This window comes from Stegodyphus dumicola, chromosome 2 (genome assembly GCF_044657685.1).
Source record: "Stegodyphus dumicola isolate Sdum_Otavi_A_Nest chromosome 2, ASM4465768v1".
Classification (NCBI taxonomy): Eukaryota; Metazoa; Arthropoda; class Arachnida; order Araneae; family Eresidae; genus Stegodyphus; species Stegodyphus dumicola.
Genome location: NC_140769.1, coordinates 11319816 through 11463994, shown reverse-complemented (window position 1 = coordinate 11463994; position 144179 = coordinate 11319816). Strand labels below are relative to the sequence as shown.

General features: G+C 33.2%; 3 protein-coding genes across 4 annotated transcripts; 2 read left to right on the top strand and 1 right to left on the bottom strand.

The window, feature by feature from the left end:
- Positions 1–28692: 28692 nt before the first annotated feature.
- On the top strand, positions 28693–29938 carry LOC146998358 (uncharacterized). Its single transcript, XM_085810292.1, has one exon. The coding sequence runs from the start codon at positions 28785–28787 to the stop codon at positions 29883–29885; it is 1101 nt and encodes a 366-aa protein (XP_085666418.1). The 5' UTR covers positions 28693–28784; the 3' UTR covers positions 29886–29938.
- A 23994-nt stretch (positions 29939–53932) lies between these two features.
- LOC118180918 (uncharacterized) lies at positions 53933–124166 on the top strand. Of its 2 annotated transcripts, none has more exons than XM_085810441.1 (6): positions 53933–53996; positions 107711–107769; positions 110221–110325; positions 114804–114836; positions 117709–117747; positions 122501–124166. In XM_085810441.1, exons 1-6 carry the CDS (start codon positions 53948–53950, stop codon positions 122585–122587), a joined length of 372 nt encoding a protein of 123 aa, XP_085666567.1. In that variant the 5' UTR covers positions 53933–53947; the 3' UTR covers positions 122588–124166. The 2 variants fall into 2 exon arrangements, with proteins under 2 accessions (XP_085666567.1, XP_035205890.1); XM_035349999.2 differs by lacking the exon at positions 53933–53996 and adding an exon at positions 102302–102514 and having other exon boundaries at positions 122501–124163.
- LOC118180919 (uncharacterized) lies at positions 56181–67961 on the bottom strand. Its single transcript, XM_035350000.2, has 6 exons — positions 65622–67961; positions 65336–65394; positions 61635–61739; positions 59527–59559; positions 58213–58251; positions 56181–56335 (listed from the first exon to the last, which is right to left on the bottom strand). The coding sequence occupies exons 1-6, from the start codon at positions 67882–67884 to the stop codon at positions 56273–56275; spliced, it is 2562 nt and encodes an 853-aa protein (XP_035205891.1). The 5' UTR covers positions 67885–67961; the 3' UTR covers positions 56181–56272.
- Positions 124167–144179: the final 20013 nt, after the last annotated feature.

The following is a 144179-nucleotide window of genomic DNA, read 5'->3' as shown; positions in this document are numbered from 1 at the left end:
CTGCGTAACTTCTAAGGTAAGCGGCCTGCTTCGAACTCACTGCTTCCTCTCTTTCGCACACTTAAATACTTGGCGTTCGCCAGACAAACTTTGCATAAAATCCTTAACGCTTATAATTCTGGCCGGAAGTAGAAAATAAGAAGTGATAGTAAAGATTTAAAATAAAATAAACGTTAGTAAAACTTAAGATCCTTACAACATAATAATGCACATTGGTTTGGTTTATTTGATTATAGCAAAGCTTTCGAGAATATTCAGCAACTTTACCTCTCGGCCGCTAGAGTGACTCACGAAAGAATAGAATATATATAATGCATTTCCCTTGAAAAGTCCGTAATGAGATTCGAATTAGGCTAGTTTACCATTTACCGCTTCTTAGTAATTTTGCTTGTGTTTTAAATAATTTTTGTGTCTACTTTTAAAGCGTTTTAGGATTGTTTAAGCTTTCATCAACATTTTTTAACATTCAAATTTGATTTGAGTTTTACATTCACTTTTTATTTGTCTGTTTTTCTATATCAGTTTTCTTGTTAAGTATTTCATACTTCTTGCATTTTAACTTTTTGTAATTTCAGTTTATTTTTACATAGTGTTTTAAAAAATTTTAAACGGGAACCACAATATCACATTTGCTTTTAAGCAATAATATAAAGAATTTCCTTTTTACCTTATTTTCAAATTTTGCAGCTCAATGCGCAAAATTCTTGACAGCACAGGTCTTTTATATATATATATCAGGTCTTTATATATATATATATCGATATAGCACTTATATTTTGAAAAATTCAGATAGTCTGAATTATGCACAAAGTGTAAGTATGCTGCAAATATCAGTGGTATAAGCTTTCTTCTATCAAAGACAGATGAAAATCATATTCAGTTGTAGAGAATTCATTCTTGAACAACTCTTTCTTACAATACATAATGTTTTATTTTTAACATTAGTGCTGAATTTACACATAGTGTATTACGTTATGAAATCAAGAATAAAATTATAATTAAATATGAAAGAAAAAAATTCAAACAAATATGCTTATTAGAGACGTCTGACTGCTATTCAAAGATCTTCAAGTAAAACAAAAATTCCTTTTTATAATTTTGTAGATTCTAAAATTATCTCTCACTGTCAAACTGTCTTATTGATTCGAAAGGCGCCTTTATCTTGAAAATACTGAAATTCCATCTTGTGCAATATTGAGTGTAAACAACAATATGAAACATGTTTTCAGAAAACATAAATTAAACTGCAAGTGCATAAGAATTAACCTTTTCCAGGGAGATTACAAATAATACAAATACACAAATAATTATACAAAAAGTGTATAATAATGTTCACATCTAAAATCAGCATTATTACTCTTCTATGCAAAAATGCCAGATAAGGTTTTAACCCTCCAGGAATAAAATATCAAACCAATCTACGTTGATTGAGCAGCGGGAAATTTTAAACAATATTTTTCCCTCAGAAATAACAACTATATTTTATAATATACATCAGATTTAATTTTGCATCTGTTAAAGCATAAGAACAAATACCTAAGACAGAACATGCTAATGAGATTTCCTTCTGCTTAAAAGATTAAGCATTGAATTTTTAAATCCCAGTTGGCATCAAAGAGTTTGAAGTTGGTTTCAAAGAGACAACAATTTTTTTTAATGCACCATTGAAGAAACTTTAACCAGAATCATATGACAATTAGTCATAGTTTTTAGCAACTTTATTAGCAATAAACTCCGTATAGGACTTAATTTACAAATTAATTAAATAATTTTTTAAGATTTTTCAGGAAGGAGCGCAAAACAAATCAACAGTGTCTTATACTTCCTTCTCCATATCAAGAAGTAAATTTTAAATCTCCATAATTTACTGAAATTTCTTGAGACGCATTTAAATAGTGAACACGCGGGACATATATGTCCCAACCCCCTGGAAAAGGTTAATTCTTATGCACTTGCAGTTTAATTTGGTTCTTTTTCAGGGCTCCGGGGTGAACTAAACGATACATTGGAGGTGAAAGATAAAATAATCGTTAACCCGAGGTTGTTAACAATTTAATGCTTAGACTCTTTTTTACGGCTCTGGTGAACTATTGACATACACTGACTACCAATAAGTATTTGGACACCTATGCAAATGACGATATCTGCGGTCCCAAGGTACGTCACGGACTCCGCCGGTATATATCGTGTAGGAAACAGCATCGGCTTTAGTCGCATGCAAGATGCCTCGCAGTTCGGAGCTCTCTGATTTCGAGAAAGGTATAATTATCGGGTATCACAAATGTGGCCGATCCTTAAGGGACATATCTAGCGATCTGAAGTACCCAATATCGACAGTGGCCTATGTGATTAAGAAGTGGAAGGTGAGCGGTGATTGTCGGAATGTGCCCCGAGTCGGCAGACCAACGAAACTGGGGGATAGAAACCGACGAGTGCTGTTCAGAGAAATTCGGAAGAACCGCACCCAACCGATAGCCCTCATACGCGAGGAGATTCAACAGGCATCCGGGAGTATTGTTTCAATGAAAACCATCCGTAAGGAAGCACATCTGCTTGGTTTTCATGGTCGTGCTGCTGCCCATAAGCCTTTGATCACAAAGTCCAACCGTGCTGCTCGGTTAATGTGGTGCAAAGCACATCGAAATTGGACCGTAGATCAGTGGAAATGGTTTCTTTGGAGTGACGAATCAAGGTTCACCCTTTACCTTTCGGATGGCAGGGTCTGGGTCTGGCGTCTACCTGGAGAAAGTCTCCTGCCAGAATGCATTGTGCCAACAGTCAAGTTCGGCGGAGGTGGAATTATGGTCTGGGGGTGTTTCTCCTGGTATGGGCTGGGACCCTTGGTCCCCATTCATGGTAAGCTCAACTCCGATGCCTACTGCACTATTTTGGATGACAATGTGCTTCCTACTTTGTGGCAGTTTTACGGGTTGGACCCCTGTTACTTTCAGGACGACAATGCCAGTTGTCATGTTTCGACGTTAACCAAGGCTTGGTATGGTGCCAATGGAGTTGATCGAATGGACTGGCCTGCTCAGAGTCCAAACCTGAACCCTATCGAGAACCTCTGGGACGAGTTGCATCGCCGAATTCAGGGGTGCACTACCCGTCCAAAATCGGTGAAGGAACTTCTATGTCTTCTCCAAACCGAGTGGAAGAAAATACCACTAGCTGTCATACAAAGACTTGTGGAAAGTATACCCCGGAGGGTCCACGCTGTAATTACCTCTCGTGGAGGCTCCACCAACTATTGATTTTGAATAAAGTTAGTTTTTCTTTTCTATCACAGGTGTCCAAATACTTATTGGTAGTCAGTGTATTACAGGTGAAAGATAAATTAATCCTTAAACCGAAATTTTGTTTTAAAGCTTGGAAAATGAACTTATAATTATCAAATATGTCTATCTAATTCTTTTTACTTTGCTTTAATTTTTCTCATATTTTTATTAAGTTTATTACAGTTTTACGAATTGTTTTTAAAATTATTTATATTTCAGATTTTATGTAATAGCCCATTGATTTCATTTACCACTTGAAGAGGATTTTTAAAATAATTTATATCAGCGAAAAATTATGGTAATTGTTTATAATATTGCAAGCTGCATATTAGTGGAGTTGTCTCTAGAAACCCTGCCATATGAGCAAGAAAAAAATAGACACCTAATAATCTCAAAAGCGTTAAACGCATGATTCTAAACTGTCTGAGCAAAATCTCTGAAATGAACTGACTTCCAAGTTTCAAAGCAGTCGTATTTACAGGGTAACCTGGCGTTTCGGAAAAACCTAGTATTAAGACTTCGAAAATGCATATTTCAATAAACTTCTAGAAATTCGCAAATTTAGCAAGAATCGCCAAATTGGTGACAAAAATTTCAGTCAAATCCTTGCGGAAGATTTTCTGTTTATATTATATTAGAATTTCTAATCAAGATATTTTCCTAATTTAAGGATTCATTTCTTCAGAATAACAAAATCTGCAACATTATGCATGAAACAGCAAACTGCAGCACGTGGACACGAATTCGCTTATATATAAATGCGCACTAATATGATTTTCTAAAACGCAAAAAAAAATAAAAGAATAAATAAATTAAAATAATACACATATAGCAATGCAAATCGAAATAATTATTTGGTAACTAATTACAACTGAATGATATTCTAAAGAATTTGGTAATTTCTAAGGAATTTGGTAGATAAATAGCTAATAAGTCGAGGTTTTAAGCCGTTATGTTTATTTGGGTTTCATGTTATAAAAACACATTACTCACTACTAAGCTATACCAATTAGTTCAGTGTGCTAAAAAAATTATAAAAGGTAAAGATAATACAATATATTTTTTCTGAGCAACTACGTCTATATTTTTCTCGTTATGACGAGAAAAGACGAATTTATGCTTGAAAAAAGCGTTTATGCGTGTGCATAAAAGTCCTAATGCAGTGCTTATTTTTGCAAGAGATGGTCTCAGACACATAAAAAGGGCGTTACGAAATACTAATATTGTTAAATTTAGAATTGTGAAGCTCACCCTGCAGAAATCGTTGAAAAACTTGAAAACCATGGTTTTGATCAGCCTTATAAACACGCATACAATCCACCCATAATGCTGAGTGGTAGATAATTTGGATTGCAATTTTTCTGCATAGCGTATAAAACATTTACTTTTCTTGTAGCCCAAATGGGCGTTAGCTCAAAAGGGCTATTGGTCTCGAAACGGCATTTTGTGTCGAATCGCTTTAAATGCCCGAATCACTTTTCATATTGTTGACACCAAATATTAGCATCCTGCATTACATTTAAAGAAACTAAATAATGAAGAAATCTACATGAATGTATTTATGTTTCTCCCATTAGAAAAAACAACGGTATCTAGAGTCATTAAATTTTAAATAATATTGTCCTCCACCCAACATGGACACTTGGAAGCCCGAATTTGACATTTGTTTTATTGTCTATTTCATATTTTATAAAACTTCAACGAATTTTTGATTAAAATTTCAACAATTTCAAAGCAAGCAGTGGCAACACTGTAAGGAATAAAACGTTTTTATTTCCAGCAAGACTGTCTGTCGGAAATTCTAAAGATATGCTGCTTTTAAATATTGTTAGGTGACATTTTTCTTTAATGTGGCATTAGCTTAAATGCTTTTGAAACGTGTATGTGTTTGTGAACAAACAAACAAAAACAAAAAAAAAAAAAAAAAAAGCGTTTGGGTGTAATGTAAGAGCTGAAAGCTTTCTGATTTTTTTTTATTTATTTATTATTATTAGCTCAAAGGGGCAATTTGCCCAGAAGGTCTATTAATTTCGTTTTGGTACTTTGCGTCGTTTAATTTTAAATGGCTTTTCACTTTTCAAATTGTTGCCGCTAAATATTAGAGCCCTGCGTTGTATTTAAAGAAATTAAATAATGAAGAATTTGTATCAATGTGTGTGTATTTCTCGCATTGTGGAAAACAACGTTATCTAGAGACATCAAATTTTGAATAACGTAGTCATGCAGTCGAATATAGACATCTGGAAACCCAAATTCGGAAGTTTTTTATTATTATGTATTTCATATTTTGTAAAACTTTAAAACGAATTTTTGATTAACAAACTCAACGATTTCAAAGCGAGCAGTGGCAACACTCTACGAAAAAGAAAACGTTTTTGACTCCAACGTGCGAGACTGTGCATCGGAAACTCCAAATATATGCTGTTTTAAAATATTTTGTGATATTGCTCTTGAATTAAATTTTATGTTTAAGTGCGAAGAGCATGATATTTAATAAAGAAATGTAACGCACAGAACATTTAAAAAACGCCCTTTTGGGCGTAATCTGAATTGCTTTCAGATTTTTTTTTTTTTTTTTTTTTATTTCATCCAGAAGTTTTCCCTTCCTTAGTTTGTTTTGAAGTTAGAGGTGTAAATATCATCGATAACCGAGCGGTTAGGGTAATAGACTCTGCCAAGATCGAGGGTTTGAATCTCATAATAGCTACTTTAGTTTCTTGGAGTATTTTATTTTTACGATACCATTTTTTTTTTTTTTTTTTTTTTTTTCTAATTGAAAATTTTTGAATTTCTGCAAGACAAGATACTCTGTATTTTTTTATTTGCCTCTTCTAGAAGTCTCTTTATGCCCGATAGATGGCAGCACCACCGATTTCTCCCCCATTTAAGTTGAATTAAGACCAACTTATTATACTCAAGGCCTGCCAGACTGAACGAAATTCCGGTTCCCAGTTTTCAGTGGCTTTCGCGAAATTCATCACTAGGTGGCGCTCGCATTCTGCTACACTTTAGCTATACGTTCTTTATTTGTAATGTGGCTCGTTATTAACAAAAATTGGTATTTTATTAAAACGTGCCGCTGTAACTAATAGTAACATAGGATGGTATATTGTTGCGTGCTATACTGCAAAGTTTTCTTCCTTTAAAAAAACTTTTACGACTGTATTTAAATTATTATTCGCAACATATAACTGTTGGACGGATAGCATTTCCATCAGTTTCATGTAATACAGATTTAATCCAAATACATAATGCAAAATATTGGCCTTGGTTGAATTGAAAACTTTCTCCTTATTTCGGGTTTTTTATTTTCTTACAGACTGTCCATGGATTTTTCAAGATTATATGGGACTCACAGCCCTTCAAAGGTCGAATATTTAACTAGGAAGGATGATCTACGATCTACGCTTTTAGAAAGATTTCGGGGCTGTTTTAATTAATGTTTAAAATGTGAACAATGCTCTTTAATTGTTCGATCTGATAGCCTTTTTTTCTGCACTATTAGTCTGGATCGTGATCCAGACAGAAAGAACTTTTCGTAAAATTTCCAGGGGTACTGATTTCCATTCCTCTTCCACTGCTAATTTTTCATGTCCCCTGCTTCAAAATAACTTAATGGCTCTACAACTTTAAAATTTAAATCATTTAAAACATTTTCCTAATTAAAAATTACCAACCGCTATAATATACTCCAACCAACTGCTAAAATAATGGTCGCATGAGGAATTTTAATGGAAAATTATATGTAATAATTGCTGACACTATCGGTAAGATTTAACGCATCCGTCTATCGGGTTACGCTTCACCTCGAAGCTCGTGTTTGAATATCAGATGTAGCGTTAAACAATAATGATGTAAATTAGCAATTATCATCAAAGGTTCGTCAAAAGTAAATATACGGAGAAATAAAATAAAGCTTTTATCTGCTGACTGCTGATTTTGAGCAGGGAATTCTCCATTTAAGATTATCGAATGAGGTCTTGATACGAGAATTCAGATAGCACAATGGAAGCAAAAGTTTACAAACTCAAGTAAATTACATGTTCAAGAAAAATAGAGATGTATAATATTATCCAATTAAAATAGGGTTATTTAAAACATATGCGCCTTGCATCTGAGTAAATATTTAACAAAAATATAAATTTCTCTTTAAGGAAAAAAAAAATCGAAAAATGTTTACGGACAAATGTAATTTTATGCAAATTGGTTAACAGCAGTCATCATGGAGAACTTCAGCCTTTTATATGATAATGCCCTCATTCAAACCTCCAATTTAAAAATGAAAAAAGGTCATTTAAACTGCTTTTAAGTCTGCCTGATGCTGAAGTTCATAGGATTCTGAACTTTAAATTGCAGGGTAGGTCTATTAACGAAATTTTGAAACTTTTAAATCGATCTGTAAACATGATCGTGTAATATCTCGTAAGATACCACATCAGCCAAAATCACGTTCAGGAAGACCCTGACTGACGGATAGTTGCAGCGATAGGCGAATACAAAGAATGGCTTCGACCAGCACCCCCATAGATACAGGAGTTATCTCTGGGGGTGTTGCTTCGACTCAGAAAAAGCCGTTTCTCCAAATCACAAAGCCTTGTCGATTGGAAATATCCGATCGTTACTGCTCTCAAAGCTTTACAAACGAATGAGATTGCAATGGGTCCGTAACAGGGGCGTAGCTAGAGTTTCCAGCGCCCGGGGACAATTGAAGAATTTGCGCCCCTTTCTGTGTGCCAAGAATGGAAAACATTTCATTAAAAATTTTCGTCGCATCAATTTGGCGCCCCTTGTATGCTGCGCCCGGGAACAGATGTCCCCCCTTGCCCCACCCTAGCTACGCCACTATTCCGTAACCACATGGCATATGGATCTCTGTAATTTTCAGTGATGGAAAAAAAAAAAAAAAAAAAAAAAAAGGAAAAAAAAAAGAAGAACAAAAAAATTTAAATGGTTCTGACGGGTATTTAAATATATGTTGTGTGTAGGCAAGGAGTGTAAGACTGCGTTGGCAACAGCCTTGAACCCCGTACAGGTGACTCCCGCCCCCAAATTTAATGGAGAGCACCTCGGGGAGGGGCAGGTCGGAGGGCAATCTTCACACGCTACCAACCTCTCGAGAGGACTTTCGGCTCGCCACATATTTAGAATGCTCCCATGTTGCAAAGGCAATATACATTTACAAACAACTATGCCTTCTCCGGAATTCGAACCCGGTCCCTTCAGTACTGCAGTAAGCTCCTCTAACCACTATACCGTCTAGGCGGATATATTTCTTAGATGATGCCATTAAATTGCTATGGATCTGTTATTATGGTGTGGGCAGCTTTCGGTTTCAACGAGCAAGTGGGTTTTACCTTTCTAGATGGTCGGCATGATTCGCCTAAATGCATACAAACAATAAAAGACAATCTTATGTCATAGGAGTAAAAATTGGGTGTACCACAATGACAATGCTCCCATTCATAGCTCTAATACTACAAAAATTACTTAGACATGGGAAATATCATTGTTCTTTAATGGCCACCAATGAGCCCCGATTTTAACTCGATCGAGAATGTTTGGGGTATTATGTCCCGCAGAGTTTGTAGAGACATTAGGATATTTTTGGAAGCAGACAAGATGAAAAATTAGCAAACGCCTTCGCCGGGAATCGAACAACGGACATCTGGAATACCAGCCCAGTGTGCAGATCACTAGACCACGAAGGCACGCTAGGAAAGCGGGAGAAATACGTTATATACTCCCCTTTTTAAAGGGTGACTGAGGATTTTTAGGGAACCCAATCGCCAAATCCTGGGTGTGGAGAATCCTCATCCAATACCTTTTTATTTCGGGCGCCACTGTAGAGACATTAGGTATTTTTGAAGCAGGAAAGATAAAAAATTAACAACGCCTTCGCCGGGAATCGAAACGCGGACCTCAGGAATACCGGCCCAGTGTGCAGACCACCACACCACGAAGGCACGCCAAGAAGGTGGGAGAAATACCTTATAAATTTAAGAGAAAGGAAGGCAGTTTTCTTCGATGAATGCCTTAGAAGTAACCATCGACAGTGTATGGTACAATGTGGAATCAGAGTTATTACAAAACTTAGTTCTCTCGATGGCGAAACGTGTATTCAACGTCATACGAAATGATGGGACAACTTTGAAGTATTAAATAATTTGAAATTGATCACAAGTTGTTAAAATGTTTTCTATAAACTTTTGGGACGCATATTCTACTATGCTTTTATTTTTTCTAAAATACGAATTTGTATTTTAGTTGAATATTTACTGGAATTACGTACGTGATGTAAATAAAGAGATTTTTATTTGGTGTTTATGTTTCTTTTTTCTAAAACTCGCAATATAGTTGAGTCTATAAACTTCTGGGACAGGATGTATTTCTGAGTTAAAAAGCGGTATTTACATAAATGTATTTTCATTAGTTACTAACGAACGATAAATACACTGCATAAAAACGTCTTATGGATTAATAATTAAGGATGAAAAATTTAATATAATATCTTCAGTTAATAAAACAGTTTCATTTTTTAAAATTATTATTGAAGTTATCATTAGAACGGTAATAGCGCAGTAATTACAAAGAATGCAAGCGGTTCTTTACGAGTTCTAAAAACAGGAAAAAAAAAAGCGTATGCGTTTAAATTAAGTTCCTGTTTAATTGTATATTAATATGTTTGTAGATAATTAATTTGAAAGTTTTATTTAAATTTTTATTTTATTAAGGATGTATCTTATTGAAGCTAGATTATTGCAACAATAGATGCAATTTTTGTCAATAAGTAGGGGATTTCTTCTTTTCTATATTGCTTCATACTGCAATATATATTTTAGATGTTGTTTACTGAGCAAAGCTAAATAATGACTCGACTCAACCATGCGTGTAACTCTGCAGTCAGTCATATGAAACACTGCTTAGAATAATGTTCCGTTCGTATTCAGTAAACTCAATTCAACAATTAAATTTCATATGTAAAAAATTAACATTATAGTATAATAATGTTGTGCACTGGAATTAGCCTGTAACAATAACAAAAATATGCATTGTATTTTTACCAATTAATTTAATAACATCATCCGAAATGATTCATGAAGGTCAGTGCTCAAGGTTATTGATAAAAAAAATAAGGTTCAGAATGTGCTCGAATATATTAATTTTAGAATGTAAATGCACTTTCGTCTTGAGTTAGCAAAATCGTTTGAATCCAGAAAACAACTGAATGAAATGAATGGTGTAGAGATACTGAGATGCATACAGTCTGAGTTGACTACTTAGTTGTAGTTTAAGAAATTATCGTATCTCCCTATACGTGCTTTCAAGATGTAAATATGGATAGCCCATACAGTTAGCATATTGGAAGCAGTTACAACGCTTGGAGTGCCACCCCACCCACTGATCAATCTACAATGTTTCGACCCCACAGAGCAAGAGCAGACAAGGCAGTACCAGTACGGTCCCTGCCGAGCCTTACTCTGTCCCGAGAGCCCTCAGGCCTGCTGTGAAGAGTGTTTATACACCCCCGTGGTTGAGACTGCCTAGGTACAGATCCTAACCAGTACTTCGCTGGAAGCAGTTACAGTTAGCAATTCGATGATTCTTATCCATGCGAGGGAACAGCTGATTTTCGAGTTTCTTGGGCCTAAAGCATCCAATGGTATGTTTCGCCAGACTAAAACAATGGTAGACATATTCCCAACTCTCCTTTGAATAGGAGAGAAACAAAAACCTTCTCGCATACCTGCTGTCGTGGTACAAGTGGTTAACACTTCTAGCTAGCAAATTAGAAACTATAGCTCGATTCTCGATGATGGCACAGTTGATTTTTCATGTTTCCTTGTTCAAAATATATAATAATCTCTATAGTTTCACTCACCACTAATTTATTCATTTCGACTACCATTTCGGCTACCGGCTATTTTAATTTAGATTTTACATTTGACTAATTGTTACTTTAAGTTATCTCGCCATAAGGGGTTGTCTAAATTTTTAAGCCCAATCAAATCGAAGTTTATATTGCTATTGTTTAATAATTTAAAAATTTTTAAACTTCTAAAGATTTTTATTTATTTATTTATGTTTGAAATTTTTAACGGTAAACAATTCTTCACGGTGTTTGAAGCACTTTGAGTGAATTTTTTTTTTTTTTCTTTCAGTTAGATAATTAGAGTTTGACTTTATTTTAATTATTTTGAGATATTGAAGAAAATTTTAAAAACAAATTTAAACCGAGCTAGCTTGGCCATTTGCTGAAACTGCACTGACAGATTCTTCACAAATGGAGCTGCTTTTATTAAAACTAAATTACTCTTCTTTTTTATCGATTACCTTTTTCTATTAAATTAGATTAACGTGAAGATAAATATTACATCAAATAAATATCTTCCATTTTCCTATTTATTAATTATTATTTATTATACTTCTTAAACTATTATGGAAAGAAAATTATTTTCTTGGTTTATTCAAATGATATAAGAAATGCTTGCCTTACCGCTAATGATATTTTAGTTTTCTAGATAACACACAGTGTTGACAAGGCAACAGCATACTTTGTAATGCTTTTCTAAGCAGAAATCAATCCTACAGGCAAAGACCTAGCTTTCTTATGAATTTTATTTTACTTAAAAAGAAGAAAATTCTTTCATTTGAGCAAATATTTAGTCATTGGCTTTCGTGACTTACAATAATCTAATATGTCATGTACATGCAAATATATTAAAAGATTAATGAGTAACATCCAATAACACGTGACACTGATAAGAATTCTATGGAAATTATTACATAGATATCTATTCAAAATGCCATCCATTATCATTTCTTAATACATAAAGGTTTCAGGAGAAAAAAAAAAAAAAAAAAAAAAAAGCAAAGAAAAGAAAAGAAAGAAAGCTTGACTTGGAATCGATATTTCCTAGCTTTCAAAGAGTAGCAATGAAAGCACAATTTTTTTTTTAAGACGAAATGTTTTAGTTGTTACTACATTTTTATTTTTTCGTTCTTTTCTTCTTCTTCTCTTTTTTTAGGGGACTTTAATTTTTATGTTTAATACCTCATACATAATGGGTGTGTTTAGGCAACTCAAAATGTAAAAGGATATACAGAAAAAGAAAATCATTTTAAAATAGAATTTAAATACTTTACGAGTCATGAATTATGACCTAATTTCCAGTTTTCAATTTGGCATTACATATCATTACCAAGGTATTTTTTTTGGAAATCTTAGATTACTATTACATTCCCTAAGCTGAACTGTTAGCGCTTGAAGGTCCTAAATGATTTTGCTATTTTTCGGTTTCATACTTTCAATTATTTTCTGCGAGCCCACCAGCGGCCGAGCGGTAAAGACGCTGAACACTGGTAGTTCGGTCCGAGGTTCGAATCCCGCGAACGGGCTGGCTGCATGGGTGTTTTCGTGGTTTTCCCCATGTGTAACGTGTATACGAGCCAGTTTCCCTTAGAAAGTCCTCCACGAAAGGCATCCCTCCCCTTAGGCAGATAGCCCTAGTGTGCTTTGCCATAATTAAAAACACCACACCACACCACAATTATTTTCTGCACTTATTGTTAAGATACAAGAATTCTTCCATCTTTTATCTCGAGATACTTAAAGGTTAACATTTTTTCAGTCCGTATGCTTAAATGCTCAAATCTAAAGGATTACAATACACCGAGAACTACTGCGAGAGAGTAAATGTCTGTCTGAGAAATTGTAATTTTAAAGAGTCAAAATCAAAACTGAAAATTTCTACCAAGGCTTAAACTATGATCTCACTGGCTTTCGACTTTTGACTGTGGCATAGAATTTGTTAATCTACCATAAGATACAATGTATGACAATTCTCTAGAAAATTTGTGTAAGGGAAGACGAGTGAAACAGAGAGAAAAAAACTCTAAGAAGCGAATAAATCCCATCATAGGACACAATGGACAAGAAATAAATCCAAATCTATCAAAAATGAATACTTTAAGAAAACCGCTAAATAGGAATAATGCTTTCGTCGAGATATTTACAGCCGCTGTCATCAGCGGACTTCCAATACCCCCTTATTTGCTACAATCACGAATTAATGAGCTGGGAACCATTGCCAAGTTTTGGTGTATTGTGGTCACTATTGTGAAGACTGTCCTCTTCATGATCAGCTCGATTTACTTATATAGGCTCATACCAACGGCTTCTACAATGTTAACTTTTTACGCTTATTGCACATGTGGGTTTGTAAACACGTGGATCGTCACGCCTGATAGTCACCGCTATTAGAAACACATCACAGCTATCCCATTACTTATGTCCAAAAGTTCCTGTTGGAATGAAAGCTGTCAAAGTCCAGTTACTTTTGATATTGATAACTGTTTGCGTAATAGTGGCCGCACAAGTCGTATTTTTCTTCTATTTAAGTTGGGAAGCATTCTTGAAGATAATTAAAGTTCCATTTACTGATCACCAATCTTTTCTGAGCGAATACCTGAGCATTATAGTATTTTCAGTTATCTGTACATATAATGTTGGGAGTATAATCTGCTACACCATGCTTTTAATCTGCGTAAACTCGTTTTCTACACTGAATCGTATAATAAATTCGTACGGAAAGAGACTGAAACAGACATTTGTTAACGGAATTTGTTCTCAAGAAGCACTAGCAGAGAATGCGACTTTGTTCAAGCACATCGTTCTGAGAATTAAAGAAGTAGATAATGCTGTGAGTGCTTCTGCATTAATTCTGTATGGGATAAGCATCTGCAACTTTTTCAATACCATCAGTGTTATGCTTTCTGATAACCAGAAATACCGTACGATGGTCGCCGATTTATACTTGGCTTGGAACTGTATGGCAGCGATGATTGTATTCTTTGTGCTCACGTTCAGTGCTGATAATGTAATTGAGCAATTTGAAGGTTTGAAACAAATCATTACTGAGTGTTCTGATGTTGTTATAAAGTTGTCGCCTAGTTTGCAAACGATGCTGACCTTCAGTATTCTTTCGGGGAATATAAAAGGAACTGACATTGCACTTACAGGCTGGGGTATGTTTAGTATCAACAAGGGATTTATTCTGTCAGTTGCCGGTGTTCTTGTTACGTACGGTGTTCTCATCTACCAAATATTTATTCTAAGATCTGAATAAATACACCGTATTATCTCAGCAAGAGCTTTTATATCGTTAACAGAGTATCTCAATTTCATGGAGACGGCGAAATTTTAAAATAGTTTTTAGCTCTCAAAGAGAGTAAATTAAAATTAGTTTTCGTGATATTTTAGTATGATTAATGATATACGGATTTAGTAATACGAAAATATTTTTCAGCCCTATTTTGAATTTAGTACTTTTCTTTTACTTAGAGTACTTTTCTAAAGAATTTGGAGTACTTATTATATCAAGCATAAGATTTTAATGTTTCTAGACACGTCAACTTATTATCTTTAAGACTTTCTATCTTTAACCTTATTATTCATTGATATAGGTAGAGCTATCAGTTTGCTTTCCATAACTTTTGCAGTGTAATTTCTGTCTTGCCTTAAGGTAGATGGTAGCAATTAGAAGCAGCATCCCTTCGAGGGGTGCTTGCCATGTATGCTTCTAAAGATGTCCGACTACTTAGCAAAACCAGTAAATGTGCTTTAAACAATTAATTTCCATATGCCCTCCCACGCGATTTAACGACTTTTACCCATTCAAATCACCCTTGACTTTTAAGCTTCTTTCGATCTGACAGTGACAATTTCGGAAGACATATATTTAATCCATTTGAAAGAGATAGATTCATTGTCAAGCTTTAAATGGATCATAAACTATTAATCTGCTGAATCAGCTGCCCTGCCGACGACGCAAAGCAAAGTAAAGCCTGATCTCAGTTTCTAATTCTTCACCTGCCAGTCTGGATTAATAACCCTATCAACACTTTTATGCAACTTATTATTTATATTTTATATAATTTTTTAACATGAGCTTAAAAGTTTAGGCCTAAATAATATTTTAACATGAATTCCTTCTGCTCCATGCTAACAAAGCCTGATCAAAAATACCATTTCTCATTCAAAATGCTTCGTTACCTAAAACTTATTTTTAAAAAATTATCTGGTTGGCCAGCAACTTCGTAACAAATTTCCATAGTTTATCGGAGATTGCTGGTAATATGATTTACAATCTCTAAACGTAGCATCTAGGCAAAAAGATGTATGAGAAATCCATATATATTGGTTTGTTCGAGATGCTGCAGTGAGGACTCAGAGTAAAGACGTTAAACGATGAATGATAATCTCTTTCACTTGCGATAACTACTATGTTCAACGCAATCACAAAGGACATAAGGTTGCACATACATGTTACGTATAAGATAAGAGTATAGGAAATATACTACAGTTGGTAGAACAGATCTCAAATGACTTATCAGATTTCATAATCTGGAAGACGAAAAGTATGTAAGAAAGTTTTGTGCAAATGATGAGGATGAGATGATGGACAATTCTCTTCAAGCAGCAAAACGTATCACACTGCCAATAAGCCTTTCGAAATCTACCATCTATGAATACTACCAAAATGTTCGTTATGTTATAAGGTATTTTCTCTCTCCTTTCTTCATGCCTTCGGAGTGTAACGGTAGCACTCTCGGCGCGTATTCGAGAGGTCCAGGTTCGAGTCCCGGCGAGAGCATTGCTCATTTTTTAGTTCTCCATCGTCAAAATTAACCAAATGAATCAACAGTGGCGCCCAAACTAAAATGTGGAGGAGGAGGATTTTTCACCACGAGGATTTGGCGATTGGGTCTCCTAATCTCCAGTCGCCCTTTAAAAGGGGGGATTATGTAAAGTATTTTCTCCCTCCTTTCTGCATACTTTCGTAGCACATTCGGCGCGTATTCGAGAGGTCCAGGTTCGAGTCCTGGCGAAGGCATTGCACATTTTTCACGTCTCCTGCTTCCAGAAAAAAAAAAAAAAAAAAATTGATGACTTTACAATATTTTCTGCTGTAATGTATTGGTCCTATACAGTTTCTCAAAAAGAAACTTGTTTCGTAGAGGACACATTCTTAATACAGATTACGAGGATAAAATACGGTGAAATACTATACGATAAAAAATATGATAAAAATGGCAGGAGCAGATTTAGAAAAAAATGTTTTCATTGATGAAACAACCCTTGTGATGGGTTTGTTCACTGCGGAAAAGAGAGTTATTGCAATATTGTGATACATCTCTAGGTAAACTTCAAAACCAAGGCAATTTTGCTCACTATTGGTGAGTCCGTAAATTGCACTTTAAGCTTCTACCTGACAAACTGCAATAAACCTTCTTACTGCTCAAAGTAAGTCATTCTACGAGCAGCAATAAAATAAAACTACCATATTCTATCATACAGGAATAGCCTTATATTTCAACTGACCAATGCTACATTTCCGTGATAAGGCAACAGTGTCTGATGCATTTTCGTTGAAATGTTCTCAATCTTATTTTTTCTGGAAATTACTTCTACACATTGCTTATGTTTCAAAAACCCTTAAAAATTCTAATGAAGCCACAAGCCCACATTATTGGGAAATTCAAATCTATATAGTATCAGCTTTTTGTGATGGGACATGTGAAATCTGGAAGAATGTGAAGTTAGCCTGCATGTGAGATGGGAAAAGATTGTTCCCAGGGTAGGGTATATATCGTTGTTTACAGGTATGTTTCCTTCTGCCATACTCTTACGTGATATTCTTTTATATCTTATCTTTCCGTGTGAAGTTTCATATCAGCTGAACAATTATATTCTACATAAACGTTAATAACTTACAGGTATAATACTTTTTACTTAACTGCTCTATTTATGTACTATTGATTCCAAACATCACGTCTCGATTTTTGCTAGAATTTCGTGGATGAATATCACAATGAAATTTACTGACGCAAGATGAACATCCTGTTTTTGATTTTCATTCAACGTTTTGATTTCAAATGAAATATAATCAGGAATATAGTTTTCTCCATTAATCATGAGAACTATGAAATATAAGATTGCAATAAACTACCACATTGAGAACGTATATGCGTTTGCGTTAGCTGAACAGAAACGTGTGCAATATATGTCATTAGAAAGACATTAAAATATCAGAATCTATACTTCGAAGCACTTCTCTGCAAATCAAGAAGATCAGCTACAAATATTTGAAATAAAATTTAGTATTAAAATTAAACCTTAAATTCGTATTCAAATTCAGCGTTTTATTCATACTTAGTATTGAGTAATTCATACTTAGTATATTCATACTTAATACGTTCATACTTAGTACAATTCATAATTAATACAATTATTAAGTAATTCATACTTAATACATTCATACTCCAATAGTTTTTAGTGCATTTACTAGCATTCTAAAACCAAAGCCTAGATTTTGATGCCACATGAATTTTTTTTTTTTGGGGGGGGAGAGAATTTTTCTCTCTGAAAGCATTTTAGGCCTCTTTAGAGCATTTTTTGAGGCATTTATAGCAATTAAACACAAAAATAAAGTTATCCTCGAAATTACAGTATCTCAACTGCTATGAATTCAGTTTTACTAAGCATACATGGAAAAATGATTACGTAATCTGGTAGTCATATCTCTCATGACAGGCATAGGTATTACTTCGAAAGTTTCACTTCACTCTAATGCACACCCTATCCTCAAGAATCCTGTATTTTCCTAACTGTTAGTACATACACATATACTTCCAGCTTTAAATAAAGACCATATACTTCGAACTTTAAATTAGGAAAATATTAATAATACGTAAATTTTTAATTATTTTTTAAATTATGAAATTATTATTTTTTTTTATTTTTCTTATGTTTTCTTAACTTCATTTGGTTATAGCTATAATCATAATTTATAAAAGTTTATACTAACTCTAAAAACTAAGATACAGAAGGCTAAGATACAGTACGTCAAAACTGAGCCCAACATTTGATTTCAAAATTTGGATTGCCATCTTTTTCAGCTTTCCTTGAGAAGTCGGTTAAAAAACTAATTAGAGTCATTCGACATTTTTAACCTCCCGCCGAGGAAGGTAACATTTGGTTAAAAAATTCTATAGTAAGATTTCATTGATTAAGCACGAATTAGGGTCTCACAACACGTTTTGACTCATTTTACAGTGATTGCTGTCGGTTTCTGTTTGTGTGTGACACTTTTTTCGTGTACGATAATTGTTACATGAAACTCCCAAAAATTTCTGTTTTTCTTAGTTAAGCTTTGGACAAGCGTTGTTTATATTTTGAATAAAATTTTACGACCGGAAGTGGCACTTTATATGAGGCCCATAACAATCTTTAATAGACAACCGGAAGTGGTACTTCACTTGAAGAATATAACAGTTGTTCATGAAAAGTGTATTAAAATATAATCCAAAACTTTTTGGTTTTAGTATTTAAAACTTTTATAGCAGTGGGAACTACAGATTAGATTTTGCCTAACATTGTTAAACCGAAAGTGATACTTTACTTGACAGTCTGAACAAATTTTCGTAGAAAAATATATATTATGAGATAATCCAAAACTTCTCAAACTTAGTATTTAAAAGGAGTACGCGATTGAGAACTATATATTATATTTATGAGTAGTAAATATAATTTTGGAATCATGCGAAACGTAACGAGAATAAGCTCATTATGAAGACGTGCTCTCGTTCTGAAATATTTACATGTATTAGTTTCTGTCCTTTCGAGTTCTTTTCACCTTGTTATGCTATCATCTGTTCGAAAATCGTACAACTGTAACACTGGGTTAAGGTCATTGTCAAGACACTCACCTCTGAGGTACCAACCCAATCGAAACTCCGTTTCACTTTTGTGTTGAATCACTTTTTTAAGAAAAGGACCATCTGCTATCGCTATATATTCTTTTCAAAGAAATAATACAGCAAATATAAATAACATGACGAATTTAAAAAGAAATATATGGCAACACTTACTCCTCTGTCCGGAATTCTAAAAATATGTTGCTTTTAAAAGTTTTGTGTGCGTTAAGTCATAGCAAATATAAATAATATAACGAATTTAAAATAAATGTCATGTATTCAGGCGTATAACGGGCTCTAATACAAAAAACAGTGGCGTAGCTAGGGTGGGGCAAGGGGGGACATCTGTCCCCGGGCGCAGCATCCAAGGGGCGCCAAATTGACGCTACGAAATTTTTTAATGAAATGTTTTTCATTCTTGGCACACAGAAAGGGGCGAAAATTCTTCAGTTGTCCCCGGGCGCTGGAAACTCTAGCTACGCCACTGACAAAAATAGGACCGAAATTTACGAGTCCGTGTTATATACGCCGGATATAAAAATGACAGATTTTTTACATGCACCAAAATGTTGCTTATTTAAACAAAATGACATTCCTTATGAAATTAAACATTTTCATTATAGCACAGTATGAAGAATTCGTCATGTTCGTCTACCGTTATATTTTCAGGCGTATCATTGAAATCTGTTTCACCTTCCCGTTATTGTTATTTTCATCCATAAATAAATAATCGTTATCCGTTCGATCGTTTACCAACACCAACATCTTTGCTGCAGCATTTTCTTTCGCACTTTGCATTTGAAACTAGCACCGTGTTTGTTTCGTTGTGGCCGATTCGCCGTCAGGACATCTTTTTCTTTATGTGACTGCATTATATCGCGCCCTATTATACTCATATTAAATTTATTTAATTTAATAATTGTGTTTACCTTTTGTAAACGTAATAAAAGTTGCTTATAATATATACAGTTGTTTACAAATATGAGATATAAAGATATTGCCCATAGTTGTTCACAAATATGCGAGATACAAAGAAATTACACATAGTTATTAGCTAGAAAATCATGTCAGTATCAAAGAGAACTTGGGTTAAACCTCTGATATAACAGAAATTATATTATCGATTTCAAAACTATGCAGGTGTAATTTTTACAAAATTTTTCGTCAAAATTTTAATCGGTAGTTCAGAGAAATCACTCAGGTAAGCAGGAAATTTACATTTTTATGAAATCTGAATTAGAAACGGAATTATTTTGGAAATTTGACAGCTCATCACTCTCTTAAAATTAATATGTCACGCGTAACGCTGTATATGTATAAAACTGTATAGAAAAATATTGTATATATTATTCAAAAGCTTTTAATACGAGGAATTTGCTAAGCTGTAAATGTTAAGAAACTATCTAGTTCATTAAATGATGGCCCACCAGCGGCCAAGTAAAGTCGCTGAACACTGGTAGTTCGGTCTAAAGTTTGAATCCCGCAAACGGGCTGGCTACATGGGAGTTTTTGTGGTTTTCTCCATGTGTAACGTGTATATGAGCCAATTTCCTTTAGAAAGTCCTCCACGAAGGCGTCACTCCCCTTATAGCCCTAGTGTGCTTTGCCATCATTAAGTAAACCAAACCATCTTTAAATGATAAAAATTTAGAAAGTTGTTTTAGAAAGTTGTTTTATGTAATTTGTTTAAAGTATTACTTGCAAGAAATTGCAAAAGGTTTTTTTTTTTTTTTTTTTTTTTTTTTTCATTTTAAAATTTAAAACAGCCAGAGGTATACAATAGGCGAAAAAAATTATTAAATTAAATAAACTTAATAATATAACATGGTAAGATATAATGTAGGCATGTAAAGAAAAATATCTCTTAAATATACAATAGGTAAATAGAATTATTAAACTATATCAACTTAATATAATACGTCAAAATATAATGTAAAGAAAAATATGTATTGACGGCGAAACAGCCCGATGGCGAAACGGCCACTGCGAATAGTCCCATTCCCCACACATATTGTTCACCTTATTTTTGTCAATTCGGTACACCATTGTTCGAAAGGCTAGAACTAATGTTCGAATAAGTGACCTAAAACAATAAGAGCATCACTCATGCACCTTTTAGGTTTCTTCGTGAAGAACTGTGTGCGCATTATACGGAGAATATACCTAAATATTAAAAAATGTAACTTGAAATTATAGACGCGCGTTATACACCAGTGCGCGTTATACGCCGGAAAATACGGTACATTGCAATATTTTAATCCTATTGGGAATTCTAAAAATATGCTGCTTTTAAAAGTTTTGTGCGTGTTAAGTCACAGCAAATATAAATAATATGATGAATTTAAAAAGAAATATATGGCAACACTTAACACTCGATCGGGAATTCTAAAAATGTGCTGCTTTTAAAAGTTTTGTGAGTGTTAAGTCACAGCAAATATAAATAATATGACGAATTTAAAAAGAAATATATGGCAACACTTAATACTCGATCGGGAATTCTAAAAATGTGCTGCTTTTAAAAGTTTTGTGAGTGTTAAGTCATTGATTTGTGAACCCGATACACCACATGTCCAGGGAATGTATTACGATCGATGCGATATTTTCATATCAAAGCATGAGAATGGATGCGTACATGAGCACGTATAGTTAGTATTGTCCATTGTAGGGGAGAATAGAAAATCAAAATATTTATGAGTAGTGTTTATAATTAACATTGAGCCACAAAGTTTATAAATAAATTATATTTTATTTAGAAGCAATCAACCGGAAGGAGTAGTTTGTTTAGGAAGCTGGTTGCTATTCCTAAGCTCCATATCTTAATATGGAATGTGCGGGAGATCACGTGCTCGGTACATCAGATTTCCCTCCTAGTATACAACATTATAATACAAATAATCGCACATAAATAACTTAAGGATAGCAATTAAATTAAGAATATAAACAAAAGTTTTGAAAAAATAGTTTATTAGATTTTTTTTAATTATCTTTTATATTATTATTATTTTTAATTTTACAAATATAAGCAAGTTTTCAGAAACAAAATAATCACAGATTTTAATTACACAAAAGTTCGGTTTTAATTAATGTGATGTTTGCCCTTGATGTATTTATTCAATTTTTTTTTTAATATTTGGCATTAAATTACTTAATTGAATAATTCAAACACCTCGCTCAGAAAATTCAACCTGTTTCTTGTTTTCTTCTAGTTTTGTGTTCTTCATATTTTTTTACAATGCTTTATTGTTTGTGTTCTTGAACATTACATTTTTACAATGCACATTATGGCACAAAGAAATTATACATCTAAAAGGGATTACAGATTTTTAAAATATATATTAAATAATTTTAATGCATTTTTTCCTTATATACACTGACGGAAAAAAATTCCCAGCACCAAGAAATTAATACACTTGTCTAGGTTAGCATGTTTAATTGATTAAAATTTCAAGATCACAGGTTAATGCAAGAGCGAAAAGAACCAGTTCAAATGGGAAATACTGGTACAATAATAACCGGCGGTATAACTGCCAGAGTTTTTAACTCAAGCATACAAACGTGCATGCATTGTGTCGTACAGGTGGCGGATGTCAGTTTGAGGGATGAAGTTCCACAAGTACTGTGCTTGTCGGTCAATACAGGGACCGTTAATGCTAGTTGTAGATGACGCTGGAGTTATTGTCCAGTGATGTCCCATACGTTCTCGACTGGAAAAAGATCTGGTGATTTAGCAGGCCAAGGTAACAGGTCGACAATCTGTAGAGCATACTGGGTTACAACAGCGATATGAGGGCAAGCATTATCCTGTTTGAAAACACCCCCTTGAACGCTGGTCATGGATGGCAACAGAACAGGTTGAATCACCAGACTGACGGGCCGCCCGGAATTCGTTCTTTGAGCCAGTACCTTTCCTTGACCACTGCTACCAGCAATTATGCAAGTGGATTCATTCCTGCCAAGTCTTTCTGCAATATTGCGGAAAGAAAATCCACCTTCTCATAACCATATTACGCGTTCTGCCTGACACTCACTGAGCTATTAATAATGGCTTCTTCGTCTTCTTAATAGCATTCTTGATTAACGTAAACTCTCCATGTCAATCAATCTCAATGATAAATAACGCTCACAAACTTTGCAGCGTGTATTTAAAGCGAAACTGACTGCATATTCAGAGTGGCACTTAAGCGCCTAGCGCGAAATTTGAATAGACATCATCTTTTAGATGCATAAGCACGCCTGCCAGATTTCGTTTATCTAGCAAAACTCTTTCTCGGTGCTCGGATTTTTTTTTCATTCAGGGTATTTATTTTATATGATTTTTTTTCTTTTATAGCATGATATAGCTTTATATCAATGAACAATTAATAATCAGTTGTATTAATAAATTTCTTGTAATCAAGAGAACCTTGATTATGCCGATAAGTTGCTGATGCATATTCAGCTATCGACCCCCAGTTGACCTCTTGATCTTCATTGACCCACTTTAAAAATTTCATTGATTCCCAAGGGGCCAATACATATCCCGTTGGGGATCTACTTATATCAAAAACTTTTTTCTAAACTTACAGGGGTTGGACAAAAATATGGAAACACCTTTAAAAAAACATGTTTCTTTGCTTAATATGGTGTAGGAAACCCGTTGGCATCCAAAACAGCTTGCAGTCTTCTCGGAATGGATAAATACATTTCCTGTATGTTTGCCAAGGGAATATTATACCATTCTTCCTGCAAAACGGTGACAAGTTCAGATAACGATGTTGGCGGTGGATAACGAGAACGCACTTTCCGTTTCAATGTAGACCACAAAGGTTCGATAATATTCAGGTCTGGTGACTGTGGTGGTCAGGGGAGATGGGACAACTCATCCTCGTGCTCAGAAAACCAGTCCTGGACAATGTGAGCTGTGTGAACAGGGGCTTTGTCGTCTTGGAAGACACCATCACCATCGGGGAACAAAGTTTGTACCATGGGATGAACTTGATCGGCCAAAATGTTCACATAAGTCTTGGCAGTCATGTGCCCTGACACAGTTATCATGAGGCTAGCAGAGAACCACGATATGGCTGCCCAAACCATAACAGAACCCCCGCCATGTTTCATTCTTGGCAACAAGCAGTCTGTATTATAGGCTTGAGATGGCGTTCTCCAGACGTAAACTCGGCCAGAAGTGGGAAACAATGTGAAAGAAGACTCGTCAGACCATATTACTCGCTTCCACTGCTCTATAGTCCAAGCCTTTATGACTTAAACACCACCTTTTCCTGTTACGGGCATTAGCATCACTGATGAGTGGCTTCTCAACTGCAGTACGCCCAGCAATTCCCTGTTTATGAAGCTCCCTTCTAATTGTTTTGGTACTCACAGGGTTCGGTAACACAACATTAATTTCAGCAGTAACTTTTGCAGCTGTGCAAAAGTTATTCTTATATTTTGTCACAATTGCCCTTAATGATCGTCTGTCACGATCACTCAGGACACACTTTCGTCCGCGCTGTGATTTAGCAGATGATGTTTTTCCGCTTTTCAAATATGCGGAATAAATCTTCGATACAGTACCTCTTGAAACACTAAACACCTCGGCTACCTTGCTTACGGAAACACCTACCATACGTGCTCCAACAATTTGCCCACGTTCGAAGTCTGTTAACTCTGACATAATGCAATGACAACCTCACATAACAGTACTCCGACAACAACTGAACTGTTTAGCACATTTACGAAGTTGTATAGGTGGCGTCAGTAGTCAAAAACGCCAGCGCCACCTACATATTTCATTAAAATTAATCTTTCTTTTCAAACATGCATTTCACAAGGTGTTTCCATATTTTTGTCCATCCACTGTATATTTCATTTCCTTTACTAAGCATAACTTTACAGGGACCGCGAGACTGTACAAAAAGTTAAGTTTCGTAAGTTTTATAAAACTGATTTTTTTTTTAATTTAAAATGCCAAAGCGTGAATATTGTTCTCATTTAAAACACTTTTTAACTGAAAATATAGGTCTATAAAGAACGGTTTTAAAAATAAAGGCTAAGTAAAGCAATTTCAGACACGAACGAACCGAACCGAACGAACGCATAGTTATGACCCATAATCGAATCGTATATCGAACGCACATTTATAATCGTATCGCAAGTGTACTCATAACCAAGAAAATTATTAAGCTTCAAGTAATAATCAAATGAATGTGGAATGATTTCGCGTGGCCATTAAGTCAAAAGTTTGTAATTCGTGAGCACATTTTGATTTTCCTCCCATGTGCTTATTACAAACATTAAAAGTACACAGACTTAAGCACAACTGATAAAAAGTACGTAAATATAAAGTATTGAAATTTTTCAATGAGGAGTAGATAGGACTATGGGGAATTCGAAAAATTTCTCGAGACTCCGGTGTCTACGGTGGCGTAGCTAGGGTGGAGCAAGGCGGATATCTGTCCCTGGGCGCAGCATGCAGAGGGCGCCAAATTGATGTTACGAAATTTTAGAATGAAATGTTTTCTATTCTTAGCACACAGAAGAGGACGCGAAATCTTCCGTTGTCCCAGGACGCTGAGAACTCTAAATACGGCTCTGGGTGTCTGTGACGGTGAATTGATATCGATGTTGAAAGAAAGCCGAAGTCTTCGGTAACCTGCTTGCTTAAAATAATGAAACACCTGAAATTCCATATGAGATTCACAGCAATTTCTTCTTATCCTCGTCCATTAACGAGCAAAAAAGTGTGAAGATTTCAAAAGATGTCGTTTCTAGTTCCTAACAAAGGAGCTTCCATTAGTCCCTGAGTGTACACTAAGTCACCTTTAATCTAAATACGAGTATAAGGAACCACAAAACAATCCTGCTAGGACAAGACTGTCTGCAATAGAGATGAACTGATGCAATGCATTCGGAGCAACTGCTATTATGTACTTTAGAAGGAAGATAGAAAACAGAGCATGTGATCTCAGCCGTTCGGCAGCCTTTGGTCGTTTGAAGAGTAGGGCGTGTCAGGCGTTTAAGTCGTAGAAGAATTAAGAAGAATGAAATATTTTTCATTGTTGTAAAATTCATAAAGAAAAAAAAAAAAGGATAAAACTCATATGAAAAAATAATATTTAACAATATCCTGAAACAAATTGAAAGATAAACTAATGGTAACCCACCGTCATAGCTCGTGGATCTAATTCTTTAGTCAATTGCACAAGAAAGAGAAATTTTCCTGTCCCGCCACCCGATAGTTTCATTAAATATTACAAAGACGCTAGCACCTTTATGCAAGTTGCGACTCTCCGCCAAAAGTAAGGAGTTCCAGGAGCTTTGATAAAAGCTGCTTTCTTTATGATATTGAATTTCGCAAAGGTACCATCACCTTCGTACATTTATTCGAGTGCGCTATTATGTCTTGGCGAACGATGGCAAACTTGAAAAGTGCCGGTATGTTTATGCAGGATCCCCACGCCCGGTTAAAGCAAACCCATTCCTTACTTCAATATAGGCTCTACTGTGTTCCTAAATCTGACGAATATATTTTATTGTTCAATTAGATTATGGGATGTTAAGATCACAAACCGCATAATTTTTATCCTAAATTCGAATGTGAGAAGATTGTTTTTAATGATCTATCATGTTAATCTTAAAACGACAGTAAAGAATAGCTTGAAATAGCAGAACTATACCGCATCCGCTCGTGTATTGCCCCTAGCTTTTTAGCCCCAGGATCTGAAATTTTTAAAAATATTCGCATAATTCTACCTTTCCTCATTACTTTCAGACAACGAGCTCCCTTAAATTTTAAAATGGATTCATCTACGTAGTGATTATTTTCGTCTTACTAATAAAGACAAACCTTTGTAAACTATCTGCGAAGGTTACGCCAAACCGCTCTCTTCTAATTGTCGATTTTTATGCCAACTTAATACGAGAATCGACCCATCACAACCAAGCAAAAACGAACTGACATTCAACCTAGGATTTCGCCGAGTCTGCTGCACATTCACTTTCTCTAATTATTTATGGACGATTTGAGGCTAAGGAGTAGCAGCGACAATAATAAGAACGAGTAGAATTCAAGTTCCAGACACGTAGAAAGGAAGATAGCTTATTAGATAATTTAATAAAAGTATTACTGTGTATTCTGATTGGAATGCAGATTTCTTTTAAAGAAATAATGTGACTTTATCTATGACTACTTATAATAATATTGTGACTTTATCTATGACTGCGCTTTATCTATACCTACTTTTCATTTGTTATGTTTTCACTATAAACACGCTTCGGAAATTAAATTATTCAAAAAATTTTCCTCTCTCGACTTTCGAAAAGTAAAATTAGTGAAAAAAAAAAAGGGGAGAGTCTACGCTAGGAAGTACGATACATAGAAAATAAAAAGTAAAATTATTTCATTACGATGCTTTTATTCTTTGCGTTTTATCAGAAAAGAGGGAGGGGGGGAAACCTGTTACACAATAAAAGAATGGAAGCTCACATGCACATAATTTAACTATATTATATCGAATATTGCTAGCTAAATTAATATCTTTTATGTACGGATGCATATTTTTCCTATGCTTCTGGGTATAATTTGTGATGTTTTCTTATGTCATCTATAATACGAATAGAAAAAAAAGCGATGCTTTTTCATTTACAAAGATAAATTTGTCCTTATTTCATCTTATGATATTTTTTGTTCTCTAGAAATACATACAATCGATATTGTAACAGTATTGTATAATCGATTACTTGCCTTTTCTTATATCAAAATCAAGTCTTAGGTATAAAAAAAAGTCTGCAGATAAAGATGTAGCTTTAATGTGAAATACATATGAATACATAAGAACGCTTTCAGCTGAACAAATATTTAATCTTGATTTTCGTGACTATAAGTAATCTAAACTGTTTTCTGATCTACCAGGTATGTTTTATCATAACAGATTAGTTTAATATGTCATGTACAAGATAAATGATTATTATCCAATAAATTTCGTTGCTGATAAGAATCACATGTAAATTTGGGCGTAAACATCCATTTAAAATGTTCATTTTATTAAAAACGATATGTCAGACTTTTCTGTTATCATGTTCTTTGTGGAAAGGAAAAAGGCTTTTATGGAAAACAAAGGTATAATTTTTTACTAGTTATATTTTCGCATTTAAAAAATAGTAAGGAAAGCGTGACTATTTTTTTTCAAAGAAATCGTTTGGTTGCTAAGGTTAAGTTTTACTTTGAGGAAAAAAATGGTCTTCCATTTTTCCACTAACTCATTTTGCTGTACTTTAAGCATGATAAGCATATTTAGGCTATATGAAATATTACATTATAAAGCCATTTAGTATAAAATGAACATTTTTTGTTGGCTATATATTTTGTCATTATTTGTGATTTATGTGGTGTCATTTATCATTACTGAAGAGTATATGTTTTGGACGCTTAAAATGGTATTGTATTTCCCCAGCTGTATCATTTGGTAAAGGTATACTATTCTAAAATCTCTGGAAACCATATCCCAGCGGGAACGAACAATTATGACTTAAGAAATTAATATTATGACTTCATAAAATTAAGGTGCCATAATGTACGAAAATGTTACAGAAAATTTCTTTACGATTAAATATAAAGAACGGGGAGAAAAGCATGCCAGAAAGCGAATTAATCCCATCAAAGAACATGAAGATTTTCACATTCAACCCACTCCGAATATTTTAAGAAAACTTCAAAGTAAAAATAATGCGTTCATCCAAATATTTGCTTTTGCTGTCATCAGTGGACTTCCGATGTCCCCTTCCTTGTTGCAACAGCGAATGAAAAAGCTTGGATCAATTGCAAAGCTTTGGTGCATCACGGTCACTGCAACCAGAACTGTCCTCTTCGTCATCAGCGCATTGTATGTATATCGTATCATACCAAATGTTTCTGCAAAGTTGACTTTTTATGCTTATGGCACATGTGGGTTTCTAACTATGTGGAATGTTATTATTAAGTCTCGTTCGATAATCACTGCCATTAGAAATATTTCACAGCTTTCGCTTTATTTATGTCCGAAAATGTATATTGGAGTTAAAGCTGTTAAGGCTCAGCTACTTTTTTTGCTAATATCTGTTTCTGTAATACTTTTTACAGAAGTGATATTTTTCTTTTACGAAAACTGGGAAGCATACATGAATGTTATTCAAGTTCCGTTCACAGATGACCAATCTAACCTGAAAGAATACCTGTTGCTTGTTGTATTTGCAGTTGTTTTCACATACAGTATTGGAAGTGTGACCTGTTACGTCATGCTCTTGGTTTGCTGTAGCTCGCTTTTTACGCTGAGTCGTATTATACGTGCTTACGGAAAAAGATTGAAAGAGAACTTCCATAATGGAATTTGCTCTCAAGACATGTTAGTAGCGAATACGACTTTGTTCAAAGACATCGTCATGAGGATTAAAGAAACAGATAATGCGTTGGGTGCGTCTGCATTATTTCTGTATGGAATAACTGTTTGCAACTTTTTCAACACCATCAGCGTTGGGCTTGCTAGCAATCAGAGCTACCGGTCCTTTGTTGCCGTATTGTATGTGGGCTGGAACTGTATAACAGCGATGATAGCTTTCTTTGTCCTCACAATAAGCGCCGATAATGTAATTACCCAGTATAATAATTTGAAGCAAGTTATAACTATGTGTTCTGATATTTTTGTCAAGTTATCACCGAATGTACCAACAATTTTGACTTTTAGCCTACTCTTGGAGAACATCAAGGGAACAGACGTTGCAATGACAGGTTGGGGTATGTTTGTTATCAACAAGGGATTTATTTTATCTGTTCTTGGCGTTCTTATTACGTATGGTGTTCTTCTTTACCAAATGTTTATTTTAAGCTCTTCTGATTAATGCACTCTACTACCTCTTTTAAACGCACTTTTTTTTTTCAGATAATTATTTGATCTTTTGAATGTGAAAGAAGAGTAATAATTTTCAGCTCTCAGGAAACAATTATGTAAAATAATCATTGTTATGATTTGTATATCCTGGTTTGATTAATTAAATTATGTAGATTTAATAATCAAAAAATTTCTATGAGTTCTTTTTTAATTAAAAAGATTTTTACTTTAGAAACGCATACATCTTAACGGTTTCAGTTTTCATCAGTGTGTTACGTTATCAATGTATTTATCATTTGAATAGCCTGGGTATTATTGCCTTCTACGAAGTAAATCTCATTCATTTATCATCCACGAGGCATAACAAATTGCATTTTTCAAAATTATAGCCATTCGACATCTCATATGGTGTTGAATTTAGCTTTCTAATAAAAGCATTTAATTGTTAATCAGTTGGGTTATTTAAAAGTAATATATCGATTCTCAGTAATTTGGATAAATATTTTATTTTTAATGCTACAGTAGATTCCGCTTAATGTAATCCTGGATAATATCCCCTTCCTTCTTCCTTTCTAGGCATTTAGATATTGCTATCAAATTACTGCAGTTCCGCCTTTTTGTACACGAAAACATACATCGCCTATTATGATCAAGAATTTACCTAATATTATCAAAGTAACATCGTAAAAAAAATTACTAAAGTAAATATTAGGGTAAAATAACATTCCGAACAAATATTAATTTGGGAATCAATCAACAAAAAGCAGCGTTATATTTGCAAATTTTCACGGGACAAGTTTCGATGAATTGACCCAACCATCATCCTCAGCTGCCAAAGAGCAAAATGCATTTTCACATTTTCCACTTTGGCAGCTGAGGGTGAAGGTTCGGTGAAACCATCGAAACTAGAATTTGCAAATATAAATGTGAAAATTTGCAAATATAACGCTGATTTTTGTTGTTTGACTTCTAAATTAATTAAGTAAATATATTATATAAAGAGATAATAAAAATTTTCTTAGTAACAGAAAAAGATCGCCAAGTAAGGGATTATATCGTCAAACCGTTTGGTTTCGATTTCGGTAAATTATTTAAAATTAGGCAGAAAAGTAATCTTAGTTTGGCTTAGATTTTGAATAACTCTATCGATTTTAAAGACGATCAAGGTCAGGCCCTTTATCTTCAGCAGCAAAAAAATTTTGCAGATACTTTTACCTCGGCTCTTAAACAAACAAAACAAAACAAACAACCCTCCCCCCCCCGAAAAAAAAAAAAAAACACCTTAAACATCTTCCCCAAACCAAGGTTACATTTTTGCTTAATTTTAGATTTTACATTTCGGTCAAGTGAATGAGGAATACTGTCTGAATACTAAGAATATTAAGATTAGGAGTAACTAGTCAGTGTTAATTGAGGTAATTAGTTAGTAAGATCGTTCAAATAATTTCCAGAAAGTTATGAACTATTGCGTTAAAGACGTTATGAACAGTTCATATATCAACTTTATCAATTTTCGAATTAAAATGCTATGAAAGATCCCATTTCTATATTCCCTGTTGAATTTGCATCAAATTAGTTAAATTCCATTTCTTTTTTTAAATATATTTTTTCGCATCGTTTAATACACCTAGTTCATGTGATATACCTAGTTCACGTGATTTGTACTGCAGCTAATTGATAATTTTTGGAAGCATTTACCTCATAATTAGTTAAAATTGCACCGAAATTGCACTGTACTTCGAAGCAGAATATTATCTTGCAAATCCAGAATATTGTTTAAAAATTAGGCTTTTTGATGAATTTTATTCTACTTTGAAATCTTGCATTTTAGATGTTTCTTATTATGATCTCTGAATTTACTCAAAGAAAATATAATTCAACTCTGCTTTTGTCTATCATGCAAATTTCATCTTATGTTACACAACCCAAGTATTCGATGATAATAAAATATAAAATATGCAACACCTATTTTTTAAATGTGACTTAAATTTCCTTACTAAAATATTATTGAGATCAGCTTTCTACAGGGTGCGACAGGGAAACTTCCTTATTTGAAACGCGCGCCATCTGGCGACATTTATTCCGAGAAGTGTGGGGTGGCACTCATTGAAAAGAGCGGTATCTAAAGTTTTATGTCATGTAGGTTTAGTACAGGGCTAAAGGGCTAGTTCATCAGCTTCTCGCGGCTGAAACCGAAAGAAGAGACTGATGACGTAGTTGGGTTCGCTTGCTCAGTTCTGCTGTTCAGTTTCTTAAGTAGTTGCACGAGAGTCAAAACGCTTTGAAGAATAGTTTAATAACCAATATGAGCCGAGATTTTAGCTCATGAAATTGCAATATACACATGCATCTATTTATGAACTAGTAATGTATTTACGTCATACTAAATTAAACTCTAATATGCGTAAAACGTAAGTAAAACATGCATAAACATAACTAATTTTTTAATTAACACATATGCGTAAACATAACTAATTTTTTAGGTCGAGTATACCCTAAATATAGTAACTCTTTTTCGTAATCATATTTTTAAATATATGTAAATAGTAACCCACCGATAACACGTAAATTTCTACATTTACGAAGAATTCTTTTTGCGTTAAAATATCAGTTACTCTCAAATGAGAATACATGCTAAAGACTTTACACATCTATCTGATTAAAAATTACTTAATGCTAATAATAGATTTCATAACACATTAAAACGAAACAAATTTCACTTCTTTCATTTTTGATTATCAATTAACGTTGATAATGAGAAGTAGAATTTTGTAAGCTTTTGCAATGACTATTATGAAAGCATAATTATGGAACATCAGCATTATTATTTAACGTCAATTACATAAAAAATAATTTAAATATTTTTAAGTAGTATTTATATATTTTGTAATAATAGCATATATTCTTACATTTTAAAAGTATATGCTCTGATACTAATTTATGTTTATGCAGAATTTCACGGTTTATTTTATATAGTAAAATTTAGCAGTTTAAATTAGTATATAATAATATATAATATTTTATATAGTAGTCCAAATAATTAGCTGAAACGTGCATAAATTAGGTCACAAATTAAATGAATAATAAACCAAGTAATGATTCAAATTATTATTTTTGGTAGGAATAATATGAATCAACTTACATGATTTTGTTTTCCTATATAGTTTAGTTCGATAATCCTCTGTTAGTTTTCATCCATTTATTTGCTTTCTGGTCAGCTTTTCTTGCCGATACACGGGTTGCATTCCTATTCAAGTGCCGAACCCTTATAAATGTTCGTAAACGGCAAAATAAACGAATTGCACTCTTATTCATGGAGGGAAAACGTTTCTCAAGTTCAGAAATAAGATTCTGAATTACACCTCTACCTTTTCAGAAAGAACTGCCATGAAAAGAACGGAAAACATTTTATATTTTCATCATCGTTTCCATCCAAACTGGTGATGGTACAGTTAATTCTCCTTTAGATAATAAAAATATCCAATTTGAGTCGTTAGGAATATCTACGAATTTTTTTGATATTTCACCCAAAGTAAGATGCAATATAACCTGCCACATAAGTGAGCGATTCTTGTTCATATGCAGATATATCTCTCGTTGAATCATAAATTTCGGTTTCCCAAGGAAGTGACGTACATTCATCATAGATGTCTTCGTAATTAATTAAATAATCTTCGTATAAGGAAGACTCAAACATTTGTGTTTTTTCATTTGAAGAAAAAGCTGTTTCTAACAGCTCTTTTGTCAAATATGCTTCAACTTTCTTCACATCTTCACAGTCAATTTAGACAATTTGTTTTCCAATAGCAACCTTTTCAGGTGAATTATTACGTCTGGTGGAGACGGATGGTCATTAAAACGCCCTAGACACCGTATCTGGCTAAATAAGCTTTCTAATACATCTTGAGTCAGTCTTAAAATATCTTAAAATATATTTCCCATTTATAGATTTTACGTCATCAAATAAACCGAAAAGCGAATTTATCGATATGATAATACTTTTCTGGAAATTGTCTTCTTTCCGCACACTCTGAGATCAAAAATCATTTGCTTGATCGCATTTACTTTTTCTTTTTGTACTTCATAATAGCTTTCTAGGCAGAAAACAGCTTTTAAAGGCTTATTGCTAGGGGTAATGGTACACTACAATTCATAATGTCAAAAAATACCATCAACTACTGAAAACAAATTACTTGTTGCAGCATTACCAGTCAAATGCATAATTGCTTTAGCCGTTGTGGAGGAAAATAATGCTTTTGCTGGTGTTACTTTCTGTCTCTCGTTTCCTTTTACAGATAAAAATTGAGGTTTCAGTTTACAGCACAGTTTAATTTCTCCGGTATTTTTATTAGTACTTCATATATAACGTCTTTGTTTATAATTGTACCATTTCCGAGAATAAAACCTTTATCAAGAAAATGGTTTCTCAAAAGCTTTATGCAATGCGGCATATCAGCGAAAACCCATATTTTGGTACTGAACTTGGGAATGTAAAAGAAAGATTTAACTGTTGAAATTTGTAATTCTTTCCAAAGGGTCTGACTACCTCCCATGTCAGATACACTTGCTTTGACTCGAAGCCCAGACGATACAAGTGCAAACAAAATGGAAGACAGAAGATTTTCCTTCATTTGACGATCAAAATCAAAATAAATGGACTGTTTCCATTGCAAAATGAGTCCTGAAACCAATACAAATTGAGTCTTTTTAAAAGGACCTAATATCTGATCTAATTTTGAATCATAACAGAATCTTGAATCTATATGAATTTCATCGAAACTTAATACGCATAATCTTTCTTCGTCAGTTGCATTTTGGCAAATTTTTTTATTAATAACAGTACATAATTTAAAATGCCAGGAATGCAATTGAACCTTGAGCACCATCTTTTCAGTGTACTTGCACTTGAAAGCGGAATACCCATTTTTTCTTTCTAGAAGTCATATGACTTTAAGGATAATGACCTGATTGCTATGCTTTTGAAATGTCGTCTGGAGACCATTTAATTCGCTCATTTTTTCATTAATGCATTTATTTTTGAGTTTCGGTAAATATGTTTTGAACATATGTTTTCATTTTTTAGTTTCTCATTTTATTGATTCACTTTTTTAATTTCTTTCCTCAGTTTCTGAACTTTTTCTAATATTAGTTTTCTGTTCCTTTTAAATCTTTTTCTTTGCTGGAAGATAGCTTTTAAATGCTGCTTTCTCTCAGTCTGTAAAATAGTTTTGTGATTAAATTATTCACATTTTTCTGGAGGTTGGAACAGTTGCAACATTGCTGAGTAATATTATTTTCAGTGAGCTTCTCATAGCTATTATTGTTATAGTTTTGAAATTCCAGACATGCCTTTTTAGGACTTAAATTCTTTCTTTCAAATGCACTTTGTAAATTTTTTCTTTTTTGTTGCCTTTGCTGCCTTGGTGTATTCTGATAAATAACCAAGTCAAGAATACAAACAGTTGGAATAGCAGTTGACTTCAGTAACTTTTTTGTCAGCAATCCCAGCTATTGTTCATATCATCCTCATAATCAGATTCAGTGAAGTGATTGCGGCATGTTCGAGCACTCTTTGTGTTGACAATATTCGCTCTTCGACAACTATGCAACCATTCTTTCGTTAACCGAATATTTTTGTACGAAAATCTATGAAATACCACGTTAGTTTCTTTCGTATTATGATATATATAACTACAGGTAGCAACGGCACACGATACCATTTTTTCAATGATTTCTCATTACAAGAACTTTCTAAATACAAAATCCCTTTAAAAGTATCATCAGTTATAACTTTCAAGTAAAAAAATAATAATAATAATAATATAAGTAAAATAAAATAAGAAAATAAAAAATAAATAAAAAACCACCTCTTTCTCTGAAACTAACAGGGCTAAAGAAAGAGAATCTAAGAACTAAAGATTCAATCTTTCGCACTTGATGCTCTGGTCAGTTGACGACGGGACGAACCCAGTGACGTCACATAACATCGGGTATGCTCCCCAAGAGGGTTCGTGTCGGCATCGTTATTCTCAAACGGATGACCCAGCCCTTCTCTTTCTTTAGCCCTGGGTTTAGTACCGATCATGCAGCCGACGAGAGAGAAGCGCTCGTTTTCCGTGGTGTCGTACTTTTTCAAGTACTGCATTTTCATCCATATAAAATGGCAGTGGAGCAAATACTTAATTCACGCGCAGAGTCGTAGCTAGGGTTTTCAGCGCCCAGGGACAACTGAAGATTTCGCGCTCCCTACTGCTTGCCAAGGATGGAAAACATTTAATTCTAAAATGTTGTAACATCTGTTTGGCGCCCCTTGGATTCTGCGCCCGGGGACAGATGCCCCCCTTGACCCCCTCTAGTTACGCCCCTGTGCACGCGATTTTCTTTCACGAAAAAATGCATGCAAGGCCGTTCTTGACAATACACCTCATGATGCTCTTGTGTTCTTTAGCGATGAGGCTCGTTTTCATCTTTTCGGTTGCAGCATGCATTAACTCCATAGAGAACGTGTGACTGTTTGGTGTGCATTGTCCAGAATAGGCATCATTGGACCCTGATTTTTTGGAGAACATTTTCCTGGACGCCTTATCTCCTCACGTGTGATTTCTTTTTGTGGGGCTGTCTGAAATCTCTAACGCCCAAAGACCCTGGCTCAACTCTGAAAAACAATATTCAAGCTGCTATCGACAGCATACCCGTTGATATGTTGGTAAAAGTGGAAAGAAACTTCAAAACCCGACTATCTCAATACATTGACCAGAACGCAGGCCATCTTAATGGTATTGTTTTTAAACCGTAAAAAAAAAAAAAAAAAAACTTTTAAGTGTCTCTCTATAACTTGGAAAAAAATTAAACTGATATCGCTTATACTATTTGTGTTATTCATTTTAAAATAAGGTAGTTTCCCTGCCGCACCCTGTATGTTAACCATTTGCAGTCGGATGCCGTCTCAAAGGCTGCATTCGAAATCTACCTTCCTGCTGCTACGGCGGCATAAATTTGCAGTGTCTGAGCAAGTATGAATTGGGGATCAATGGATATTATAAATATGAGTAATTCTTGATCATCTTTATCTAGGCCCTTTTAAGAATATATCTAAACCTTAATATGAATACGTCTTTATCATCTTTTCCTAAGCCTTTCAAAGAACTTATCTGAGTAATTCTTTGTCATCTTTTTCAAAGTCTTGCTAAGAATATGTCTAAATATTAATACGAATAATTCTTCTTTTCTAATTTTTTCTGTTAGTTTATCTAATTATTAATTTGAATAATTCTTCATTATCTTTTTTGTAAACCTTTCGAAGAATATATCTAAATATTAATATGAAGAGTTCTTTATCATCTTTTTCTAAATCTTTCTAAGAATGTATCTAAATATTAATATGATTAATTATTTTTTTATTTTTTCCTGAGCTTTTCTGTGAGTTTATCTAATTATTAGTTGAATAATTTTTTATCATCTTTTTTGCAAATTTTGTAGAGACATTACTTTATATCGAAGCAGGAGAGATGAAAAATGAGAAATGCCCTCGCCGGGACTCGAACCACGGGCCTCTCGAATGCGCACCGAGCGTGCGAACCACTACACTATGAAGGCATGTTAAGAAGGGGTGAGAAATACCTTATATATTTCTTCTTTTTAAGGGTGATGGAGGTTTTAGGGAATCGAATCGCCAAATCCTGGTGGTGAAGAATCATCATTCACCACATTTTTTAGTTCGGGCGCCACTGTAGAGACATTAGGTTATTTCGCGCAGGAGAGATGAAAAATAAGCAATGCCCTCGCCGCGACACGAACCACGACCCTCTCGAATACGCGTCGAGCGTGCTGACCACTACACCACGAAGGCATGCTCAGAAGGCGAGAGAAATACTTTATAACCTTTCGAAAAATATATCTAAATATTTATATGAAAAGTTCTTTATCAATTTTTTCTAAATCTTTCTAAGAACATAACTAAATATTAATATGAGTAATTCTTTCGTACCTTTTTCGAAGTCTTTCTATCTACGGATTCTTTCTAATAATTGCGATATGTACTTAAAAACCTGCATTCTGTTTATCAGTATACCTATTTTTCTATCGTTTGAATATACAGTTAATTTTTTTTTTTTTTTTTTTTTTTTTTTTTCATGCTGAAAGAATAATTTATAGTCAGTCATGTTCGCATGGGAACTGGTATAAAGTAGTCTTTGATATTATATGAACAAGATTTTGATGTTTGCAGTTAAGTGGAGTTTATAAATATGCACGTTACGTACTCATTTATCAGTATTTACATTAGATACTCATTTATTGGTGAATTTGAGCTGTACGGTAAAATCTAAATTTTTTTAATATACATATTTATAATGAGTCTAGTCATGATAAAGGCACTAATGAAGAAACGAAACTTACGAAGTAACGAATGAAACGAAAGATAAAATGTCTGACTGATAGTATGGAAAAATAGGATACTAGTACTGAAAAAAATAAGTCGATCACACAACGTTAAATCAATTTCTTTAAATTTTAGAAAGTTTTATCTCTCTCTCTCTTAACTAAATGAGTTAACTGCACCATCAAAAGAGTGGGCCAAACATTCTTAATTTTTGCATGAATTTCAGAGATGCACTTAACGTAAAAAATCGAACAACATAAGTCTAATATTCCACACTCGTAATTCAAATCAAGGCAATAGACGCGAACTGCACAGTAGTTCGAAACTCGAAAAATGTTCTCTGAATCTTAATGAAATTTAGAGAGAGACATTTCATGTAACGAAAGATCAAAGCAACAGTAAAATTAAAAGCAGAGACTTGATATTGAAGTAGTAAGAATCTACATCTATACGCATCTTTAAGAAAAGGATAGTCTATATATATTTTGAAAAGTATGTCACATCTTGCATAAAAAAAAAAAAAAAAAGTAATTTAATAAATAGAAAGAGTTGGATAAATTATTATTCATCAATCATTAAAATAGCACGTTTTAAGGATATGAGCTAGATTAATCATTAATCACGAAAGAAGTACTTACTCGGGGCATCAGAGAAAGAAAGGCTCTACAGAAGGTGCTTAAGGACTCAAGGAAATGCAGTACCAATAAAAATTTCCCACCGAATTTTGTGGTACAGCTAAACCAAAACTGAGAGTCAAAAAATAGAGGAATTACAGGCGCAAATATATGTAAAAGCACCCAAATCTTTAAAGTGCTTAGAGCCACTAAAAGTCTAAATCTGGCCTTGGGTTGGACATTTGACCCTGGCAATGGGCACTTGACACATCATTTATATATTGCACAATTGCGTCTCATCCGTTACTTCAAAGATTCAATTATAATGAAGCTAAAATATCACTTTTGGTCAAGGGTATATGATGTATACGGAGATATTTGATTTTACATGAACACTTGTAGGGTATTACTGATTACTTATTGATCTGGTAATGCTAATTATTCAGAAAATCATAACAGAAATAAAGCGAATTATCGAAGCGAATATCTGAAGTAACTATAAAGTCGTGAAAAATTTTAAATAGCCCTTTTATTTAAACAGAATTCAGAACATAAATGCACTCTCTTGTGTTAACAATATAAGCCACTACTTGTGGTGATGCAACTAAAGAGAAATAGTCACATTTAAGCTGAACTTGGAACGGCGGTTACAGATTTCATAATTAAACAATATTAGAATTTGGCTCAGTAATTCTACCGAAGCGTCAAATTCAAACCATGGGCAGCGATATAACAGGTACGCAACGAGTGATGGTGTAGCACCGGGATGCCTGGGTCAAAAGACCCCCAATCGAAAGTATGCTAATTCGAACACAATACAAAATATGCCCAGGATATCTATTTTTTTTTTATTTTAATTTTTAAATTTTTTATACGAATTAATTATTAATTATGGTTAATAAGTGAGGTTAGAAGGAATATTAACAGATTAAAGCGTGCAAGATTCCGTGAAGAAAATACCGCCCAGAAAAGCTGCAAAGACCTTCGAGTCGTTGGGAACAAAAATAGCATAACATATAAATTATCATGTAAAAATTTGGTAAATGTAATACCCAGTGTGCAATATTAAAAATAAATGTGATTACAGTCATAGAATAATTTAAGTAAGTAGTACAAGTAACAGTAATATACAAAACTATACAATAACAAAATCATGCTATACAGAAGGTAGCCAAGGTGCAGTTCAGCTTAATCAAGAGTGTCACTAAGAATGGCCGTAGGCCTTTTGATGTTACGTTGATCATTTACATCATAATCATAAATTTTAATTGCAGGGTTTTTAATGGACTCTAGGTCTTTATGTAATTTCTTAGCAAGGCGATAGTAAAAGGTTCTAATATGGTCAATTTTCAATTCAGTATGCAGTCTGCGATTTCAAACGTACCATGGGGCATTAGTAATTTGTCTCAAAACCCCGTTCTGTGCAGTTTGCAGTTTTTTTCCTGAAGGATCTACTAGAATAAGCCCAAACAGGGCAAGCATAACACAATATTGGAGCGATATAACACAAAGCTGAATAATTACAGCTCTCAGAGCTGGTAGAAAACTAACATGTAGCGTGCATGCGAAGCCTGAAGCACGCTATGTCTTAAAATCCCCAACCCTCAGTTTAAGTACTAGCTATCTCATTTGCATCTGGTGAAGAAAACAGAAAGAAGTTATAGTAAAGAACCACATCATAAAAAAACTGGTTAATTTAAATAATAATCTTACACATTTAACATAAAAAAGCGATATCACTTGGTAATACTGATTAAATAAAGGAACTAACTTTTGTCCATGATCTATAACTGAAGTAATTTTCCAAGTTCATTTACGGAAGTTCATATGAACTTCTTTTAATTCAAACTAATAACTCACTATCTCAAATACAAAAAGGAACTACTCACCCCCAATGTTTGGATAAAGTTTCTGGAATTTTACTTTATGTGAGAAAAGTCTACTTAAAATAAAATTTCTTCTATCGACAACGCTGTAATTGAAGAGCTACGAGTCATGCAAGTGAATCATATGGAGAACAATATTTCACTAACCTCTCTTTCTGTCTGTGTGATGCTCGGTCAAAAAGTCAGAAAATTTTCTCAATAGGTTGCTCCTACATTTTGAATCTACCCTATTTTTTCAAAGGCGGTTGTAAAAGAATGAAAAAAATTAATCTAAAAAATAAACTTTGAAGTTTAACCATTGTTTTGAAAACAGACTTTTAATTATTCACATTTTCGGAAAATTCTGAATTGAACACTACAATAGTAAAAGTTTCTGGACTAATGTAACTGGTTGCATAATTGATTTTTAAACTTGTAAATAAAGCTCAAGTCATAACATAACACAAATAGGAAAATCTTGTATCAGAATCGAGTGAACATTTTCGCGTATTTCTATCAAAATAATTCTTCTTTTCTTGACAATTACAAGTTTTGTCAAATTAAAAAGCAAAACAAGCAGATTCTTGTTTTCGATTTAAACGAATTTCATCCAACATTCTGTAACGCTGATTCATGAAAGAACTTAAATAATAAAAATGTTTTAACAGAAAATTACAAGGTAATCGTACAGAAATGAGCAAGAAATTTAAATGTTTAAGGTATCTTAACTGAAGAAAAATTTATGTAAACAGCAAAGTTTTTATCATAACTATCTACTTTTAATTGCGATCGAATTGAAATATTAGAACACTATAAGTGACTAATGCACCAGTAACAGATAGGATGAGTCCATTTTTAAGTACAAACATTTCTCCACCACTTAGATAAAGTGGTGTGCTCCGAATAGTTTCTGATAAAAGCGTAAAGCAATGAAGCCTCTTCAAAGACATACCAGTGTGATGATCGGAAATAAAAACTGCTTTCTCAGAGCATCGTATAACACTCCTTTTCAATATGTCATCTTCTTGGCTAACTTTGCATGCACAACGTATGATGCAGATGAATTCCGTCAAAGACATGATGAAGACTATCATTACCATAGCAGCACCAGTTCTGACTCTATAGGCATCGGTATGTTCCAGCCCTAAGCTGAACATAAGAAAGAAGCTGCTGACTGATGATCCAATCAGAAATAAGGAACTTTGTGAAAACCCATCTTCGACACATTGTACGCAATCCACAATGTATCTGAAACCGGTAAGGAATTCTAAGACCATGTTTTCATTGTGAAAACCTTTTAATAGTTCGCTCATTAATATTTCTCTATACCTTTTAACTTCTTCAGCCAAGATGAGGTATGTGTTGATGGTAAGCATTGAAACAAAAGCAACGGTGGTCAAATTACTTGTGAAAGTAAAGATCAGAGAAACGTTATGAAATGCAAAATGTATTTTCTTTGCGCTGAGTATTGTCAAAAGATTTTAAAAACTCGAATCTATGGTCGTAACTTTGACTTACAAATATCATTTGTAATACAAGCATTAAAAGTACAAGTATTCCAAAGAGTGTGACGAGGAGAAACTGTCCTGTATTATTCATACCGTTACCAAGATCAAGCTTTGCAGACAGTTGTATGATTCTGAGAGTAGATTTAAATATTCTCTTGCGTTTGGAAATTATTGTTAACATTACAATAATAGCACAGATATTGTATACGTAAAATGTCATGCCAAGTATTGTGAGGTGCACGAAACTGTAAGCAGAAAGTATACTAAAAATGCAAAGCAATACTTTGATGGTACTGACAGTAAACGAGAAGATTCGCATTTTGAAACTAATATCTTTTCTTGAACGCAGAACGATACCAGGACTGAAAGGCATTCCAATAAACTGACCAATGCTGTAGTAGATGCTGAAGCTTTTTGCAATTTTTCCAGAATATTTCTCTATCTTACCTTTGCTACAATTCGTAAATTTCCTCATATTTTGTTTTGAAATTTGACTCTGAAGCGTAAAAAAATTGACAAAAATTGGCAAACGTTTATGTTATGAAACATTTATTTACTTGAGTTTTCTTCTCATAAATGAAACAATACAGAAGCAAAACAAATATATTATCTCAACTATATGTTTTTTCCAAGTTGATTCTAGTCAGCAGTAGTCGTACAGTAATTAGAAAACCTTCAGTAATTCAATATCTGTAAAACTGTAAATATCGTTCGAAAATGGATGCTATACAGCAATATGTTTTTCAGTGGGTAGGCTAAATGGTGCAAATTGTATGCTTTTAATCGACTGAGAAGGGATTTCATTGGAAATAAATATTGATATATTCCATATATTCACTTAATGCCATATATTCCACTTAAATGACTTACTTCGACATCACGTAGCCACCGACAATCTAAACTATGAAAATTAAAAGAATGCTTTAACTACTTGAGCTATAAGCTAAGCTAAAGAAAAACTAATTACAAGAACAAATGCGGCGTAGAAATTTTATGAATTTCTTACTCAGTCGGAAAGTTTATGATCAGAAACCCAGTTTCGGCACAATCACTAACGGAAGTTTTAGTTCATTTCCTGGAACTGTGTTGGATTGGCAGCCAAAGCTTTCGTATAAAAGTTAAACTCACAACACTTTTTAAATGACATAATGCTCTTCTGAAATATAGGTTGATCATTCTGTATTTTTGAAATTAAACTTTGATATTCAGAAATTTTCTATTCATTTTTTTAGATATGAACATCCGTTAAGCACTATAAAAATCATACCAAGGAAAAACAAAATAAAACGTTTCGATTGAAGCTTCCTTGCCTTCTTTCTGCTGCTGTGCACAAAACTTATCTTCCAAAGATATTGATCAATCCTGTTATGAGACATAAAATAATCAGAAATTTAGTGATTTTTATGCCGTATTTTGATTGCATTGTCAGTGTTTATCTTCATGAATCATTTTCTTCATCAAGAGCAATTAAGGATTTCAGTAGGAAAGAAAAAAGTGAATATGATTGCTTTTATGTTTGTTAAATCATTCTCTACATCGGAAAAGGAGAAAAAAAAAATACAAAAAGGAAGCATAAAATGTTATTATGCAGTAAATGAAGGGAAGCTTTTATGTATATTTGCTTAATCCTGGTGCAGAATACTGCGTCAACAATTAATTTATATGTCTCTCTCGTCAGAAAGATGTATGGTTTAGTCCTTGATTCTATTTTCTAATCTCTACTGCTAACGGGCTTAGCTTTCATTTATTGTACAGGATGGATTACTGTGGTCCTACATGTCAAATTCTTGACATGAACATCCAAAAGAGTCAACGCTAACTAAAACTAGCACACTAACTTAACAGATTTTGACAGGGACTGTTCTGATTTGATTATATGGTTCCCGAGTCCCTTCCAGTTTATAATTTTTTTCCGGTAAATTTTGGTAAAATTTCACAAATGTCGAATGCACAAGTATTAAAAAAAAAGGCCAGTAGTAAAAATAGGGCACAAGTAATAAAAACTAATTTAAATATTCCATCTGTCGCAATCACTGTTGCCAACGTAAATATTTTGTATCTAGATACTTTTAATGTGGTCTTGTAATAACCTAGCTGAAACAGAGTGTTCTTTGAAGGCTAGACTATTAAAGAACTATATAGCGACTATTCGCTGAGTTTTTTATAGCGTAAGTAAGAAGTCTAAAGAACCGTTAAAATACCTTTTCATTCTGATTCAAAATGAATGCACAGATGACCCCTCACGGGCGTACAAGAAACCTCCACTTCTGCTTAAGCTTAAAAAAAAAATTTAAAAAAAAAAAAAAAATCTTTTCCCCGATGGCGATCCTCAGCCGACTTCGGCTTGGCCACTGCTAAGGTCAGAAGTGGTGATCACTTTATTATGGAGGTACCTAATAGTTGGGTAACGTTTGCCTCCAATGAAGGGATGGACAAGGCCCTTTGATAACCACTACCGTCTGGGCGGGGCTTTAACTCAAAACAGAAAATGTAAATTAACTAATACTAAACAAAATTAGTCAACCAAAGCTGCACAGAATCTATTCGTGTAGTTGGCCCTTATCAGACGATCATCGGCGTATACTACCAGTTACGTACAGTATAAAGTACGGCCATAGAATCCGGGCACGTATAAAGTACGATTATAGAATGGCAAGCTTAAACTAATAGCAACAGCGTGGTCAAAAAGCAGAACACCCTGTCTACTGAAGTAATCCAGACTTCAGCATAAATACTCGTTTCTTCTTTAATTGCATAAATCGTAATCCTGAGAGCTCATTCTGGCAGGAAAATTTAGGAGAGACACTTCAAGATAAAGGTAAGGCTTTATCTTATCTATCAAAATAAAAATAACTATTAGAAAAATAAACCCATAATTTATAGCATGCAGCCTGTAAATCCAGATATTTTTATTTCATTTTTAGAGAGTTTGTTTATATTATTATTATTGGTAACACTGGAACTTACACTGGCCACGTCAGTGTTAGGCTTGTTGAGTTCAAATTGCGAGTCATCATTTGCGATTATTTTATACTGTACATTAAATTAGTTCAATTTCTAAAATTCTATTAAGTATCTGTGTCTTTATTAATGAGTTAAAAAATTATTCTTCTCTTTTGAAAATGTCTTGTGATTGCACTGATAAAGTTACATATGAACTGTGCTTACAAAATTTTTAAAGAGAATTTACACTAGTGATATATAGTAATAACTTCTTAATAATATATGTTCAGCTGATTTAATAAAAATTACTTATAACTCATTATTAGTCCAAAGAGATTTGAGTTCCGAAGGACTATTGCTTTCGTTTTGGAATTTTGCGTCGGACTCCTATAAATGTCGGTTCACTTTTCAAACTGTTGCCACCCAATGTTAGAGTCCTGCATTATATTTATTATATTTGAAGAAATTAAATAATGAAAAATCTGCATAAATGTATGTCTATTTCTCGCATTGTGATAAGACAACGGTATCTAGAGCCATCCAATTTTGAATGACGTAATCCTACTGCGAATATGGGCATCTGAAATCCCAAATTTGAAATTTGGAATTTGTTTTATTATCGATTTCATATTTTGTGAAACTTTAACGAAATTTTGAGTAAGAAACTCAACGATTTAAAAGCGAGCAAAGGCAACACTCTACGGGAGGGGGAAATAACCTTTATATTTCCAGCGCGTCGAACTGCGTATCGGAAATTCTAAAGATATGCTCATTTTAAAATTATTTTGCTACATTGCTATTGAATTAAATTTTATGGTTTAAGTGCAAAGGACATATTTAATAAATAAAGGTAACACACAAAACGTTAAAAAAACGCCCCCCGGTAGACGTAATTTAAAATATGAAACGTTTCAGATTTTTTTACTTTCTTTTTATTTATTTATTTATTTTATGTTGTCACTGTACTTATGTTCTCCACTATCGTGTTATGTTTTATGCTCACCAGCCGCCACTAGAGAGCTACGTTCGCAGGCGCATTGAAAAGCGGAAAGCAGGATCATTTCAGGACGTTGTAGGAGAAGGATGCATCTGTTAAGTAATGAGGAATTGGGCAATATGCATTACGCTTATGAGACCATGGATGGAAATGGATAAGCCATGACAAGTGCACTCCAAGCCAGAAGAATTGAGAGGTGTCCGGGGAGCGTATTGGCAGACCGCACATTGAGTTGAACAGTGTTAAACGAATGTCGCATACTGCGCATGCCCAGAAAACAATTTGGCGTAATTACTATGTTGGCGCGATTTGAAAAGAAGATAAATACGGTATATGGTAGATGTATTGCCATCTAATTGTAAACAAATCTGGCGTTTAAATCTTCGTAGAGTATAATGTAAATTAATTACTGTGTTAAAATGCTATTTTTTGCTGTACTGCTCAAACAACTAGAAAGCTGAAATTATTGAGAAGTAATGTGAAGCAGTGTTTACATTCAAAATGTAAAATATAATACTTATGAAATTCTGCACATTCCTTTGGAACTGTACAAATTTTCGTTCAGAAAGAGACTGAAATTTAGGATATATTAGTTGAAAATTTATTCATTATACTTTTAAGCAATAAAAACAATTCAGGATTTAACATACGTTCTATTCGTACATACATAAAGAAACTCTGAGGAATATAACAAGTGCTTGCAAATAACACTGAAGAAATTTTACAATTCCTTAATGCTAGTTATTAAATTCATTGAAATGAGAAAATAAAAGCGCGAATATACGCTAACAAACTAAGCGAGATACTCCAGTTTACAATTACTGAATTATAACATGTAAACAAATTACATTTAAATAACGAATTATTACGAACATATGTTAACAAATATTAAATGCACTGTTATTGACAAATTAAAATGAAACATATATTAGAAAAATAAGCAAGTGCAATCGGTATGGACGTTAAAATAACTAATAAGCAAAGTTCCAGAACATTGCAATTTTAACCATCACTCGAGCACACTCGACAGCCATGGAGATCACGAATAAGCTAACGTAGGGTTGCTTAGTCGCCAATATTTCTCCCCGCGCCAAAGGTACACCATCAAGCATGCGCAGTAAGCGAAATTCGCTTAACACTGTTCAACTCAATGTGCGGTCTGCCATTACGCGTCTGGGGACAAGTATCAGAGCTGGGTAAACCACCAAGTCCTCTCAATTTCCTGCAGCTCAGTTTCCTGTCCGGCAAGTGTGCATGTAGTCCGTTGCCGAACGATATCTGTGCTTACTCGAGCTCCAGTCTCATTTCGGTGAATTGTCCACAAAACAGATGACTTAGTAGACGTTTGTTTGAAGAGCCCTTTTAGTGTATGCGTCTTGCAGCCATCCATGGCCCCATAAACGTAACGCATATCGTAACGTAAAATGAACATTGCAGCAGTAACTGGTCATGATTTTAGTCGGAACTTTTTATATAAAACTTGTTCTTCATGGTCTGGCAGACCGACACGTAAAGTTTGATAACGTAACGTCACGTTACCCTGTAGTCAGAGGGACCGTATAAAAGCTGAATTTCGTAATTTTTAAAATATATTTTTTTTTATTTTAAAAATCTCAAAGCATGAATATTTGTAATTGGAAATATATGTTTACGATAATGTTTGTATTCAGTTTCGTTTTTCTTCGCTTTCCTCATTAAGCTTAATTACTTTCACACCTCTGTTAAACTTAAAATTCGAAGCGTTTTAAGGACTTAAAATTTTTATGAAAACTTTATTCTAACAAATTATTTTAAGTTTTCCTTTCCTTTCCTTCCTGATTTCAGTTTCCTGTCGAAATGTAAATTTGTTATGACATAGATGCTAATCTAAACGTGTTTTCAGAAGCAGTATTTAAGCTGCGCTTCAAGAGTTCATGAGTAGTAGCAGCGGACTTAGTTCCGAGTTTATGCCGCGTGTTTGAAATTAACTTTCTAGTCGGTGTTAGACACTTTTCAGTTATACTGACATAGGCTCGGCTTTGCTGTGTGCAGCGGATTCAGCGTTTAGTTAAGCTAAGGAGCCAGTCGTTAGATATCTTAATTTATTAGCGATTTGTTACATTCTTATTCTCTATTAAATTTACATTAGCTACAAGTGGTGGTGATCTGTGAGTACCAAGGGCGTGCATCTGTTTTAATTTAGCTTAAATAAAAAAAGTTATTTAAAAAACGTCCTCTGCAGTATTTATTCTCAAAAGACATAGCCAGCATTCGTTACCTCGTCTCACTACGTAGAAGACGTAGACGTTTACCAAAGAGAACCCAAAGACTCTATAGCGTAATCAAGTAGACTGCAACAAATAGAGATATTTCATAGATAGGTATTTTGAAATTCGGCTTATATAAGGATTTTCAGATTTGGCTGAATTTTCCTTACAAAATTATCCTTCTTGGTAGATCGGTTTATATTTGGAAATTATGTCATAAATTACATCTACATCTATCTACAGTTGCAAAACATTATGACATTAGCTGATGTTGCATTAATAGCGCAGCAATTTTTTTTTCTTTCTGCTAATTTGGCCATCTTGTTTCGTGTATGTGATTTTATGCTACTCATATTGCATCTTCTTTTTTTTTTTTTTTTTTTTTAAATCTCAAAGGACGTTAGCCCAGAAGGGCTATTAATTTCGTTTTGGCATTTTGCGTTGAAAACTTTAAATGTCGGTTCACTTTTCGAACTATTGCCACCAAATATTACAGCCCTGTATTATAGTTAAAGAAATTAAAAAATGAAGAATCTGCATAAATCTGAAAAATATATTTTTCATATTGTGATAAAACAACGGTACCTAGAGACATCAAATTTTTAATAATGTAATCCTCCACCGAATATAGGCATCTGGAAGGTTTATTCCAAAAGCGGAAAACAGGAAACATCAGCAGTGACCCTCACAGAGATTTCTCCACTTAACGAGGACTGGGGAGGGCAGAAACCAATTACAAATCCAAGGGGTGGGGAATTGCCATCTACCACATTTTAGTTTGGGTGCTACCTGCAGGTCGTTAGATTTATTTAAAAGGGGAAAACGTGAAAATTCAGGAATGCCCTTGCCGAGATTCGAACTCCGGAAGACCTCCCAATAACAAGCTCGACGTGTATCCTATTACACGATGGTAACTAGTAACTTACATATGAAAGAAGAAATTTCTTTACATTCTTTTCCAGTCGAAAGGCAGTTGGGGAGGAAGAGACACAGGCGCCAATTCTTCGTAGTAACGAATTATTGGCTACTACATTTTAGCTCTGACGCCACCTGTGTGTTCAATAAGTTTATTTTGAAGCAGGAAGCATGAAAATTCAATAATATCCTCGTCAGATTTTGAGTTCTGAATCTTCCGATTTTCAGCCGGGGGTACTTCCGGTTACACCGCAAAGGCAAGCGGTAAGCAAGAAGAAAATTTCTGATACAGTAAATAGTTAAAAGTAATTATTCTGAATTTCTTTGGTTTAACATTCAGGTAATTAAAAAAACAAATATATCATGAAAGTCTATCTGTAATAAACGAAAATTAGTAATAAGTCCCCCCCCCCATAAAGTTCGAATTATTTCGAAAAACCGACTCAGTTTAAAAGAAATGAATGAGTTACTGGATGGAACTTGAAAAGCAGCATTTTCATATTCGCCAAATTTTCAGAATACGCTTTGGCAACCCTGCACATACCAATTCTCTAGTTTGAACAAGCAGCGTCACAATTTCTATGTATGTTCTTTCAGATATATTCAGTTCCCAAAGGTTTGTGTTGACGCAATATTTATCTCAAACCCAGTTTTAAAATATGCGTTTTTAGAATTTGCCTGCAATGAACAAAACTGTAGTAAAATTTCCACAGAAATTCAGTATTTTGCAGAAAATTCGCTAAAGGGAACGAATGTGTTTTCAAAGCATCGCCACGAAATTAACATTAGATCATAGCATCCCTTGTAAGTAGGTTTATTGATTGATTTTTCCTAATTAAAACATAAAATATACAGATAATAAATATTCTTTTTTCTTTTTTTTTAATCTTAAGACATCATTTTTTTTTTTTTTTCTTTTATGAGAAACTGTCAAACTTCACCAAGATGCTAGAGTTAATACGTAAGTTTTTAAATATTTTCACTCAAAGTTGCCAAATAAACCGTTGATCTAAAACGTAGTATGAAAGTTCTAACCATTTATCTTGAATCCTTGTTGCTTCCAGCTAATCTGCAGAAGTAGATATCCGTATGACAGCAATACACCCAAAACAGTTATGAATAAACCTCTATTGATATGGAACATTCCCCATGCCGTGAAACTGAAATTATCGCTTGCACAATCTTTCAGCACCAACAGGTTTAGAACATCCGTGGATGTACAACTAACATCACGGAACGAATTGTCTATTAGACGACCCAGCTTCTGCTTATAGTTCGTCATTCTGGCAGCAATGCCTGTCAGAACAAAGAAACAAATCATAATTTGAACAAAGCCTATCAAGATGCGCAGCTCAGCGATTTTCGAATTATATTTGAGTCTCAGCGTCAAGAATAAGGCAAGCAGGTTGAGCTGCAAAACAAAGGTGTACGCATAAATTAAGAAAGTCATCGGCGAGATGGTTCGTTCTGTTGAACAACGTGGACAACTTTTGCAGCACCTTGAGACAGGCTTCTGTTTGAAGCGTTTTATGTCCTTTTTCGCTTTATAGCTTTCTAATATGGCGTATGCAGTGTTCATAAGCTTGTTGGATACTGTACATAATTAAACCTAGAAGTATAAATACCAAGATGGGTGTTCCATAAAAAATTAAACTGTAAGCAATTTGGGTTATGCAAGTAGTCGCTACGAATGTGACATCGTTAGTGGTGTTAAAAGCCAAGAGATAGGCAGAACTCATTCTCTGTCCTTCATCTGGTTGTAGAGCGAGTATAACTAAAGAAAAGAGATGCATAGAAAAAACGTAAAATAACCAACCAGAACACATTAACAGGACATAATTTCTGATTGACTGTATCTCAATTTTGCAAATTTGTGTCGAAAACATAGATATTTCTTCAATCAGCTCAGATATGTTTTTTCTGTTGAAGCGTATGAGGATTCTAAGTAAAAGAAGTATGGCGTGAATAAATATTGTAGTTAAAGAATATGAAAACAATGTTATGGTTACTATTCGAAAGAATATAATAAATGCAAAATAAACCGCAAAGAGAAAGAATATTATTTCGTTAACGATGAAAACTACTTTTTTACACCGAGATAGCTTAAATATGTTTACGAATGGTAGTCCAATAAATGCGAAACAGCTAAAAATTAACTGAAAATCTGTCGTTAATATATCAAAACTTTTTATTTTATCGTTGCAGTGAAGTTGCGGGTATATTAATCTCTTAACCATTCTTAAGTATTAACTAAAACCGATGTAAACTTTTCAAATACTTTGTGGAGATTTATTTGATTTATTTAACAGTTAATTTTATTTTGAAGCAACTTTTCCTTTCGTTCTTACTTTCAACTCACGCTTCCCTGCTAGAATGTAAATGAGTTAGCTCGCGTGTTTTCAAATGAGGTAGAAAGGAGTTAGTATTTAAGGGAAGGTTTTGGAAGGTGAATTTAGAGCGTGTTCTGCCTGCCTGATTTGATTGGCGTTGCTGTCTTGATTTACTAGCGATTGGATTTTTGTGGCGTTGAGCGCTTCTTAACATTAGGCTTGTTTACGCCGACTTTTACGAGACAGAGTCAGCCGGCTCGTTAAGTAACCTGTGAAGCCATTAGGCTTAACTTAATTCCATTTAATTTTAAGTTACTAGTTACCATTTTGAGTCAAGCCGAAAGTGTTGGCTTTTGCAAGCAGGAGTCACTGCCATTTGTGAATTTTTGACTGGAGTTAGTAAAGGGTTTTTTAAATCATTCTATAGACTCTGTCGTAATTAAGCAAAATTCCGTATACGGTCTTCTAATGTCGAGTTATTTTATCCTATGTCGAGTTAGTTTTAGAATACTAGACGTTATAACTTAATAAATGAATTCTTATCCAAAAACTGCTTTCAGTTGTACGAGATATTGCTTTGCAAAATTTAAGATATTTTTATTCGACGTACAATAACTGAAGTTTTCATTTAAATTCCCTTTAATTTTAAAATATGCTTAGTTTTAAAACTGAAGAAGGAAATTTAACACTTTTTAATTATGACATCTTTTTGAATGAATGTTATTACTAAAATGATAAAAGATTTATGCTTCCTTAAAATTATAGAAATTGCATTCTTGGAAAAAAAAAAAAAAAAAAAAGGTCTTCAATAGTATTATCAGCCTTGAATAAATAACTAATAACAATAATAACAGTTAATAACCTAAATGTAAAAGATGTCGCAAATCAAAATTCATTTAGTCGAAAATTCCATGAACATCTGCTAGGTTTAAAAAATAAATAAATAAAGCTTTGTATTTAAAATAAACGAAATTAGATTTAAATTAAATGTAAAAATATATATCTAAGAACTTTTCTATAATTACATATATTTAACTTCCTTAAGTATAAGAAAATTTTTATAAAATACTAATTCGGGTATTTGATGATATGTCTTTACATACGTATGAATTTTGAACATTATTATGATGATAGTGTATTAGTTTATACATAGGTTATTTAATCGCTTATATGTATGTTTACATGCTTAGAAAATATGTCTTTTATAATAACCTATTAAGGATTAAATATTACGGAAGTAATCGTTTTCCAGGTGCTGAGATAGCTCTGCTAAAAATGTCTTTTTATGTGTAAGTTAAGCTAAAGTACGGGTATTTAAGGAAACCATCGACAATATATGTTAATGATGATGATTTCATTAATAAATTTTCCGTAGTATTAATATTGTTCAAGGATAATACTTGACCAAGTGTGATCATTCGTTTCTACGCATTTTAAATTTGAAATTGAATTCCAACTGAAACTTCTAAAATTTTAAAACTTCAATTTATCCAAGAGTTCCTTCGTTTTAATGAAATTTCCAGTAAATGCGTTGGGACTTAATCTTGATGATGGTAGTGAAAAGAGTTTATGCAGCGTAACTCTAAATATAAATAAATTTGATGCAAAAAAGAGCACGAATCAATGTAGAAGATCAAACTTAAACAAAATATGTGTATGGAAAAGGAAATATTTTCAGGCTGTTATTTCTATTGTTTTCACATATTGCACATGGTAACAATGATTTCATGTTGGCTTTAAACTGTGAGTTAACTTTGTCCATGTGTCCTCATTTACGAAATCTCACTTTGAAACATTTTCCTCTAATTATCGTAGAACATCCTGTTTACGATTTGGGCAGAATATACCGTCACTTATAATTACCAAATAGAGCACAGACGTATGCAAGTTTGCATACAGTTGTCACATACCTTGCAGATTTACAGCAATTGCGAAGTCATGCTCATGAGTCTTTCTAGCTGCTTGTTATACGATGTTTGTCCAATCACGTTATCTTTTATAAAAGCTTTTCCGAAGCGTAAGAAGTTCTTGAATTCGTCACCTATTACAAATTTTAATAACTATTTAGGCCCATCTTGTGACTGCTTTCTTCAACTTTAGGAATCAACTGCATGCTAATACGATCACTGTAAATTCTTTCCTGTATATTATTTAATTATTTATGCCATTGCAATTTTTTTTTCCTTAGCAAACTTTTCTACCATAATATTTCTTTTATTCAAGGCGCTTATACGAAGATTTTCTGCCATACAGACTGGACAGTTTATGTAATTTATGAAGCAGTTGAGCTGGTATTTTCCTTTATGTAAAGTTTCTCTCAGAGGTAAGATTACCTTGTGAAAATACTGCTATTAAAATCTTCCCTTCTCACCAGCGAAACTATTTATAACAATCGTAGCTTAGGGGGTATTTGTAACGAGATTTTAATCAAGTAACGGTATCTGTATGCTTGCACAAAAAAATAAATGTTTTAATGATGTTTTCTGGTTGGCTTTTGATTCTGAGAACATTTAATTTAAGTTATAAAGAAATTGCATACGCATTAAAAAGCTTAAGTGCGTGTATGTTATGTCAAAACCCTTTTAGTAAAAATGTCGCGAAGCTTAAGTAAAGAAACTGATAATGTGCTTTCAAAGATTCAGATCTGAGCAATTTTTCGGACAACTCCATTTAATGCCTTACACAAAGAACTCAGTCTGAATGGGACACACATTTTACTCATTTTCTTTTTAACTGTCAGCGAGATATATACCATTCTGATCAATAAAGCTTTTTAATAAGGTTTCTAAGAATTTCTTAATGATAATGGATCTTTTCCAAAGTACAAAAGCTGAGATATCCAAGATAAAGAAAAACAGGTTTGATTTATTTGTGAGCAAGCATATCATGCTGCTTTGTGGATTGAAAAAGAATCATTTATCAAAGAATGACTGACAAAGATGTCATTTTCAAAGCTTAAATAATATTATTCAAAGTTTATTGCTTTTAACAATATATCAATTTGCTTTCAAGGAGGACATTAGTTAATTGATGGCCAAAAAATATGGCAGGAACAAAAAGAGAGTAACAATCATAAAAAAAATTTGTTTTTATAGAAAATTGTTTCTTTTATAAAACCGAAAGAAGACCATAATATTTTGTATTCTTAACAAGGAAGCAAGATTACTAGAAGTTCAGTTTAAGTATGATACATGAAGATACTGGTTTGACCAGCAAAATATGGGGAGTACTTTTCTACAGTCTTTTTCTACAGTCTGAATTTTTTTGCTACTTTTTATTTTTCTTGCTTTTAAGTTCTAAAGGTTATTTTAAAATTCTAACGGTTACTTTAAGTTTAGACATGCTATACTCTCTATTCTCATTTCCATCTACTATTCGCTATCAGAATGAATTTTTAGTACCGCGTTTTATGCGAATAAGTTAGAAGGCGTGTTTAAGGAAAGTTCAAGTTGCTGCGAGAGAGGAGTCCTTAGCGGCTCGTGTTTGCCGTCTGACTACTTCCTTCTAAAATCTACGACGCTTGGCCGTATTGTACGTGCCTCTTGATAATCGCCGATTAGGTTAAACTAAGGGCCAACTACGTTAGGCATTTGTGTCTTCGGCTAAGTCTATTCAGTTTAGTATTAGATTAATGTCTCATTTCTTTATCCTGATTTAAAAGTCAGAGTGGAGGCTTTCCTGTAAGCCCGAGAAGGGTCCATCTGTTATTATTTCTTTGAGTGAATAAAAGGGTAGTTTAACCCTTCTCGAAACTCTGCCGTAATTACTTAAACTCATCGATAATTCGCTACTTAATTCACTCGACATTTTAACATAGATGAAGGACAGAGAAACATTATAAAGTTACTCTTAAGTTATTCTGTTTTACATTACTCTATACTACTACTTTTAAATTAATCTTAAGTAAATAATTTTAAAGATTTTGCCTTGAACAGTTAACCAATGAATCCCCATGCAGTGAAATCTTTGAAGGCAAATAAAATTTAAGTGTTTTTTTATAGTAATACAACGATCTAAATTTCAGAAAAAAAATATCAGAAAATTTATATGAGAATCAACTTATAAGAAATATTGCAGCCCCCCCCTGTGGGCTGTTGTGGTGTAAATGATTAAGACATGTAGTCAGTAAGTGGAAGATCTGTGGTTTGAAGCCCGGTGAGGGCACGTTCGCTACCAATTTTGACATTTGTTTTGTCACCTATATTATTAGGTGGTAAATAAAATTAAGTAGGAGAATTAAGTAGGAAAGAAAACTGAATTAAGTAGGAATTACCTACTTAAAATTTCTACTTAAAAATTAAGTAGGAAAGAGAACTAAATTATTTATTGACACATTTTTTTCAATTTAGCAGCTAAAATGCCAATAAAATTTTATTTTTCAACTAAACAAATATCAGGAACATAGCATTATAAATATTTTATCAACACACAACTCAGGAAGTACGAAAGTTATGATAAAAGACTTAATATAAAATAAAGAATGCAATAATTTATAAATTAACGACAATAACAAATATCAACAGTTTTATATAATCACAAAAAGTCTACAACGTGTTCACATTTACAATGGATTAAATGCAAAACGTGTATTTGAGCCATTTAGTGAAAACGACCCCATTTGAAACGTCCGCAGCTCTCTGCTTTAACAGCTCTGGCACATTCCTGGAAAGAAATGATAAATTCATAAGATTTCTTTTACAGAAAAATATAAAAACATAGAGTTTTATTCTGTTTACTGTAATTCATCGCGGAAACATAAGCTACATTTAAATATTTTGTTGCGTTGTTAGAATGTAATAACTGATATAAAAAAAATCTTCGTTGTTAATACCCAGGCATTCTTAATAAAATTCCATAAACTTAATTCTTAATAATCAGGGCTTTTAATTTCAGGCACTGAATTTGAAAAATAACAGTGATCAATAAGAAATAATGGGAAAGTAGTTTTATAGAATAGTTTAAGTTAGTTAATAATTGATAAATAATTAGTAAACAAAAATAATAACAGTTAGTTAAAATTTCCATATTCATTTTAATCCTATCGTATGACTTCTAAAAATGAATTGAATAAAATCATTCAGGTACTTTTCGATCACAAATTATAATCATACATACTTCATAAACTCATATTAAAAATTGTACGGAATATTATTAGCCCAAAGGGCGTAAGCCCAGAAGGGCTATTAATTTCGTTTTGGCATTTTGCGTTGGTTCACTATAAACAGCGTTTGACTTTTCAAGTTGTTGCCGTTAAATAGTAGAGCACTGCATTATAGTTAAAGAAATTAAATAATGAAGATCTGCATAAACGCATGTATGTTTCTCGCACTGTGAAAAAACAGCGGTACCTAGAAACATCCAATTTTGAATAACGTAGTCCTCCATTCGAAAATATGGGCATTTGGAATTTGTTTCATTATCTATTTCATATTTTTTAAAACCTTGTAAATTTTTGAATAACAAACTCAACGATTTCACAGTGAGCAATGGCAACATTGCACCCCCTCCCCCCCTCAAAAAAAAAAAATAGATAGCGTGCGAGACTGTATATCTGAAATTCTAAAGATATGCTTTTTAAAGTTATTTTGTGATATTGCTGTTGAACTGAATTTTATGGTTTAAGTAACAGATAATTATAAAATAAAGGTAACACACAAAACGCCCCTTTGAGCGTAATTGTAAAATCTAAAAGCTTTCAGATGTTTTCATTTATTTTACTTATTATTCATTATATTGATTTAAGTAAGCTTATTGTTTATATGCATTATTTAGCGCTTGAAAAAATTTTAACTATTTTTCAAACGTCTAAAGTAAAATAAATTAACATACCATTTAAAGAAATAATAATTTTTAAATTAAGATTGTTATTATTGCTGCTCATAGTGTCACAACCCACTAAATGTCACAAAATAAAGCCAAACGGTGTACTGTATTTTAAATAATCATATGATATTATTATCTGTTCATTAGAGCTGTTCCTGAAAATTCTCTGTTTCTTGCTTTTAAACAAGAGTTTCAGAAACAGTTCCATAGAGCTTAATAAAGTTTCGTTTATTTTTCTGCAGAACTATAATAGAATTCAGAGTGAATAAATGAGAGTAAAACAGATCTTAGAGTGTAATTTTTTTTTAACCATTCCTTTTAGAAATACTACTTATTCAAAAAAGGAAAGACTGCGAAAACTAAATGAATAAGTGACAAAAAGGAAGAATTACAAAAATATGGTTCAAAAAATATGAAATGACCAAAAATCATGAAAATATAAATTAAGTTTCATAAGCATTCAAAAAAGTTAATTTATTCCCTTCAGTAAAATAATATCTTTTGATTTTTTAGTGATCCTTTAGCTTTATGAATTATACACGGTTTCAATAATAAATCTTATTTTATTAAATAAATTTGACAACATTGAAAGCTGATTTTATTTCATTCTTTTTGAATTTCATTAAAAATAAATAACTTCAAATGAAGACTAATTTCAATATATTCTCACAAGGAAGTATTTAATAAAATTCTACTACAGCAAAATTTGAACTTACCTCAAAATCTATCATTTTCTTCTTCTCTTCAGGCACCAACTGCATAAAAAATATTTCAGTCATATATTTAGAAAATTTATGAACTTTTGCTTAAAATGTTATGTTACTATATCTAAAATTAACAGGTATATAAAATTTAAATAACATTGATTCTTTGATTTATTATCAGAAAGTATGTGAAAACAACTTGGGGTATCCGCATTAATTTTCGTTGTTAAAAAAAAAAAAAAAAAAAAAAAAAAAAAAATCAACTTATAATTTTATAGATTTCATAGATTTTGGAAAGTTAATTCATATATTTTTCAGAAAATTTTTAACCTGCCACGAATTCAAGTTAAAATTAATATAATTAATTTTAATAATTAATATAATTAATTAATATAATTAACTTTAATAAACATTCAAAATATGTGATAGAAATTAAATATTGTCAATAAAATAAAACGAACAGAGGGAATTTTCTGTAAGTATTTCTTGCGAACTATTGTAGCAGTGTAACATTATGTCTTAAAAAAAGTATTTTCATAAATTAAAAATTACGTTAGGTTAAAGAATGAAAGGTTCTGAGCACTTTTTTTAATCTCTCACGAAAACGAAAATTTAGAAGCATTAATTATTTACTTTATTTAAAAATATAGCACTTGAAGTCATTATTTAAATGAATATATTTGTTAAACATTTTGAATTACGAAAAGGTTTTCCTTAGAACTTCCTCTACGAAGACATCCCTCAGGCATATATCCCTCACTTGCTTTGTCATGATCAAGCGAACCAAACTAAACTAATCATTTTGAACAACGAAATAATAATAAAAGTTTGAGGAAAACGATACTTTTATTTGTCAATCAATTTGATTTTCTTAAAATTTTCATCCAATTTAGCTAACACTAAATTTTTAAAGTACACAAAATTCTGGAACATGTTAAAATTTTCATACATAATACATCTAATCTTGAAATAATCGTAAGTTTCCTTAGAACATGTAATTAACTTTGTGTATTTGCAGTAAATACAATATACATCTCCAACGCAGTTAATTAGAGGTTTCACGTATGCAAAATAATACTTTTTGCTGACACGTAAACTTAATGAATAGAATGAATTGCAGGTGGATTTATTTTGTTGGTATTCTTTTTAAATAAATTACAATATCTATATTTAAATCTTATTTATCAGAAAAAAGTAAGTACTGAAGCTAGTTCAAGGGTTTCTCTAAATAGTACTTAGTTTTCGGCATTGATTTTTGTTCTCATAAAAAGTATTTATTCAGTATAAAAAAATTAATGCTAAGTAAGAAAATAATATTTTCCTTACCTCCCTAGTATTTTTCACCACGCACTGGAAGATCTGAAAAGAAAAAAAAAAAAAAAAGTTTTGCAATGATGTTATTATACATGGCACGTATTACACACTTTTTATTTTTTGACCAAGTTCAGATGTTTCGCAATCTAGTGTATTTTGCTTACCGTATTTATGTTGCAATAATTTATTTTCACAGTTCAATAACAGTTAAAATTAGTTGAGAAATAATACCAAAAAATTTGAAAATTGGACTCTGTCTGTGTATTAGTATATTTATTCACTTAATTATCCCTTCTCCCTCCACTAATTTTTTTTCTTAAAAATTGCGAGAGGAAAATCTTGTTGTTGTTGAGCACCTTTTCCAAAGTTGTGTACCTTTTATAAGGGCAAGGTTTAAATGAAGAACATAGTGCATTATAATACAATAATATGCTAAAATTATTGTGCTTTTTATATTTTCGAATTTTCGAAGAAGTCAGTTTAAATTATTATTTTCGATAACATTTTTTACTTACATGATGTATTTTCGTATCTGTGTTTACAGTTTGTATTGCTACATGACATCAGATATTTCTAAATAATATATTAAAAGTGCTGGGAGTAAAAATCTGCGAGCAGGAGATATATATGCAACCCTATTTAAAACAAAAATAAGTAAAGAGACCTTTATTTATAACAGAGGAAAGAAGGATTTTTTTAATTACTTTTTTTGTCTTATTAACAGAAATTTTAAGTAGGGGAGAAACATGCAGAATTCTTCTATAAAGTCTAAGAATATTTTAAAGAAGAAGTGGGAAAGATACAAAGTCCTTTAAGCGGAAATTCTTAAGTACACAATATTTTATCGTCTGATCTAAACACTAATTATTTACGTAAACTAATTCTGATAAACACTTGGATCTGTATAAATTGTTCATTTCTTGTTGTTCATACTTGTAATTGTTCTATACTTGTAATTATAGTGCATTTTAAACAACGTATTTTCACGTAAATTGAATAATTTTATGAAGGATTTATTTAACTCCGTTTTTTAATTTTTTCTCGTTAAGAATGCATTAGGATATGGGCAAAGTTTAAGCATTTTAATACGAGAAAGAAATAGAATACGTCTACATTTAACAACTTCAGTTACTTATAATCAGTTATAGCTTTGGCTGAGTAAAGAATTTCTTTTAATTTTGTACTGTTTTAATCGAAAGTACGTAAAATACACTTAAAACAAAAGTATATAATTCTACCTAAAAGGTAGAGCTAATTAAAGCTATTAAAACATGCCAACACAATAACAGAATTTTCTTAGATGCGTGAAATGTGTTTGAGAAATAAACTTTAATTTTAGACAGACGAGTGTTAAAATTTTATTGGTGGTGTAAATGGAAGCATTTCAAAAGCAAAATGCATCAGTTAATATCCAAAGGAGAGACTGGTGCTATATATTAGCGGCAGCTGCAATTATGTAATAAAAATGGAATCATATCATAAACTAGACACTATTCCAAGACCATTTTCAAAAATATATCACTATTTTTTTTTAGAAACATTAATATGTGCATCTACAATACATGCTATTACCAAGAGAAAAATATACGCAATTTTCTACATTTTACTTCAAATAATTTCTGTAATATATCCAGTATTATTTCTGACAATCCAGTAATTATTTTCAACAATATGAATCACTTTCCCATTCCATCATTCTAGCCACAGTAGGATGCTGAGTATAACATGCTACCCCATAACATTCAAAACAATAATGGATAATTCATGTAAGCTGCGATTCATACAACAGTAGACGGGGGACCATACCTGTCTAGTCGCCACAGCAAGACACACAATAAAGAGTCATAGTATTATGTAGAAAACACCATGAATAGCTATACTGTTACTTATGGTGTCTCTGTCCTCCATCCTCTGTCACCTGTCTTCATCTTGGTCATTTTGAACTCATGGACTTAATCGAGATTCCCTTATATCAGGAGGGTAAACAACACCCACAACAATTACTTTTAATACGGAATTAAGTATATTATCTAAATTCTTGATGAGTAGATTTTAGTAACAACACAGAAGTATTTTGTCGAAATATATCACCTGCAATAACATAAGGACAAATATCTTACCTTTAAAGGTATATCGGGGGTACGATATAAAGGTTCAGATCTGGAACACTTCTTAGCTCCTTCTGGAATAGTTTCTTTTTGGCACTTTTCAAGAGCTCTGATTACCTGCAAAGAAGATTTTTAGTAATGAAAGTTGCGTATCATTTCTAGTAGTAAATTTTTTTAATAATTAAATCTAAACTTCTGAAGAATATATACTCAAGAATCAGCTTACTGTTAAATAATAACAATAATAATAATAAAACTGATAGAAATGTACCCTTAAAGCATACGTTCCAATGACACAGTAGTTAAAATAATTAAATAGGGTAATCTTGAATAGCTCTAGCGTCATTTATACGTATGGTCTACTGCTTTAAAAAGTAAGCAGTTATTTCATAATGTCAATGTACATTCTATTAATAAAATTATTGTAACAAAAGCTAACAGGACTAATTTGAACACGAATAAAATCCTTTGCCAGTTTATAAGAATTTACAGAAATGATGATAAACATTTTTGCTTACATATTATATACTACTTCTGAAATTCTTTTAAGAACTGCAGTTTTTTTATTTACTCTTTAAAGAGTTGCAATTTTTTATATACTGTTAAGGTATAATTTATATTAGTCCTAGTTATAAATATCAGCCAAAAGTAATAAAGAAAAATTATTTACCTTGCATTCAGTGGAGTGACGTGTAAATTATTGGAATTCATGCTATTACAATTTAAACTTAAAAACTCATAAGTTTATCTTAACAGTCCCATTTTTAAATAATTCATTAAAACTGCATATTTATTTCATTAAAATAAAACAAATGTCCAGTTGTTTTGATTAAATAAATTTATTCAACATTAAAACAAATAAATAAATATGTAAGATTATTATTTGAAACTAACCAGTTATTATGATATACATCTTTTCCATAACTTCTCCTTTCCGTTTCCTCTTCAAAATGTAAATTGTGATAATATTTAAGCTGAGGTTTTTGGATTGTAAAATAGAACATGTTTCTGCTGCCCGTCGTCAAATTATGTAGTTCCTGCCAGCTCATATAAGTTTAAAATTATTCGGCTTTGTGTTTTGCTGCCGAAATTTAAATTTGATATGCCGCTTAGAAATTTTAAGGCAGCTTAGTTTAAAATTTAATTGCGCACATTAGACCACATTTTAATTTGAATATGAATGCTACTTTAATTACACCGCCACAAGTGGTGGTTGATAATGTTAACACAAGAAGTGCATTTACATTTAAAGTTTGCGTTTAAATAAAAAATTATTTTGAGAACTTTCCAACACTTTGTAGTTAATTTCAGACCCAAAGATAATTCGTTTAACTTCTGTTAGAGTTTAGAATTAATTTGTACTCGCAAAGCAAACCAAACTCTCTAAATATACAATAAACTTAAATTAAATTAATAATAAAATATTACTTAAATTAAGTGCGTACTCGTATTTATTTAATTTCAAGTTCATAAACTGAAACTTTCTATGTAGTTATTATAAGAATACCGATAATAGAAGTTTTTCGAAAGCCAAGCAAAACTAATAGTAATAGTTCACAAGTATAGTTCACAGTATGAGAATAAATGATACTCATCGAACATTTCCTTTTAGCTCTTACGTAAATGTAAATTACAGTCACAAAATGCGTATAATTTTACACTTTCTTTTAAATTAGAAAATTTCCTAGTTACTAGAATAGTTATCTTTACAGTTCCTAATAATGAAACTTACACTTCAATCTGCGTTACTAATTATACAACAAAAACCAATGAATATTAGTATATGCTTAGAAAAATATTAAACTTTTAGAAGGAATTCAAAAATTAATATCAAAATAGCAATAAGGAGCATACATTTAGTTTTATCATGAAAAAGAAACCACATTTTTGGATATGTGTAAACCTGAAAACATATTGCTTTCAAAGGACTCGGTACCTTTTGAATGATTTTTTTTACTTAAGAACTTTCATTTACTATTTATGAATATTATTAAGTGGTAAGACAAAATTATTTTTTAAGCTGAAAAAATATTTTTTGCCTGTATTTTTTTTTAGTTAAAATTTTTTGAAGAAACATTTAATTAAAATATCTTTCTTCTACGATTTTTAATGTTTTGTCCCAAATTTTTATTGTATTTATTAGGGCGTTCTTAATAATTTTAAGGATCGATTTTGTAATAATGACTTTGTTTCTGAGAAAGAAAATAAAAAGCCCATTTTCATATAAAAACTGAGAAAAATATGATCTCAATCACATTTTCACTTCCAATAATTCTTCTTTTCACTATTTTGCAAAACTCATTCTTGTTAACTATATACTTTTAAACAAGCAGTAAAAATATTAAATAATTTAGTCCATATCTGTAAAAGTTTTAAGTCTTTAAGTAAAAGGATTTATTGAAAAAATGCAAACTGAGAAAACGCAGTTTAAAGAATGTAAACCATTTGAATGGTCATTAAATCCTTTCAAATTCCTTAAACATTTTATTACTTAATTTCAGTATATATATATATATATATATTAAAACCTAGTACTGTTCAATCGGTTAATATGAGCATAAATTACAAACTTTTGTTTAAAAACTTATCTGGCCAGAAATATTGCAAAAATTCATAAAAATTCAAGTAAAATTTTTCTTTACCTGTTTTTGTTTTTTAAAACACGTTCAAAACAATTTGAATATATAAACTATTTATAATATATTTCCTACAACACTTAAATAATCAATTTTAAAAACATTAATTTGTCGTTTTATACATTTTTTCAAAAAGAAAAATTTGAAATTTTAACAGACATAAAATACTTTATTTCCAGCACGATTTCAATAATGCTACAGTCAGGAACTTAATTACTTTCATTGCGCCACCTCTTTCTGTTCGAGTCCTATCGCAAATAATTTCAATTTTTGAAGAAGCATAGCAAAGTTGACTGATAATACACATAGAGATATTTGCTGAGCTGAATATATATATATATATGTGTGTGTGTGTGTGTGTATAAACTTGCCAATTTAAAGGTGAAAATTTTTTTCTGCAACTTCACTTTGTATTTAAATAAATTAGTTTATACATATAAACAGAGACTGCTGATAGTTACAGTCATAGTTAATTACATTCCTCTTCTTTTACACTCATTTTTAATAAGTTACTGAAACAATTAAGAAGTAAAAAAAAAAATAAACGCTGGGGGGTGGCATTTAGAAGGCTGTCAAAATTTTTAATGAATATTCATTATCGTCAGATCATTTCAAAATTTTTGTTCAATTTAGTAAGGGTATTAAGGTATTTTTTTAGCAAAAAACTGAAATGTCGGTAATTTAATCGATTTTGGGGTACCAACTCCCCTTAACATGAAAAACTAAAACCTAATTCGAGCACGCTTATTATTATTCTATGCATAAGAATTTTTTTTCTATCTTCATTAGAAAATAATTATAAGTACATTCCCAGATCCATCAACAAACTTAAGTTTAATGTTAATAATAAACTATTTTGATTTAAAAAATATATTCACATTAATTAACACAAGATTAGATTCAGAGCTTTGTTAAATTACAATATTCTTCAAAAATATAAATTCAGTAACTTTCAGTGCAAACGTGTATATTATATATGTGACTCATTATTTATGCTGCTTTTTTATTTCAACGATCAATCTAAAGTAATCTTTAAAACAAAAATTAAAAAAGAATAGGCAGTAGCAAAAAATTTACCTGTAAAGGCATTTTAGCTTCACACATTGAAAATTTTTCACATAGAATAGGATCTTTACCTACAAAGAGAATAAAGTAGTTTTATAAAAATAAGAAATATATTTGTAAGGGAAAAAATGCATTGAAATAAAAATAAACTCATGCTTTTGCTATATAGCTAGAATTTAAATCAAATTTTCCTTTTGATTTTTTAACAAATGTTTATCTATTATTATTTTAATTTGAGTTGTATTAAAAGAACTAAGCAAATGAATTTACATAGCAACTTTTAACACATATCACTTACTTTTTGATATACAGTTTATGATGCTAAAAAGCTCGCTTGGCCTCATAGTAACAAGATAGCACTTTCGCATCCCCAGAATTTTGCTCAAAAATTTCAAGAATTTGGTCTTAATTCCTTCGGATTTTTCGATACCTTTCTCCACATCATAACCTTTTCCAGCTTTGTCTGCTTCAATCAAATGATGTTCTTTATATGCAGTTTCAATACCATGAGCAAAATCATGTTCCTTAGCTGCCGTTTCAAAATCATGAGCAATACCATGCGCTTTCGCTGCAGTTTCCGCACCAAGTGCAAAACCATGTTCTTTAGTTTCAGTGCCATATGCGAAACTGTGTTCTTTTGCTGCTATACCATATTCTTTAGCTGCTATACCATATTCTTTAGCTTTACTTTCAATGCCATGTGCGAAACTATGTTCTTTAGCTGCGATATCATGTTCTTTAGCTTTAGTTTCAATGCCATGTGCGAAACTATGCTCTTTAGCTGCTGTGTTGATACCATGCGCAATACCATGCTCTTTAGATTTAGTTTCAATGCCATGTGCGAAACTATGTTCTTTAGCTGCTGTGCCAACACCATGTGCAAAACTATGTTCTTTAGCAGCTTCTTCAATCCCATGAGCGAAACCATGTTCTTTGGCTGCAGTTTCAAAACCATGCTCTTTAGCCTCAATGCCATGTGCAAAACTATGCTCTTTAGCTGCCGTTTCAAAACCATGCGCGAGGCTGTGTTCCTTAGCTTCAAAGCCATGAGCTACACTGTGTTCTTTAGCCTTCCCTCCGTATATGGCAGCTTCTGCACCATGAGCTAAGGCAGCATCGAAAGATTTCGAAGTTTTGAATGCTTCTTCACCATGAAGTTCCTTATGCAGACCTTTCTCTTTTTCAAAAGCTGAGATCGCATGCGCTTCCTCCGCCTTCAATGTTTCATCGATTTGATGTACTTTAGGGTCGTAAAGTGCCTTGCCTGATTCGTCAAAAATAACTTTCTTCTTAGCTATTTCCCCAGTTGCAGGTATTTTAGCATCTTTATAGGCTTGTTCTCGAGCTTTTTCGTATGCGTGAGTGCCTCCTGAGAGTAAGGATTCTTCTTGCTTTAGGATCTCATCGTACAGATGGTCTTTTGATGCTTCAGAGTGAGCCTCGGCTAAAGCCTTTGATTCATGAAGAGCTTTATCGGCTTCTACACTTTTCTTGAAGCCAAAGGCATCTTTAGCATGATGAAGTTCTTCACCATAAGCTGTTTTAAGGCCTTTACTTTTTTCAAGAGCTTCTACACCAAATTTGTGAGCTTCTTTATGGTCTTCATCAAATGCATGCTCTTTACCAAGAGCTAACGCTTCTCCCAAACGTAACTTCCATTCTTCTATGGCTTTATCTTCGGTAGTTTTAGCAACAGCAAATGGTTCTTCTTTATGAAACAATTTTTCTTCTGTCTTCTTTGCTATGTAATCATGTTCATGTGCTTTCTCATCTGCGAAGAGTTTTTTCAGCGCAGCCTCTTCTTCGCTAAAGTGCGCTTTGATAAAAGCTTCATCTGCATGGATCTGCTTAGCTTCTGCAAACTTTTTCTCATCAAAATGGCCACTTTTCAAATGAGGATCTATTTCCACATCGAAATCTTCTTTTGTCTTATGAGCTCCATCGTCGAGATAAGCCTTCAGATCTTTATCATCATAAAAGACATCATGGGCAAAATGAGCTTTCCTTCTTTCCTCCTCCTCTTCAGATAGATGTAATCCTTTTGACTCGCTGAGCTTCATAAATGGAGCTTCTTCCTTATGGTATATTTCAGCATGATCTTTTTTTAGAGGGAATTCTTCATAATCACTCTTTTCAGCGCTTAGGTATTTCAGAAACTTCACAATGACACCTACATCTTCTTCCCCCAGATCAACTTCCTTAATATCTTCTTTGCCGAGGATGGCATGAAGACTTTTAAGAAACGTATTAGCATCGCCAACGTCTTTAAAAGCAGCACTGTCACTGAGGTGATGTAATTTTGCAGCAATCTCATCTAGATCGATGTGTAGACTCTTGTCTTCTAAATGCCGACCTTTCTCAGCTTCGAATTTCTTCTGCATAAATTCTTTATCTTCCAAGCCATGATCAAACTGGTCTTTGAGGTCTTTGCCAATTAATTCCACATCAGCAATCTCGTAATCTCTTTTATCACGGCTAATGTGGCGAGCTTCTTCAACGCATCCTCCAAGCACATACACAGTTTCAAAAACAAAGAATACCGCAATCCAAGTGAGTTTCATAACTGATCTTTGTATTCCACTTTTGAGAGCAAAAGTTCTATAAGTGCTCAGTTACCAGATGCTGAGGTTTGAATGACAGCTACTAATGCACGGATAGCTTATATACTGAAACAAGGTCCATTCATAAACAGACGCGCAAAATGTCAATTACCTTTGTCTTTTTCATGACATTCTGTAGAAACTGAAACAACTTTATAATTCTCAACTTACCAAGAAATTAGCGGTTTCGAGAAAGAAGATTTTGACGTCAATCTAAGGATTAGTGGATGGTTAAAGCAAAAATTATGTTAAAAGTTGTTTGTGGGGTTATGGCCAGTGAAGCGTACCAACTTATGTCGCCGCTGTTGTTGACAATGCGATGAAATCATATTTAGCCTTGTACAGATTATGTACAATTTTATTTTGCATTTTAGCCAGAAAAGTCTGAAAAATTCCTTACGGGAAGTTCAATGATCATATTTCTCTGACATTATCAAACAAAATATTTTTAGTACTTCTGTTTTGTTTCCTAAAGAAGTCTCTGACCAAATAGAGACCTTTGTGCCACATTTTTGTTGCATATTCTGTTATAATTGTTTCGCAAAACACCGGAAAGAACATGGAACCTCAAGGATGAATTTCATTCCGCAGATTCTACGTTTATTGCTCTTGGTTTTCCTAGTCTTGTGTCATTTTATTCCGAACGCGTAATTTTTATGCTCCACTAAACACGAAACATTGACTTTAAAATTTCCCAATTCGAATTTCAAGGTTTTGCCTTTCATAGCCTTTAATAAACTTTGTAAATTTTATTTCGCTATGTATCATACAACAATTCGAAGGCTATATTAATTTAAGAAAGCGCAAAAATTTGGCAGTACAGTTTCCTCCCCATTGCGTAAAACTCAATATTAAAATTAATGAAGAACATTATATTATAATACTTATTATGATACATTTAGAAGATTGTCAGACCTGGGTTTGAAGCTAACAAATATATATATATATATATATATATATATTTTTAATTAAAAGAAACACAACAAGTTCCCCATGTACCACATAGTATCACATGGGGCTTACAGAAGTAAGTATGAAACACAATACAAACTAAACAGAAGAGAAAATTGAAATAAAATTAAGGATGATTACACAGTTTTACAATGAATTGACAAAAAGTGTTAAAAGCACTTCTCTCGGAAATTAATTGGTAAAACTCTGGAGGCCAGTTAATATTATAATTTTTCAGTCCCAGTTTCAAGACTTTTCTTTCGCTCTCATATTTAGGACATAGAAAAAACACATGTTCAACATTCTCCTCGCCGCCGAGGACACAGTCACAGACAGACTCAGGACTCAACTTAAATCTGTTCAAATAACTTTTAAAATTCCCATGTCCAGTAAGAAACTGGGTTAATTTATAATTTGTGAAGAAATGATGACACGACAATCTCATTTTAATAGAAGGGAAAAATCTTCTAGTTAAACTCCCTTTATTTGAATTAATGAATTCGTGATTCCACGACTCCACAATGCTTTCATACATGACCTTCTTATAGAAGGAATTAGGGATATTGACAAAAGTGTCAATTTCTCGCTTAGTCGCAGTTTTAGCAAGAAAATTGGCTCGTTCATTCCCAACAACACCTGTATGACCACGAATAAATGAAAATGAAACCGAAATATTTTTATCCTTTAGATTTTTCACTTCTTTTTGAATCTCGATAATGATATTATTAGAAGAAGAAATACATTTTAAGATCTCCAAGGATGAAAGGGAATCAGTACAAATGAGATAGTCTGAAACAGCACTGTTTTGTTTAGAGACCCATTTGACGGCGAAGTTTAAGCACAAAAGTTCAGCTATGAAAACGGTACATTCATCTCTGATTCTAAATTGAAAGTGCTCAAATTCAAGACCATTTTTGAAGACAACAAATGCGAGACCAACCTTGCCATCAATTTTGCTGCCATCAGTATAGCAAGTTACAGGCGAATCATCTACGATTTTATTGCTAAACAATAAAATTAACAGCATTTCTTTCTGAAGGATGAGGGAGATCAGATAGAGGTAATATACAATCATACTGAGAGACAGTAGAAGCAGAAATATTTTCCTTATAAGCAATAGAATGAAGAATGGCAATGTCAATTGCAGGAAAGCCAGAAATTGCATAAACAGACTCATAGCTTACGGTACGATATCCACATATGACCCGCAGAAGTATCCGCCTTTGAACACGTCGTAAATATCTATAATTTATCTTCTTCTTGAGCGATATACCCCAGACTCTAGAGCCATACATAATGAAGGGGGCAATTCCTTGTTTATAGATGAGCGAATGAACGTTGTAATTAATACCGTATGTGTTGCGTGCAATACGACTTAATCCACGCTGTAATTTATCACATTTCTCTGATACATAAGTTAAGTATTGTTTCCAAGAAAATTTACAGTCAAGAAAAACCCCAAGATATTTCATTTGCTTTACCACAGTCAAAATAGTGCCATCGAGAGATAACTGAAATGCATCATAACAGATGTTTCGCTTTTCAATAATCATAACCCTGGTTTTATCAGGATTAAAATCTAATTTAAAACCTTTTGACCAGTTGGAGGCGAAATTTAAAGTCTCTTGTGCCTGTAAAAAAGTAGCAGAAAGGTCCCTACTCTGGAAGCAAAACAAAACATCATCCGCAAAGGCTATAGTATCACAACAAGCAAGATTTTCCAGTTTTAATAGGAGATCATTAATAATAATATTCCAAAACGTAGGTCCTGAAACAGAACCTTGAGGGCAACCCCTTTCAAGGTGACGAATTGCAGAAGCCGAGCCCAATTGCAATTAACAAATATTATTAAAGAGATAAAGATGATATAAATTCAAACTGGAACTAGTAGAATGTAGAATTCATTTCGCTTCAACATTTAATAAATATCAGGAATTTTCAGCAATTAATGAAATGTGATTTCGGTTCTATTTTTTGAAAAGCTCATGAAATCTGATTTTAAAACCATAAATGTTTACCTTATAAAGTATACGGCCAGCTCTTCTGGCTGGGGGCTTTGCACTTTTTCTTACCTTATAAGGCATTTCACCCGCCTTCTTAGAATTTCTTTTCTTAGCATGCCTTTGTAGTGTAGTGGTCAGCACCCTCGACGCACGCTCCTCCGTGGTTAGAGTCCCGGCGAGGGCATTGCTCATTTTTCACGTCTCCTGCTTCTAAATAACCTAATATCTCTACAACCTATGGCAAAAATATGTCCTTTGTGCTTAAAATGGGCAAACTTGGCTTAATCGTATACTTAGAATAGAAATGTTTAAGGAAATTAAAAGTGTTGCATTAGTATGTAATGTGTCAATAATTACTTTGCTGTAATAAAATGGTATTTATTTTGATGGAACGAACATCTGCGATGGATTAAGTTCATTTTTTTGGATCACATTCCAGTATATTACGCTACATTGAAAAGATACTTATAATCCTCGAGGATTATCAAATGTTAAAAAATGAGATCTTTAATACAATATCTGCATAAGTCTTCAAAGCGTTGCTATTCGGCTGTACCTATGTTCTTTATTTTATCTTTCAAATATAACTGTAGTTGCTTCAATAAGTGAGCGATAGGAAAACTTTTTACTAGAATACGCGTTTATTTAATTAACACTTAGTACATTTCAGTAACTCTATTTTATTCTCATATGTTAGCTTTATTTATATACACTTATAAGTCTACTTTATTACACATTCTTGGGTTTTATATTCTTTTTTTTCCTTCCTTGTACGAAGTAAAGGAAGAGTTATAATCGTGAAAAATGTTGAGTATCATATTTCAATTGAAATCTGTTTCGACCATTTTTTTGCATGACGTCTTGTACGTACGGACACCTCTCTGTGGTTCCACTTCGACGCAGTGGAGAAGCGCAACGTTCGCCGGACGAGGAGCGGCTAACGAACCTGTCACCAAGCCGCAGGTGGCTTCCCAACATCGCGCTTGAACAGATCTTGTGGTACATTTTAACATCACACTCACAAAGCTGTACTCGGCAGTGAATACTGAGTCCTGACAGGCAATGCTAGTAATTGGGTGGTCTTGGCAGATCTTGGTGAATGTTACATACCAGTGATAGGACGTATTTTAGTCTTGGGAACCGGTTAATTCCATTTGGTACGGACAGCATAATAGGACTTTTTTTTTTTTTTCTTCCGAAAACGGTCTGTAAAAGGATTCAAAAGGGATTTTTTCTTTCGTGACGTCTGTACTTGCATGTATAAGTACGTATATATATTGTTACGAATTTGGTATTTAAATAGCTAATGTTAGTTAAATTGTTTTATTCTCCGCGCAGTGCAGCGCGTGACGAATATTAAAGGAAAGCTCAGCCGGAAAATTAAAAATACAAGAGCACGTGCATTTAACATTTAATAAATAAATATCTCTTTTTGATTTCGAAAAAGTGCTACAAAATTCTCACGCATTTAAAAAGCTTATATAAGCGGCATGAAAACCTCTCAGTTCGTTGTAGTTAGTTAGTTTTGTTGTTGTTTTAAGAGTTTGTTTAGAAAACTGCTCCGTTGACTGTAGCGAATTCGCGGATTAGCTTTCTCTAGCTGTTTTGAATTAAGTTCTCTTGAGCGTTTGAGTAGTTACAAGATAACTACTGTGAGATATTTTAATACTGAATGAATATCTGATTAAATTTAAGCATTTTTGTTGTGATAATAATAAAGTTTGTCCTTTTTTCATCGGACTTGTGCATTCCATTCAAACGAACCCGTACGTACGCAACAATATGTATCTCGCATATTGATTCGCAAACAGCCATTCTTGCTCTTGCAAACAATACACTCACAGACTTCACTAGAACCAACAATGGTAATACAATCCTTGCCAAACTTATTAATGATGGCAAAATCGTCCACCTACAATGGATTCCAAGCCATGTTGGTTACCCACGGGAATGATTTAGCTGACGTATTAGCTAAGAAGAGGGCAACCCTCCGACAACCGGACGCACTAACCTGTTAAACACCGGCCAAACACTTTATTGAATCCTCAAATTAAAAGCAAAATCAATGGCTGAAAACAAGCAGCGTGTCGAGAAAAGAAATAGAAGAGCTTATTTTCGAAAGGTCCCATTCCAGTGATTCTACCCTAACCAGTCACCATATCAGAATTCAGGTTGCGTGAGAGGCAACACTATCACCCAAGTCCACGTGCACTGCTTTGGTCTAACGGACAGCGCCACATTAATAATCCGACTTTTTTTAGCTTTATTTTTTTCTATTTAACCATTTTACATTAAAAATCGTGCAAAAACAAAGGCCGGATTTTACAAAACTGAAATTCTGTACATTATGAGTTTTAATTCGATTCCATAGTAATGGTTTAATTTAATGAATAACACTAATATTACTTCAATTTAAGAAAAAAGTGAAATATTTGGATGATTTATTTTTTTTTTAAATTTCAATATCAGAAAAGAAATTACTGGCTTGAAACTCTTTTTAAACAACTCTTCTTGAAAATATTAAACTGACTAATCTGGAATTTTCTAACTGCGCGATTTTTGGAAGGTAAGGGAGGGCGAGATGGTATTATGAAATGATCTTCTAATACATTCTTTTATGTTTTTTTAAATCTCTCGTGTTTAAAAGATTCTCCGATGTTACATATTTTAAGCTTATAAGAAATTTTTCTCCTTTCATGCCGCGTGTCTTCGTGATAGAATCGGAAACTCATCTGCTTAATGGTCGGGAGGTTCGGAATCCCAGCCATAACATAATCGATTGTCTAAACTTTCACATTTCAAAAGAATTTTTATAATAATTTAAGAATTAATCTATAACTAGTGTCCGATTAATGTAACAGATGATAACTCATCATCACATGGATCTGAGCTGTGTCTCCTTCCCCCGCAGTTGCCCTTATAAGTGGGTTTCGGTTTGATTTGGTAGAGAGTATGGCAAAGTACACTAGGGCTATCTGCCTGAGGATTGTCTTCGTGGAGAACTTTCTAAGGGAAACTGGCTCGTATATACGTTGCACATGATGGGAAAACACGAAAACGATCATGAAGCTAAACCGTTCGCCTGGAATCAAACCAAATCAGAATTACCAGTGTTCAGCGATTTTACCGCTCGGTCGCTGAAGGGCATCTTATAAATGGGAGAAATTATGAGGAACTTCTCTTTCCTCACCGCGTGCCTTTGTGATGTAATAGAAATTACGTCAGACTAGAAATCAGAAGGTAGAGTTTGAATCCTAAGGAGAGCAAAGCTAATTTCTCGTGTTTCATGTTTTCCAGCTCTAAAAAACCTCTAAAAAAGATTTAAAGAAAGACTAAAAAAGAACTCTATAAATGGTGAGTTTTGTACAAAAATGTGATGCATGATAATTCATCATCACGGCATTTGGCGACTGCTTACCTTCTTCCCCAGTAGTCCTTTAGTGGGGAAGAATGCAAATAACTTTTTTTCTTCTTCTTCCAAACCTCCTGCCTTCTTGATGTAACTGGAAGCAACCGCACGGTCGAGATAGTGGTTAGTGACTGAAACGCTATTAGGGCTGAACACTGACCTTAACGTTTTAGAGAAATGTCTAACAGTACGTGTCATTTTGGCACGTGTTATTCACTATAACAACCAAGCCCTGCCTCGGATAGGGCCAGCGACCCAACCCGAGGCATATGTTGGCAAAGAAGGCCCATTTAAAATACGTAGTTACATGTATAGTTAAGCTACATAGGCAGTTGAGTTACATAGTTCTTTTATTATCATAATCTCATACAGACACGTAATGATTGATTTATGTTGCCATATGAATACAGCTTGCAAAGGTTAAATTTCAAGATGCGCGTGTGCGCCTGACTGCCATACCAAAAGCAAAGAATATGTACTGTTAAGAAAGAAAGCTTCGCAGCACCAGAAGTGGCTCCCTCCCATGGAGGTAGGAATTACTTCCTACCTCCATGCTCCCTCCGAACGAAAAGGGACACTACTACGCATGCGTGAAATATTTGTCGCCAAAAAGCGCCAAAGCTCGAAGTTGATGTCGAAGTTCGAACAGGTTCGACGGTCACGTTTATCAAGAGTTTAAAGCTGTGTGACTCCATTTTTTTCCCCCTACATATTGACAGATATAAAATCAGACATCGAACTGCGATATGGATAATACAAGTTCAACTAGTAAAGCAAAAAAGCACGAAAATTCGAGTTTAAATTATCGCGAAAAATCAAAGAACGATTTATCTTAACCCGTGTTCCTCAATTTCCTGTACACGTGGCGGAGGTGGAAAATCTCGGCCAGGTACATCACAAAGGGGGAAATAATCGCCAACAGGTTTCGTCGCCAAATCCCTTGGCGAATTGTCCCTGTTCTTTCTAGCGGCGTAGAAGACAAACTGGTTTACATTACGTCTATGGAGCCTTTCCTTCTTTACATAGACTTTCTTTGCCAAACGGTTCGGGTTCGAATCCCGGAGAAGGCATGAATGCTTGTAAGCATATAGTGTCTCTGTGGCAAGGGGACACTCAAAACATACGGTGAGCCGAAATCCTTTCAAAAGGTCGGTGATAGGGGAGGAGAAGCGGAAACCATTCGACTGCCCCGTGTGGTGTTCACCCTCGAAATGTAGTAGTTAGCAAGGCTCGACGATACATAATATGCTTTAGATGGATGCACAGGTGTCGGACTTGCTTCAACCTGTAATTGGAAGCACGTTTGGCTAGCATTTGGAAGTTCCAGAGTTTAAATCTAATTTAATATTATCTTTAATTATTGAAATGAACTTTTTTTTAATTTCTGAATATGTTACTATAAGTACGCGAAACCCTATATTAAATAAACATACTCGAAAAAGTGCGAAGCTCTCTACATTACGAAATAATTTCGTATTTTTACCAACAATTTCTAGTATGAACATCGTCAAGTAAATTTTCAAATGAAATACTAATATGGATTATTTACCGACACGTACAGGCAAAATCAGTTCTCACTGCACAGGTAGCTGAATCGAATGAGATAATACTAAAATTAAGGAACAATTTCTAAAAAAAAAAAAAAAAAAAACAACCTCTATTTTGAAATTACAAACTTAAGACTATTTATTGTAACAAACCTTGTTATTGTGACATTAAAAACTAATCAGAAAGCTTTCCGATTACATTTATATAATTCATCCAAAGCATCTTCACAATAACTGAAAAACTCAGAGTGGATCTAAATCTAAAGCATTATGACTGTGGTGTTTTCCACCACCGTATTCTCTGCACATCTGGCGCCATTGGACTCAACCGTTGAAAACAAAATGTAGTAAGATGTTTAAAAGTTATATTTCAGTTTACTTCTTCGTATCTGTGTCAATTTGCATCGGTTTTCATCACCAACTGGGAAAAACAATAGTTCTGACGTAGACTATAGACCTGACGTATGTGTAACAATAAACCTGACGTGTAGAGAGATCGTGTATGCAACAATAGACCTGACGTATATGTCTATTTCAGACGTAAATTGACCAACATATATCTGAACGCAAAACAGCTGTGAAAAGAATTAGCAGCTTCATCCATTTCAATAATGAGAGTACAAAGATTTATTTAATATATACTTAATATGCTAAAGATTATTCAAACTGTACTAACCTTGAATTGTTGAAAAAGAATACTAATTTCCTTCTGTTAACCTAATTAAATTTGTATCGATCTAAAATAAAATTACTTTCAAATCTTTTTTTTTTTTTTTTTATTTTATTTTTTTTTATATAAATGCAAGTATACCGGTAATAACATATGTTAAAAAATTGCTTCCGAAAGGAACACGAAAAAGGTGATTCTCAGAACATTCTGATTCATAAAAGCGATCTTCTTTGAAAAAATTTCAAAAACGCTGGTTTATTTAAAGTATCCATGTGTCAAGACCAAGCAGATAATCTCAATGCGCAAGGTTATGGTAAGCGTGTTTTGGATAGACAAGAAACTGCACTACCCTTAGAGACATGGTCTGCTGCAGACCCCATTCAGCCATTCACACCGGGAATCTGATCAGATCTTTAAGGATGGAAACATACTGACCACCCACCGTACAGTCCAGACTTAGGGCCGAGTGATTTTCACTTGCACCACTGCCTAAAAAGCCATTTCTCAGTAGCAAGTGCTTTGCCACAGATGACGAGGTTAAAGAAAAGCAATTCAAGACTGATTATCCTAACAGGTGGCAGATATCTATAACTTAGGCATATAAAAGCTTGTAAAATGTTATGAAAAATGTTTAAACAAATATGGAAACTATGTAGAAAAATAGAAAAACATACATAATTAATTTTTTTTTTTTTTTTTTTTTTTTTTTTAAATTGAAAAAAAAGTCTGCAATGGTTTATATTTTATAAGAAATCGGACATTACTTTCCATATAACCTATGTAATTTGGACATTCAAAAGTTCTGTTGAGATATTTTGATATATGGTCTTGATAAAAATGGTATTTCTTGTCATAATTTTTTGTTTGAAATGAAAATGCATCACAAGAATTACCCTCTGCATCTCAAAATGACTACTCGTTTAGAAAACTATAGTAACATTTCCATATCTAAAGTAGACAGAGAAAGATGCTACAAATTAATTTAAAGTTTTGTTAGAAATATGTGCCTAAAGGAGGAGAAGCCTTCGTGGAGGACTTTCCAAGAAAAACTGTCTTGTGCATGGGGAAAACCACAAAAACGCCCATGCAGGCAGCCCGTTCGCCTAGGATCGGACCCAAGTCGAACTGCCAGTGTTCAGCGACTTAACCGTTTGGCCTCTGGTGTCAAGATCTCTGAATTTGTTACATTAGTTAGTCGCCAAATGGAAATTTCAGTTTTTAAAAATTTTTTCAGTGCACGAAAGGATGCCTTGTAAGTGAATGCTTTAGAAGCAGGCATCCGCCCATTGTACATAAAAAGTTAGAGTAAGTGGCATTCACTCCATAAAAAACAAAAAGTACTGCAAATAGTTGATTTTTTTTTTTTTTTTTCTTTTTTTTTTTTCTGTGTTTAAAAATACATTTGGTTATTCGCTTATGTTAGTTTTGCTAGGCTAATCTATTTGGGCATAGTAAAGCACACCAATGATGTCTTCCTAAGAGGAGAAATGCCTTCATGTAAGCCTCTCTAAAGTAAACTGGCTCGTATTCACATTACGCATAGGGAGAATCACGAAATTCAACCATTTTCGTGATTTTCCCTATATGTGTGGCTCTTTTAGAAAGATTACGAAAGCTTATTTGCATATGTAGTAAGAAAAAAGGAATTCCACTGCAGAATAATATGTATGATGATTGCTACAGAACGACCATTGTTTTCCTATCATTAAATTCTTGAATAAAAACAAAAGCGAAATAAATGGAAGCACTTGATGTTTGATCTAATATCAATACTAATGCATACTTTTCTGTCTTTAATTGATAGATGGCGCTTTCGCCGCGCACGGAGAAAACTGTAAAATAAGTATAACTGATGTTTAAAACTCTCTTGATACTTGGGACTTCGTAGAATTATGGTTACTTGAACCTTGAAGTTTGAAATACTTGCAATGATTTTCATGATCACTGCTAGATGCGGAAATTATAAAAATATGCTGTGTTTCATTAATAAAATGTTGTTTTGTGTTGTTCAATTAATTATCTCGGATTATAATCTACATTGATGATTATTCCCATTTCTTGAGTGTTCGATGAATTTTGAAAACAATACTAATACTCTCCGAAATGAATTATAGGATTTCTTGAGTCATAACATTATCATTATACAAATATTAAACTATACATTACAATACTGAAGATCTTATATTAGAAAAGGCCAAGAGAAAAAAGTGTATACGGCATGGATGTACTCAGCGGAGTTAAGTGTTGCTGTATTTTTTATAACAATCGTTGTACTTTTTCTATTTGGAAATGTAAAATGGTTGGCTTCACGTATCTTCACCTGTAAAAATTGTTACTGCTTAAAGTTGTAAAAATGGTTTAAAATTTTGGTTAATTATTTCCGCCAATTTGGCATGTTTGTTTACGAAGTTTATACGCATTGTTAACACACAAAAATATTTACTTACTGTTTGAAACACTGCAAAAATCAAAAGGTTGAATTTGATTATCCTTTGCTTTGAGGATGGCAGTGACTTGTAAAGCAATTTAAAATGGAATACTAAAATTTTATATATTTAAAATTGCGGATTTTCAGATTTCAGTAATAAAGGCAATAGAGTGTTATGAGCATTATTATTATGATTAGAATTTCAGTAATAAAGGCAATAGAGTGTTATGAGCATTATTATTATGATTAGAATCCTGTGAACTATTTTGATATTAATTTCAAGGTATTATTTAAGGCATGAGCTGCCTCATTTAGATATCGTTAAGTTATTATCGTTAAGTGTTCGATGAATTTTGAAAACAATACTAATACTCTCCGAAATGAATTATAGGATTTCTTGAGTCATAACATTATCATTATACAAATATTAAACTATACATTACAATACTGAAGATCTTATATTAGAAAAGGCCAAGAGTAAAAAGTGTATACGGCATGGATGTACTCAGCGGAGTTAAGTGTTGCTGTATTTTTTATAACAATCGTTGTACTTTTTCTATTTGGAAATGTAAAATGGTTGGCTTCACGTATCTTCACCTGTAAAAATTGTTACGGCTTAAAGTTGTAAAAATGGTTTAAAATTTTGGTTAATTATTTCCGCCAATTTGGCATGTTTGTTTACGAAGTTTATACGCATTGTTAACACACAAAAATATTTACTTACTGTTTGAAACACTGCAAAAATCAAAAGGTTGAATTTGATTATCCTTTGCTTTGAGGATGGCAGTGACTTGTAAAGCAATTTAAAATGGAATACTAAAATTTTATATATTTAAAATTGCGGATTTTCAGATTTCAGTAATAAAGGCAATAGAGTGTTATGAGCATTATTATTATGATTAGAATTTCAGTAATAAAGGCAATAGAGTGTTATGAGCATTATTATTATGATTAGAATCCTGTGAACTATTTTGATATTAATTTCAAGGTATTATTTAAGGCATGAGCTGCCTCATTTAGATATCGTTAAGTTATTATCGTTAAGTGTTCGATGAATTTTGAAAACAATACTAATACTCTCCGAAATGAATTATAGGATTTCTTGAGTCATAACATTATCATTATACAAATATTAAACTATACATTACAATACTGAAGATCTTATATTAGAAAAGGCCAAGAGTAAAAAGTGTATACGGCATGGATGTACTCAGCGGAGTTAAGTGTTGCTGTATTTTTTATAACAATCGTTGTACTTTTTCTATTTGGAAATGTAAAATGGTTGGCTTCACGTATCTTCACCTGTAAAAATTGTTACGGCTTAAAGTTGTAAAAATGGTTTAAAATTTTGGTTAATTATTTCCGCCAATTTGGCATGTTTGTTTACGAAGTTTATACGCATTGTTAACACACAAAAATATTTACTTACTGTTTGAAACACTGCAAAAATCAAAAGGTTGAATTTGATTATCCTTTGCTTTGAGGATGGCAGTGACTTGTAAAGCAATTTAAAATGGAATACTAAAATTTTATATATTTAAAATTGCGGATTTTCAGATTTCAGTAATAAAGGCAATAGAGTGTTATGAGCATTATTATTATGATTAGAATCCTGTGAACTATTTTGATATTAATTTCAAGGTATTATTTAAGGCATGAGCTGCCTCATTTAGATATCGTTAAGTTATTAGCCCAAAGGAGTTTTAGCTGAAAAGGGCTATTAATTTCGTTTGGCATTTTACATGGGTTCACTATAAAACGGCTTTTCACTTTTCAAATTCTTGCCTCCAAATATTAGAGTTCTGCATTGTATTTAAAGAATTTAAGTAATGAAGAATCTGCATAAATGTATTTATGTTTCTCGCATTGTGATAAAACAAAGGTACCTAGAGCCATCCAATTTTGAATAGCTTAGTCCTCCACTCGAATATGGACATCTGGAAGCCCAAATTTGGAATTTGTTTTGTTATCTATTTCATATTTTGTAAAACTGACGAATTTTTGATTAACAAATTGAAAGATTTCAAAGCGACCAATGGCAACACTACGAAAAAAAAAAAACATTTTTATCTCCAGCGCGCGTCACTGTGTATCGGAACTTCTAAAGATATACTCTTTTTAAATTATTTTGTGATATTGCTGTTGAACTGAATTTTACAGTTTAAATGCGAAGAGCATGATATTTATAAATAAAGGTAACACACAGAACGTTATAAAAACTCCCCTTTTGGCGTAATATAAAATCTGAAAGGCTTCAGATTTTATTTATTATTATTATTATTACTGTAATTATTTTAGTCAGCCTTAATTTATTATTATTATTATTATTAGTGTAATTATTTTAGCCAGCCTTAACAGTCAGTGACATCAGCACCTTTGTTAATTTGATTTAGAAAGGCGAAGAAAAAAGAAGAGCGGAAATAAAATTTAAAAAAAAATGTATGCATCGGGATGCATTCAGATGATAAATGGTTACTAGTGATAAATGTTACAAGTACTATTGTCGAAAACGACAGCAACCAAAAACAATCTGGGAAAGATCATTGAGGAATCAAAAAATGTAATTCTCTCCTCTCGCTGGATAAGTTAACATCAACATTGAGTAGTCAAAAATTTTAGTTTTCTCTGTGCGCTTGAAGATTTATCATCAATATTAACACATCAAAAAATTATTTGATATAGGTTATTGGAGATTGAAAACAAGTGTTGTCGTTGGTCAGGATACAAGTACGATCATTTTTATTTAAAGCATTATTTGATTTATAAGGGAATCGGGAGCTTACAAATAGTAGAAGTAGATGTGAAGCATCAAGGTATGTTGATCTACATTTCACATTCCATTTTTAACCGTTAAACAATAGCATGCTTTTGTGCAGTGAAAATCAAAATGTTTTTGAAAAATTTTCTTCAGTTTTTTTCAGAACATAATTTAAAAATCGCTTTCACTCTAAGGAAATTGTGTCATGAGTTACAGTGTAGAATCATTAGTCATTTGATGCTGGAGACGGGAAAAATGAGCAATGCCCTCGCCGAGACTCGAATCTGGACCTCTCGAATACGCCGAGTGTGCCACCACTATACTACAGAGGCATGCAGAAAGGAGGGAAAAATACTTTATATACTCCCCCTTTTAAAGGGCGGAGACCCAGTCGTCAAATTCTGGTGGGGAACAATCATCATTCACCACGTTTTATTTCGGGCGCCACTATAGGTTATTTTGATGCAGGAGACGTGAAAAATGAGCAAAGCCCTCGCCGGGTCACGAACCTGGACCTTTGAAATACGCGTGGAGTATGCTTCCGTTACACCACGAAGACATGCTAAAAGGAGGAAGAAAATTCCCTATAACAGTATTCGCTGCAAGTCACTGCATAATTTTTCTTGCACTTGATGTCTAGAATTTCTGGCTTAGAACAATCGATTAAATTAGTGTACTAAAAACAAAGTCGTATTTTTGGTTTACTGCCATTAAAAGTTTTTATGAAATTATGCTGCTGGATCCAATGTAATTACACTAACTGGATTCATTAAAATCGTTACATGTATTTTTACTTTTATTAATAACTGTTTTAGGAGGCTGATTGCGCTAACAGTTAGTTCTTTTTAAATCTTGGTAACATATATTTATGCCAGATAATTACCATACAATATAGTATTATTTATTTCAGGAGTTAAGTCATTTGTGTGTCAAAGTAAAAAGTTGAAAAATTGTTTTGGATCACATTTCGCTGTTTTTGAAAATTAACTTCGACCTCTGTTCACTGCACAGAACGGAGAAAAGCCCATGATTACTGAAAAGAAAATTTCAGATAAAATGACTTTTAAATTTGTAGAGACATTAGGTACTTTTGGAAGCAGGAAAGATGAAAAATTAGCGACACCCTCGCCGTAAATCGAACCACGGACCTCTGGAATACGCCCTCAGCGTGCAGACCACCACACCACGAAGGCATGGCAAGAAGGCGGGAGAAATATCTTAAAGATTTATAATCTAAATTTTTATAATCTATTATATCTTAAATTTATAATGTATTATATCTTAAAGATTTATAATCTATTATATCTTAAAGATAATTAAGTGAAAGAACTTGGTAATTAACTTTATTGTTCATGAAAATAATTTTCTTATGTATAACATTAGTATGAAGTAGTTTCCCTCAGAAAGTATACCATGAAGGCATCACTCAGGTAAATAGTTCTCGTGAGCTTGGGTGTAATTAAATATTTAAACCCAAATTTCCTCCAACTGTCAAGTACAAAACCCAGACCAGCAAATTATACGAATTTTATGGTCTATTGGTGGCAAGAATCCAAATGAATCCCTTATCCCTTTCTTTTGATGAGTGCGAATTGACATGTGTTAACCTAAAAAACTACATAATTTTTCTGGTTTGTGCTCGCATGTTTTGCTCAGTTGATCAAAAATTTAAATTCTTCATTGTTGAATATGATGAAATTATCCTCTTACTTTAGTATACATATTTGGAGAGGGTATAAATTTAAGCTTTGAATTTATATTATTGCAAAGTTTCCATTTAATCGAAGGAAACCTCTTAATCCTTTGAATCCTGTATCGGCAAAGTAAGGCTGGAAAGAAAGGAAGTCCCCCCCCCTTTTTTTTTTTTTTTTTTTTTTTTTTTTGAGGATTTCAATCATCATATGGAAAACAAACTGTTAACATTTGCTTGGACATCATCGCAGCAATGGGTCAAGATACTTTCCAGCTTCATTAACTCACGCTCACTGAGTTAGACTCACTAGTGACTACGTTTATACGTACAGACTGAGTTCATATGTTAGTATTTTTGACACATGTATTAGTATACCATGACTCATATATTACTATGTGTGTATCAGTGGTGTTCAATGAACTATGTGTATGTGTTATATGTATGTTTATGCATGTTTAGTGTATATTATTATATAAGGTGTATATTATATTATTCTCCCGCCTTCTTAGCGTGCCTTCGTAGTGTAGTGGTCAGCACGCTGGGCGCGTATTCCAGAGGTCCGTGGTTCTATTCCCGGCGAAGGCGTTGCTCATTTTTCAACTCTCCATCTTTAAAAATAACTTACTGATTCTACAGTTATGTTAATTAATGTTATATATATTATGGAATGTACGTATAATTTTATTTTGTAAACAGCAGAACCTGTATGTCAACTGTATACCAACAATATCTCTGCAGCCCTTGTTTTGCAGTGCAAATGTGATTGCAATTTCTTAATTAATTCCCGACCGGATGCCTTTAGGGGACCTACGAAATCCGTTATCTCTAGATAATGGAGAACGAGGGATTGCTTGCTTATCACTGGTGGCCACCAGGGGTCCCCTTCCCCAGTCACCTACACGCCTACCAACGGAAGACTGTCAGTGTTTGTCAAAATAATCAAATAAATTTCAGTTGAGTGCTTAAATGCTAATTATCGTTTTCATTGTGTACAAATGCAGGTGTGGCTCATCTGCTGAGACTCGACGTGAAGAAAAAACAAATTCATTAACAAAGGGAAGTGGGATTTGATGCTTAAGATAGGATTCCGATTTGTTAGACATTGAATGAGACTGAAAGTACTGAAATACAGAAGCTGAAGGTGCGTTGATGTGCCAAAAGAAGAACTCTGTCGATTATCTTAAGTATGCTATTGTTTGTCAAGTTTATTATTTCATCTATGGATGTTTCTACTTCTAACGCCTACCATGTATCCTTGCGTATTTCCCCTCCCCTTCCTTTTTAAGCTAGTTTTATCATACGAAAAATCAAGCGAGAAAAAAAGTTATGCGGATAATTTAATTCCCGAAAACAGTTACAGTTAAACCATAAGAGATGAAAAGTCGTGGATAAGCTACTAGTATTATGACTATATTATTTGTTTAAAAGAAACCTACATTCCAATAAGAAATTATAGTAATATTAACTTTACAATATCTGAGGGATATTTAGCCGACATTTGACAGTCATTTAGCCGGATATGTTGTACAGAGTCAAATACTTTGTAAAACCCTGGGACACCTCACATGAATGAGACCCGACCGCAGTTCTCAAAAGGATTGAAGGAAAAAGGGGTGAACAAAAGACCTTGATTTCTTAAGATCGAACATATCAGCAGTATATAACGTTACAATGAGCAGGAGTTTAACTGACAACATGATTCCAGCCTTACCGTCAGAAGTCTTACGCATACATCAAAAGAATCAAGAAGAAGAAAAGTCCAGGCATAGATTCCATCACTAACTGTATGATTAAAAAGTTCCCAATCAAGACCATTTTCACTATTACTAGAATTTGCAACCTTATTTTGAAATTGCAACACTTTCCTCAACTTTGGAACACTGCGAAGATCATTCCAATCCTCAAGCCCGGAAAACCTCCATTTAAACCAGAGTCTTATCGCCCTATCAGTTTACTCTCTTTCATCAGTAAAATCTGTGAAGCTATCCTACTCAAGAGAATCAATGACTACATAGAAAGCAACAACATCATCAGATCACACCAGTTTGGTTTTATTAAGCAACTGTCAACAACTAACCAGCTCAGGCCGAGTAGTAGAAACCATCTCCGAAGGAATGGCAACACACAAGATCACCGGAGGACTATTTCTAGACATTGCTAAGGCTTTTGACCGAGTTTGGCTGGATGCTCTCACCTACAAATTACACTCCCTGGGTTCCTAGGCTACATCATCAACATTATTAATTCTTACCTAAGCGGTAGACACTTTGTGATTCACGTTTCTGGTACAAACTCCACAAGCCATGCCATCCAGGCTGGTGTTCGACAAGGGTCCTTACTTGAACCCACACTTATTAATATTTGTGTTAATAACATACTATTCACACATGACCCAACATTAGCTATGTATGCAGACGAAACTGCGATCCTAGCACAAAGTGCATTCGTAGTTCCAGCCATTCAACGATTACAAAACTACATCCATACATTATAAGGTATTTCTCCCACTTCCCTAGTGTGCCTTCGTGGTGTAACGGTAGCACACTGGGCCGGTATTCCAGAGGTCCGTGGTTCGATTCCTGACGAAGGCGGTTGCATATTTTTCATCTTTTCTGCTTCCCATTAACCTAATGACTCTACAAGTGGCGCCCGAACTAAAAGGGTTGTGGATGATGATTCTCCGCACCCAGGATTTGGCGACTAGGTCCCCTAAAACCCTAGTCGCCCTTTAAAAAGGGGAGTATATAAGGTATTTCTCCCACTTCCCCAGCGTGCCTTCGTACACCACGAAGGCACGCTAGGGAAGTGGGAGAAATACCGTTACACCAACGGTAGCACGTTGAAATGGAAAATTTAAGTCAACGTGGATAAAACACTGGCCATTATGTTCACCAAAAAAAGCAAATTCAAGAAAAATCCCATTGTTAATGGCACCCCTATTCCCTGGGCCAAGCAGGTCCCTTATCTTGGGGTGATTCTCAACAAAATTCTTACATGGGCCCCACACATTACATCTATTATCCAAAAGTTTCGAGTTCTTAAAGCTAAACTACATCCTTTCATTGCTCGAAACAATGTTTTATCTATTGACAACAAGTTACTCATTTATAAGTCCGTTACCCGTCCATTACTATGTTATGCTACGCCATTTTGAACCTCTACCAAAAAATGTAATAGGAAAAAAATTGCAGATTTGACAAAATTCTGTTCTTATGCAAATAGTTAAAGGTGAGTGGTATATCCGCAAAAATAAGAATTCATGAAGAACTGGGTATGGAGCAACTACGCTTACATTATTATAAACTTACTAAAAGCTTTCCTGAAAGACAGAAAACAATTAACAACCCGGCCATTAAGATTTGCAATTATGACTACAATGACCTAGCAAATATGGAGAGGCCCATGGCCCAACTGAATGTATATATTATGTAATATTTATTCTAACGCCTTTAAGGTTTATGTTAATATTCTCTTATTGTATCTGCTATGCATTCTTTTTAGTATTACGTTCATAGAATTTATGTCATGCTTATCGGATTCAAATTACCAGTGTTCGCCTAACATTGCCTTTATCCACACGCTCACCAGCTCGACGACTTCTGGCCTGCATTGATTTGGCATCGCTTAACACTTCCTAGCATTTCCTAACTTCTGGCTTAAATATGAATTCTAAATTATTAATAATTCATTTTAAAAACTTTATTATAAGAAATAAATTACCTTAGATATCTTTTAGGTTATCTCATCATATCATTCGCAATTCGTAAACTGTTCTACAAGGGGTAGAGCCTTGTCGCTCAGGTACCCTGGTGTACCAAACACCGTTCCACAGAGACAGAGCGGGAATGTAAATAATAGAAGTAAGGTGAAATCATATGTTTGGAATGTTTCCTTACTGTAAGAACACCTGTCGCGATTGGATAGCTTAACGAAGAATATGCATAAAATGCCTTTCAGATAATAAATACAAGAGGGAAAATGGATGAAATGCTAAAACAAAAATGCACATACAAATTGAAGACTCTGATTAAAAATACGCGAGGAAATACAGCATTAGAATAGAAGAATAGAAGGGATTTTGCTCAGATAACTATTCATTGATTTTCTGTCTGTTAAAACTTTGAAGCAGCATTGCGTTCCCAGTCTGATATTTTGCTTTTGTTTTAAGCAGTGATTTCCAACTGTAATATTCTACAAAATTACCAATAAAAGAAAAGGAAAAGAAGGCCAGTGGATTACTGCCCATTCCAAGGTGACAGGTCGAAGACCAAGTAAGCAGTTGAAGAACAATACCTTTCCAGAATTACGTCAAAAAGTTGGAAATTGGGCTTTCTAACAAGAAGGATGAAAAAGAACGACCTTCTCAAGGTTTACGGATGTTTATTAGGAAGTGTTCAGCGGAGCATAACCGACGTAGTACTCTTTAAGTTGAATGAAGAAAGGCTGAAGAAACCTTCTGCGAATAAATTAGTTGTGGAGTGACGAACGCTTGGTCTTCGGTTTTATTTTATCGAAAAGTAAACTGCTCAAAAGCAACAGGATTAGTTTGCAAAGCCTGCAATTTTGTGATTTGAGTAAATGTTTTAAAAAGATAACGTAAGGGTATTTCAGACACACTTTTTTTTTTTTTTTTTTTTTTTTTTTTTTGTCTAGAAAGATAATTTTCAGATAGAATTAATAATGTTTCATTCAAAAGGTTTTTCTTAACTTTTTCCCTGTAAATTAAACCTTGCATTAACCCTTTGCGGCACAGTGTGTCCGTTCTGGACACACCTTAAAATTTCCTTCTGTACGCACAGAAAAATGAATGAAAAAGGATTTATAGGTTACTCTGAACCTTATTTATAGTAGAACTTTATTTATAGTAGATGACAAACCAGTCCATATATTTTAGCCATGTTTAGTTTTTTAAGATCCTCATTTTTGAAAGAAATCTTCCAGATTTTTTTAGGGTATAAAAGGAATTGTTTGAAAAGAAATTTCTATGTTATTTATTTGGCTGTATGCTAATCTCCTTATTCTATATTAGTTTTAAATTTTTACCTTGAAATCTTGCCTAAAATCAAATGGCGAACCCTAGGTGTGCCCAGACGGGGCTCACCGATAAAATAGGACAACTGAGAATCTGTATTCTTTGTTTCTCCGCATCTCGTCGGTCAGTTCATTGACAACAATGCTCGTTTCGGCACTCTTTTCGAGGCTCTATTCAATCAGTGTGCCACTTTGGGCACACCCAGAGAATTAAAACGATAAGTGCTATCTTCACAAAATTTTACTTGTGTACTCCTCTAGGCCTAATTAGACTGGCTACCAATTTTTTTTTTTTTTTTTTTATCAAAACTTCGACTTGGTAGCGTGCCGGAAAAGGTTAAAGTATACTAACATGATAGCACTTTTAAATAGTTACATATTCTTAAAATAAAAGGGGGTTTAATTATTATACGCGTGTCTTGATACTGTAAAATACTTTTTACACCATTACCATGTGTCTTCGAAGTAGGACTGGAAATAGGTCGTGAGTTCGTACCTCAGCGAAGGCACTGCACATTTTTCTGGTCTCCTGCTCTGAAGTATAATACTCTATAAGTGGCGTCATAACTAAAAGGATGTGGACAATAATTCGCTAGCCCACGATGTGGAGATTAGTTCCCCTTCTCCTCAGTTCCCCTTTAAGTGGGGGAGAATGTAAGATATTTTCCCCCTCTCAACCTCCTTTCTTCTCTCCTTCAACTCAGTACATATCTCTAAGCAATTAATCTTTTCCTTTACACCTCAAAGGAGGTGTATTTTTTTAACTTAACGTATAAAATCCTTTCCTAACCAAATTTCAATGAGGTGAATAGAAAGAAACTAGATGCAGCTCATGGTATTCCCACTACGTTAAACTTAAAGCTTTTCCTTTATATCTTACAAGCGTCCTCGTACATAACGAATTCTAAAAGTGCTGCTATTCGGTAAGGTATAAATTCTTTTTTTTTAATCTTTCCCATAATACTCTCTTCCTTTCAGCAAAGCATGAAGTTTTAAATTTGTTTTTTAAATTTTATCATTCACTCAGAAATCTTTCAAATTTAATCGACATAAACTGAGTGGTTTAAAAGCATTAATGGACTTTTTTTTAGTAATTTAAAACTGCATTTTACTTTTCTAATTATATTATATAAATTAAAATATATATAAATTAAAATGAATTTAATTTAGAACTCTATCGAACTACTAATTATTATGAATGCCAATAACTTTTTTGTAACTGATAGAAATTTCTAATTGCATGTACTACATAATGGTACAAATCTTTTTTCCCCTCTTTTATAATAACTCTCCCCCTTTTTTGTTTATTCCTATTTTAATTTCTGATTTTTTAAATTTCCGGTTTGTTACTTTTCTTTTTCCTATCATTATTTCTGATGATGCTCAAAACTCCACAGAATATCGAAACCTTTGTGGTAAACAACTTTGCACAGGAAACTCAGCTGTTAGATAGATAGATTCATTAGAAGACAAGGTAGAATGCCGCAAAATTTGAACTAACCCGAGACCACGGGTTTTGAACAGGTCAGTAATAACAACTCGCAGGTCGATGAAATCTTAGAAGGGATTAGCGTAGTTCAAGGGATCGAAAGTCGAATGTTGAATTGATCGATACAATCAAAATCCTATTGATTAAAAAAAAATTAAATGCTTTTAGATTTTATATTACGCCCAAAGGGTCGTTTTCTTAACGTTTTGTCTGTTAGCTTTATTTATTAAATATCATGTTCATCGCATTTAAAACATAAAATTCAATTTAACAGCAATGTCGCAAAATATTTTAAAAAGAGCGTATCTTTAGAATTTCCGATACACAGTCTCGCCTGCTGGAGATAAAACGGTTTTTTTTTTTTTTTCCTTTACAGTGTTGTTGCCTGCTTTGAAATCGTCGAGTTTCTTAATAAAAACTCATACTTTACAAAATATGAAATAGATAATAAATCAAATGTCAAATTTATGCTTCCAGATGCCCATATTCGAGTGGAGGACTACGTTATTCAAAATCTGATGTCTCTAGGTACCGCTACTTTTCACAGTGCGAGAAACATGCATACATTCATACAGATTCTTCATTATTTAATTTCTTTACATACAATACAAAGCTCTAATATTTGGGCGCAACAATTTTCAAAGTGAAACGCCTTTTTTGTAAACCAGCTCAAAATGCCAAAACGAAAATTAATAGCCCTTCTGGGCAAATTGCCCCTTTTGGGATAATAATTAACATTTCAAAAATATCTTTCTTTGGTGAATCAAATTTATTTTCTTCAATTAACCGCTTAAAGGCATAACGTGAGTTAATTCGATATGAGTCATGTATGCTATTCCTTTATCGGACTGACTTAACTGTATCAATCTCGTGGAAACCATTTACGTTCGGACAAAAATGTACAGTTCTCGGGTATCGAGTGCAGGACTATGTTATTCAAAATTTGATGTCTCTAGGTACCGTTATTTTTTCACAATGCGAGAAACATACATACATTCATGCAGATTCTTCATTATTTAATTTTTTTAAATATAATGCAGGGCTGTAATATTTGGTGGCAACAATTTAAAAAAGTGATTCGCTGTTTATAGTGAATCAATGCAAAATGCCAAAATTATTTCTTTGTTTGCCTGTTAAATTACACACAATTTTGCTGCAGCAATAAACTGATATAAAATACTGTTAGATATTTATTGCTAGACTAACTACATATATAAACTGTTATCATAAATATAGTTAAATTTCGTTATTTATCGGAAAATATTGTTTGTTTCTTTTATGAAGTGGACTTATTTCGTGAAGTAAGTCCTTTATTACTTCACGAAATGGGCGTAATTTTTACGGAGATAATTGGTAACTTTTACGATATGAAGGTAATTCGTTTATAGTGTTGAGGTAACTGTTAACTTTTATGATGTGGAGGTAATTCGTTTATGATATTGATGCAATTAGTAATTTTCCGACAAAGGGGGTAAAGGCACTAAGAAATATTTAATTCTTGGTCCTCGGTAGCTCATTTAATTACTCGATTGACGCCCAGGATGACTTTCTATGTCTTCAGAATACAAAAATCTGCATTTCTATCATAGATTTCTAATCCACTCACATAGATAATATTCTCTCCTAAATTTATATTATACTCTATGTCTTCATAATAAAATGAAAAAAAAATGTATTTGAATGAAATGCGATTTAAAAAAAACATTAACAGGTAAAGACAGATTTCATTTCACATATTTAATGAATGTATTAACAAATCCCACGTTGGGACGTAGAATACGTTAAATGTATAATTCATCATTTCACATTCACGTCACAGCAGTTGAAGGCATTAAGTGATTACGGTATAAACAGATTTAGCATAATGCGAACGAAGTGCGTGCAACCTGTTCTTGGTAACTTAAGATTATTGAACCTACAGTCATTGGTCATAGACTGTCTCACAGATAATTGAACTACAGTCATACCCCCTTGTGTATCACCCCTGATGTAAGATACGCGTGAGTTGTTCCGGTGAATTATCTTAGCCATCTCAACAATCGATAATAAGATAATTGCAGCTGATATAGAAAGAAATGAATTATCGAAGAAAGCAGATTACGTCACGGAAGATATAAAGCATTATTCTCTGTTACATTATAACACCTGTTGTGGGCTCCAATAACCTTTTTGTTGCCAATTACTATAAAATATTTGAATTGTTCTCTTCTCCATAAACCTTCAGATAGCAGTCAATAGGTTAATACAATAGTAACTATAGCTACATTCATTGCAATGTAGAAATCTAACTATCCGGACTCCGGATATCTGAAAATACAGGATCATCTGTTTTCTTTTTTCTAGGCCGGATCCAAAAACGGCTGAATGGATACGACCACTGAAAATTAATAATTTGTTCCAGGTTAAAATCTCCGCGAACGGTCTGGCTTCATAGACATTTCCGTGGCTTTCCCTATAAAATAACTTGAATAAGAGTCAGTTTTCCTTAGAAAATGCTCCACGAAAACATCCTTCCCCATAGGCAGGAAACTCTTGTAGCCTTTGTCATAACCTAAACATCCAATTGAATCTTTCCTATGCAAGCAAAATTAGCTTATTGGTAACTTATTTAGGTATTTATTTATTTTTTCCTTTTATTGATTAAAATGATTTAGGAATAATTTTTTACAGTCTTCTGTTATATGGAGCCATTGAGGTATTTTAGACGACTCTGGACGATATTTCGAATGGCTGAAGTCTTAGGTAAATGCAGAGTTAATTATAATCTCGTGAAATATTTTGTAAATTCTTAAAAAATAAAGCAATATCAAATTCTAATATTTGAAATATAAATTAGCTTATTAAGAATTTTAAACTCTTTAACAAATGCTTAATGTATCCACATTTCCTTGATAAGCATCTGTACCTTAACCCATTCGTTACAAACGAAATTTTGCATCCAAAATTACAAAACAGGCTTCTTCTTCCTGGGCTAAAGTAAGACCAAAGTAAATGGAAAAAAAAAAAAAAAAAGGAAAGCTTTCAGATTTTATATTATGCCCCAAAGGGGTTCTTTTTTGTCTTTTTTTTTTCCCCATTTACACACACATACACGTTTCGAGAGCATTTGAGTTAATGTCCGTTTGGGCTAAAAATATTAAAAACAGCATATCTTGACAGTCTTCCACGCTGATGACAAAAGTGTTTTTTTTTTCCGTACAGTGTTGCCACTGCTTGCTTTGAAATTGTTGAGCATTTTAGTAAAAGACTCGTTAAAAGTTTACAAAATAAGAAACAGACAATAAAACAAATTCCAAATTCGAATTCAGGCATATAGCGCCCATATTCGGTGGAGGACTACGTTATTCCAAATTTGATGGCTCTAGGTACCGTGTTTTTTCACAATGCGAGAAACATACAAGCATTCATGCAGATTCTTAATTATTTAATTTCTTTAATTTAATGGCAACAATTTAAAAAGTGAAGCGGACATTTATAGTGAACCGATACAGTTCCCCGAAGGTTTCATGAGATAAATCTGTATTCCAGATTACCCGCTGTTTGCATCGCGCTGACTGTAGCATACAAGAGACATGGTGCAGATAACATCCAGACTTAAGTGGAGCAACGTGTTTTTGCATATGATTCGAGATTCAGGGTGGGCACTGCTTCTCGGCGTGCCTGCATCTGGAGAGAGTCTAGAACACGATACCATTCCTCCCTCATCAAGAAAAAGGATCATAACTGTGGAGGTGTAAATATTTTTAGCAGACATAACGTTGGACAGCCGCACAACCCTGCATATGTTTGACAAAAGTCCCTTTACTGCTATGAGGTACAGAAAAGAGATCTTAGAGAGAATTTTCAGGGTTCAGTTGGTCCTGGATTCCCGTTAATGAACGATAACGCTCGTTCACGTAGAGCGCAGCATGTCTGGAACAGTCTTGGGAAGTCAATTTCATCTCCTCTTTCGAGTACCATCCCGGAGTTTAAAACTGCCTTACTGCAGGGAGTGGAATCGACTAGGGATTCTTCAACTGTCTCCTGCCCAGTATACGTTGCGGACTGCCCAGTATACGTTTGGTTGTGAGAAAGGACCATACCCCATATTAGACTCATTTTCAGCTCGATATCACAGCGTGGATTTCGGGGCATTCGTGCATTCTGAGCTTTATTGATAATCATGCGTATATAAAAGGATTTTTGAATGGTACATCTCTTTCTCGGTTATAAACATATTACCAATGTATAATGTAGTACTAGATTTCATTAAAATCTCTCCATTAGCTTTTCAGAAATTCGACATAATGTGCAAATTCTCTTAATTTTGCTCACTAGTATGTATATACAGGGTTTCCATAATTAATCTTGAAATTTGCGAGCAGTCTGTAGCAAAAACTATACAGCGGAATTGCATGAAAATTGAGCAATGGCAGAATGAAATGATGGGAATTTTATCGAGGAAAAAAAAACAATGAGTTTCAAAAACCACCCCTAGGTGGCGTATCATAGCTTTATTGAGAACATATAAATAATCTACAAAAATTTACAAAACATGCTTGACATGATGTCCACCACTGAGGTCCAGGTTCGAGTGCCCGCGAGGACACTGCACATTTATCACGTCTCCTGCTTCAAAATAACCTAATGTCTATACAAGGTATATTTAGAAGACATTTTACTTTGCCACTTAGATTTGAGTCCATTTTATTCCTTATGCTGTAATAAATGTAAGTGAAAAAATAAAAGTAAAATATTGATAAATATTTTTTGATCCAAGTAATCCTGAAATTTCAACACATATGTACTCAAAAATGTGAAGAAGAAAAGCAAAAATTACATTTCGATAATAAGTTTATCACATATTTAAGTAGCTTTCCTTTAAATAACGCCTATAATATATTTGTTTGTACTATTTTTCAAAGTTGAGTGTAGAACGTAGGCTGATACCTTATTGATAGTAATATCAGTTATTCCAAAAAAAATTTAATATAAATTAATAGATACTGACGCTGCACTTATACTACTCATTTCCTACGTGATCATCCATTAAATACATAATTTTTGGCCATAATTGTATATAATCATCTTTTTACTCCAGTTCGTCAGCATTTTTAACCTGGAATTAATTGCCTAAAGGGACGTTAACCCGGAAGGGTATTGCTCTCGAAATGTCGTTTTGCGTCGAATCACGATAAATGGCGCATCACTTTTCAAATTGTTGCCACCAAATATTATCGTCCCTGTATTATATTTAACGAAATTAAATAATGAAGACTCTGTATGCATGTATGTATGTTTCTCGCACTGTGAACAAACGACGGTACCTAGAGCCATTGAATATTGAATAACGTACCTGGAAGCCCGAAACATGAATTTCGAATTTGTTTTACCATCTGTTTCCCATTTTTAATAAACAACAACGATTTTTTGATTAAGAAACGCGAATAAAATACTCGCTGATATGATGTCAAAGCGGAACAGTGGCAACACACTGTGTGGAATAAAATATTTGTATCTCCAGGGCGCGAGACTGTTTTTCGAAAATTCTAACGATGTGGTGTTTTTAAATATTTTAGCCCAAAGGGGTAATAGTCCAAATGCTCTCGAAATGTATATGTATCTGTAAAAGAAGTAAACGCTCCTTTGGGCGTAATATAAAATCTGGAAGCTTTCAGACTTTCTTTCTTAATTGTAGCTCCATTTACACGTGTAATGTTCCTCCCTTTTATCTGTTAACTAAGTGTTTAGGAACCTAGTGAACTACTAAACGAACAGAAACGTAAACTCAAGAAGGGTTAATTACCCTTTAATTGCCCCTTTCTCAGGACGTACAACAAAGCCTCCACTTGGGTTTAAATTTAAAAATATAAGAAATAAGAACTAACTAAAGAGATTTAGCCGAAGCTAACACAAATTCTAAACTAGTTGACAGTAATGTCAAATTAGCTAGCGAAGTTACCTAAAGACACGTAATACGGCCGAGCGTAGTAACAGTTAGAAAGACCTAGCCAAAAGGCAACCGCGCGCTATGCAAGAATACTAATTCTCTCTCCCGAAGTCAGTGGAACTTTGACTTAAATACTACTCTGTTTCTCATTTGCATTAACGTGATTCTAAAAACTCATTCTGGCAAGGAATTGTAAGCTGAAGGTAGAAGAAATAGGAAAGTGCTATAAACTTAAAATAACTGTTATAAAATTAGGATATACCTTATACGTTTCTTCATTTTTATTAATGCTAATTTTTTCTAAATGTTATTGTAAATTCAATCGCCGAGGCAAGAACCTCAGTATCTCTTTTATATCTCCTCTCTGGATCTTCACTCTGTTTGTGTATGTGAGGTTTTTCTTGTCTTTTGTTATCTGAATGCAATAGCATTAGCGTTAGATTTTTAGTGCTCAAGCTAGAATAATTTAAGTATCCTAATGTAGAAAAAAGAGTATCGAAAAATGAGAAAGTTATCTTAACTCCAAACACTTAAAAATAAGCAAAGACAGGGCCTTAGCGAAGAATGAAAACACAAAATGTGTAATTACATAGTAATCTATAAAATAACAGGAATATTTCTAAAGTTAAAAGATTCTAACTGCAGATAACTGAAAAGAAATAGGGGGGGGAAAAGAACTCTGAATAATTCCTTTACATTTTTCTTTCTTTCTTTTTCCTTTAAAATCACCTTTAACTAAAAAATAATTCCTTTGTTGCTAGGCGTACAATTTATGATTGCCATAAATAATTAATCATGGGGCTTACGCTAACAACTAATCTTTCAGATTAACTTAATGCGCAACAGAAATGAATGGGTGGCCTTATATTATTTTCTGCAAAGGTTGAAACCTCATTAATTCCATTGTTTGACTCGTAAAGACTGAAACTACGCCTATTGCTGCAAAGAGGCGTGCTGTAATTCATTTCCTCTTCAGTAACGAACGATGAACTCACATAACGGGCGTTTCCTTTCAAATATTAACCGTTAATTGCCTCAAGACTTCGTGCAAATTCCATTTTCACGTAATAGAGCGCTTCGGGTGTTACCGGTAATAAAAGGCGTGTTGAGTTGTCCGGCGGCTGCTGTCAACAGGTGGACAACTCAAACAGCACAGAAGATCGATAACGTCTGCTCTTCTTGGAAAGTCAAATACGGCGATAATGGCCGTTCTGTCTATTACAAAAGAACCAACGTATCTAGTATAAAAGTCCACCCTTTACTTCTCATTGTTTACATTTATTTCTCATTATCACGCTTTCCCGACTCGCATAAAATACCTCAGTTATTAAGTTCTGATAGTCTGCAAGAACCTGATGGTGTGACTAAGATATCTGATGAATAATTTTAACGATTACGTGTAAAACAGTTAGTGAAATTTGTGAACGTTCTGTTGTTACAGATGATGAAATTATTAAGTTAATGGTGGCAATATTGTTAGCTCATTGATTCAAGCGGCTATCTAATACTGTTCAATTAAGCTTCTAGGAATGATTTCTTGCATTTCAAGACTTAAGGCTTTTTTTCTCGCAACATACTTTATTCGCAGTGTTTCATGCTGAAAAAAGATTAAATGTATAAAAGACTTCATACATTATACTACATTTGAGTGACTTCAAACTCGTGTTTCCAAACCAAGCAAAACAGTGACTTATACTAACTTCAAGAAAAATTCATTTACTAATTTAACAAGCCAAAATGAAAGAAACGGGTTTCGTCGAAAATAGTGAAAAAGGTTCATTTAACAATGTAGTTCCTTCAGTCATCGAAAATAATATGGCGCAGAAGAAACCATATTTGTACTTTACGCCGTTATGTAATGATTCTGGTCGCAAATTGTTACCGAAAGAAATGCAAAATGATTTTGAGCCTATCTTTAGAATCGCATCTTTTTTCGGTATAACATTTTGTTCTTCAAATGGAAGCAAAGATGAAACTGCAGTAAAGAATTATGGTTTTAAAAAATACTATGACATCCTGTTTAATATTATAGCAGTCCTTTCATTTGCCATATCAGTTAGCTTCGTTCATAACTTTTCTGTTAAGAAAGCGATGACTATAACTTACTTGTTAAAGTACATTGCAGGTTTATTTATACGCTTTAATATGATACTGGGAAGCTACAAAATACCTAAAGTGATTGACATCCTTTCGCAACTATATGGAGAAGTGGCGGTATCTGTTTACAGAAGTTTGAAATCTAAAATTTATTTACAGTGCTTGTTTTTCACCTTGTTGAACGGTATTTTGTTTAGTGTAGTGGTACTAAGCGTATTTTGTGATGGCAAAGTTCAAAATCGACAGTACCTCTCTTTTTTTGGCTACAATCTCACCACTATAGGCGGTATCAGTGTTGTTCATATAGTCATTGCGTCTTACCTCACCAACAACATCATAAGCATATTCACAGTTTCAATGTGCGTTCTTTCGTGTTGTAACGTTCATGTGATTCTGCGCAGAGTCATTAAAAGCTATGGTGAGGCATTAATAGAAAGCCTGCAGAACAACGCAACCAAAGAATCTTTTACAGATAATTTCATTATATTCCGAAGAATAATATATGGAGTCCATGCGGCAGATAATGCTTTGTCTTTCATAACTCTCTTCACTTACGTGGCTACTATCAGCTGTTTTTTCCATACTCTGAGTTCTGTGCTTACGTCAACCGATTTTTTCGGCCGGCCAATCTTTGCAGCTGAAATTATCATTGTGTTTGCTTTCGCATTTGCCATCTTCTTCAGTCTCACCTACAATGCCGCCGAAGTCACGACAGCGGGAGATAAATTAAAGCAACGAGTGTTCTGTATGTCGGAGATCATTCTGAAGAAGAATTTAGCTACTGATGCAGTTCTAAGTTTCATGATCTTAACAGACAACATAAAATGTTCTAGTACCAGCCTGACTGGATGGGGCATGTTTCCTATCACCAGAGGATTTGTTCTGACGATAGCTGGCGTTATGATCACTTACGGTGTCCTGCTTTTTCAGTTTGATTAACAATACTAATGATTAACTAGACAGTGAATTATTAGCAAAATTCCGATATAGGAGGAACAGAAATCAGGTTTTAAGATTGCTTCAGCTTCTTAAAGAATCAGGCTTGCCTTATTAAAATAAATCAACAAATAGTAGAAAAAGAACACATGTTTATTGGAGGTGCTAAAGCAACAAGCGTAATATTCATAATTTCTTGCTATCTTAGCACCTCCAGCAATGGAAATGTTATTTTAACTCAAAGAAAGCGGGAACCCGGGGTTATCCAGTTATGAAAAAAAAAGTGAAAGCATAAAATTTGTAAAGTCTTAAGGAATTTCATGGGCAATAATCTTGAGAATGGAATTCAAGACCCTCCAGTTTCTTATTGGATGTGCTGCTCACAACACCGCAAATGCAGGTCGAGAAATGCTTTTAATTTTTTAGAAAATAAGACCTTTAAAATCGTGTTTCCCTCTTGGTAGTCTGTAGCTGTATTTGTAGCTGTATTTGGCGAAATTATGGTCTGAAAAATGTCATCGCAAGTCGGGACATCTAGCCGATAACATGTCTAATTTATTATTTCACAAACTTCATTGCTGAATTTAACCCGCTTTAGGTTTTGTAAATGCTTTTAGACACTCGCATTAACAGTGGACATCTTCTGGCAGATATTTTAGGACACTACTTCACAAAACTTACAAATCAAACTGCCAAATACTATATATACTATATATGATTCATCGTGTGTCTTCTTAAACAAGCGCTGCATACATTTGGAGTACGTTGAATTGAAAGTGAGGTAAAATGGGATAAAATTAGAAATTCAGTTGTTGGTGCAACTTTAAAAACTCTATAGAGGTTCTGATATAATATAGTATGTGGAAGTGCAGGCAGCAAACTGAGAAACCGATACAAAATCACAGTAATATGTTTGAGAAATGGAGTGTAATAAGTTTCACTCATATTTTGATGGCTATTTCGGCTCAAATACTTTTAACAGGAACATCAGTTCTCTTGGACACATTTTAAGATTTTCAGTTACTTATAATTAATTACAATTAATTCTTTTCTGCAATTGTTTACTTACTTTTTTTGTGTTATAATTCATTTATAAAAGTTAGAGCTTTAAATAATTACTTATGATATTTAAGAAATAGTTTTTTTCATATTTTCTTACAATTTGAATTCGAAATTTCATCATTTTTATTTACACAAAAAGTATGAAATTAAAAATTGCTTATAATAATTAATTTCGAATTCATAAGCAAGGCACAGAAAGAAAAGAAGTAAGTATTGCTTAGTAATAATAAATATTTGTCTTAAAAAATTAACTATAAAATTGTTTTGATACTTTATAATCCCGATTTCCTTCTTTTCCTAAATTTAGAATTTTCATGTAATGCTTTGCAAACAACAATTATTAAAATTCTTTGCGAAATAATAATACTATTTTTTGTACTAAATATTGGAAACCCAAATGTTTGACAAAGAAAATAATTCATATCGCATTGATTTTATACGTATATCTATAGTTTTCTTTCAGACCAAAAGATTGACTGTATCAATTGACTATGGCCTATATTAAATTTTTTCAATACAACTTCAATTAAGCGCTTTTACAATAATATTATGTTATGATATATATATTGTTTTACTGAGTGATTGAAAATATCAATCTAAGACATTAATTTTTCCTTTCACTAACTTGAGCTAAGGTACATGATATACACATATTGAACTTCAGTTACGACGCATTTTCCAGATCCTTAAAGATTTATTAGTATAAAATGAAGAATATATGAGTAACTTTTATTTTAATATTTCATGCTTTATGTATGAGAATTTAATGAATTTTTGAAATTTCTTCACTTCCAGAGCCGGTATTTAGTTTCTAATTTTAAATTTTTAAATCATAGTAAACTATAGGCATTTCTGTTCCAAATAAAGTATGTTTCATCTCTGTACTTTAAGAACTGAATTTTTTTTACAATTTTCGATTTTTACAAAAGAGGTTAAAAATTTGAAAAAAATAATTTTTCAATTGTCGATTAAAAGGAATAAAATCGGAGGAATATATATATGCATATAAATAAAAAAAGTATTAGAAATATCAAATTAAGATTCTAAATTATTAAAAGAGCAGATTATATCAGAATGATTACTAAAATTGAAAAAAAAATAGTTTTTATTTTATACTTTATCGTATTTTTAATGCCCATTAATTAATAATTTTTAGTTTCAGTTTTAGTTAATTATTATTTTTTTATTTTAATTAGTTTTTGGCACTTTTCTTTGAAGAATTTATAATAATTCCGATATAATTCAGAAATTTCTAAAATAATTCACATATGATTCTGATGAAAATTCTTCGGCTGCTCCTTTAAAAAGACCAAAGAATTTTCAACAATTTATTATGTTATTTTTATTGTGTCATTTTATCGAGTTGTTTTGTTTTGGTTTCAGTTTTGATGTGTTTCCTGTCTTCCTGTGAAACTGTTGATCTCCTTTTTTGATTTATTGATTTAACTAGCGCGGTTCGTCTCTTTGCTCTTTTAAAGTTTATTTTTTAAAAAAAAGCCTTCATTTTGGACTACTTTAAGAGTATATCTATATATATATATAATTTAAAGTTAAGTTCGTTTGTTCTTACAACTTAACTTTAAATTATATATATACATAGTAACAAAATTAAAAAATGAAAGTAGGATCATTTTTAGAATCCTGCGCCTTAGCTGTCCATGTTCGTGTGAAGGACTATGCTATTCAAAATTTGATGACTCTAGGTATTGTTGTTTTTCATAGTCCGAGAAGCATATATACATTCATTTATATTTTTCATTATTTAGTTTCTTTAAATATAAAACAAGGTTTTAACATTTGGTGGTAATAATCTGAAAAGTGATTCAAAGCAAAGTGCCTTTTTGAAACTTCTAGGCTAACGCCCATTTCATCTAAAAAGAGAAAAAGATTTTACACTAGAGTAAACAAAACAATTCATATTTCTTGACTGTTCTTCTAAAGTTAAATATAATTTTGACTTGACCATGAAGATAGATAGATTACTTTAATATCACACGACACGTATTTATTAAGCCTAAAATGAGTTTGCTTAGCAAGCAAACACTTCACGCACAGTTAAACACAAAGCTTCGAAATGGGAATTTTTTGTGAAAAACAGCTTATTTACAAGCGTCACTAAGACGTTCTTAGTCTGAGTGTAAGGATTCTAAATATTATTATTCTGAGTGTAAGTTTCCGTTGTTTGGCAACGTAAACAGAATTGTTAACAGAAGATCACAAGAAGCCCTTGTCTTTCCTCTTGCAGCTTTACTTGAAATTCACGCTGAAGCGTGAAATCACTTTCACGAATAAATTTAAGAATTTAAGAAGAAATAAGTGAAGCATATTTTCAACTAAAAAGGCGCACAAAGTAGCATATAAATAAAACACACGAATTCAAATAACATCACACAGAAATCAGATCAGCTTTCGCTCAATAAACTGAATCAATATTTTCTACTTTTTCGCGACAATGAAGTTTATTGTACTAGTTAGCATCGTAACATTTTTTGCAGCCTTCTTTTCTCGAAGTTATGCTGTGGAAAAGACTTACCTCGTATCTCTGAGAAAAGCGGAATTCCTCAAAATTGTAGATTGTATATCAAAGAGTAAGTACACAGTGCTATTATACTATTCCTTAATAAGAAGCTTTATATAATAAATATGTAGTTTCTTAACCACCTTTTCTATGGCTTTATTTGTTAAATACGTAGCGCCATAAATGCATTATTTTAGACTTTGATATGTCTATGGCTTAGGGAGGCCTTCTTTTTTCCTCCCCTTGATGGGGAGGGGGAATCGCGTTTAGCCGGTTCTGAGAGCTGCTGCACATATCTTCGGTTTAAGATTTTGTATTTTTCCCAAAGAAAATCTAGAAAAGGTTCTTCATAATTCTAAAGTTAAATTCTCTTAATTTTTCCTTCTCTATCAATACAGAAAATAAGTTCCTTATTAGTGTAAAAATTTAAGTAATCTAAAACTAATTTTATGTATAATTTCTGTATATATTTTATAATTTAGTAAAATATTAATGGTGTAGCCAAAAGTACGAATCTGCCTTTTTGTTATTTTTATTTACAGATGTTTGCTATGTTATTTTTCGATGAGCTGCATTATGTTAAATGAAGCAAATACATATGGAGACGAATAAATAAGAATTACTGTATAGAGATCACGTGATTTTTTTTTTTTTTTTTTTTTTTTGCGACACCTAGCGTCAGACAGGTCTTCGAACGCGCATTTTTTCGAGGGAATGATTACTATTATTTTGAAAATTAGTGACTTTGTCTTGGTGCCGAGCGATATAAGATGAACTTTAAACCTGAATTTTCCTTTTGAAAAACTACACGCATTTCGGATGCAAGGATAAGTGAAATTTACGTTAAGATAATTAATTGCTTGTCCCTAAAATTTTGCGTTGAAAAAAAAAAAAAAAAAAAAAAAATCTATTTATTTAGCATCAAACTAAAAATATCATATTTAAAGCATTTCATTATTTTTCTTGCTAAATGTATTCAATGTAGAAATTTATATTACTATGTGAGACTGCTTAGCATGCATACCTCTTTTTTGTTTGTTTATTTTTAAAAATGTTCAAGAATGCACAGTCATTTTGAATGTACGGACATTTTATTTTGAAGCCGCTATTCAATTTGAGGTGTATTCAACAGTAAAATGTCATAAAGGCTTCATCTTTAGTGTAAATAATAAAAGACCTTTCTAATGGCATGGATTATTTACCCTCGCTATATTTTCAAAGATTCTGCACTTCCGTTACGTTTGCAGACCCATCGGTGGCCGAGAGGTAAAGTCGCTGAATACTGATAGTTCAGTTCGCGGTTCGTATCCCGGCGAAAGGCATGAGCGTTTTAGGGATTTTCCTCATGTGTGACAATGTTTTAACATATATGAGTCAATTTCCTTTAGTAAGTCCTCCACGAAGGAATTCTTTCTTGCATCTTGCCTTTATGGTGTAACAATAGAACACTCGGCGGGTGTTCAAGAAGTCCCGGCGAGGGCATTGTATATTTTTCACATTTCCTTCTTTGAAAAACATTTCCTTTTTTCACATTTCTTCTTTCTTTTTTTCCTTTTTCTTCTCTTTCCTAGGGTCCCCTAATCCCCAATCGCCCTTTAGAAGGAGGAGTATATAAGGTATTATCTCCCTCCTTTCAGCGGCCCACCAGCGGCCGAGCGGTAAAGTCGCTGAGCACTGGTAGTTCGGTCCGAGGTTCGAATCCCGCGAACGGGCTGGCTGCATGGGTGTTTTCGTGGTTTTCCCCATGTGTAACGTGTATACGAGCCAGTTTCCCTTAGAAAGTCCTCCACGAAAGGCATCCCTCCTCTTAGGCAGATAGCCCTAGTGTGCTTTGCCATAATTAAATACACCACACCACCACCCTCCTTTCAGCATGCCTTCGTAGTGTAAAAGTAGCACACTCGGGGCGTATTGGAGAGGTCTAGGCTCGAGTACTGGAGAGGACAGTGCACATTTTTTACGTCTCCTGCCTGGAAATAACCTAATGACTTTACAGTGTTGCCCGAACTAAAAGATGGTAGACAATTATTTGTCATCACCAGGATTTGGCAATTGGGTCACCTAATCCCTTTAAAAGGGAGGGAGTATACAAGGTATTTTCTTCCTTCTTCTGTAACGCCTTCATGGTGTAACGGTAGCATTCGAGAGGTGCAGGTTCGAGTCCTGGTGAGGGCATTGCACATTTTTCGCGTCTCCTGCTTCAAAAAAATCTTCTGATTCTAAAATCTACTTCAGAATGTCTCGATTACTTTAAAAGTATGCAAACCAGCAATTAGGTGAAAAGAAAGGAGTATTAGTGTATTTATTTATTATGCTTGCTTTGATACTTCTATGCGCTCTTAATTCCTATTCACTTTCTAATCTGGATTAGTTGGACAGTTGTAATAGTTCTTAGTCTACCTGTAACAAATAGATTAGGTTCCACTTTCGGCGTAAGGTAAGTGCAAGTCTGACGCAAAAGTTTTCTGTGGCAGACATGAATTTCCAAACTTTTCGAACTTTTACTAATGGTTATAAATAGCTAACTCTCTCATTGAAAGTGTCTACTGCCAAGTAATTTTCATTTTCTGTATCACTTTGTTATAATTAGGATGTTTTGCTAGTAACTTACTGTCTTCAATTTAGAATTAAATTCTATCTCCCATATTCCTTCAATATTAATTAAGTAGACATAAAAGAAAAAATGAAAAAAAGATAATCTGACCGTTTTCAAGTTGATTTACATCGTTTTTTCACGTTGGCATCTGCTCTAAGGGCAGTTTCCAAAAATGTAAAATATCTTACATTGTTAGCAATTCCTCTTAAAATCATTTTAAATACCTGCAGTCGAAAAAACTCAAAATTATTCAAGATATAAATATATATGAGAAGGTAGCTAAAATTTTATACTTCTGAGTCGAAAACGCAAGAAATATTTCTTCCTCAAATTTTTCTAGCTTTAAGAGAACTCAATACATTAAAAGTAAAAGGCTTGGAAATAATTTTTTTTTTTTTTTTTCCTGAAAAAAAATAATTTTATGAAATCGTTATTCACCTACATACCTAAATTTATTATTTCGAAAGTTTAATCCAATATTTTATTAAATATTTCCAAATGTTTCTTACAATGAGTTTTGCTTACACTAACATTATTTAGTAAGGGAATTGTGTAGTCAAAACATATTCGCCTTTTCATCAATTCATTGTATTCATTCGCCTTTTCATCAATTCATTGTATTCATTCGCCTTTTCATCACCTTGCATTATTAATACCATTCCTGAAATGTATAAAAAAAAAAAAAAAAAAAAACACCAAGTCTGCAGAATTTCAAACTCCGGTTTACATATAGCTTCTATCTGTTAGATCAGCGTGTTTCAAACATTTTAATCTTGCGACTTACATGCATATAGATCCGTTTCATTGCGACCCAAAGTCACATATTTCTGTTTCATCGCAAAGTATAGACCCATAAACAAAAAGGAGATTCCTAGAAAAAAATATATGTAATAATAAATAATAGTATATAAATATAAATAGTAATAATAAATAGATAGATAAATATCTTATAATAATAGATAAATAAATAATAATAGTCCGAGAAGTTTCAAAAAGTTAAATAAATAGAGGTAAAGATAGATAAATATAGTTAATTCCTATCAATTAATTATTAATTATAAATTAATTTTAATTACAGGTAATTTTAATTAATATATAATTACATGATAAATGAAACAGTAATTTAAAACTATTCGCGAACTACATTTTAAGAACAATTTATTAGAAAAAATTGTTTTATAATTTCTGTTAGAGAACTAGAAATAAATTAGTTTAAACGACTGAAATTAATAAGGAAAAAGTTTATTAGGTCAGTTAAGGATTGTAAGAACTGAAGTAGGAGAAAAAAAATTTAATACAGTCTCTCAATTCATGTATTTATATTTGGGAACGTTTTGTACTCTTTGTGAAATAAATAAATAAATAAATAAAATCATACAAAGTTTGACTTTAACCGGGATACTTAATTTCAAAATTTGCAGTTTTTGATGTCATTTTCAACTTGCCTTGAGGCATCGGTATTTTAAGTTAGTTGAGGAAATAAATTTAAATGAAGTGCAGCGGAAAATGTGAATAACTTAATAGGCCGGACAAGGACGCCATAGGGTGTCTCCATCATATTTTTTGCATATAGGTTACTTTTAGATCTTTTCAACTTGCAAGAAAGTCAATGTATTTACATTGTCACGTATTGCGATTTAATTTTTTTTCCCAGCCAAGAATTCTTTCTTATTGTAGTATGCGTCACTTAATGTGATCGCTGTTAATTTTACCGTTCGAATGTTGTAATCGATTTGCTGAAGACCTACCTGTTTGTCTACGAAAATATGGACAATATATCTCTTATCGTGATCAACAATTTGATTAATATAACTGAACTTGATTAGATAAATTTGATTGATAATATAATATTTGATCGTAAGATTGATAAGATAAGTAAGATCACATAAGATTGATAAGATAAGTAAGATCACATAAGATTGATAAGTAAGATCACATAAGATTGATAAGATAAATTTTTAAACTGAAATGAATTCTCCAAATAAGGTCAAAATAGGTTATAAAAATTTCTAACTTGTGCCAAACAGCTTGGTTCCGATTTCAGTCAACCATTTAAAATTAGCCAGAAAAGCAACTTTAGTTTGATGGAGATCCTGAATAACTCTATTCTGACAAAACATATTCGCCTTTCTGAGGGTGATCAGGCACAAATCTTTCTTATTCAGAAACGAGAAAGAATTCTGCAGATTTTTTTTTTTTTTTTTTTTTTTTTTTTTTTTCTTTTCCCTTGGGGAAGAAAACGAAATGAATTCCTTGAAAACATCTATGACAAGCTAAGTTGCTTTCTTGCTTAATTTAAAATTTTTCATTGGCATGTTGTCTTCCAATGAGAGATGCCTTCCGAAGATTAAGATTAGAGGTAGAGCATTAGCCAAATAATTTCGAAAAATGCTATGATTCTTACATTTTTATTAATATTTTACATTAAATTAGTTCAGTTCAAAGCTAATTGGAAGGATATTTTTCTTCGTCGTTTAGTGTTATCATTCGGTTAAACTTATCAAAATAGTAGTTGACAAACGTGACCACAATAAGCGGCGCCTATTGCATTATTTCTAGCATCAAAGAGTTTGATTATAAGAATGCTGAACTTTACAAAAAAGTGTTTGTAACTGCATGAGCAATACCTTTCTGCAACAGGACTTACTCATTTTTCTTTTTTTCTTTTAGGCCGAGATCCAATACTTTGCCAAAAGTATGCTGTCTGTGAGAAAGAACTACCACCCAGGGTAAGAATGTTTAATCGGCAGATAGTTTCAAATTTTCCTATTTTTTGTCCTACAAATCTATCTGAGACGCTCTATGGAATTTTACTTGTATAGCAAAATCACTCGGAAGCATAATGCTAAACCTAACGGCATTAAGCTTAATTGCACAACCAACTACGGATCACAGGCATACAAAATATTCATAATTTATTAACGTATTGGATTTCTACAATGTGCTAAGGGAACTTAAACACTGGTATTTGATATATGAATTAGAAGATTCAGGTCAGTGGCAGCACGATGTACAAAATTGTAAGATACAGGAACAACAGTTCCAAAGATCATGTATTTCATTTCTAGATGAGATAAAGTCTCATACATTTCATTTCTAGATGAGATAAAGTCTCATGCATTTCATTTCTAGATAATTTTCTTTCATCTAGAAATTTCATTTGATCTCAAATGATCTAGAAATTTCATTTCTAGATCATTTTCTAGATTCTTCATCATTTCATTTCTAGATGAGCAAAGTTATGCTGTAATGGTCTTGGATGACAAAATTTTAGTAGAAAATAAAAAAACTGTGTTCAAGGGACTTCGAATGCATACTCAAGTATAAGAACATCTTATATTTTAGGATAAGCTTTAAGAAATAAAAATGTAAGTGAATTTGATGAGAGTATATTTCTCATAAGAATTTATTTGCTTCTAATTACGAAGAAAGACAAGCTAAATTAGATACAATACTTTATGATAGTGTAGGAACAAAAATTAGAAAAAGTTAATAATATATTATTATTTATTTGTTTTTAGACTTATCAGTAAGAAGGACAGCAGTCGATGCAGGGCTAATTTCAAATATCTAAACCGCGAGATCTAGTGTGTTTTGCAGGCATGAAATGGTAACTAGATCTACTTTAAAGTTCTTACCTGGAGGTTTCTCGCGCAGGCGTGGAGATGAACACAACAGGGAAAAGGTGTAAAACAGCCTTTATATATCATAACTGTATAACAGAAAGCACGGACTTACGTACTTGCACAAAACAACATCCGCTTGCGGTGAGAACTTAAACGAACAATACATTCAAAAGGTAAGGAGTTATTGTTAAACTAAACAATTCAATCAATTCTAACAGGCTAACACAGAAACCTACACTGCCGACATACTAACTAGGCGGCTAGTATGCATAGCCGCATCTAAGATTAGCAGCTGGAGGACAAAATAACAAATGTGCGCTTCACTAGCAAAATCACGCTCTGTGTAACCTTTTCGTTTCAGAAGTTTAAATACTCTCGTTCACCTAATTAATTTGTATCCTGACAAGGAAATGTGAGGGTAAATAAGATAATTCAGAAGATACTCAAAAATTAAAATAACTGTTAAAACTAAGCAGGACCCTATAAAGCTACGCTTGACTAACACAATTAACGAGCAGTTATGTAGTTTATGCACAAGATAACACGATAATTACCTGTGTGATTTATTTAGTACTTAAATAGTGTAATAATTCTAATAAAGCATGATTATTAAACTCCTTTCTCTCATTCTGCAGTTTTTTTTTATTTTATTATTATTATTATTAAAATACACGTTTAGAAGGTCTTACTAAATTTTAGAATAATAGAAAAAGAAGTCAATGTTCCGTCGTGAGATTCGATACCTAATTAAAATAATCCATAAATTCAATATACAATTGATACCAATCGAAACGATTTCCATAAAAATTTAAATCTAAATTTTATTTGATAGAGCCATTGTTACGCATTATTGTAAGAATGGAAAAATACGCTTCAGTATGCGATAGTTTAATTCATTACTTATACACTTGAAGAATTGCTAAGTTTCGCTGAACATGTATTCATCTTCCTTGAATGCATTTGACGTTTGCTTTCCCCTTCAGAATAACTACTGCAGAATAGAAACTGTAGAAACATTAGATATTTTTTGGAAGCAGGACACTTGAAAAATGAGCAACGCCTTCGCCGGGAATCGAACCACGGACCTCTGGAACACGCGTCCAGCGTGCAGACCACCACACCACGAAGGTATGCCAAGAAGGCGGGAGAAATACCTTATATTCTCCCCTTTTAAAGGGCAACTGGGGTTTTTAGGGAACCCAATCGCCAAATCCTGGGTGGGGAGAATCATCGTCCACCACCCTTTTTTAGTTCGGGCGACACTGTAGAGACATTAGGTACTTTTTTGGAAGCAGGAGAGATGAAAAACAAGCAACGCCTTCGCCAGGAATCGAATCACGGACCTCTGGAATACGCGCCCAGCATGCAGACCACTACACCACGAAGGCACGCTAAGAAGGCAGGAGAAATATCTTATAAAGCGATACTTGGAATTAAGTCACTAAAAACACTAAATTAAAAAAAAATTGCTTCAAATAACTTCTTTTATTACACGCCAGAGAAACATGCGAATATTTTTGTTGTTTATTAATATTCCTTTCTTTTCATTTGTAGATATTTGCAGCGCATCAAAAATGCCAAAAGGAATTGGTTGGAGCAGAAACCTTAAGATGTCTTATACACGCACCTCTGTTCAAGAGTCCAGAAATACCTGCCAAGGTAAGCTGAGAAATTTTATAAATGTTACTTTAATTTGGAAGACGGCCTTTTTTAATGGCCTAAACTTTACTTCCTAAAAGTTACACTACATTTTTATTCACTATTTTAAAATCTTCTAAGAAAATATTTGAATAAATGAAGCCTTCAGATAGTTTTATCTCTATAATACTGTGACGATTAGACACATGCACCCCTCGGACTTCCAGGTGCTTAATGAGAACTTCCCTGTTTTGTTCAGAGACAAAATGGATAACAGAACTTTGAAGAAATATGCAGCGGAAACCTCCTCGTGTGGTTTCCGGCAATAAGGGACTAATTATTCTCTTGTTTTTGATGCTGTAAACTATGGAGTTAGGAAGTAAGACTTTCTTACTTCCATGCTGTAAACGAGAGGTAGCGGACGCATTTTGGCGTCCTCGTCGCGTTAGTGGCTTTTGTTTAATTTATGGCTGTAATGATTCAGTTATTTTACTATTTAATCAAGAATTTCCAATTAAGTTTTTTAAATAAATATTTTAAAAGACAACCTGTCTTTTCTTGCACCCAACACGAGTGTTCTGACGTTACAATACACAAGTTTGTCAAGAACTTTTTTATCTCTCGCAAAAGTGTTCGGAAAAGAGTTTCAAGTTAGGTCTGTGTAACCTAATTTCAAGTTAGATCTAAATAATCTAATTTCAAATTATATGTATAATCTAAATTTTACAAATTTTATTTTCATTAAGAAGACGGCCACCTTTCTATAGTCTTACTAAAATATTACACTATTTTTAAACGTTTTAGAAACTTCTAAGAAAATAATTGAATAACTGCAACCTTCAAGTAATTTTTATAGTTATAAACAAATTTATCAAGAACTTTTTTTATCTCCCACAAGGGTTCCGAAAAGAATTTCAAGTTAGATCTGTATGATCTAACTTCAGGTTAGATTTATATAATCTGAATTTTATATATTTTTTTAATTAGGATGACGGCCTTATTAAAACATTACGCTATTTTTATTCAAAATTTTAGAAACTTCTAAGAAAATATGCGAATAAATGCAGCCTTCAAATAGTTTTTGCTGTCATAGCACTTTTTTTTTATCTCATAGAAATGTTTCGGGAACAGTTTCAAGTTAAATCTGTATAATTTAATCACAAGTGCTATGAAAGATAGATTTATAGCTGCTAATATTTTACTTACCGGAGACCTTTAGCTGTTAAATAAATATATACACACGTATATAATATGTAAAGAAATGCAGAGAGAAAACTTAATGAATTTCAAAATTTATTTTAAAAGACTGAAAAAGTAAAATTCTGCGCCATCGCTGCAAAGATTAAAAATTTAATGTAATAGAGAATATATAAATGAAAATTTATCTCCTAGGAAATGTGAATTCAGATAGTAAATGTGTTACTGTGAAAATAAAAAACTATAATTTGTAATCGATTAAACTGGAATCGGTAATTAAAATGTTCAGTTGATAAAAAGTAAATTTAAACAATTAAAACAAGATATTTTTACTGATTTCATAGAAAGATTCCAACTGCTCGTCATTTCACATTTCCGAACAAAAATCGTACTCTAATTTTAAATTTTCTAATCAATTTTATAAAATAAGAATATAAAATTTTAAGATGTTCAGAATTTAAATTTTAAAGAGTAAATTCAGATTCTTTACAACTGGTTAGAAAATTTTAAATTGGAAGAGGGATTTTGTTCGAGAAGGCGAAATGACGAAACGCGATCCTCATGAATTGGTGGTCGTTGTATGAGAGATTCCATTTCCCCTTGAAAAATCGGGAGCTTTCTATGGAATAAACAAAATTCTCTTGTTTTTATTGTTTGAATTTACTTTTTATCAATTAAGCATTTTAATCAACCATTTAGCTTAATTAATTACAAATCCCAGTTTTTGATTTTCACAATAGCACACATTTACAGTTTAAATTTTACTTTTATAGGAGATTATTTTTTATTTATTTATATTATTTAATAATAGTAGCCACTTGGGCGGTTAGGCGCCTAAAAAAGGTTACAATAGAAGCGAAAAAATATGTTATGATTTTATTGACTCCAGCTAATATAATTTCACAGATCCAGCTAGTAATTAATAATAATAGAAATTAAGATCTGCATTTATTGCTCTTAAACCGCTTAGTTTGGTAATTAGTATGAGAAAGATTAAATATTATCTTTGCCGAAAATTTGTAATCTTTGCTGAAAGATAATGCACTGTCGCGGGGAAGATAAAAATATTTTAATTTGGGCAGTGGCAACACTTTTCTTTTAAATTGCCGAGTTTCATTGTTATATTTGATATACAAATATCCTATGCTTTGCCGAGTGACAATTCATTTCTTTTAAATCGCTAAGTTTCCTGATCAAATTTGAAACATAAAGATTTAAAGCGTGGTCGAGTGGCAACATAAAGCTTTCTAATCATTGACATTTGAATCAAAAGTTCATTAAATTTGCATAAAATAAGAAATAAATTTTAAAAAATTAGAAAATCAAAACTCGAGTTGTACATGGTCAGATCAAGTAACATGAGTGTTCAAAATTGGTGGCTCTGGGAGGCGCCGTTTTTCTACAATGCGAGGAACTCACATATGTACTTACATACATGCTTAAAATGAACAAACGCAAAGTGAACAACAGTTCAAAACCTATTCCAAAATAAAACAAAAAATAAATAAATCTGAAAGATTTCAGATTTTAAATTATGTCCAAAGGGGCCATTTTTAACGTTTTATGTATTACCTTTATTTATTAAATATTATGTTCTACGTGCTCAAACTATAAAATTGAGTTCAACAGCAACATCGCAAATTAATTTTAAAATGAGCATATCTTTATAATTTTCGATATTCGCGCGCTGGAGATAATTTTTTTTTCATACAGTGTGGCCATTGCTCGCTTTGAAATCGTTTAGTTTTTTATTCAAAAATTCGTTGAAGTGTTATCTGAAATCGATTATAAAACAAATTTCAAATTAGGGCTTCCACATGCCCATATTCTATGGAAGATTACATTATTTAAATATTCATGGCTGTAGGTACCGTTGTTTCATCACAGTGCGAGAAACATACATGCATTTATACAGATTCTCCATTATTTAATTTTTTTAAATATAAGACAGGGCGATAATATAAGGTGGCAACGATTTGAAAAGTGATACAGCCTTTTAAAGTTTTCAACGCAAAATGCTAAAAATAGTAAGTTTAAAATCTTTTAAAATTAAATTCATTTTCAATTTCTACTTATAATAAAAGTAAGAGTGTGTGTGTCTTTCGTTCCTGCTGCGCATAAGCTAATAAAGCCAGGGCTACGAAATTTGGTATATAGGTGCATCGAGACAAGAGCCAGTGCATCTAGAAGCGATTTTTTTTAAATTTTATCTTTTCGATTTTATCGCATCATTTTGAATAGTGTCATTCCTTTAGAAATGTTGTTTTGGCGACAGTTTTTCATTCAATTGTATACTGGACTGTTGATTGTTGAAAATCAGCACTGTTGCCACTTGGAAAAATGAGGGCGATATTCTGTGCAGTTTTTAAATTGAATGTTTCTCTTGGATACTGGACGTTTGTTGAGAGAAAGCAACGGGAAGTTGGTTAATTTATTTATTAGGATAATTAATATTTGTATTAAGGGATATTGCTTATTTCATTGTAATTTTGTTATATGTAATACATTTTTTTTTAAATGTGTTTTTTCTTAATGATAGTTGTTCTGCAGAGTAAAATTCTGGGCAGTTTTTAAATTTAACGTATGGGGTTGCCTTCAGGCCTTTTTCCGGTACATTTAAAAGCCAGACGAAGGCTGGCCGCGTAGCTGCTAGTTAAGAATAAAACGCACTCAAAAACCCTGAAGCACAGTGACAATCTCGAAGGAATAGAGGATCAAAATATATCAGAACCAAACTTGACACATAAAATTTATATATTTAGCTGCATCGTCATCAGGGGGTTTGTGCAATGAAAGAAGTAAGTAAATAAAACAACCTATTTGTAAATTGACAAAAACACAAATTAAAGTTTAAAATTTAAAAACAATCTTACAATCTTAGAAAAACAAAGTAATCTGTGTCTTGATCTGTCCAATTCCTACAAGCCGAAGTAGACAGTGCAACATAATGCAAAATTATAGCATAAAAAACACAGACAAATTCAAACAGTATCCAAATAATTTGCAAATTTAAAAAAAATCTCACATAATTACATATACTTACTTACTTACAAATACTTGCAGATTCTTAGTTGTTTAATTATAGAGATGGAAATTAGAGAACGTGAATCTATGACAGAGTATACGCGAGTGCTGATTTGTGCATAGTTTTATAATAGTTTGATAGTTTTATACTGCAAAGGCAGTACACAAAGTGATCTCATACTCGATTAAGAATTAAGAATGGTTGCTTACGTAAAGCTTGCACATACATTTTTGAAAATAAATAAAGCATGTTAAAAATCAAATTTTTCTGCTTTCAGATATTTGACTGCATTCTTCATACAGTTAAGAAGGTAAGAGAATTTTTATATATGTTCTTTTATTTATGCCTTTTTGAATATTATAATAATTGATAACCTTTCTTGTTACTTCCTTGTATGAAATAAAAAAAAACACGAACTGTAAGTACTAGAATCGCGAAAAATTTTGGGTATCATATTTCAACATAAATATCCATTTTGAATGCTCACGAATTCATTTGAACGGCACTTTTTTTTTTTTTTTTTTTTTTTTTTTCTGTACTTAGGCAGGTACGTATATATCTCGCATAACTCAAAAACGAGTCACTGTAGAACGTTGAAATTTTGTATGTGGTTGCAATAGCTGTAGAATTATTAACAATTTTAAAATGGAAGTGGCTAAGCCTAACGAGGCGGCCATTTGTTTACATTTGAAATTCTTAATAGAATAGTGAATCAAGTCGGTTAGTGCACGAACTTCAATGTCTTTTGCCCAGTGGGACGACGATTTTATCTTCCTACTCGCCACCCGAATTGTTTGTTTTCGCGTAGAAAGCCTAGTTTTAATTGAAATTTTTTTAAAACTGTGTTGAACTGTATTTTATGTTCTAGGTTTTTCTGTATTTCACAAGTCTTAATGAAGTTTGAGATTTTATGTATTTTTGCCTTTGCCGGGAAATTATAACTGAATTGATTGATTTAAAAATATATCTCTAATGAAATTCGAGGAAATAAGTTTAAATGAAGGGCAACAAAAAATGTGTATAATTTGGTAGGCCGTACAAGGAAATCATGTGTCGTTTGTTCACATCAGATTTTTTTTTTTTTTTTCTTTATATCTCTTTGAATACTGAGCAATTTATTACTTTTCTTTCTCTTTTTTCGTATGTATACCTCTTTGAGTACTACTTAATTTTTAAAGTTTCTCGTTCTTTATTAACATGTCATTAAATATTATACAATTTAGAACTTTCCTATGGTTTTTCAATCCCTTTTGCGCATTAAACAATTTATCACTTTGAGTTTGGTAATATAATATAAAGCATTGGTTAAAAATCATCAACTTGCATAACGTTAACAAAAGATTTGTTTCTTATTACAACAGTGTCTAAAATTGCACCACTCCATACATATATAAATACACTGCTCAAAACAATTAAAGGATATTGCGGTTTTAGGTGGATCTTGTGGCTGGGAAACGTTTTAGCTGATTGATACTTGGTCGACAGACGTAGTAGGTTATATGAGAATAAATTACACATGTTTGGCAGGAAAAAATGCATTTTATTGCGCATTTGTGTACAAAAGGAAAAAAGCACAATTTGTGCATATGAGAAAAAAAAAAAGAATAAGAAAAGGTGTTTTCTTCAAAGGAAATCATTTTCAGTAGGGGGTAGGGTTTCCAAGGACGGCCAGCAACGTTGAACACCTTTGAGGCATGGAGTCAATGAGGCTATTAATCACGAGTTGGGGTATTCTGTCCCACTCTTTCAGAAGAGCTCTTTCCAGTTCTTGGAGAGTTTGTGGGGTTGGTTGGCGGCCAGCAACTCGTCTTCCTAGAGCGTCCTAAACGTGCTCTATTGGATTCATGTCTGGAGAACACGCTGGCCATTCCATTCGTATGATTCCTTCCTCGAAAAGGAAATCCTCCACCAGGTTAGCACGATGTGGCCTGCAGTTATCGTCCATTAAAATGAAGTCATCTCCGATTGCTGCAGCGTAAGGGACTACGATAGGTCTGAGGATCTCATCCCTATATCGGTGACCAGTCAGAGGTCCATCTCGAATGATGTAGAGGTCTGTGCGCCCGCCAGTGGAGATGCCACCATACACCAACACTCCAACACCGCCAAATCTGACACTTTCGTGCACGAATGCAGGATTATTCCTACTGCCACGGTCCCTCCAGATGAAAATACGCCTATTATCACGATGAACAGAAAAACGGGACTCGTCAGATTAAAGAACATTGCTCCATTCATTTCTCCTCCAGTTTACATGCTCTGTTGCCCACTCCCTGCGGTCGCGAAGATGCCTTGATATTAGTCTAACGCATACCATCGGTCGGCGAGCATACAGACCTACACCACGGAGTCGGTTTCGGACAGTTTGAGATGAAACCGTGCTGCCAGTAGCCGAGCGAAGGTGTTGTTGGAGAAGAGTAGCATTCATATTTCGGTGTCTCCGAGTCGTTAACACTAAATAACGATTCGGTAAATAACGATTCGATTTCACAGGACTAGTTTCGATGGTTCGGTAAAACCATCGAAACTAGTCCTGTGAAAATTTTGTAGGTATAACGCTGATTTTTGTTGTTTGACTTCTGAATTAGTATTTATTCGGCGTGTTATTGTGTCTTAATTACTAAATAACGATCTTCATTGGGCGTTGTTGCTCATCTACGACTTTGCCCTGGTCTTCGGTCTGCACTTCCAGTTTCCAAAAAACGGTTCCAGATCCTGGAAATCACACTTCGTGACACTTCAATGGCTTGCGCTACTTCGGCTTGAGTTTGGCCCCCTTCTAAACTACCAACAACTCTCCAAGCTTCTAAATCGGTTAAATGACTTCGCTGAGACATCGTTCTCATCGAAACAAAGCAGTCACTGAATGCCAATCATCCTTGTCTTCATTGTCTTTTGTTCAGTTGAAAGTCAAATTTCATTCGCTGCCGCTGAAGCGACGTTTATGACGTCGAACTCAAAATTAGCATACTCCACAGTTTGAAAATCAGAAAAATTGGCATTTGTGATTCTCTTCTTCCATTTTCGCCAAAAAAAATTTCGCTTATATCTTTATTTTATATAAAACTTACAATATCCTTTAATTGTTTTGAGCAGTGTAGTAAATAATAGGAGTACTCTGATCATAAAATCTTATTTATTTTTTTATTTCATGTGTTTATTTTTATTATTTATTTTTTCAGTTGCATCCCGTCGAAAAGCCAGCAATGATTAAGTTTGAGGTAAGTTAAATCTTAAATGCTTTCAGGGAATGGAGTTCTGACGAATTAATTCGTCCTCTAAAGTGCACATACTTTTATTACGTGAGAAAGTTTAAATGAAGCTTGTGTTTATCTTAAATTAAACGAGCGTTAATTTCTGAATGTCATATTATCAAAGATTGTAAATAACTTAAGCAATAGACGTTTAGAATTTCAAATATTATATTTATGTTCATGCGCGTGATTTTACTGAATCTTTTTTAATTGAAAACTTTTTTGTGTTATTGGTTCTTTTCAACTAACGCTTTACAGAACTAATTTACATTGAGTGAAGAAAATATTGAGTTAGAGCAGGTTTACGGACACTTTTTCAAAAGATTAATGAAAGAATTAATTTAAACGAAATACGTTCATTACATGCTATACCTTAGAGCTAAAAGAAAACCAAAAAACCTTAAAATTAAATAAAAAATAAAATTCAGTAAATATTAAATTTTACACTTCATCATGACACTTTATCACTTTAACAAAGCTTCAATGTGACAATTATGTCCATTTTTTGTTTGGATTGTACATCAAATTTTGTTTTAAAATATTCAAATGCCTTACCTTTAAGTATCTTACCATAAAATTATCAATTTTTCCATCAGTAAAATTTAGAATTCAAACGCTACAAGCACTCGCATAACCCAAGACCATCTGACTATCTCCAACGTGTCTTACTGAAGGACAAAAATTATTCACTTGTTACTGTGTTTTTGCCGCAACATTTGCTTTTAATCATTTCCAAAATGTTAAACGTACTTTCATTTACAAGTATAGCCAAATTCCAAAAATGTTGAGGCTTTTTAATAGAAGTTTAACTGAATTTAAATCATACCTTTCAATCATTTTACTGAGAAATGATTTTCATTTAGTTATTTAGCCATAAAAATATTTTTTCTTAAAATATTTTTAACAGTTCTGAATTATTAGATTTGCTAAATATTCCTTGGATTTTTAATGCCAGTCTGGCTTCACGGATTTAGATTATCCATAACATTTCTAACGATCCACTTTTCTTCGAGTTCAGAGAATCTCCTTGACTGGCGGTTTTTTTTTTTTTTTTTTTTTTTTCTTCTAAATAAAAATGTACTAATTTGCGCAGTAGATTTTTATTTTAAATTCAATATTCAGCTAGCCCACCAGCGGCCGAGCGGTAAAATCGCTGAACACTGGTAGTTCGGTCCGAGGTTCGAATCCCGCGAACGGGCTGGCTGCATGCGCGCTTTCGTGGTTTTTCCCATGCGTAACGTGTATACGAGCCAGTTTCCCTTAGAAAGTCCTCCACGAAGGCATCCCTACCCTTAGGCAGATAGCCCTAGTGTGCTTTGCCATATTCACAATACACACATACACACGTACAATATTCAGCTATTTTCTTCGTAAATTTTTCATGATTCCAATGAAAAATTGTATCTATGTTCGAAGTATGTTCTAAACCTTAAATTGGAGATTTTTCCAGGTTTAAAATCCTTCTTCTAGGTGTTTTACAATAGACGCCTACTAGAACTGGATTCTTTATAAGGCTCATACCGTTATGCTTCCATACTTTTTTACCTTAATTTCGCATTTAAAGGCAAGATATTTAAAATGTCTGACTAATTTATTAGCGTTGTTAAATATGATTCCTCGTAATAAATTTAGCATGTTATTTAGAACTGAAAACAATGAAAAATATTTAGTTTGAGAATAATATCTGAATTTTTATCACTAAATATCTGAAACTTCCTTATGCTCCAATACTTTATTGAGTCACTATATATTACTAAAATCATTAAAATCTTAGTCTTGGCGTGTGGAAGAAGAAATCTTAGTCTAGGCATATGAATGAAAATCTAGGCATGTAGAGAAAGCTATGATGTGGATTTCTGTAATAAAACCATTTACCTGGAGACAAATGAATATATATAGTGGTTGCTGAGATGCGGATTTAAGTGAATGTACTAAAAATATTTGAATATTTCATGCAAAAAATGGAGGAAAGAAACCTTGCAGACTTGTTTTCAAGAATTCAAAGAAAGTTTCAATAAAGAATTTATAGGTGATGCTAATTTCTTGTAAGAAGAAAAATAAAAATTAAAGGAAATAGAACACAATTTCAAAATCAAGTATTTAAATAACCAAACAGCAACTGAGACATTAGAAATTCTATGTAAAATATACAGAGATCGAGCATTAGCCCGATCCACTGTTTTTCTTTGATACGGAGGATTTTGAAATGAATATGTGAAGATGTTTATTATGAACCCCAGAAGCAGTCGTCCTACGCAGCCTAAACGTCGAAAAATTTCGAAAATTCTTACTGAAAAGTTGCCACCCATCTCTTTGAATGAACATAACATGAATAACGATGTTGTTTGCAAAACTGTAGTGAAATATCTTGAAATAAGAAAACATTTTTTTTCTCATTTTGCCCCTCACGCGTTTCCTGCAGATGAATTTCTGCATATCCTGATTTGATCCAAATGGCTGACATTAGTCTTGAATTTTCCCAAACCAATCATAATTTGATTATGGCAAAGCTCAAAAGAGAAGCGTAACACGCCAAAGTAAAACTTAAAATTAGGCAAAAGAACAACTTTGTGTTTGGCGTAGATTTAAGAAACTTTGTCGCTTTCGAGGACGAATAGGCGAACTTTTGCCTAATTTTAAAAACATAAGAGCTATCTACCTAAGGGGAGAGATGCCTTATTCAAGAACTTTCTAAAGGAAACCAGCTTGTATCCAACTTACACATGGCGACAATCATGAAAACGCCCATGTAGGGAGCCCGTTTGCCAGGATTCGAATCCTTATCGAACTACCAGTATTCAACCACTTTACAGCTCATCCACTATTTGATGCTTTGCTCCTGATTTAGAAACAAACGGTAGTGAGACTTGTATTGGAGATGGTTCCAACCCGACCACAGAAACTTCCATTTCAGAAATCTCGTGTAAACACCATATTGGTGTCTTGTTTTAACTGAAAAGGGGTAATTCACAAGGAATTTATTTCTTAGGTATAGGTGGTGAAACTTCATTTTTTATAAACAAATAATATGCAGAGTTGGGCAGAGAATTCAACGCTTCTGAATTCGACTGAGAATTCTGAAAAATCTCAGTCAAATAACTAACTGGTTTTTGCTTCCTGAAATGTCCCATCCACCATTCCGTTTATTTTAAACAGTTTCTACAGCAAAGAAAAGTGTCACAGTTCTCAAATATTCCTTCATTCTCACCTAAAATTAACTCTCGATCAGTAACTTAGCTATAGATTTTGCCGCCCGGGGCGGTCTCTGAGTTAGCCTCTTGGTCTTTGAACTTGCCCTTCCTCTTGATATATAAACAAATAAGTACAGAAATGTTAAAACAACATGCAGGGGGGGGAAATTGTAACTTTAAGTTTATTTTTGAATGAAAAGTTTTAATTCCAACATTTTACAATTGTATTATTTTGTTTGCTTTTTTGTTTGCTAAACCATCAGTCACATTTTAGAAGTTTTTTAAACGCAAAATAAACATCTGTAGTTCTTACATAATTCTTAAATGATTTTTATTTAGAAAATGCTTCTCACAGCTAGCAGCACAAACAGCAATAGCGAAGGAAGTTTGCGCTAGTTGCACAATATCCGAAACTTTAATTCTGGATTTATTCTTTATTCTAAATAAAGATAAAATTATCCTTTATTTTAGAATTAACTGCAAAAATTCTAAAGATATTTAAAAGTTTTAATGGAACGAAAAAGATATAACAAAAGTATGCCAAGTGTTGAAATTATGTGGTGATTTCTTTGAATACTGTATCTAGAGTAAAACCTATTTCTTCTCACAATTTAATTTCGTATGGCAATTTATAATCTAATTATCCTTCAGCTGTCTCGACGATCCATCTGATTAACCTCTACAAAATTATGTTTCCCACAAAATATACCACCCTTAAAGGTATGCCACCAAGACGGACCGTCTCCAGCTACACCACTTCTCTCAGCTGAGAGCTATTATTTTATTTTAATAACATTGAAGTGTTCAAAGTACCGTAACCAGAATTTTCTACTTTAATTAAAGAGGATAAATTCTCCGAAGAAATTAAGCAGCTGTACGAACATGACAAGCGTTAAATAAGCAAGGTTCTTATGCTATAAGTTTGTTCTTGCGTGACGTCACTGACTGATAGTCTTTTCAAAAGCAACTATTCCCTTTATGTGTTCATACCTCCCACTGCTGTGTAAGTGACGTTAGCCAAAGAAAGTTTATGTCTAATACATATTCTTTTCGTTAGCTTTGCGAAGAGTCTAGCCCTGTTTGTCTACTAATCTTGGATGTAAGAAGGTTCGGTCCAGGGTTCGAATCCCGGCGTTTTCCTTAAAAAATCCTCCACGAAGGCAGACAGCCTTCGAGTGCTTTACCATATTCAAATAAAACAAACATACGACGGGGAGCTTGCACCAGCTTCTTTCATATAAGGGCGAAAAGTGAAAAGTAATATCATAGGCAGCATTTAAAAGTTACACTTCCTTCAAGATAGCATTTAAAAGATACTTCCTTTTCCAAAGACCCTGTTTAAGAATCTCTTTCTAGCATATCAGCTTCAGTAACTTAACTACTTGATTGTTTTTTGAATAAGTGGTGAATAGGTTTACAAATTTAAATATACTTCATTTTTCCTACCTATATAAAATATCTATATAAGCTTAAATTTATTCCATTATGAAAAATGGGTTTATTTTATTTATTTATTTATTCTTCTTCAGGAATGTGCAAAGAAACTGAGTGAAGAAAGCTGCAAAGTGGTCGCAAGTCACGCTGCCCGTCATCATCTTCATCACCATTTACATTGAAAGCAAACACTAAGATAGCCTCTTTTTGTAAACACTTTAAATTTTAACTTTGGTTGCAAAAGAGGTTATAATAATCACGAAACCTATTATTATGATTATGAAAACTCTTTTAATAATAATAAAAATATTATTTTGCTTTTGATAACGACGATGTTTTTAATTAATTTAATATATTGGATTTATGTATATTAGACTTAAACCAAAGTCTCAAGAGCAATTTTTTGCGTGTAGATTGGAAAATTTGAATGAATCAATTTAAATTTAATTTGATTGTGTATTGCAGTCATTATCTCTATCTCTCCCCCTCTCTTTTAATCTATTGCAAAACGATTTTGGGGAATCTTCTTTGTTTACCATGTACTCACATGTTTTTTGTTGTTGAAACCTTTTCTTTCTCTCCTTTTTTTCTCTCCCTCTCCGCCCCATCTTTTAATTTTGTGCATTAATTTCTTTTCCTATTTTCGTTTAGCTTTTCTATTTTGATGCTTCTATCCTTTTAGATTTAATCTCAATTTCTGTGTATGGTAATCTTTCTCATCGCTATTTTTTTATTCCCCTGGATTTTTCTTTTTTCAGACAGATCTTACTTGTTTTTCTTTTATTTTCGTTTCTTTCTATTTGAATGCTCTTTCTTCAGTCTTTGATTTACTTGCCTTTGATTTTTCTCATCTTTCATTTTATATTACAATGAACGGTTTCTCTTTGATTTATCTTCCTTCCGTTTCCATCTCTTTGACTTGTGTGCGGTTTGCTTAAAATTATTTTTCTTAGTTGTATTTACGTTCTGGTTTGTTTGGTCTTTAATTCTCTTTGATTTCCTGTTACTTGAATGTTTTCCCTTTGATCGGCTTTCCCTGGGTTTCATTTTTGTTTTCCAGTATCCAGTTGCCTTGATTGTTCAGCTTTCTTGACTGATTTAGTTTACCTTCTTCGCCCGATCGGTTTATTTCATTTGATCGCCTTTAAAGTGATATTTCGTCTCCGTTTCTGTTTCATTTTCATTCGCCTACAGTTTTCTCTTTGTTGAATCTTTCTTTGACTTTGTTTATTTTGATTTCAAATTGCCGATGAAACAATTTTCTTTTAGTTTCTTCGTTTTTTTTTATTTATTTATTAATTTTTTCAGGTTCTTTCCTTTCTGTTTCAGCAACTGTCTAGTAAAAAAACAGCATTTTTACATTTATTAATTTGCTAGGACAAACAATAGGGTTTAGTTTCAGAAATAACAATTAAGAAAGTTTTCAATTTTAGTTTTCATATTTATTTCAAGAAATGTCTCTCAAAGTTCTTTTAATTGCCCTCTGTTAACTTTTCCCCATTTTTTTCCTTTGAATCCTTTCCCCGATTTTTCTTTGTTAATATTAATATTTTCTTACCGTTGCTTTGACTATCTTCAACAAAGTCTTTACTTGTGTACAATAACGTTAATAAAAAAATTCAAATAAGTTCTACTAAGTCTTTTAATCATTAGTTAATTAAAAAAAATATTTTTTGAAAGATAATGTTAAGTTTTCTCCTTAAAAATTTCTTTGTAAGAGTGTTTTCTTTTTAATTCTGTCAATAAAAATGTGATCAAACTGAATGAAGCACTGTTTATTTTAACATCTCAGTATTATTAGAAAAATCGAACCATTAGTAACTGAATTCACTGATGACCAATTACATTTTACATTTTTCTCAAATGAAATGTGGGAGCAATAACTTAATTTTGAAATAAAACAAAACTTCGGATTTATGACTTCATGCAATCTGTGCACAGTGAAAACTTACTACATTCTGTTTCAATACGTCAATATTCGGGGTAACTCAACTTTCTTAAGAATATGTTTAATCTAATAATTCTAAGTCACCTGCATAATTTAACATAAATGATTCCCTCTCAGCAAGATTCTTTCACTTCCTAAAATAAAAGGCGGCGACTTAAATTTCAAAATGAAGATTCAGAATCTGGATACTATCTGACTACTGATAATGTTTCTCTTCATGCGGAGAAGAAGGGTGAAAAAGAAATTTTTAGTACAGTATAGTCGTTTAATTCATAATATACTATAATTTAATATACTATAAGGTATTTTCTCCCTCCTTCCAATATGCTTTCGTGGTGTAATGGTAGCACACTCGGCGCGTATCGAGAGATACAGGTTCGAGTCCGGGTGAGGGCATTGCACACTTTTCCCGTCTTCCTACTTCAAAATAACCTAATGACTCTACAGTGGCGTCCGAACTAAAAGGTGATGGACGATAATTCGTCACCACCAGGATTTGGCGATTGGGTTCCCTAATCCTCAGTCGCCCTTTAAAAGGAGGAGTATATAAGGTATTTTCTCCTTCCTTCCAGCGTTCCTTCGTAGTATAACGGTAGCATACCCGGCGCTTACGGAGATGTCCAGGTTCGAGTCCCAGCGAGAGCATTGCACATTTTTCATGTCTTCCTGCTACAAAATAACCTAATGACTCTAGAAAACAAATATTAAAGCTCAAAAAGACTCACAAATAGCTTTGAAATACACAAACATTGCTGGAGATGGTTCACTAATAAAATACAGATTATTTACTGTTCAGGAGGTTTTCAAGCGTGTTTAGTTGCAGCCTTCATAACAGACAATCTGAAAGTATTTGAATCTCTCACAGTAAATACTGATTCGATATGCACATTAAAAAAAAAAATCTCTAAAAAATCTTACATTAAAATAACGAATAATCTGTTTCGTATTCACAGCATTATGCTATCTCTGAATTTACTGCCTGGTACAATCCCTGAATTGGCCGTCTTTTTTCATGTGCAAGCAAATAGCATTAAAAAGTGTCAAAATGATATAGAAGTAAATAAATTAAAACTCTGTGTTTATTTTGTAAGTAAAACTTTAACATTTTAAAATTTTATTATTACTTTGCTTATTTTTCTGTATGCAAAACCATCGATGATATTTTATTTTGTAGGGTCCACTTGTCTAACTTCTAAGTGAGATTCGTACGTGTAGTAAATTCTGGTAGGAACTACTCAGGAGAAGACTTAAAAGTACCATTTATTAATTTACAATTATCTTTAAAATTTACAATGCGTCAATTTGACGCTAAACACGCTACGCCTCCCTTGGGCGGTGTGATAAAGTGGCATAAAGGTTCTTTGTCTAGGATGAGTGATTTCAGAGTGCAATAATTTTCATATCAGAGGTGAAATGCTGTGCCTTTGTTAATGATTCTGGTTGCAGTCTCGAAGTTCGCTCCAATGAACAAAGATATAGAGAAATTCCCGGAAGTTCAACGCAAATAAACACAGAGAGATATATAAGGTGGTTTACTGAGAAGAGAGAAGAACTTTCCTGTTTAGAGCTAAGGGCATGTTGGTCTGCTAAGATCAATCATTCCTCGTGCATAATGCGTTAGAGCATTTTTCTTGTAACAAAATTCTGAAATTACGGGACTAATTGTACCCAAGTCCCATACTGTCAAGAATCACAACTATTAATGTTTTTAGCTTATTAAAATTCATGTTATTGTTAGAACTTGAGTTTTAAGTTCATTTCAACATTGCATCACAACCCGGGGTTTGTGTAGTGACACTACACAAACCTCGGGCCACTACACTACAGCGGTAACTGAAATCACAGAACTAAACTAAAAATTCAAAATGTTCACAAACAGTAGAACTAATTATAAATTATACTGGGCTGAGATATTCCTGTTTCTAAAACACGCGTCGAAACTAGTGGCAGCAAGTAAATGCAGTTATGTCACGTAAACCAGCAATAACTCCGAGAGCAGACGCTCACGCAACAGAGGTAGCGGCAATAACCTAACTCTCTCTAACTTTCCTTCTGAACCTCGGGATGGGTGGGTTAAACTCTTTCTTCACAAGAAAGAATTTGCATTCCTTCACGCGTGCTACCAAATTTAAATATTCTGGTGTTGACAATGAGGGGAATGAAGGCTTATAGGAAAGAATAGCAAATTAAATAAAATTGGTTATTTAAAATAAATATAAATCCCTACAACTTTATTGCTTCAGCAGCTGTTATGCAGATAGTATAAAAAGTAAAAATATCCATTAAATCTTAAAAATATTATTATTCTTTTATACAGAATTAATTAATTAATTAATCTTTTAAACAGAAAATTTGTCTCACAACTAACAGAACTTAAAAGCATTGTGAGGAACGTTTACAGTAGTACTGCAGCATCTGGAACTTAGTTCTGGAGTTTTTATAAAATCAAATCAAATCAAAAGGACCTCCTTTCAATGTCCCTGTTTCGCTTTTCCTATCAATAACTAAAACAAAATTCGCAAAAATTTCTCTCTTAAACACAAGAGCCCACCAGCGGTCGACTAGTAAAGTCGCTGAACATCGGTAGTTCGGTCCAAGGTTCGAATCCCAGCGAACGGGCTGCCTGCAGAGGCGTTTTTCCGAATAGCCCTATGTGTAACACATGGATAGAGCCTGTTTTTCTTAGTAAGCCCTCCATCATCAAGGCATCCCTTCCTTTAGGCAGATAGCCCTCGAGTGTTTGTCGTAATGAAATAAACCAAACGAAACTCTTAACCGAGAATTTTTCATCATTTATATCATCGTATCATGATTTAGTTGATATTCAAACTTTTCATTCAGAAGTTTCGGTTCAGTAAAGAAGGTATAAGCACTGGAAAGGCGAGGATGTTTGCAAATGTATAGTGTCTGTGTGACATGGGGGCATTCTAAATGTGCAACAAGCCGGAAGTCCTCTCGAGAGGTTGCCGGTAGGGTAGGAGGAATGGGAGAAGCTCGGACTGGTCCCACTTGGGTGCTCTCTCTAAAAATTCGAGTCAGAACTGAGCTAAAATTGGGCTGCTCAAAGCTCTTGCCATCGACAGGCACATTTGATTCCTTGCCAAGACGAATGTCGTTTGTTTGTGCTGACCTTTCTCAGACAAGTGAGATCGGTAACAACAACAAAATTTCACAAGGATTTGTTTGAACACTTGCACTGGTCTATCAGTGGTTGAATGACTAAAGTCGTGGAATATTGATATTTCCATCCCGGGCCTTGAAAGCTACTAGCGAAAAAGGACAGATCCACGTAATTTGGTTTCTAAGTACATAAATGAAAATTAAAATATATAGCAGTTCATTTTAGGATACTCGTCAAGAACTCATGACCCTTTCCTCTTCTGTGGCCCACCAGCGGCCGAGCGGTGAACTCTTGTAGTTTCGACCTGGATTCAATTCCAAACAAACGACTGGCTGCATGGGCATTTTCGTGGTTTTCTCCAATATGAATGCGAACAAGTTTTCCTTAGAAAGTAGCCCACCAGCGGCCGAGCGGTAAAGTCGCTGAACACTGGTAGTTCGGTTCGACGTTCGAATCCCGCGAACGGGCTAGCTGCATGGGTGTTTTCGTGGTTTTCCCCATGTGTAACGTGGATACGAGCCAGTTTCCCTTAGAAAGCTCGCCACGAAGGCATCCCTCCCCTTAGGCAGATAGCCCTAGTGTGCTTTGCCATAATTAAATACACCACACCACACCCTTAGAAAGTACTCCACGAAGGCATCGCTTCCTTAGGCTTTCTCCCGATTGCTTTGCCATAGTAAATAAACCGAACTATCGTCCTTCAAGAAATTAAGACACTCCTTAATATTTAATCATTTTCGCAATTAAGAAACTCCTTGACTGAGTAACACATAATTTTAATGTAATCTGTTAATACTTTTATCGCACATCAAATCTTATTGGATGACACCTTTCGTAAATTTCATTCAGTAGAGAACCGAAATTATTAATATGACTATATTTGTATACAAATTCGCACTAACCAAACCCTTCTCCCTAAAAACATTTTCTCATTTGATAGATGCTTTTTTGAAAAGAAAGCCCATAAGCATGTCAATTCATGCTTTTAAAATATATAATTCACATTATTATAGTGTTATTTTGTATGTCTTCTGAGTTTTCAAATGTTAGTAATAAACAGTTTAACAGTTAACATAATAAACAGTGTTAGAGTTTACCTAAACAGTTTAACGTAATAAACAGTTTTAAAGGTAGGCTACAAGCGATGGCATAGCCAGAATTATTGCTGCCCAAGGCGACACGGTTCTTAAGATTCCCGCCCCTCTGTTATTTCTTACAAAAAAGATACAAAATGATGTACCGACAAATAGGGAAATGAAACTCGGTGCTTATTTGCTTAATTTTAAAATAAAATTTTAAATTCCAGCGTTTTGAAACACTTGTTTTTACGTGCTTGTTTTTTATTAGCAAAACGGTTGATGCCATTGTAAAACTTATTTCATTATATCAATATCAGTACACTGAGATTTCTTAAATGCAATATGTACCCATTTGTAAATATGGGCCCTACCCAGGCTGCACATAATTGGGGACAGCATTTTTCATGTGAAATATAATTTTGTAGAAGTTAGTTACGTGGTTCATGGGGACAATCAGAAAAACTAGCAATAACTGAAAAACCTCAAAATACTGAAATATCATACGAAACTGAACTGAGAAAGGAAAGGGGTTTTTTTAACTGCTAAGAAAGACTAAAAAAAATCGATTCAGAAAACTCTTCTCAAGGTCTATAGAACTTTCCTTTCTCCAATACTCCCAAGAACCTGTCCGCCATAAGTTTTCCTCTTTTGTTAGCTATTTTAGGAAGCTTTTCCCAAGGTCAACAGCTCCCAACGTCAAAGAATTTCCTAAATGCATCCAGGTGATCGTATGTAAACAGACAATGTAGCTAAACATCCTTCCTCCATATAATTCTCATCGCTGTCCCAAATGAGGGATCATTCCCCCAATAGTCCCCGCTTGTCGTTTGTTCTGCAAATTACTCTACGTATTCTGAGCACAACGGAGCTACATCCAAGATCCATTCAGAACGTCACTTAAACTCATAGGGTTGGAAACGAAGGCACAACAGTTCGAAGTCCCTTATCTTGAAGTGATCCTCACAAATTCTGTTTCATGGACCCCACACGTTACATACGTATGTTCTCTTTGTAGAATGGTGTTTGAGACACCAGGGTGCCTGAGCCAAGGCTCAACCCCTTGTAGAACAGTTTGATCATTACGAAAGGTAGTATACAATAACCGAAAAGTACTTTCGAATAGGGTGTTTTTTCTTTTTCTTTTTTCTTTTTTCCTCTTTTTTTTTTTTTTTTTTTTTTTTTTTTTTAAGTCCAAAGGCATTTGAATCCCGAAGGACTATTAGTTTCGTTTTGGCATTTTGCGTCGGACGGATAAATGTCGGTTCACTTTTCAAACTGTTGCCATAAAATGTTAGAGTCCTGCATTATATTTGAAGAAATTAAATAATGAAAATCTGCGTAAATGTATGTATATTTCTCACATTGTCATAAAATAACGGTACATAGAGTCATCGAATTTTGAATAACGTAATCCTCCAACGAATATGAGCATGTGGAAGACCAAATTTGAAATTTGTTTTATGATCGATTTCCTATTTTTTAAAACTTTGACGAATTTTTGATTAACAAACTCAAGGATTTCAAAGCGAGCAATGGCAACGTTGTGCAGAAAAAACATTTTTATCTCCAGCGCCTGAGTCTCTGTATCGGAAATTCTAAAGATATGCTCGTTTTAAAGCTATTTTGCGATATTGCTGTTGCACTGGATCTTATGGTTTAAGTGCGAGGAACATGATATTTAATAAAGAAAGGTAACACACAAAATGTTAAAAAAACGCCCCTTTGGACGTAATTTAAAATCTGAAACATTTCATTTTTTTTTTTTTTTTTTTTTTTTTTTTTTTTTTTTTTTTTTAGTTTTAAAACTTTTTTTTTTTTTTTTTAAATAATTTTGTAAAGTCAGATAAGAATATTGTTAACGTATTAATATCAATGGAGTTGTTGTCTAAATTAATGAGAGCAGAAAAGTCGAGAAACTGGCGACTGTGACAAAAACGAGGTAGTGCAAACATAGGCAAATTGAATACATTAAGAATTATCAAGTACACAACATCAAATATTAAGACATGAACTTGAAATAATTATATTCATATATCTATAACATACACAAAAGTGAGAATGCAGACAGAAAATTTGAAGTATAGCAGATAAGAGGAATGAAAATAAATACATAAATAAACACATATGTCAAATTATTAGAGTTGAATATTACATGATACATACATTTAGTTGGGCCATCGGGTATTCATATTGTCCAAACTGTTATAGTCGTAATCACAGATTTTAATACTGGGATTATCAATATTTTGCTGCCTTTCATGAAATTTTTTGGCTAAGTTATAATAATGAGTGCGCAGTAACTCAATGCCTAACTCTTCGTGTATTCTGTTATTCCTTACATACCATTCAGCATTTACAATTTGTCGTAGAACAGTATTTTGGAAGACTTGCAATCTTTTCCTATAAGTTTTCTTGGTATATGCCCAAGCTAGACTTGCATAACACAAAAGTGGACGTAGAATGGACTTGTAAATGAGTAACTTGTCAATAGATAATATACTGTTTCGAGCAATTAAGGGGTATAGTTTGGCTTTACGAACTCGAAACTTCTGGATAATAGATGTAATGTGCGGAGACCATGTAAGTGACTTAATGAGGATCACCCCAAGATAACGGACTTGCTTGGCCCAAGGAATATCAGTACCATAGAACTTCAGGTTTTTCTTGAAGTTAGTCTTCTTCGCAAACAAAATAGCTGTTGTTTTTTTTCCATCTTCACGAGGATCTTCCACCTGGAGAGCCAAGTCTCTAGCGTGTGTATGTAATTTTGTAGTCGTTGTATAACTGGCATACGTATGTTATTAACCCTTCAGCACACTGGCACTTTCTATGAAATTATCACACGCGCAGAGACAATTTGACAGTGATTTTTACTCTAGCTTCATAATAAGGTATAGGCATTTTAAACAGAAAATTTTATCTAAACAGATCATTTGAATATTTTTTTAAGCATCAGCATGCTTTATTTGTTTTAAAAGTCAATTTTCAAAGCGAAAAAAACTAATTTGAACTTATCTTTGATTTTGTACCCTTTTTCAAAATTCATTCGTTTTCTAGCATTCTGAAACATTTAATACATATAATTAACGACATTTTTCTTGCAGGAAAGGGTTTAAATAACAACTAAATGAATATTTTGAATCATGTTTGCACTGGGAAATTTTGAGCAAAAAAAAAAAAAAAAAAATGTTTGAGCTTTCACATCTGAACATTCATATTCAGTTAGCAGATATATTTAATTTTCTTAGTTATGCTTAAAATATTTTTTATTCATCAAAATGACTTTTATATATATCTATATATAATAAAAACAAACTTAGAAGTAATGACTAGCAGAAATTTTTATGGTGTAGAAGTGTTGATCCATAATGAATAGGAAATTGGAGGCAAAGTCAGATTAAATATTCATTTTCTCTTTTTCAGCAAACATGTTGCAAGTTGGCACAATAATTGTGCCTTTTCACAAACAAGTTGGCACATTAATTGTGCCTATGCCAAAAAGCTTATACATTTCGGATAATTTTGCAGTAAGAAAGGAGGAACAGACAGACTGCAGTCCAGCTAGGCCTTAAAACTTCCCTCAAGAGAGCCTGCTATAACCTTGTCGGTTAAATTAGAATTTGGCAGGTTTCCCCAACTCCGATTGGCGACGTTATTTGGCGAGATTTTAGAGTTCCTTTTTTTCGGTTCCTTATTTTCCGGGTGACATTTTTTCCGTTCCTTATTTTCCGGGGACATTCTTTCCGTTTCTCTTTTTTCTGGGTGACATTTTTTCCGCACACCTTATTTTCAGGGTGAAATCTTAATTCAGAATGAGTTAGTTTCGATTCTCAATGCATTTTGATTGGATAGTTAGTACTGCTGTAAACTTACTATTATCTGCTTGAGTTTTAGTTTCATTTACATCACCAGAATTATGTAAGAGTCATATGACATGGATTAATCTAGAAATGACGCTGTGCAGAGAGCGGTTACTATTTTTAAAACTGAGAAGGGAAATTTACGTTGCTAATTTAATCTTCTACATATTCTTTATTTTTCTTACGTATATAGATCTATCGCGAGGCTAACTGGCGGCCTAGAAGTCGCTGAACACTGGTAGTTCGACCTGAGATCGAATTCCGGCGAACGGGCTGACTTTCGTGCCTTTCCCAAGGGGGATTGTAGATACGAGTCAGTTCATGAAGGCATCTCTTCAGTCATGCAGACTCTTCATTATTTAATTTCTTTAAATATAATACAGGGCGATAATATTTGGTGGCAACAATTTGAAAAGTGATTCGCCTTTTATAGTTTTCAACGCAAAATGCCAAAATGAAATTAATAATCCTTCTGGGCAAATTGCCCATTTGGACTAATAATGTATTCTAAGAGGGATGGGCTGATGCCTAGCAGTAAGGGTTTGAAATCAAGAATATATTTCGCAGAACCATTATATTACTTGCAAGTATTTTATTGACTGATATCGTTAAATTTTGAAATTTCATATAAACTAGAAAAGGGATATAAAAATTAGAAAATATTTTATTTTTAAATAAACATTCACTCAATTTCCTGGCCTGTAAGACGCGCAGTGATTTATCAGGTTAAAACTTGGGAAAAATACTTAGACAGAAAAGAATTAAATACCTATTTTAATGATAAAACACTTTATACAACGAAAACGGAACTGTTGCATTAAAAAATTAGCAAACACATCAGCGTTCCTTAGAATCCCAGAAATTCGTCATTACTGTTGCTAAAATCATAGTTATTTTCCGTTAGGTTGTCATTGTAACTAGATTTGCCACTTTCCTAAAACACAATGTCATCCTTATTTCCACCTAGTGCACTGCTAATTCCACACTTTTTAAAAGATTTGTTGTAGGATAAATGTATTTTTCAGTATTAACTTCATTCTGAAGAATTTTCTGCAGTCTAGTTTGCGTTATTTTATTCATAAGTCTCAAATTAAAAACAATTTAATGTTTATATGTCATTAGAAAATTAACCAAAAAGCAGCGACCACAATGTAATTGAAAAACAGTCCTTTAGACGTGAAAAGGTTGAAGGCTATTTGGGTTAAGACTCAGCTACTTCGCATACATGGAACATAGCATTCAAAATGAAAAGTTCAATATTTACTGCAAATTCATTGATGTAACAAATATCTGTCATTTTACTCCTACTTTAAAAAAAAAAAAAAAAAGTTATCTGCCTTACAGTTTATAGTTCAATAATACATTTTCATTGTACAAAATTGCATTCATTCGAAGAATTCAATTTGTATTCTCCTCTGTATAAAAACTGAATGTAGATAAGTTAGATGTTTAAACGACCCCCACATTTTCTCAAGACCAGGAGCAAGATTATCCCCTCCTTTTCAGCGCCCCCGTGAAAAAAGGGGTTCTATATTTACGACCTGACCGCATACAGGGTGATTTTCTCCAGATGGGGTGTTTTTTGTTTACATTTAGAAGCTCCTTTGACAGTGCTTTGATAGTATTTCGGCACACGACAGTTGCATACAAATCGAAAAACGGGCCACTTCTGCATAAAAGAAACATTAATTGTGGGATGGACAATAACAATTTGTATAGTTTAGTGACATTTTCGCAAAAATCACATCTTTTATTATTGATGGTAATATAACTTTATTGTATTATCTTGGTTATTTTTTGATAACTAACAGCAGCAATTTTGATTATGAATTTTTTATAAAATTCTAAGCTGTTGAACTACAAAAATATAGATTTCAGCAAAAATGTTATGTTTAAAGAATGAAAAATACCTTACGGTACCTTTAAAATTGTATAAGTCTTTCAAAACTCTTGATAGAGTATTCGCTACTTTTATTTTATGTTCCAAACCCCAAAACGTTTTAAATAAAATAACGTTTTTTTGTCATCCACATATTATTGTAACCTTTTCCTTTTAAAAAAATTTAGAGGTGTGGTTTTATAGTTGCTCATTTTAAACTCATCAATTTATTTTTATATAACAAAAATAATCATTTGGGGGTTAAACTTTTTAGTTATTTTGTTTAATTACTTATTTGGGTTAATTAAAAAATAAAATTACCACCAAATGCTGCAATCCTCGTCAAAATTAATAAATATACACACATATATGCCAATAAGTTAACTTTTCCTTGATTTGTAACCACACATTTGTGTAAAATTATGTACAGTTTTACACAAATGTGTGGAACAGAAGACGAATACATTTGTGAATTTGGCAGAAGTACCATGTGCGGTCAACATGATGTGACCATGTGAACGTTTCACATCATCAAGACAGCTCATTAGGAATTTGAAAATGGAGTAATCGACGGAGGTGAAAACATTTGTGTATTCTGCCAAAGGAGGTCCAATCATGAAGGTGTGCGGAAAAAATGTCACCCGGAAAAAAGGGAAACGGAAAGAATGTCCCTGGAAAATAAGGAACGGAAAAAATGTCACTCGGAAAATAAGGAACAGAAAAAATGTCACTCGGAAAATAAGGAACGGAAAAAATGTCACTCGGAAAATAAGGAACGGAAAAAAAGGAACTCTAAAATCTCGCCAAATAATGTCGCCGATTGGAGATGGGGAAACCTGCCAAACGGGCAGGGTTATAGCGGGCTCTCTTGAGGGAGGTTTTAAGGGTAAGACGTTGAGCTGGCTGCAGCTGAGCAAGGTCATTTCGATAGCAGGTTTTTCCAACTTGCCTGCGGAAAAATCGTATGTTCTCCCCCGTGGTTTGCTTCACCCGTTTCCTTAAAGAAACCGACCCATTTCACCCGGAAGGAAAGAATTCACGGGGAGCAAATGTTTCTCCTCTGTTAAATAATGATTGCCGGTCTTTAAACTAAATTTCATCCATCCCTAACTGGAAGCTAACAGCTTGTTCACATTAAAGTGTTGATAAATGACGAATTTTCAGTAAAGACGGCACACGAAAGCTGCTAAACAGAACTATTGGCGTAGTATAGTTTGTTATTTTTTATTACGGTTTAATGAATCTAGCAATAATATTATATTATGCATTCCGTTATTATTTAATCTATCCGTAATATGAAATATAATTTTCTAAACACTAACGGTTTATCATCAGTTAATTTATAAAACGACAGATATTTTATAGTGTCATTTTTTCCCCCCACTTTAACGGTTTCCCATTAGGTGTAAGAGACTTTGATCCTGGAGGACCATTCTTTTCGTTTTGCGATTTTGCGTTGAATCTCTATAAACGGCTAATCACTTTTCAAACTGTTGCCACCAAATGTTAGAGTCCTGCATTATATTCGAAGAAATTAAATAATGAAAAATGTGCATAAATATATGCATATTTCTCGCATTGTGATAAAACAACGGTACATAGAGCCATCGAATTTTGAATGACGTAATCCTCCTGCGAATATGGGCATCTGGAAGCCCAAATTTAAAATTTGTTTTATTATCTATTTCATATTTTGTAAAACTTTAACGAATTTTTGATTAACAAACTCAACGATTTAAAAGCGAGGAATAGCAACACTATACGAAAAAAAAAAAATTATCTCCAGCGCGCGGAACTGTGTATCGGAAATTCTTCTAAAGATATGCTTTTTTAAAATTCTTTTGCGACATTGCTATTTAAATGAATTTTATGGTTTAAGTGCAAAGAATATGATATTTAATAAATAAAGGTAGCACACAAAACGTTAAAAAAAACGCCCTCTTTGGACGTAGTTTAAAACCTGAAACCTTTGAGATTTTTTGTTTGTTATTAAGTTTTCTTTTTTTTTTTTTCTTTTTTTTTTTTTTTTAAATATGAACGATGGTCCCTCAGCCGACTTCGACTTGACCAGAAGCAGTTGTCACTTTATTATGCAGTCACCTAATAGGTGGGCCACCTTTGCCTCCTATGAAGAGACGGACCATTAGAACTATGCATTCCCCTGGATTCGAACCCAAGCCGTTAGGTATCGAAGTTGGCTCCCCTAACCACTACACCGTCTGAGCGGCATTTATCATTGGTTAGTTTATAGAATATTATATTCCATACTAATTTATATAGTTATTTTAAAATAATTAGCTAAACCGGTTTGGCTAGTTTCCCCTGCCCCTGCCAAATACTTACTTATTCGAGGAAATAACTTAATTATACGCTTTAACGGTAACATATATTTTACACTATATTTATTTTATATTAAAATTTTTCTTATATGTAAATAGATACGGCCATACACGCAATCGAATCGGCTTAATGTACTTTCATTTATAGAATAATTTAATGCACTTCCGAATGTGAACAGTGAACTTTCTTCTGGTGATTATCTTCCTATGATGATCAGTATTTCTGAGAACTTGGACATCGGTGCTGAGAGCTATTTCTCTAATTCGCAAAAGCCCAAAATCTTATGAACCTGTGGTCGTCTTAGAAAGGGTTTACTGTACTTTCTGTCTCTAACTGTGGCAATTTATTGGTATGAAAAAATTTCTTATAGTAGAATATAATCCATTCATGCTAGCCCTGTTATAAGAATAATTTAATAAAGAAGCAAAATTATCATTTTATTCAAAATTGCATTTTTCGAGCGAGGTAGTAAAGAGTTCTGACTTTCTTATCGGTTAAATGTTGCTATTTCTGACTTTTAACTTGCTAATCTAACATTTATTTATTTTTTTTTTAAGCCCAAAGGGGCGTTAGACCCAAAGGGCTATTAGTCTCAAAACGACATTTTGCGTGGTTTCACTTTCTGCGTTGATTGACTGTTCACATTTTCAAACTGTTGCTACAAAATATTATTGCCATGCATTATATTTAAAGAAACTAAATAATGAAGATTCTGCATGAATGCATGAATTCAAAAAACAACAGTACCTAGAGCCATCCAATTTTGAATAACGCAGTACTCCAACCAAACATGAGCACTTAAAATTCCGAATTTGGAATTTGTTTTATTAGCTATTCCCAATTTTTCAACACATTAACGAATTTTTTAATTAACAAACTCATCGATTTAAAAGCGTACAACGGGAACACTGTACGAAAAAAGAAATGTATCTCCAGCGCCCGAAACTGTGTATTGGAAATTCTTAAATTTTGCGCTTTTTAAATATTTTGTGATATTGTTGTGGAATTGAATTTTATGGTAAAGTGCGAAGAACATTATATTTAATAAATAAAGGTACCACACAAAACGTTAAAAAAATCCTTTTGGGCGCAATATGAAATATGAAAGCTTTCAGATTTTCCTTTAAATAATGAAAAATCTGCATAAATGTATGTATATTTCTCGCATTGTGATAAAACAACGGTACATAGAGCCATCGAATTTTGAATGACGTAATCCTCCTACGAATACGCGCATGTGGAAGACCAAATTTGAAATTTGGAATTTGATTTATTATCGATTTTATATTTTGCAAAACTTTAACGAATTTTTGAGTAACAAACTCAGCGATTTAAAAGGGAGCAATGGCAACACTCTACGGCTGGGAAAAACCTTTTTGTCTCCAGCGCGCGGAAGTGTGTATGGGAAATTCTAAAGATATGCTGCGGCATTGCTATTGAATTGAATTTTATGGTTTAAGTGCAAAGAACATGATATTTAATAAATAAAGGTAACACACAAAATGTTAAAAAAAACGCCCATTGGACGTAATTGAAAATCTGAAAACTCAGATATTTTTTTTTTCCCCAGTGGCGTGGTAAAATGAATCATTAAAAACGAAGCTGAGCTTCTTAATTACATTTTGCAGCTTTAGAATGATACCGCTAATTTGATTATCCAGAACTCGAAATATTGAATAAGTTAGAGTTAAATAAAATTCAAAATTAATGCGAAAGAATTTGTTTTAGCAAATTTCGTGAAATAGAAGATTATGTTCTGCTGTTCTGTAATTTTTAATTAGGACCATAAAAGAAATGCATCTTGAAGAAGAGGTGAAAACTGTTGAAAAAAGTCAATTTCCTATTTATGAGAAAACTTTATTATGACTTTAGAGATTAAAAAGTACATATAAATATTATAGTTCTCATTTTTCATGTTTAAATAATTAGTAAGAAATATGGATTCTAATGCAGCAATTGTAGTGTAATTCTAAATGAACTATTTATAACATTGTTATCAATAAAGCAACAATCGTATAATTAAAAAAATTAATGCAAAATTCTATTCTTATTGTTTTGAGCTCAAGTTCTATGTTTCAAGAGCTTTCAAGTCTGAATTAATTACTTTTCAGACTTAAAATTGCAGTATAACTTTTGTATTTAAAATTTTGTTAGCAGTTTCTTAGCAGTTCTAAAACAAATATCATGCAGAATTTTAGCAGTATTAGAAAAGGACTCAAAAAGAGCTGACAAGGAAACTTCCTATCTTTTGGCTTTTTTAATTGTTGAAGTGTATGGAGTCAAAATTAAAGCTACTAACAACCAGTTATTAAGGTTGTTATTAATTAAAACATCTGCAATTTTTAATAAGCATCATGTTTATGAGGAAATGACAATTCAGATAATAAGTATTATCTGATTATAATTCAGATAATAAGTATTATCTGAATTATCGTTTCCTAGTCATTCCTAGTATCATCAGGGCCGGTGCCAGAGCATATGCAATCGGTGCGGCCGCACCGGCCGGCAGAATTGAGAGAACGCAAAATTTTTAGAACTTTGGAAAGAGCTGGGCGGCAGAATTTTGAAGTTGTAAAGCAGGCACCGTGCGGCAAAACGTCTAGCGCCAGCCTTGAGCATCATTCCAAGTCTTAGTAAATCAGCTTAGAATAATTAGAACTGATTTATAGGAATTTAGCAAAACTGCGCTACAGTAACATATCATTGATAAAAGTATATCCCAGGAGAAAATATTCTTATTATTATACTATAATGTTCCCTTAAAAAGAATGTAATATTTAGCAATCATACTTAGTATTGCCGATTTAAAAAAAAAAAAAAAAAAAAAAAAAAAAAAAAAAACAATATTCACAAGGTTTTGCAAGCGAGTACACCATTCAATACTTTACAAATGAGTCGCACTTGATCAAACAAACCATAGGTTTATACACAACCGTCCAGGAGTAATTTAGTCAGGTATTTTTAAAATGTTAATATGCAAAATATAGAATTACTACTAAATATGCATAAATTTTAGACTTCAGCCTTCTTGACGTGCTTTCGTGGTGTAGTGGTCTGCACGCTGGGCGCGTATTCCAGAGATCCGCAGTTCGATTCCCGGAGAGGGGGTTGCTCATTTTTCAAGTCTCCTGCTTCCATAAAATATCGAATGTCTCTGCAATCTAAGTGAAGAAATATTCGACATAACAGACATTTAACTTTTTCTTATAATATAAATTTTGCGTGGGAACAGTTTTACATTGAGCTGAAAATAAGTTTATGTATTCTGCAGTAAAAATTTACATTCATTCAATTAATTATTTATATGTACTGAAAATTGTTTTTTCATTTTATGTAAAATTTATCTGGCGAAATTGAATTTAGAAATTTTCTGCATTGGCTATAATTTTCTTCCTTCTGCAAAGAATATATACGTATATATATATACGTAAACGAGACATATTTTGTCGAATGCCGTAACAGCATTGCCGTATCCTTTTGTGTTAATATATTCAAAAATTTTAAATGCTATTACGTAAACTACAGCATTATATGTTACATGAAGGGGATTAAATTGAATCCAAATTCAAAATATTTACATGTCTTTTCACTCATATTTCTAACAATTTTATTTTCATAGAGAAAGTTACCAAACACTGATGATATAATAAAATTGACAGTCATTTGTGTTCTATATTCTTAAGCAGAATACATAATGCAGCTCATCAGCTCTCCAGCGGTCGCCAGGGCCGTAGCTAGAAGGGGGCAAAGGGGGCATCTGTGCCCGGGCGCAGAATCCAAGGGGCGCCAAACTGATATGACGACATTGCAGAATTAATCTTCAGTTGTCCCTGGGCGCTGAAAACCCTAGCTACGACTCTGGCGGTCGCTTAACACTGACAGTTCGACAGGGGCTCAAATTCCAGCAAACAAGCTGGTTGCAAGATAATTTAGTTATTTCTTCCTGTGTAAGGTAAATACAATCAAGTTTCCCATTCTCATACTTCGTTAAGCCCTCCACGAAGGCATCCCTTCTCTTAGACAGACAGACCCGTGCTTCTCTTAGACCGTGCTTTGCCATGATTCAAATAACCACCAAAGAAGAAATGAGGAGAAAATGCAGTAGATACTAGCTATTCAAGGGATAGAACAATTATTAATAAATGTAGAAGAGCATTTTTGAAATCATTCATCAATGAGTACCAATTCCAGGGAGTTCTAAATCACCGAGAGTTCTTAAATGTTAAATAACTTCAGTGCCTTTAATTGAGTCTGAAAATTGGATTGATGGAGTTGAATTTTTTGAATTTTAAAATTTGCAATTTGCTAGAAAAGACGAATTTTCTGCTCAAGTGCTTGCAACAATATTGAAAATTCAAAATTTGCGAATCTATGGGCGACGTACGTCATTAATTACATCAAATGCTTCTAATAATTCTTCTAATAACTATTTTAGAGTTTAACATAAAAACTCTAAAATTGCAGGGACTGTAAATAATCTAAAGATATTTAGAAATACAACAAGATTTGACAGTTGAGGAAAATTGAAAAATACACTAATTATCATAAAATAGGAACTGAAAATAATTATAATGTAAGAAAGAAAAATTTTCTCCTTTCTTTTTGTTCATTTTCACAATTTAAAAAAAAAAAAATTATATAAATCTAAAATTTGGTTACTTAGGGAAATTGCTATAAATTAAGCATAAAACAAATCAGTGCGAGAATGGTTTTGCATACGAACTGCGACTGCAACACATTTCAACCAGTTTTAACCAGCTTCAGATGTTAAAAAGTTCCAGAATTAAGACCTTCTTATTGTAAATGCACAAAGTTTAAATCTTGGCATAAAATTAAATAACTTGGGCATTTAAAGCCCGAATATTGGAAAATATCATATTTAAGAATTTTTAAATTTTTGCATTAGCATACGTACAAAATAATGATCAACAATTGATTCAAGGCTTTCATACGAATACAATAATCCGAATGGAATGTAAAAGATTATTACTATTCTAATTTATATTGAAAGTTGTTACACGACCTTGAAAAATCAATATTATAATTTATAAGGCAGACATGTAACTGAAATTATTAAATGCCACAAAAATGCAAATATAATGAGACTTTTCTAATGCGACCACTAACGGCGGCTTCAAGCGATTTTTAGGCCACTTATATAGATGGTTGCATTAGAGAGGCAAATGTATAAAAGCCTGTTTATTTATGTTGTAGGAAACACTTTTAGAGTTCGCCGTCATGAGATTCTCTGTACTTATATGTAAAACAGTTACAAATAATACGTCTTACTAAAACGATCTGACATATTTAGGCTTCTAAAATGATGTGAAAAATTTCAAAAAGGAAATCTAACAGAAAAAAATCCTGATTTGGTTACTTTAAAGCAGTTAACACAGTTTATGATAAATAAAACATTAATTAAAGCATCACAGGATTCAGTATGAGAAAAGATTAGCATAATCATCAAATCAGATTATTTAGGTTATGGCAAAGTACCATAAGATTATCTGCCGAAGTGAATATGGATGCCTTCATGGAGGACTGTTTATAGCGAGTAGTTGACAAAAATTATTTCATACGTCTGATAGAAACTGCCTCGTATTTATGTTACACATGGAGAAAAACACGAAAATTTCCTGGTAAGCAGCACATCCGCCATGGTTTGAACGCCATGGCGGATGTGCTGCTTACCAGGAAATTATCGTGGCGTGCCAGTCGAACTACCAATATTCAACTAATTTTACCTCTCGGCTGCTAGTGGTCAAAGGTCATTTAAGTTATTCTCTGAATTTCAAAGTTATCTGTCTATGCTTTATTACACATTTATTCATGCTCAGATTTTTGGAAACAAGAGATAAATTAAAAACTGGAATTCTAGATAACCAAGTTAAATAACTAAATTTATTTAATTTTCCGTTTTGATACGTTTTACGTTATGAATACGAAAAGCTCCCACGTATGACTTATTTGGAGCTCAATTTGGAGAGTAGAAGGAATAAGCTTCTTTAATTTGGTTTGATTTACTTGACTATAACAAAGCGCACGAAAGGTATCTGCCTAAGAGAATGGTTGCCTTCGTGGAGGGCTTCCTAAGGAAAACTAGCTCGTAACCACGTTATATCGGGGAAAAACCACGAAAAGCTGCTTTGCTAGGAATCGAACCCAGATCTAACAACCAGGGTATTCAGCAACTTAACCGCTCAGCCGCTTTTAAGTTTCCATAAGCTTTACACGTAATTGTAATTAATATAACTACTATAAGTAAAAATACTTTCTAAGATATCCATCAGATTTCAGCCTATCAGCGGCCGAGCGGTAAAGACGCTGAACTCTGGTAGTTCGGTCCGAGATTCCAATACCGCGAATGGGCTAGCTGCATGGGCACTTTCGTGGTTTTCCCCATGTGTAGTATGTATACAAGCCAATTTCCCTTAGAACGTTCACCACGAAGGCATCCCTCCCTTTAGGTAGATAGCCCTCGTGCGCTTTGCCATAATTGAATAATCCTAATCCATACATGTTTCTAGTTGATTTTTGGTATTCTGTGAAGATCACCACCCTAGAAAGATGATATTCAGTGCAAGCGTTTGTTTATACCTATAGAAATGCCACTCTCTTTTGGAAGTGATCGTCTTAAGGAAATGTTCGCCAATCGTTTATGAGCTACTAGATGGTCAGGCTCTGAGTAGGTTACGCATTGGTGCATTGTAAAATGCATTAAATCCTCTCTAATACGATCATCCGCGTTTCTAATTATTTTGGCCTTTGGTGAAAGTGGTCGTCTTAAAGAGATAATGCTCGGTACAAGTGTTAATTTCTACTCTGAGAAATTATTTTGGAAGAGGTCGCCATAAGAGGGTTCATTGCATATTAAATGTTTAAATCCAGATCGCGTGGTTATAGGATCCATTTTAATTAGATTTTAAAATTTTAGTCAAATAAAAAATCTGAAAGGTTTCAGATTTTAAATTACGTCCAAAGGGGCCTTTTTTTAACATTTTGTGTATTACCTTTATTTATTAAATATCATATTCTTCGCACTTAAACCATAAAATTCAGTTCATGAGCAGTATCGCAAAATAATTTTAAATTGAGCACATTTTTAGAATTTCCGATTCACAGTCTCACGCGCTGGAGATAAAAATGTTTTTTCTGTACAAAGTTGCCATGGCTCGCTTTGAAATTCTTGAGTTTGTTAATCAAAAATTCGTTACAAAATATAAAATCGATAATAAAACAAATTCCAAATTTCAAATTTGGGCTTCCAGCAGTAGGATTACGTCATTCGAAACTCGATGGATCTAGGTGCCGTTGTTTTATCACAATATTTGGTGGCAACAGTTTGAAAAGTGAAACGGACATTCAGAGTGATTCGACGCAAAATCACAAAATGAAAACATTAGTCTCTCAGGGACTAATAATTTTGAAATAAACCTCTTAATTTTAATAACTGTGGTATTCTTGTTTTCAAACTTAAGTGCAAAATTAAACAATTGTTTCCTGTGCAGATGCGTTACTTTTAATTAAAATCAAATGAGAAAAAAAAA

Bases quoted from the DNA above. Each gene is read 5' to 3' on its own strand.
- LOC146998358 (XM_085810292.1), top strand. From the start codon at position 28,785: ATGTCCCCTTCCTTGTTGCAACAGCGAATGAAAAAGCTTGGATCAATT.
- LOC118180919 (XM_035350000.2), bottom strand. From the start codon at position 67,884: ATGAAACTCACTTGGATTGCGGTATTCTTTGTTTTTGAAACTGTGTAT. The intron at 61,740-65,335 runs GTAAATTTTTTG...TCTTCTTTGCAG, and splicing joins AAGCTAAAATGCCTTTACAG to GTAATCAGAGCTCTTGAAAA. The intron at 58,252-59,526 runs GTAAGGAAAATA...TTTTTTATGCAG, and splicing joins TGGTGAAAAATACTAGGGAG to TTGGTGCCTGAAGAGAAGAA.
- LOC118180918 (XM_035349999.2), top strand. From the start codon at position 102,379: ATGAAGTTTATTGTACTAGTTAGCATCGTAACATTTTTTGCAGCCTTC. The intron at 107,770-110,220 runs GTAAGAATGTTT...TTTCATTTGTAG, and splicing joins AGAAAGAACTACCACCCAGG to ATATTTGCAGCGCATCAAAA. The intron at 114,837-117,708 runs GTAAGAGAATTT...TTATTTTTTCAG, and splicing joins TTCTTCATACAGTTAAGAAG to TTGCATCCCGTCGAAAAGCC.